Raw genomic sequence first — 144179 nt, 5'->3', positions numbered from 1 at the left:
ACTCCCCCCATATCTATTACCAGCCCCAGATCCATCTCCTTACCCCTCACCCCCATCACTCCCCCCATATCTATCACCAGCCCCAGATCCATCTCCTTACCCCTCACCCCCACCACTCCCCCCCATATCTATCACCAGCCCCAGATCCATCTCCTTACCCCTCACCAACATCACTCGCCCCCATATCTATCACCAGCCCCAGATCCATCTCCTTACCCCTGACCCACATCACTCCCCCCATATCTATCACCAGCCCCAGATCCATCTCCTTACCCCTCACCCCCACCACTCCCCCCCATATCTATCACCAGCCCCAGATCCTTCTCCTTACCCCTCACCCCCACCACTCCCCCCCCATATCTATCACCAGCCCCAGATCCATCTCCTTACCCCTCACCCCCACCACATCTATTACCAGCCCCAGATCCTTCTTCTCCTTACCCCTCACCCCCACCACTCCCCCCCATATCTATCACCAGCCCCAGATCCTTCTCCTTACCCCTCACCCCCACCACTCCCCCCCATATCTATCACCAGCCCCAGATCCTTCTCCTTACCCCTCACCCCCACCACTCCCACCCATATCTATCACCAGCCTCAGATCCATCTCCTTACCCCTCACCCCCACCACTCCCCCCATATCTTTCACCAGCCCCAGATCCATCTCCTTACCCCTCACCCACATCACTCCCCCCCATATCTATCACCAGCCCCAGATCCATCTCCTTACCCCTCACCCACATCACTCCCCCCCATATCTATCACCAGCCCCAGATCCATCTCCTTACCCCTCACCCCCACCACTCCCCCCCCCATATCTATCACCAGCCCCAGATCCATCTCCTTACCCCTCACCCCCACCACATCTATCACCAGCCCAAGATCCTTCTCCTTACCCCTCACCCACATCACTCCCCCCCCCCCCCATATCTATCACCAGCCCCAGATCCATCTCCTTACCCCTCACCCCCACCACTCCCCCCCCATATCTATCACCAGCCCCAAATCCATCTCCTTACCCCTCACCCCCACCACATCTATCACCAGCCCCAGATCCTTCTCCTTACCCCTCACCCACATCACTCCCACCCCCCCCCCCCCATATCTATCACCAGCCCCAGATCCATCTCCTTACCCCTCACCCACATCACTCCCCCCCATATCTATCACCAGCCTGAGATCCTTCTCCTTACCCCTCACCCACATCACTCCCCCCCATATCTATCACCAGCCCCAGATCCTTCTCCTTACCCCTCAACCACATCACTCCCCCCATATCTATCACCAGCCCCAGATCCATCTCCTTACCCCTCACCCACATCACTCCCCCCCATATCTATCACCAGCCCGAGATCCTTCTCCTTACCCCTCACCCCCACCACTCCCCCCCATATCTATCACCAGCCCCAGATCCTTCTCCTTACCCCTCAACCACATCACTCCCCCCCATATCTATCACCAGCCCCAGATCCATCTCCTTACCCCTCACCCACATCACACCCCCCCCCATATCTATCACCAGCCCCAGATCCTTCTCCTTACCCCTCACCCACATCACTCCCCCCATATCTATCACCAGCCCCAGATCCATCTCCTTACCCCTCACCCACATCACTCCCCCCCCATATCTATCACCAGCCCCAGATCCATCTCCTTACCCCTCACCCCCACCACTCCCCCCCATATCTATCACCAGCCCTAGATCCTTCTCCTTACCCCTCACCCACATCACTCCCCCCAATATCTATCACCAGCCCTAGATCCTTCTCCTTACCCCTCACCCCCACCACTCCCCCCCCCATATCTATCACCAGCCCCAGATCCTTCTCCTTACCCCTCACCCACATCACTCCCCCCCATATCTATCACCAGCCCCAGATCCATCTCCTTACCCCTCACCCCCACCACTCCCCCCCATATCTATCACCAGCCCCAGATCCATCTCCTTACCCCTCACCCACATCACTCCCCCCCATATCTAGCACCAGCCCCAGATCCATCTCCTTACCCCTCACCCACATCACTCCCCCCCATATCTATCACCAGCCCCAGATCCATCTCCTTACCCCTCACCCACACCACACCCCCCCCCATATCCATTACCAGCCCCAGATCCTTCTCCTTACCCCTCACCCCCACCACTCCCCCCCATATCTATCACCAGCCTCAGATCCATCTCCTTACCCCTCACCCACATCACTCCCCCCATATCTATTACCAGCCCCAGATCCATCTCCTTACCCCTTACCCCCATCACTCCCCCCATATCTATCACCAGCCCCAGATCCATCTCCTTACCCCTCACCTCCACCACTCCCCCCCATATCTATCACCAGCCCCAGATCCATCTCCTTACCCCTCACCCCCACCACTCCCCCCCATATCCATCACCAGCCCCAGATCCATCTCCTTACCCCTCACCCACATCACTCCCCCCCATATCTATCACCAGCCCCAGATCCATCTCCTTACCCCTCACCAACATCACTCGCCCCCATATCTATCACCAGCCCCAGATCCATCTCCTTACCCCTGACCCACATCACTCCCCCCATATCTATCACCAGCCCCAGATCCATCTCCTTACCCCTCACCCCCACCACTCCCCCCCATATCTATCACCAGCCCCAGATCCTTCTCCTTACCCCTCACCCCCACCACTCCCCCCCCATATCTATCACCAGCCCCAGATACATCTCCTTATCCCTCACCCCCACCACATCTATCACCAGCCCCAGATCCTTCTCCTTACCCCTCACCCACATCACTCCCCGCCCCATATCTATCACCAGCCCCAGATGCATCTCCTTACCCCTCACCCACATCACTCCCCCCCATATCTATCACCAGCCCTAGATCCTTCTCCTTACCCCTCACCCACATCACTCCCCCCCATATCTATCACCAGCCCCAGATCCATCTCCTTACCCCTCACCCCCACCACTCCCCCCCATATCTATCACCAGCCCCAGATCCATCTCCTTACCCCTCACCCACATCACTCCCCCCCCATATCTATCACCAGCCCCAGATCCATCTCCTTACCCCTCACACCCACCACTCCCCCCCCATATCTATCACCAGCCCCAGATCCTTCTCCTTACCCCTCACCCCCACCACTCCCCCCCATATCGATCACCAGCCCCAGATCCATCTCCTTACCCCTCACCCCCACCATATCTATCACCAGCCCCAGATCCTTCTCCTTACCCCTCACCCACACCATACCCCCCCATATCTATCACCAGCCCCAGATCCATCTCCTTACCCCTCACCCCCACCACTCCCCCCATATCTATCACCAGCCCCAGATCCATCTCCTTACCCCTCACCCACACCACACCCCCCCCCATATCTATCACCAGGCCCAGATCCATCTCCTTACCCCGCACCCACATCACTCCCCCCCATATCTATCACCAGCCTCAGATCCATCTCCTTACCCCTCACCCACATCACTCCCCCCCATATCTATTACCAGCCCCAGATCCAACTCCTTACCCCTCACCCACATCACTCCCCCCATATCTATCACCAGCCCCAGATCCATCTCCTTACCCCTCACCCCCACCACTCCCCCCCATATCCATCACCAGCCCCAGATCCTTCTCCTTACCCCTCACCCACATCACTCCCCCCCATATCTATCACCAGCCCCAGATCCATCTCCTTACCCCTCACCCACATCACTCCCCCCCATATCTATCACCAGCCCCAGATCCTTCTCCTTACCCCTCACCCAGATCACTCCCCCCCATATCTATCACCAGCCCCAGAACCATCTCCTTAACCCTCACCCCCACCACTCCCCCCCATATCTATCACCAGCCCCAGATCCATCTCCTTACCCCTCACCCCCACCACTCCCCCCCATATCTATCACCAGCCCCAGATCTTCTCCTTACCCCTCACCCACACCATACCCCCCCATATCTATCACCAGCCCCAGATCCATCTCCTTACCCCTCACCCCCACCACTCCCCCCCATATCTATCACCAGCCCCAGATCCATCTCCTTACCCCTCACCCACACCACACCCCCCCCATATCTATCACCAGCCCCAGATCCATCTCCTTACCCCTCACCCCCACCACTCCCCCCCCATATCTATCACCAGCCCCAGGTCCTTCTCCTTACCCCTCACCCACACCATACCCCCCCATATCTATCACTAGCCCCAGATCCATCTCCTTACCCCTCACCCCCACCACTCCCCCCATATCTATCACCAGCCCCAGATCCATCTCCTTACCCCTCACCCACACCACACCCCCCCCCCCCCCATATCTATCACCAGCCCCAGATCCATCTTCTTACCCCTCACCCACACCACACCCCCCCAAATCTATCACCAGCCCCAGATCCATCTTCTTACCCCTCACCCACACCACACCCCCCCATATCTATCACCAGCCCCAGATCCTTCTCCTTACCCCTCACCCCCACCACTCCCCCCCATATCTATCACCAGCCCCAGATCCTTCTCCTTACCCCTCGCCCCCACCACTGCCCCCCATATCTATCACCAGCCTCAGATCCATCTCCTTACCCCTCACCCCCACCACTCCCCCCCATATCTATGACCAGCCCCAGATCCTTCTCCTTACCTCTCACCCACACCAAACCCCCCCATATCTATCACCAGCCCCAGATCCATCTAATTACCCCTCACCCCCACCACTCCCCCCCATATCTATCACCAGCCCCAGATCCTTCTCCTTACCCCTCACCCACACCATACCCCCCCATATCTATCACCAGCCCCAGATCCATCTCCTTACCCCTCACCCCCACCACTCCCCCCCATATCTATCACCAGCCCCAGATCCATCTCCTTACCCCTCACCCACACCACACCCCCCCCCCCCATATCTTTCACCAGCCCCAGATCCATCTTCTTACCCCTCACCCACACCACACCCCCCCATATCTATCACCAGCCCCAGATCCTTCTCCTTACCCCTCACCCCCACCACTCCCCCCCATATCTATCACCAGCCCCAGATCCTTCTCCTTACCCCTCACCCCCACCACTCCCCCCCATATCTATCACCAGCCCCAGATCCTTCTCCTTACCCCTCACCCCCACCACTGCCCCCCATATCTATCACCAGCCTCAGATCCATCTCCTTACCCCTCACCCCCACCACTCCCCCCCATATCTATTACCAGCCCCAGATCCTTCTCCTTACCCCTCACCCCCACCACTCCCCCCCATATCTATTACCAGCCCCAGATCCTTCTCCTTACCCCTCACCCCCACCACGCCCCCCCATATCTATCACCAGCCTCAGATCCATCTCCTTACCCCTCACCCCCACCATATCTATCACCAGCCCCAGATCCATCTCCTTACCCCTCACCCACACCACACCCCCCCCCCCCCATATCTATCACCAGCCCCAGATCCATCTCCTTACCCCTCACCCCCACCACGCCCCCCCATATCTATCACCAGCCTCAGATCCATCTCCTTACCCCTCACCCCCACCATATCTATCACCAGCCCCAGATCCTTCTCCTTACCCCTCACCCCCACCACTCCCCCCCATATCTATCACCAGCCCCAGATCCTTCTCCTTACCCCTCACCCCCACCACTCCCCCCCATATCTATCACCAGCCCCAGATCCTTCTCCTTACCCCTCACCCACACCATACCCCCCCATATCTATCACCAGCCCCAGATCCATCTCCTTACCCCTCACCCACACACCCCCCCCCCCCATATCTTTCACCAGCCGCAGATCCATCTTCTTACCCCTCACCCACACCACACCCCCCCATATCTATCACCAGCCCCAGATCCTTCTCCTTACCCCTCACCCCCACCACTCCCCCCCATATCTATCACCAGCCCCAGATCCTTCTCCTTACCCCTCACCCCCACCACTGCCCCCCATATCTATCACCAGCCTCAGATCCATCTCCTTACCCCTCACCCCCACCACTCCCCCCCATATCTATTACCAGCCCCAGATCCTTCTCCTTACCCCTCACCCCCACCACTCCCCCCCATATCTATTACCAGCCCCAGATCCTTCTCCTTACCCCTCACCCCCACCACTCCCCCCCATATCTATCACCAGCCTCAGATCCATCTCCTTACCCCTCACCCCCACCATATCTATCACCAGCCCCAGATCCTTCTCCTTACCCCTCACCCCCACCACTCCCCCCCATATCTATCACCAGCCCCAGATCCTTCTCCTTACCCCTCACCCCCACCACTCCCCCCCCCCCCCCCCATATCTATCACCAGCCTCAGATCCATCTCCTTACCCCTCACACCCACCACTCCCCCCTATATCTATAACCAGCCCCAAATCCTTCTCCTTACCCCTCACCCCCACCACTCCCCCCATATCTATCACCAGCCTCAGATCCATCTCCTTACCCCTCACCCCCACCACTCCCCCCCATATCTATCACCAGCCCCAAATCCTTCTCCTTACCCCTCACCCCCTCCACTCCCCCCCATATCTATCACCAGCCCCAGATCCTTGTCCTTACCCCTCAAGCCCTCCACTCCCCCCCATATCTATTACCAGCCCCAGATCCTTCTCCTGTGTCACACAGTCCAAGACTGCCCCTTGTATCATGTAATCGCTATTTTTATTATTTTTCTCATCCCCAACGCAACAGTTACATTAATTTTGTTAAACTGCATCTGCTAATCCTTTGCCCAAACTATGAAAGTATCTCATCGCCCTCTCCGCCATCCACCTGCCGTTTCGTATGCACCCTTTGGCGGCTGGTTGCATCATTTTCTGGGAGCACTGTGCCGCTGATGCAGTGCCCCTTGTGTCCAGTAAGCCGGTCCTCACTTTGCCGACCTCAGAAGAATGACGGGCTGAGTCAACCCACCTGGTGTTCATTCAACGGCACGATGACGACGGGGGCTCAAACTCAAGACACTAAGATCTTAAGCCACCTTAACCGTTAAACCAACACCAGGCTTGTCCAAATGATCGATTACGTTATATAAATAAATAATAATGCTCTCCGATTAATTTAAGACAAAATATGTCTATATCGGACAAAATACCAACGACTTTGGGACATATTAGAGTGCAGACAGAGGCACAATGACAACCCGGAGCGGCCATGCTCGCTCGCACGAAGGATCCACGACCGGGACGAAGGAACGAAGGATTAGGTCCACGAAACCGGTACACACCGATCATTTGTACGGGTACGAGTTGAAAAGGAAACGAGCAAATATCCGGAGGGGACGAAGTGAAAGAGAATCTGACGAATTTTCCTGTTGAAAAGTGGTAAATTAAACACTTACGGCTCATCGAACGTGCAGTACAAGAATAGGAATCTGACACGAAAATGTCCGGCAAGGGTCGTTTAAGCGTTGGAACCTTAGTCTTACAGACGTAAAGATATTCGAGCAGGCTACAACTACAAGGCCCGAATAGAAGGCCTGCACTGGGCCTGATGCCTCAGCTTTCGCGCGCATGCGCATTGCGCCCTGTTCAACAAGCCGATTAATTAATGAGGTCTATTTTCTCATCCGGCCAGCACGATTAATGTTACGCGTTGTATATGTCGTAGAGCAACATATTAACGACGTTATAAAAATATCTAACAATAATAATAATATTAATAAAAATACGCCAAAAAGGTTGGACAGCAGTAAAGCTGACTGATGCTATTGCTATACACCATTTGTTGTTCAACAACGCCTGGGATTTTGTTTTTAACTCGCGAGCTGTCCTATAGGAATGGAGTGGTCAATGGTTATTAAACACAAATGAAAGGATCCACAGGCTTCCTGTGGCGTGATCCGCCAGAAAACAGCTTGCTATCGCTTTCCAAGCGAGTCGTTCCGTATTGACCGCTTTGCAAGCGGAAAGTGGAGCAAGTGATTAAGAGAAGTGCGTGAAACATGCATTTAACATTTTGACTCCACTTTTCATCCTCATTCTTCAAGATCTACAAACATGCAAACCCCCCTCACCAAAATGCACAAGGGGAGATTGCTGGGTATATAGATAAGCTCGACATGGAGCTCCACCTTCTGGCTCCCCATTTAATTATCTTTGTTTCCCTCTTCCTCGCACTCTGTAGCCGCTGCTAACACAATAACATATTTTGCGGAAGTTGACACATTCAAGAGGATCAAGTAAAACTGAAAACGACGGCACGGGGAACATTTGCTCGAGTACCATGATATTGATGACGTTGTTTCTATGGCGACCGCCATGTTGTTAAGCGGCGCCGAGCATTCCATTCCGTTGGAGTGCTTGCTTGAGCGCTTTGAATCAGGTAAGCCGCTTCGCAAACAATAGCAAGCTGCTTGCTTACGGAACACACCCTTGATCGCAAAAAAGCGATTTTTGGGAGGGATCGGGTGGTTTAACAGGTGTAGAAAAGATAATGGTTTTGGATCGGGGATGACATGAGATGGTGGCGAACAGCTGTCTTAAAGATCTGGAAAGAAGAATGAGATCGAAGAGAGTGCGGAAGGTGGTGCCACAGGCAGGAAAAGAGAGGAATAATAAATAAGTGGAGGTGAGCAGTGGTTCTGCATTATTTAGGAAGTGTCACTTGGAGGAGGTTGCTGGTGGGCCACGTGTGTCCTGCAGATACTTGGGGGGTAAGGAGAAGACTTACTGTTCAACACACGTTGAGCCTTGTGCATTTTGCGGGGGGGGGGGGGGGGGGGGGAGGGGTGCCAAGCTCAGAGAGGGCAGAGGGTGCAAGACCAGAAATGACGCAGAAGAAGACAGAGACACCACCGACCTGTCGGCGATGGCGAAGTGATCGGCCCAGCTTCAGTTTGACTCAGCTTCATCATGAGAGATTCCAATAATCTCGAAAGCCTTGGTTTAAATAGCGTCAAGTTGAGCAAGATGTGAAGCAGGGGAGCCAGCCCAGAGGGGACAGCAGTACTCTATTCTGCAGATGAGAGGATAGGTGTTCAGGATAGGAGGTAGGTGGATAGGTGTTCAGGTGTGCCAAGGAAGGACTTTGCAAAATGGAGGATGCTCAGTCGGCGGTTGGCTTTGGAGGCCAGCTTTGATATGTGGTTTGCCCAAGAGAGTTCATGGCTGATAGTGAGGCCCAAGTGTTTGAGTGACTGAACCTCTTCGAGAGAACGTAGATGAGAGGGTTTGTGGAACGGTTCTTTCAGAGAGGGAGAGTGTGTGGGATTTCTCAGGATTGAAAACATATTTCAAGTGTTCGACCAGTTTTTTTTTTTTTTTTTTTTTGTATACTGAATCGAGGCTCGTGAAAGAGCTAACATTTATTTCACAAACAAATCAACCAGACAAACAAAATATATAAAAAGAGGGAGCGGAAGACAAGATGGGGAGAGAAGGGGAAGCACACAACCACAACATTTGAGAGCAGGGAGAAGTGTGGGAGGGAGAGGGCTTGGGGGGAGGAGGCGTGGGAAGGGGGGGGTGGGGGGGTAGAGGTATAAAACACAAGGGGACCGAAATTAGCGGGGGTAGAAAAGATCAAGGTTTTGGATGGGGGAGGATAAGAGATGGTGGTGAACAGCTGTTTTAAAGACCTGGAGGGTGGAGTGGGATTGAAGAGAGTGAGGGAGTTTGTTCCAGAGGCGGGAGAAAAGAGGAATATAGGAGTGAAGGTGAGCAGAAAGTCTTGATTTTGGCAGTTTAACCAGAAGAGGGTTGCAGGCAGATCTTGTGCGACCTGTAGGAATATTTGGGGGACAGAGCCCAGAGAGAGAGCTGGGGGGGGGGCAAGGCCAGAGAGGAGTCGGTAGAAGACGGAAAGACCACCAACCTGCCTGCGGTGAGTGAGTGAAAGGCCCTTGGAGTTAGCTTCATCGCAGGAGATTCCAATGATTCTGAACACTTTGGTTTCAACAGCGTGAAGACGAGCTAGGTGTGAGGCAGGAGCACCAGACCAGAGAGGAGAGCAGTATTCCATAGAGCTGCGGATGAAAGCCTTGTAAGTGGTGAGGAGCTCAGGTGTACCAAGGAAGGACTTCGCACGACGGAGGATGCCCAGTCGGTGACTGGCTTTGGAGGCCAGATTTGAAATGTGGTTTTCCCAGGAAAGATCATGGCAGATAGTGAGACCCAAAAGATTGAGTGACAGAACTTCTTGGAGAGGATTATTCAGAAAGTGGATGGGAGGGTTGTCCAGTCGGTCTTTTCGGAGAGACATCGTAAGAGTGTGAGATTTGTCAGGATTGAAAGACATGTTCCATTTGTTTGCCCAGTCTGTGATTTTGTCCAGGTCTGCAGAGAGTGAGGAGGCTGCAGACTGCCGATCTGATGGATGAGGAATGGAGCGACAGAGAGTAGAGTCGTCAGCAAAGAGATAGAGAGGATTTTCAAGAGTCAGAGAGATCATTGATGAAGACCAGAAAAAGCACAGGGCCCAGAACACTACCTTGGGGAACTCCAGCCTGAACAGGAAGAGGAGATGAGAGAAACCCATTCAGGGCCACACGTTGACTACGACCAGAGAGGAAGTCTGCCAGCCATGCGTGGAGATTTCCATGGATACCAAAGGAGGAGAGTTTGGTGAGCAGAGCGGGGTGCCAGACTGTATCGAAGGCACGTGAAATGTCAAGGGAGACAGCTCTAATTTCCTGTTTGGCATTGAGGACCTCCATCCATTGTTGAGAAAGCAGAAGCAGCATGTCCAGAGTAGAGTGACCAGATCTGAAACCAAATTGATGATCAGAGATCAAGCCATTGGAGAAGAGGAAAGATTTCATATCTGAAGCAATGATGGATTCCATGACTTTGCTGATAATTGGGAGAAGGCTGATTGGTCTGCAGTTGCTAGGATCTGTTTTTGCACCTTTTTGTGCAAAGCGGTGATGTTGGCTGATTTCCAAGCAGATGGCAGATGACCTTGAGCAAAAGAGAGGGTGAAGAGAACAGAAAGAGGGAGTGAAAGTGCGGAAGAACATGATTTTAGGACCCGTGGGCTGATGCCGTCAGGACCAGTTGCAGAATCAGAGTCGAGGGTTGACAGAAACTTTTCCACCTTGTCAGGAGGAAAGGACACAGAGTCCAGGAGCAGCTGGGTACGACTGGGTACGGTGGGTACAGAGAGGGATGGGTTTGGGACACAAGATTTAGAGGCATTCAGCTTTTTCACGTGCGGAGTTAGCCGTTACGCCGTTTGAGGTGAGGGAGGGGATGGAGGGGGAACAAACAACAGAAACAGATTTGACCAGACGCCACCAGGATTTGGAAGAGGGAGACAGATAAGAGAGTTCGGTCTTGAGAACGGTGAGATATTGTTTCCAGGCTCTCCTGAGGGTGGACACACACTTGTTTCGGGCTTTGTGAAAGGAAATGAGATTTCTTTCCGTTGGATTTGCTTTCCAGGAGACGAAAGCAAGTTGTTTCTGGGCAACAGCCTCACCACAAGATTCCGTGTACCATGGACGGGATGAAGGGTATGACAACTGAAGACGAGATGGGATAAATGTTTGTGGTTTTGTCAAGGCCTGAAGAGAAGGAAGAGGCTGCTGCTTGTCTGCCTGTCAGAAGGATGAATGACGTCATGGCAGAGAGTGGAATCATCAGCAAAGAGATAATTAAAGAGGATTTTCCAGAGTCAGTGATATAATTGATGAAGATTAGGAATAGGGTGTGGCCTAGAACACTGCCTTGGGGTACTCCAGCCTTGACAGGGAGAGAAGAGAGGGTTACATTGAGTGGCACACATTGGTTATGAGATGGAGGAAGCCAGTAATCCAAGAGTGGAGAGAGCCTTGGAATCCATAGTAGGCCATGGGCCACATATGGTCCACGAGCATCCCCCCCACCTCTAAACCAAACCAACTTTTTTTGAAGCCCAGAGGCATACTAAACACGATTCCAAATGTTACCAAGAAAAATTTAGGGATGCAATGCCCATTTCGGCTCAACAAAGTAGGGTACCCTCATAATTATGCCGACGCTCTCCGACGTCGACCGAACTTTGACTACTGATTATAATCTTCCACCAGAGGCCTCAAATAGCTCCTATTTCAATATATGATATACCAAATGAAAGATTATGAGCTGTTCTTTTTGAATATGTGGTAAATGAAACTATTGGGACAACTAGTTAAATAAACAGCTCTGCGGAACACAATAATTCAACCCGCGACTGCTTCTTCAATGAAATATTGGTATTTATTTCACAATCAGATTTTTTAACATTTATTTACATGGAAACTTTTCAATGTTGTATTAATCTCTTCATCGTGTATTACATTTGCTTTCAGGCGATACCTTCATATTTTTTCTAACAAGAGCCAATCTAAAATAACAGCCATTTGAATGTTTTAGATTCAACGTTGTGGAACGTTAACATGCACTATATTGAATCCAGTTATGCAGGCAATACCCATCGGCATGATCCCGTAATGTTTTTATATGCATTGTAATTAATTGATTCACTTTTTAGATCACAAGAAAAATTGTCACTAGCTAGCAAAATCCAAATTTGCCACCAAAAGTGACATGACAGTGCCCTCTCCTACAACTATGGGGATTGTCACCAAAAGAAATGAATATGTAACCCATGCCTATTTTAGTTGCATTTCAGATTCATTTTCCACAAATGAATGTTTTAAATACATAGTTAAGATCTCTCCTCAATATGGAAGAAAACAGGTAACAACCATTTGAATTAATTAAGTTTAACTGCTGTCAATTTACATATTTAAGTTTTCTATTTGCAGATTATACTAATTATAAATAATGGATATCTTGATATATGGATAAATAACCCCTGTTATTAACTTAAGCAAAATAGTAACTGCTTTTTTAATTCTTATTTTATGTGTACTTTCAGATGTGGTGTGGCACGTTCGTTTATCCCTGGCAATAGGTGTGACGTGGACAAGACCATGGAAGAAATGTTTATGCGTCATGCCAAGTCTCATGGTGGTGGAGGTACAGGAATTTCAGGTATAATGACGAATTACAGTGCCTACCAGCGCTGGGTGAGAACCATACATGCAAGGTCGCAGTATGTTAATGCTACTCTCAGCATGGCAAATATGCTGGCCGACTCTGGAGAGGGAATGAAACATCGAGACGTTCGCCCCACAGAGATCCTTCGAAGTGAGAAAAATGTTGTGAAAACTTGCGAGGCTATTGAAAGCTTCTTGAATCCATTTGACGTGGAAACCAAAGATAAACTCCTGATCCTTTCGTCTGGTGCAGCAGCATCGGATGATGTTGTCAAGGACGTACTAGCAGCTGAGAACCTGGGCAGACGTGCTAAAGAAGCATTCATTATCGAGCGACTCCAGACTGACAGCAAGTTCTTTGAGCCCGTAAAACGAATGAACTTGCGGACATTGGGAAGCATGAACAAGGTATCAATCATCAGCTCAGGAAAGCAAAAAGTCATACAATACAAACAACAAGGCAATGTTGCTTTCAAGCTATTCATGAAGTCTCAAAACGAAGGACTACAACTCGATCTCAAGGAGCTGATGACGTATCCCCTGACTCCAGTTTCTTACAGCCTTGGGACTTCAGATGGATTTCTCGCGAAAACAGACAAGAGTAAAGCCTTTCACCACTTGACCAAGGAGTGTGAGAATGCCATCATACCACCAGAGAACGACACCCTCACTGTGCATGATGGCAATGCATGCTTCTACTATCTCAAAGATCTTCCCGGAAGCTTCAGTGAAATCTGCTCTAAAGTTTTTGACACCATGTCAAACACTCACAACGTCATATTCAGCACAGACATGTACCTGCCAACCTCTGTTAAAGCAATGGAACGGAAGAGGAGAGGTGTTGGGAACAAATTGATCATCAAAGGAGGAGCGACCAAGAAGCCTCCAGACTGGAAACAGTTCCTGTCAAATGACGAGAACATACTTCAATTTATCCAGATGTTGCTCAGGTTGTGGAGAACGGATGAGTATGCCTCAAAGCTTCATGGACGAAACGTGATACTGATATGTGATGGGGTGCCACATAAGCTGACATCTGAAGATGGGACAACAACTTCATCACACTTATTAGATTCGATGACCTCATCACAAGAAGAAACAGACTCGAGGATTATACTCTACTGTGAGTATGCTCAAAGCAAGAACTTCAACTATGTGCGAGTGAAAAGTCCTGACACAGACGTCTTCTTCATTCTATTGCACTATGCACACCGACTGGCTGATATCACAGTCCTCTTTGACACAGGAACAGGGAATAAAAAGAAGCTGATCAATATCTCAGAACTGGCCCATAACTACTCCCACGAATACTGCACGGCTCTCATGGCTCTGCATGCCTTTTGCGGCTGTGATACAACAAGTGCATTCAGAGGGATAGGAAAAGTAAAGCCTATGAAAACACTGCTGAAAATCCCTCGATATGTTCCAGTGTTGGCACAGCTGGGTGATACTTGGGACATTCCTTCACAGCTTCTGGATGACCTTGAAGCCTTCACATGTGCCATCTATGGTAGACCAAGGGTTTTAAAAGTGGATGACCTGCGACTCCTCAGGATAAATGAGCTATGTGCTCGTGATGAGATACTAACGCCTTCACAAAACATCGACATGGCCACTTTACCTCCCTGTAGAAGAAGCTTGCTTCAGCACATTGCGCGAGTCAACTATCAAGTGGGAATCTGGAAACGAGCACATATCCCTAAACCTGATGTTCCGCTGGCACACAATGGCCACGGATGGACACAAACAGACGAGCATCTCGAACCTCTGTGGTATGACGGAACTATGTTGCCTGCACAACTCTCGGATCTAGCCCGTACCGTTGCTCCTGGTACAGTCAACGACGACGATAACGACGACGACGACGATGATGATGATGATGCACTCATGGCTGAGAACAGTACCCTGGATGGAGATGAAACAGACAGTGACATAGAATGAACACTAAATCATGTTTATCCATGTTTCAAATTTGTCTATAATGTAATTGATTAACCAGATGTGTTCCTGTGTTTTATGTTATATTTGATATGTATAATTCAAAATGAAATGTCTGTGTGTCTGTGACCGCCGATGGCTGTGGGCACCACACCCGGGCAAACGGCTTATTGGTGGGTGTGTGTGTGTGTGTGTGTGTGTGTGTGTGTGTGTGTGTGTAGGTGTGTGTGTTTAGGGGTGTGTGTGTGTGGTTTTTTTAGTATTGTGTGTGTAACAAACATGTTTAGCAGAATATGTGTACATTCTCTTTGTCAAAGCTTTGAGGGTTAAGCGATTTTTGGCACTATGTGATGGCCATATTGGATAGAGTCACAACTATTGATTAAAATAAATAAACATGTTTGCTTAGTATCTTGTATTCTCAACAAAAGAAATTTAAAATCAGTTTAGTATATATGCATATAAAAACGTTATGTAATATAGGTATTGCTGTGCAACTGGATTGTTAATATAGTACATGTTAACGTTCCAAAACGTTGAATCTAAAACATTCAAATGGCTGTTATTTCAGATGGGCTCTTGTTAGAAAAAATATGAAGGTATCGCCTGAAAGCAAATGTAATACACGATGAAGAGATTAATACAACATTGAAAAGTTTCCATGTAAATAAATGTTAAAAAATCTGATTGTGAAATAAATACCAATATTTCATTGAAGAAGCAGTCGCGGGTTGAATTATTGTGTTCCGCAGAGCTGTTTATTTAACTAGTTGTCCCAATAGTTTCATTTACCACATATTCAAAAAGAACAGCTCATAATCTTTCATTTGGTATATCATCTATCTATAATTCCAGTAATCTCTGTGTGTGTGTCTGTCTGTGTGTTTGTCTGTGACCGCTGTTTCTCGACAACCACGGGTCCGATATACTTGAAACTTGCCAGGTATATTGCTGGGGACCCGAGGATGTGCCTTTTCAAGGTTTCATATTAATCGGACAATTACTGACCGAGCTATGTCCAAAAAACGCTTCAACCAATCAGAGAGCAGCGAGCTATCACGTGTGCCGAACGTGGCGATCAGACTCTGCCTCGGACGGCACATTTGACAGCGTATTCATTTATTTCACGTTGGAAAACTATGTTGCCGTTAAACTATGTTTTAAAACGAATTCAAACTGCGATTAAATTAAAACGATTCATCCTAACTGCGATTTGCGAACTTCCGGACAGTGACGACTGTCCGGCAGCACGCTTTCCGGCATCCAATCACAGAACGCTTTGTTGCGTAGGCGTGGCCGATGTGAGACGAGCGGAGCTGAGCGCGTTACGAGCTGACCGCCATTACGGTACGTAATTCGATTTCTTATGCGCATTATTTCTCCCAATTCATTCATCTCCCAATTTCTCCCAATTCAATTCGTATCACTAATAAAAACGAATTTGCGATTCATTCGCTTTCCTGCGCGTTTGTGCACGCGATGGCGATTGCTTTACCAAACTCCGGAAGCCGTTCGCTTTGGACCAAACCATTGCATGAGGGGGGGGTTCTGTGGTCGTTGCGAATGGACCAAACCATTCATGTAAATAGAGGGGGGGGATTGTCACTGTACTCGCAAGCCGTTCGCCGTTCGCTTTGGCGTTGCGAATGAACCAAACCATTTCATGTAAATAGAGGGGGGGGGGATATAATTTTAGATAGATATATAGTACGGGCATATATATAGTACGGGCATGCCCTAGTATATTGAAATAGGAGCTATTTGAGGCCTCTGGTGGAAGATTATAATCAGTAGTCAAAGTTCGGTCGACGTCGGAGAGCGTCGGCATAATTATGAGGGTACCCTACTTTGTTGAGCCGAAATGGGCATTGCATCCCTAAATTTTTCTTGGTAACATTTGGAATCGTGTTTAGTATGCCTCTGGGCTTCAAAAAAAGTTGGTTTGGTTTAGAGGTGGGGGGGATGCTTGTGGACCATATGTGGCCCATGGCCTATAGGCAGACTGAGTGAGCAAGGCGGGATGCCAGACTGTATTGAAAGCTCAAGATATGTCCAGAGACGGTCCTGATCTCATGTCTGACATTGAGGGCCTTCGTCCATTTTTGGAAGAGTAGAAGCAGCATGTCCAAGGTAGAGTGACTATGTCTGAATCCAAATTGATGATCTGATATGAGGCTGTTGGAGAAAAGGAATGATTTTTTTTGTCGACTGGGATGATGGATTCCATGACCTTGCTGATAATTATTGTGAGGTAATTGGTCTGAAGTTAAGGGGACCAGATTTTGCACCTTTTATGTAATGCTGTTATGTTGGCTGATTTCCAAGCAGATGGAAGATGACATAGGGTAAATGACAGGGTGAAAATGTCAGAGAGAGGAAGTGCAAGAGCAGCAGAGCAGGTTTTTAGGACACGTGAGCTGATGAATGCCATCCGGTCTAGTTGCAGAGTCAGAATCTACGGTTGCCAGAAACTTTTCCACCTTCTCAGGTGCAAAAGACAGAATCCAGGAGCAGTTGGGTACAACAGGGAATGGTGAGTACAGAGAGAGCGAGAGAGAGAGAGAGAGAGAGAGGGGGGGGGGGGGGGGGTTCGGGACAGAAGATTTGGAAGCAAACACAGTTTGTTGGCTTTGAAGATTCTGCACCATGAGCACACAAAAATGATGAATAAGGTCAACGAGGGGAATCACATCTCTTCATTGGGGTCTGGCCTTGCAGGTTATTCGAGAGGTATGCACACTTGCCTGATGTCAAGTCTGTCTTGCCTGGGTTCGAATCTCGACCCAGATTTCAACTGTCGCCCTGTGTTTCGCAGGGCAAGGAATCGTGCCTCGGTTGGACGTAAAGCTGAGTGTCCCATCTGTTTGCATTCACTGGTGGGCGTTAAAGAACCTCCAGTGTCTTTCGCAATGTGTAGTCGAGAGGCAAGTTATTGCCTAAAATATGGACAAATGACAATTTCCTGACCCAACCGACAGGAGGCACTGCATCAGCGGCACAGCCACACTCTCAGCGAGGATGAAACCAGCAGCCCCGTTCTTCTAATCCCCCGCCTGCGTGCAGGGGTCAGTAAACCACTTGCACGTTGGCAGGGGGTGGAGGGTTGTGCCCATGACCTGACCCTTCTTCCACCAGTCACGAGCATGTAACATATATATCTTCCACCAGCCACGTGAATGTCAGGGTCCAACTGTACCAACACGTATGCAAAATTTGTTGCTGGATATTGTCTTGTGGACTACTCTGTTAAGACAGAGCGTCTACGGATGACTAATCGAGCTTACATTGAGGTGTTTCTAATTGATGGCGGATGATACGCGAGCAGGGGGGTTTGGGAGAGAATGCCCACTTCGTCTGGTCTTCAACCTGTGAAAGTAACTCACAAACGAAAACGGAATTATGTACAAAAATATATTTATTAAACAGTACCCGATAAAGGATGCGACGGTAAAAACTAAACCCCCTAGTGAGCGCTCTTACACACCGACTTCGAACACAAGACAAATGGGAGAATATGAAAATAAACGTTTCGTTGTATTCTGTGGTGCGTCTTTTCGGTCTGGATGTCTGGTCTGTTCGGCCGTCCAGGCTCCGATGTTCGCGCTCTATCAGACCTCACTGAGAGCCTCGCTCACGCCAGTCTCGTCCGCTCAGCGGCAAGCCTCGCTCGCCCGTGAACGCCAGGGGAGAGAATCGACGGCGCTCCAACGTTTCCCCAACGTCCGTCGTAACGCAGGAAATTTGCGGATCACAAAGGAAACTCGGGGCAGGCAGGAGGTCCAAGAACGAGAGAGATGGGTCTCACCGAGAGAAAGGCAAGGGCAAAAGGGGGTCCAGGCAGGAAGGAAGCCAAAACGAGAAGAAGAAAATGTCGGCTCGCCCGTCGTTTTTGTCAATCGCCTCGTGACGTAAGCCCCCTCGTTCTCCAATCCCCGCCTCACTTCTCGACTCTGGAATGTTCTCACGTCCGTTCTTCCCATTGGCCGAGCGCTTAGCGCCATGGTGTTAATTCATCCCAAGGTGGGCGTGGCCTCAGGCTGCCTGATCGATGTTTCATCGCCATGGTGTACCACTGCGCGGCCGCTTGCTGTCTGCTCTTCCGGTCAGTTTTATCGTCCTGTGGTGGAGGGGGATTTAATTCGTGTGTGCACTAATGGATCTATCTACTGTCTATTAGTGCATTGCCATATGGGACACCGGAATGATCACAGAGGGGACGATGTACAATGGAATTAGCATAATCCCTTCGCTAGTTAACAAGCCCCGCCCCCTTGTGGCGGTGACGAAGACACAAGCTTATCCGACATTCGGGCTACAGAACTTATTACATCAAGATTCCCTGTCACGACAGACGAAGCACCTACCTATGCAGACCTACCTCAAGCTATATGTCCCATTACCCCACCGACATAACAATATATTGCATTTTTAAAGTGATTCTTCCCCAATGAGAGATTGGGCCACAGACGATATATAGCACGACATCTCAAAAATATATGGACGGATTCTGAGGAAAGTTGGTGGAAGGTTGGGTGTGTGACAAGAACAAAATGATTCGATGTTGGTGAAAATCTAGATACGATGAAGATGACAAGAAAGACAGCTATGGCCAGACACGCCATAGTCGAGTTCTAGTACAGTCAGATCCCGACATTCGCGGTCCCAACAATCGTGGGTTCCAAGTATTCGCGGTTGCTAAATTGCGACCTGCTTCTACATTCGCAGTCCCAACATTCGTGGGTTCTAAGTATCCACGGTTGATAAATTGCGACCTGCTTCTACATTCGCGGTCCCACCATTCACGGGTTCCAAGTATTCGCGGTTGATAAATTGCGACCTGTTTCTACATTCGCGGCCCTGTGTCCGGCATATTCACGGTTTTTCACGCACGCAAAAAAATTTTTCCCCACGAGCCACAAGCATAACAGTTCTAAAACATATCTTCCACCAGCCACATGAATGTCGGGGTCCAACTGTGCCACTATTTTATCTCTCCCCGCTCCTCCCCCGTGTGAGGAGTCGGGAGTCGAGGGAGTTTTGGCATCGAGTTCGAAGAAATCCTGTCTCTCCCGCGAAGCAACCTGACAATTGAGAGATCAGACGGGTGGTGGTGATTGATGCTTACATATGTTCCTGGGGCTAGGGGAGCGCTGATGGATGGAATCGCCCAACATCTACCTTCCAGTCACTAGGAGACCATGAAACTGGAAGCCAAGCAGGCCTGAACAAGAATCCTTTATTTCCTTTTCATCCAGCTTATTTTTGGTGTGTTTTAATTCTCCCGGCCTCGGCTGTTTATTCCTGATACGTGCGTGAAACGCCCTGCAACCCATGCCGACAGAAAACACTTTTTGGAACACCAGCCACATTTTCCATCTAATCATCATGTAACTTTGTATGAATCTGGCTTTTACCATTGAGAACATATTTTCTTATTGAGGCCACTTTGTTGTGGGATGACTTTGAAGGCCAAACAAGTTGACCAGTCTTTCCTTAGTCTTGGGAAAGGAGGTGCATAGTGCAGACTGCACAAGCACATCTACAATTGCCACTAGAGATGGTTTGAGCCCAAATTGTCGAGTCAGACCCTCCCCCCCCCACCAAAATGGAAAAAGACAGGAAGCCCGAATCAATTTCCCATCAATTCCTCGGAAACGATTTACTGGGAAGAAACACTAGCTTTTCCTCCATTTGTTTGAAAGCTTTTCTCAGCTCAAGCTTGAGAAAAATAGGCTTGCACCATCTCTAATCTCTATCATACGCGGCGTGGCTTGTCAGCAGTGTGGCACAATAGACAACGTAGAAGAAAATGAGCAGTAAAACATGATCCTGTACTTTGTGTTGACCTGAACTTTCAGTAGAGTCCTTTTTCATCTCATTTGCACAAGGTCCTGGGAAAGTGTTTCGTAACATGTTCAAGGATGGATGTGGACGCCTATTACTAGTTTTCAAATGCCTCCCCTTCCGTCCGTGAGCGAGATGTCTAAATGTGTCGGCCTGTGTCCGATAGTTCTGCGGTCTCTGTGTGTTATGAGGATAGTCATTTCAGTAATAGTGTTAAACTGTTATGTGCATGTATTTTGCCGATGCTGCTTGTAAATGACTTTTATTTAAGCTTATATAAAGAAACCATTGTTGCCACTGAAATCGTACCAGGGAATATGGCCAGATAGCAAAGGGTGTCTTTGCCCCCCATTCCGCCCGGAAAATTGTGCAAGTTTCCAAAACCGCTCGGTAAGCTTTGGCTGGGAATAGGACCATGGTCGCCGAGGTCACCGCCTGTAACACGCGGTCAGGAGTAACATTTGGACCTTTGTTCGAATCTCGACCATGTAACAATGTAACATTACCTCCATTCGACTATGTGACACTTGTGCCAGAGAAAATCTGTCAATTTTGCATCCTGATAATCTATTATACAGGAGTCGTTGGTCTGTGTGTCACCATTTTTCTCAGAGATGGCTATACGGATCTTCGTCAAACTTTCAGATGGGCATCAGTGAGTGCCTGGGAGTGTTTTAGGGGAAAAATTAAAAATTTGAAAAAAACAACAAAAAAACGTTTTTTGGGATTATTATTTTTTAATCACTCTTATAGTGCCTAAACCTTTTGATTGAATGACAGTTATACACAAGTACACATTCGCATAAATAAATACAAAACAATTACCAGACATTTGAACACAGTTAATCAAACAATACCGGAAGAAATCTCCAAGAAGTTCTGTTACTCAAGCTTTTGGGTCTCACTATCTGCCATGAGCTTTCCTGGGAAAACCACATTTCCAAGCTGGCCTCCAAAGCCAGTCGCCGACTGGGCATCCTCCGTCGTGCGAAGTCCTTCCTTGGCACACCTGAGCTCCTCACCACATACAAGGCTTTCATCCGCAGCTCAATGGAATACTGCTCTCCCCTCTGGGCTGGTGCTCCTGCCTCACACCGAGCTCAGCTTCACGCTGTGAAACCAAAGCTTTCAGAATCATTAGAATCTCCCACGATGAAGCTGACTCTGAGAGCCTTTCACTCACTCACCGCAGGCAGGTAGGTAGGTGGTCTTTCTGTCTTCTAGCGACTCCTCTCCGGCTTAGCTCCCCCAGCTCTGTCTGTGATCTGTCCCCCAAATATTCCTACAGGTCGCACAAGATCTGCCTGCATCCCTCTTCTGTTGAAAGGAAATCAAGACTCTCTGCTCACATTCATTCTTTAATTCCCCTTTTCTCCCGCCTCTGGAACAAACACCCCCACTCCCTTCAATCCCACTCCTCCATCCAGGTCTTTAAAACAGCTGTTCACCACCATCTCTTATCTTCCCCCATCCAAAACCTTGATCTTCTCTACCCCCATTAATTCACCCCAGATACACTTTTTTGAAATACAGACTTATTTCCTGGAAGTCCGAGCAGTGCCCATGTGTTTTTTTTCCTCTCCCACCCCCAGCCTCCTCCCCCCCCCCCCCCAAGCCCTCTCCCTCCCAGTTCTCCTGATGTCCCTGCTCTCAAATGTTGTACTTGTGTGCTTCCCCCTCTCTCCCCATATGTTTTTGTGTCCGTGTTTTTTTTGTGATTAATGTTAGCTCTTACACGAGCCTCGATATTGTATACAAAAAATATTTAAAAAATTAAAAAGGCGGTCGAAGTTGGTGGTAAGGATTCTTCTTCTTCCTGAACGTCATCATAATTAACTCAGAAACGTGATCAACGGCACATTCAGCAGCAGATATTCAACGAAAAGGTAAAATGATGATTTGACATTTGTGATTGATTTGATTTGGATGCAATTGATTTTCCATTATATTTGCCCTCATTTCAAATATGTTCGTTTATTTTTCGCTTGAGCAACGCCGGGTACCTCCAGCTATAAAAGCTTATGTATATAATTTACTCGGGGTATAAATACAAATAAAACTTTGTCTGGGGGGGGGGGGGGGGTAACATAGGAAATGTGGTGACGGCCTCATTCGGGGGTGTGGGGGACCGGGAGAGGAGCGTAAATTCTCCATGTAAATGTGTACGGTGTAGCACCACCTGGTGATGATGGCAGAAAGTATTACAATTTTTTTTTTTTTTTTTTTTTTTTTTTTACTTGTGAAACACTGAGGATATGAAGCACTCTTTGCACGGGAAAATTTTTCCTCCTTCCCTTCCCCTTCTCCCCCCCCCCCCCCCCACTCCCCCAAAATGGAGGGGCATGTAAAATCCACTCCCCCCACCCCCAAAATATGTATATGTAGTATGTCTTTCCCCTTCCTCTCCCCTTATCTTTCCTCCCTCCCCTCCCCCTTCCACTCCCCCCCACTCACCTCCTCCGCCCCCCCAGCAATGCCGGGTACTCCTGCTAGTAGTTAATAAATCTCATTATGTGACCTTGTCAAAATTTGTGAGAGTTTGTAGCAATATCAATAACCTATCGGACAATTTTTTTTTTTTTTTTTTTAGAAATCCAGGATGAACATGAAAGACAATGAATAAAAGGTAAGTGATTAGTAATCTTTATTTTTAAATTCTCCCCAATATATTTTAATGACCGACCTCGCTCCATGATCATGATCTTGACTTTCAAGGTTCAAAACCCTGTGATCAGTAGATAGCTAATTTCCCAAAACACATGAACGACACTCATAATTATCAGGTAAATATTATTTGTCTGTCCAGAGACATTTCATTTGCAAAAATAAATACAATTCTAAAAATGTTCAAAGCTGTGAAGTGGGAATCCCTCAGTTTTATTATCATTGTCGTCTGTAGCTCTCAAGTCGAGCAAGGAAAAACACAAACATCGTGGGACCACGAGTGCATGGTTCACCCCTATAGCTGCCGGATCACAAAGCACACTTTTGTCTTTGAGACACATAAGTATCATTCATGTGATAATCAATCCATCAATTATTATAAGGGAAATGAAATCTTCATCATATATTATTCCAAAATTGATAAACGAATTCCACCAATTTGTTATTGTGCAATTATAAATTAATGGGATGCACATTGACAGTGCAGACATACAATGTTTTAAAATAAAAACTATTTTCGACAAAATATTTAGATTCTGCAGTCTCTGAAGTGTAAGATGTAGGTTGTGGATCACCATTTGCATTTGCAGCACGTCCTTGTCCACCACAAATCGGAAGACTTGTTGCTGGAGTAACAAGCAGTGGAGGTATGCAGCAGGAATAATAGAAAATTCCACTACCCAGGGCTATGACCAGAGTCGATAAAATCCGAGTGCAATCCCAAGACAAGTGAAAACCGAACCTACAATAAAAAAAAGACAACAACCAAAATAAACTTGACAATCGAATCCTTCAGGTATCTTGGACATGATATTTGACATCAGCCAAAAATAGTCAATATGTTATATTTGTCAGCCGCCCCTCCACCAGGGCCAGAGACAGGAGACATTAAAATGAGCTCCGTCCGATTACCTGTCCATGTACTTTTGTGTGCATGATATTTCAAAAACAATTTCGCTTTCATATTGCAAATAAATATTCCTCATTACATTATCGCAACCTCCTTAGGACATGGCTGTGATTGGCCGAATCATGTTGCCATGGCAACCTTCTCGGTAACTTGGTTTGTGTATGTGATATTTCAAAAAAATGTTCAAGATTTAACTTTCGGAATTACATATATCTATTCCTCATACCAACCAAAAGGTGGGGAATCTACAATATTAGCTCCTTGTTGACATCAAATTGTGTGTTCACAAATTAATAAGAAAATACTGTTGCGGATACGAGGATTGCATTTTTTTTGATTGTGTGTATTGTATTGGAAATGGTGATGAACATTGTTGAATATGGCCCCTCCTGCCTCCAGAGTTGTGTAAAGGTAAAAAGGGCGTCCCGGTAGTTATTCCATGAAACACCACATTGCAGGACCCGATAAAACCCTTGTTCAGTAGCTTATATCTTATTATGTGTTTTAGAGTAAGGCCTTGTCTTCCATTAGAATAATACTCCATTGCACCGAATCAATTAAGAATAGCTCCCCTTCAATAATTCCATTTCCCAGCCAAACTCTCCATCTGTGGGTAAAGCAGTTCACAAGCGTGGGGTGCACGCCCTCTCAATTCGCTGCTATAGTGAATATGTGCTCCGTGCTCTGTTTGAACAGGAGGGGCGGGGTCGCCAGGGAGAGGCAAGCCCAGGGCGCGCCACGAAGGGCGGGGCTGTGCAGCCCCATGCCCAAATAAGGAAACAAGCCCGTGGCTCGCCACGAGGGGCGTGCCGTCGGCGCGATGCCCAAATAAGGAGACAAGCCCGTGGGATGACCATACAAGGTCACGAAACAGAGCATGGGGGGGGAGGGCGGTACCGAAACCAAAAAGGGGCGTGTCAGTCCCGCGCTGGAGAGAAGTGAGAAGGGAATACGAGCTGAGCTGCGTGGAGAGGTACACGAAAAAAGAAAGGGTCCAAGAGAAAGCAGAGGAACTTTTACGAACGAGTTGCAAAGAGATACGGCAGATGAGTCCAGCCCCGTTTCAACCAGCCGCGTGAAGCCCTGACGGGGCAGCGAGTGACCCTGCCGGCGTGCGCTGTAAAGCGGATTACAAGGAGCTGCCGGCTCCCCGCTTCCCGCCCGGAGTGGACCTGCTCGCTGTGCCCTGTGATCCCACCTGCTCATCCTTTCCAGCCATTCCTGCCTGCAAGTTCCCCATTTGCGTACGTGAGTTTGTTTTGTTCGTGCTGTCCTGGGTAGTAACTAAGTCTGTATAAGCTAGTATTTTCCCTGTGTCTCTAAAAGCTTCTGTATATTATTTTATTATCTTTCCTTCTCCTTGGTTATTTTGAGCCTGTAAATAGTAAATAAATTTAGTAGTATTTTCAACCCTTTTCTCGTCTTCATATTCCTTTTCTTCACATTCGTCGTCTTAGTCTTTTCCACATTGAGTATCTGTGGCGCGATACGGCCAACGTTTGGGTGAATCGGGTTTAGTCGGGGAACAACTGTTCGGCCGCGGTTACCTCCGCTCGGTAAAAATAACATCTAATCCGCGGACCATAACAAATTGGTGTCTGGGCGTGAGATACGAGGCCCGAACCAAATTTTTAAAACATCTAGGAAAAAATTTGGTCAAAATTTGGAGCTGCTGGAAATTTGTGTTGTTTTAAAGCAAAACCCGAATTTTGAAATCGCGCCATGGCTGGTCAAGGCGATCGGATGCAGGTGGGTGAGCTAGAAGAGGGGTTAGGAGTAACCCAGGATCAAATGGAGGGGAGCAATGAGGAGAACATTGGCAATGTGGTTGAGGGGGTATCAGGTGCACAAAATGGCGCTCTCGCGCACGTGGTTGAAGAGGCACAAAATGGTGGCGCTGCGGCAGTCGAGACCGCAGCGCTGGGGAAATTGGACCTCTTTGCGGCGCAAATGGGGGCCCTTATAGAAGAAATGGGAAACAGAATAATAAACGGAATGAGGGCCGATAGGGAGGAAAGGGAGGAAAGGGAGCAGAGGGACAGAGACCGCAGGTTGGGCGAGAGGGTTCCAAGGGTGCACGAGGAGGTAACGCGGGTCGAGAAGCGCTGGTTGAGCGAAGCGGAGGAAAGCGCGGGTACAATGACAGGGGTAGAATCGCGCCACGGGGTTTGGAAAAGCCGGCGACCGATGAGGTAGAGGGTGTTTTATTAAAGCCAGCGGTCGTCGAGGGGAACAAAGACAAAGCAGTGCTGGGAATTAAAATTGAAGAGATGACGGAGGTAGCCCGGGAATTGCAGGGAGAAATGGAAAATGTGCAAAGTCCCTGCTCACATCACGATGCTGTGCTTAACCCGAATGGAAGTTTACAGGTGCGCGTGGAGAAAAGGATCCCCCAGGTGAGTCGTGCTGTATATTGTGCGGGGAGATTTTGTAAGAGGATGTTTGGCGACAAAAGAATTTTCGCGCGCTTGGGATCGAGGAAGCATCCGGGCGTTGGTGAAGGGTCCCGTGTGAGTGGAAATGGCACGCGTGTGGAAAAATTGTGCGTCAAGGGGTGAGCGTGTTACGAAGTGCGAGTGTGATACCGAGTGCGAGCGAGAATGCACGTCGGGGTGTACGGAGTGTGACACGGGGTGTGTGAGGAAAAAGTGCGCGCCGAGGAGTGAGTGTGCTGTCGAGAGTGAGTCGGTCGTAGCGCGTGTGCGAGGGAGCACATGGAAGCGCGTAGTGAGGAGTGTTACAGAGGATGTAACGAGAGAATGTACGCCGGTGGTGAGTGTTACGGAGGAAGTAACGGGAGAGTGTGCGCAAGAGAGTGTGCGAGAAAGGTGTGTAACGGACGGGTGCATGAGGAAAGAGTGCGCTGGCGAGAGTAAGGGTGAGTGCGCGACCGAGAGTGGAGGTGAGAGTAGTAAGAGTGACACGGAGCGTGAGTTGGTTGTGACAGGTGAGAGAGGATGTACACCTGGAATGGAAGGATGCACACCTGGAATGGTAGAGCGTGTGTGGGAATGCACACTGGAATTGGTCGTGAGGCACGTGGTTGGGTGTGCGAGTGAGAGCACACCTGTGGTTGTCACAGAGGAGGTGACCGAGAAGGGGGCGCAAAGAGGTGTGTTGGTGAGGTGTGCGAACGACAAGTGTGTCCCAAGGTGTTCGGTGGTCAGGTGTGTGACCAAGTCTGTGAGCGAAAGAACGAATGCAATGACGAAGTATGCGGGGTGTACGGGCGGCGTTGGAACACCGAGCTCGGTGAGGGTGAAAGGGGTAGCGTATGTGTGTAAGCATGCAGGTGAGGCATCGACGGTAACCGGGTTAGTGGTTAGAACGACATTTAGCCGAATCGGGCCCTCGGTGCGCGTCGGGCAGCTTCGCGTGCCGCGAGGACCAGCGGGGATCCGAACCACGGCGGGTATAATAAAAGAGTAAAATGTTCGTTGAGCTAGAGTCTGCTAGACAATAAATGCTAAAATGAGATGTAGCGCTGACCTGGGAACGCTTATCACCATAGTATCTAAAAGTAAACTGTACATAGGTGTATCACAGAACACTATTTGAAAATAAAAACGAAGTTATCACAGGCTTTGCAGAGAATCACAGACACAATGGGTGTATAAACATGGAATAATATTATCACAGATTATAGAAGCATAATCATTGTGGTTCAACTGGTTCATATCTATTATCCAACCAATCATCCGAATCCCATTGTTTTGCTGATAACAGATATTATCTGATAACAGATAACAGATAACAGATTTGCTGATATTATCACAGATCCCATGATAATGCATATTTTCCAAGAATTTATATTCCAGACATGTTCAGACTTGTTTACTGTTTGGACTCAATGGACTGACTATGCTGACTAAGCAACAGCTGCAACACTGTTGCAGCAGTATGTTTGTGTAATTGCTTGAGGCATTGTGCTCACTGCTCAGTTATTAATAGAACTGTTTGAATTTTCTTGATTCTTAATTTCTTAATGCTATGTTCTATTTCTTTCAGATTCATATGATTGAAAATGTCATCTGTGGAAAAAGCAACAAGATCTCAAACCAAGTTGTATCTCCTTGGCGACTCTGTGACTGAATTAAGTGGCAGCAAGTTGCCATCATTGCGTATGGCTCTTGGATTCTTCCTACATCACCATCTCGATCTGAAGGAGACCGTAAGACAATCGTCGGATGTTACCATCACGGAAATAGCTAACTTTTGGAAGAAAGCTAGAATCCCGATGAGAGCTCATCAAAACTGCCAAACCAAGCTTGAGCAGACATTTGAAGAATGGCGTCTTCTGAAAAAGAACAAAGCGCGAACGTCACCACCTCAACTCGCGAGAGAGTCGGCTTTTGTTTCCAGGCTTGAAGACCTTTTTGATGTCGCTCACGCTGATGCTCTGACCAATACGTCAGTATTACAAGAAGACAAGGATTTCTTGTTAGCCCAGCGAGAAAAGGGAAGAAGGGGGTCGCTGGTTGGAGTAGATGTAAAGCTTGCTGCGAAGGAGAAAACGGCGTCCAAAAGAGAGGAGGAAATGCTTGCCAGGCGACAGCGAATGGAGCAAATGAAACAGTTAGCAGCTTCTACAGCTGAACTGATTTCATCTGGTTCTGAATCTGAAAACAGCTCAGCAGAAGATAGTGAAAAGATGGAAACTGGGGACAATGCAAGTGAGGGAGCTGCTGGAGGCATCACATTTCAGACAGGAAAAAGAAAGAGGGGGCGAAAAACTGTCGTTACTGAAGAACTCGCAGACGCTCTAGCTCGCACAAAAGTGTCAGACCGCAAAGCCGTTTTTGTTATAGCAGAAACTGCCAAAAGCTTGGGACAGAACATTGATGAACTTGCTCTAAACAGAGACTCAATTCGCCGACAAAGAGTACAACACCGAGTCCAGAGATCTGCAAATATAAAGGCGGAGTTTCAGGGTAACGTTCCCCTTGTTGTTCACTGGGACGGCAAACTGATCCTTGATCTAATTGGAAAAGAGAAGGTTAATCGCCTGCCAGTATTGGTTTCAGGGAAAGGAGTTTCTCAGCTACTCACAGTTGCCAAGCTTCCATCTGGAACAGCCGAGGCTCAGGCTGCTGCTGTCTTTGGAGCCATTGAAGACTGGGGCGTAGCCGACAGCATCCGAGCTATGTGTTTTGACACGACCAGCTCAAACACTGGTCGGATCGCTGGTGCCTGTGTCCTCCTAGAGCAGAAGCTTGAGAAGGAGCTCTTGTCACTAGCTTGCAGGCATCACATTATGGAATTGATAATTGGTGCAGTGTTCCAAGTGTGTATGGGATTGGGAGCCAAATCTTCTCCCGAGGTTCCACTCTTCAAACGCTTCCAGGAATACTGGGGATTCATAGACACGGCCAAGTATGAACCAGGGATTGCAGCTGATGACGTGGCAAGTCTAGTGGAAGACATAAAGCAAGGCACTATCGATTATGCCAACAAGCATCTTCAACAGAGTCAGCCGAGAGATGATTATAAAGAATTCTTGGAACTTGTGATTGTCTTTCTCGGTGCTGCTCCTGCCAGAGGAGTGCGATTCATGTCACCCGGAGCAATGCACCACGCCCGCTGGATGTCCAAAGTAATATACTGTCTCAAGATCTGGATGTTCAAGGCTCAATTCAAACTGACTCCTGTAGAAAAGAGAGGATTACGTGATGTGTGTGTATTCACAGTACGTGTCTACCTGACAGCCTGGATCTCTGCACCTCAAGCATCAGGTGCTCCTTACAGTGACCTGCTGCTGCTGAAGTCACTGCTTGAATACTCATCAATCCATCCAGCCATCTCAAAGTCAACATCACGCAAGTTTTCCAATCACGTGTGGTACTTGTCACAGGAACTTGTTACCTTGGCTTTCTTCGACAGTCGGGTCAGTTCGGCAACCAAGAGACTGATGGTGAGTGCCATGAAGAATGAAGAAGACCAAGATCAGGATCATTCCAAGCGAATCACTGTTGCTCTTGATTCATTCAAGGACAAGAACTTGGAAGATTTCGTCACAGCAAGGTCAATTAAACTTCTGCGAATGATGGAACTTCCAGATGGATTTCTCGCGGTTGATCCGGACTTGTGGGATGACAGAGACGACTACAAGCAGGCTGCAGAAACAGTCAACTCTCTAAAAGTTGTCAATGACTACGCTGAACGTGGAGTGGCACTCATTCAGGAGTACAGTGGGTTGATAACCCGCGATGAAAATCAGCTGCAATTCCTGCTGCAAGTTGTCGAGGACCATCGCAGAATGTACCCTGATAGCAGAAAACATACACAGTCCGGGATGCCATGAAAATAATAAATTTGGGGTTTGCTGGACATTGTCAGACTGATACTATGAACTCTGTCAGAAACTGAACAAAGAATTCACTATTAACGTGTTCAAAAATAAATACTGTGTTCAAGTGTGTTGTTTAAAATAAATTAAGATATAGTCTGATATACTCGTAATTCGTTGAATTTTTATAATTTCCATAATCTTTGCGGCCCTTGAGCTACCCCTAAACATAATCATTTAGTGCTCAAACTTTTGTATACAGTGTTTCTATATTATATGGAACAGATTAAGGGGGTAAGACTTTCAAAAATAAAAATGTAGTTTAAAAGAAATATTTAAGCTCCACCGTATTGCACAGGTGTGCAACTGAACAGGTGAATGGAGCAGTGTTTGAGTGATGGTGATGGTGAGATGAGTTGTGTTGACCAAATTGTCCAGGAAGAGGAGGGTGCAGGTGGCACCAGGTGTGAGTGCACAGGTGTGCAACAACAGGTATGAGGAACAGGTGTATGGAATAAATGGTAGTGTGGAGTATATGGAGTATTGGAATGGATGGTCGTGGAGTGAGTATGATGGAAACTATGGAGTGGAGTGGATGGTGCGAAGGTGTGAATGGGGGAAGAGTGGACCCCCATCACGAATACCCGAGGCGGGTAGTGTAAGTGTTAGGTAGAGGGTACAGGTAAATTGTGGTTGGATATTGGGATCTGTGGTGCGGGTGAGAGAATGGTATTTGGATGGGTGCATTAGTGTTGTGGAAATGGCTGGGCGTGTAGCCTGTTAGTGTGTGTAGTTGGTTTGGGCACTCCACCACTGTGAGGATGTCGGCCAGGTGAGGCCGCAGGTGGGCTCTGGGAGCCGGTAGTAGTTGTTGTGGATGGGGCCCGAGGATCCGGAGGACGGACCCGGGTAGCCCAGTGCCAGAGGGCACCGAGGGGTGACAGAGCCAGGAGGGGCCTTCCCCAATTAGATAGGTTAGGGTGAGGAGCTAGGTAAGCTCGGGTGGAAACTGCAGTGGTGGAGGTGTGCAGGTGGGTAGACCTGCTGGGAGAGCTACACGACCCAGCCCAGAAATTGTGCAAGGGCACCGGGAGATGAATCGGGGGAGTGAGACCCCAAATTGAGAAGCACCACAGTTTGGTCAATGGGAATTGGTTTTTAGAACCCATAGTGTAAGTTGGCCAATGGATTGGCAGGGAAAGACCCCGGGTAGTGTAACGTGTGTTAAAGTCATTTAGAGGATAGTTAGGATTGAGATCTCCTCGCACCATCTGCATCCACTCACCTGAGATGACAGGTACTCCACACCATGCCAGGTTGTTTTGATTATTTTTTATGTGCAAAATGTTTGGAATGTGAGACGCATCATGACGTGGGTGTGACATTGTGCTTGATGTTCCATCTCTCCCTCCTTATGAGGATTAATGATGAATTGGTGATAGCAAATTCTGAAGTAGAGGGATTGTGGTGACGAATTTGGTATAGGGGAAATATGGGGAAGACGTGACAGTAGTGACGAATTTGTAAATGTGTAGATTTTGTAAATATGGGGTAAGGGCAAGGGTAGTGTAGGTGACAGGGGGGGTGACGTACGGTAGGGACGAGCTTTCTCACTTCGCTCTCCGTACGCATTTCGCCTTGCATTGCCTTCTTGATGTGTACCCTTGTGACCTTACCCCTCGCTCATCTGTCTTGTCCCCCTTTTGTCTCCCACATGACGCCATTGGGCGCCGAGGGGAGCGTGCGTGAGTCCGCCATTGTGCGCCCGGAACTCCCAGAACCAGCTGTCTGCATCGATGCACCACATTATGGACCACATGTCTGTGGCCGAGCACCACTTATGGACCCCATGGGTTGGGGCGTGGCCCTTCTGCTGGAACCGGCCATGAGGGCCCGAAATCTTGCTGGCGGACCTTGGCCACAGGGCACCGATGCCCCACAGGTGAACCACAGTAGTCGGCCTGGTGGGCCATAAATAAATAAAAGGGACACGTTGGGTGCATTTTATTGGAATACAAATAGGCCGCCAGCAAAGAAAATGACAACATCTGGAAGAAAGTAGATAGCCAGCAGAGGGAGCCGAAGAGCAAGAGACCACCTGCAGGGTTAGGGGTTGTTGATTTATTTTTATTGATGAACTATGGTGACTGCACCGATTGGTGCTTGAGGGTGTGTTGGTATGTTTTTGGGTGCTTTCATGGTGCATTGATGCAGAGCAGACTGTCTCCCCCCCAGAAAGAACAATCACAGGTCCTGGGTTAGTCTTGTAAATAAAAGTAGTGTCAACTGTAAATAATGCTCCCCACCGTCAGTGTGTAGTTTGAAGACCATTCCGCAATTCGGTTAGCTGTGGGCATGAGTCTGTTAGGCAGGGTGCAATGGAGCAGCGGGACATATTTATTTATGTTTTAAAACTGTCGCACTCAGGGTCAGGTTAAAAGTAGGGGGAACAACACCTACGTGTCACACTAAATAAAAGTTGTAGGCCCGGGACGTGCCTAAGAGGAGGAGGGTGCAGTGTTGCGGATATGAGGATTGCATTTTTTTGGATTGTGTGTATTGTATTGGAAATGGTGATGAACATTGTTGAATATGGCCCCTCCTGCCTCAAGAGTTGTGTAAAGGTAAAAAGGGCGTCCCGGTAGTTATTCCATGAAACACCACATTGCAGGACCCGATAAAACCCTTGTTCAGTAGCTTATATCTTATTATGTGTTTTAGAGTAAGGCCTTGTCTTCCATTAGAATAATACTCCATTGCACCGAATCAATTAAGAATAGCTCCCCTTCAATAATTTCATTTCCCAGCCAAACTCTCCATCTGTGGGTAAAGCAGTTCACAAGCGTGGGGTGCACGCCCTCTCAATTCGCTGCTATAGTGAATATGTGCTCCGTGCTCTGTTTGAACAGGAGGGGCCGGGTCGCCAGGGAGAGGCAAGCCCAGGGCGCGCCACGAAGGGCGGGGCTGTGCAGCCCCATGCCCAAATAAGGAAACAAGCCCGTGGCTCGCCACGAGGGGCGTGCCGTCGGCGCGATGCCCAAATAAGGAGACAAGCCCGTGGGATGACCATACAAGGTCACGAAACAGAGCACGGGGGGGGAGGGCGGTACCGAAACCAAAAAGGGGCGTGTCAGTCCCGCGCTGGAGAGAAGTGAGAGGAAGGGAATACGAGCTGAGCTGCGTGGAGAGGTACACGAAAAAAGAAAGGGTCCAAGAGAAAGCAGAGGAACTTTTACGAACGAGTTGCAAAGAGATACGGCAGATGAGTCCAGCCCCGTTTCAACCAGCCGCGTGAAGCCCTGACGGGGCAGCGAGTGACCCTGCCGGCGTGCGCTGTAAAGCGGATTACAAGGAGCTGCCGGCTCCCCGCTTCCCGCCCGGAGTGGACCTGCTCGCTGTGCCCTGTGATCCCACCTGCTCATCCTTTCCAGCCATTCCTGCCTGCAAGTTCCCCATTTGCGTACGTGAGTTTGTTTTGTTCGTGCTGTCCTGGGTAGTAACTAAGTCTGTATAAGCTAGTATTTTCCCTGTGTCTCTAAAAGCTTCTGTATATTATTTTATTATCTTTCCTTCTCCTTGGTTATTTTGAGCCTGTAAATAGTAAATAAATTTAGTAGTATTTTCAACCCTTTTCTCGTCTTCTTATTCCTTTTCTTCACATTCGTCGTCTTAGTCTTTTCCACATTGAGTATCTGTGGCGCGATACGGCCAACGTTTGGGTGAATCGGGTTTAGTCGGGGAACAACTGTTCGGCCGCGGTTACCTCCGCTCGGTAAAAATAACATCTAATCCACGGACCGTAACAATACGTTATGTCAGAAATAAATGACAAAGATAAAAAGTCAAATTATGACCATGGCACAAGAAAAAGGAAGGAAAATTCACTGCTGGAAGAAAATGTAGAGAAAGAGAAAATGTGAATGAATCCCTTGGATGAAAGGATGCTGAAATACAGTGGGTTAATGGATGAACACATCTATCTCTCTCTCAGACTCAACAAGTGGGATAACAGATGAAGCAGCAGTGCAAGTTCATAATGATTGAGGATAACGTAATAACAAAAATCAAACAGCATCTGTGGTGAGAAAGGAGAAGGTTCTTCACATTGGTCGATTGTTGAATTATGTCGAAGATGCCTGGTTCATGCCTGGTGTTTATCCTGGTGTTGGCTTAGCGGTTAGGGTGCCGGCTTTGGATCCTAGGATCCTGGGTTCGAATCCCGGTCGATCGCTGAATTAATGCCAGGGGAGTTGACTCAGCCTGTCATCCTTCCGAGGTCGGCAAATTGAGTACCAGCTTGCTGGGATGAATGATCCCGGTGTGTACCCCGGTTTAGAATAGGTAACCCTGCGCATCGAAGAGCGTGATCAAGGGTTGGCGTCATCAAGAAGGGCATCCGGCCATAAAAACATTGCCTCAAACAGGGAACCATGATTGTCATGGGGCCCGCAATGTTAACCCCTGCTCTAGCGGGGAAAATGGCCTTAAAACGATCATTCATATTCATGCCCAGAGTTTACAATTCCACCATGGTTCCAGTGTTTCTCCTATGGCCAAAAGTATTGATCTATCGTGCTTACAAACAGCAAAGATGATGAAACAAGTTGAGGGGTACAAAGGAAGGACCTGGCCCAGCAAAGTCTGCCCAGTAATTGCATGGATTTAGAAGCCAGCTTGGGCATTTAGTCTACCCCAAATGTGCAAAGTTGAGAACCAGGAACTCAGGATGCTGTACTTCTTCGAGGATGGCCACAGATAATAAGAGAATTAGCAATATAGTCTTTCAAAAGTGATGGAATCAATATATGACTATGATGGGTTGAATGTATTGGAATTGTAGACGGTGGCTTGCAAACCTAGCCTCAAGGGCGGTGTACAGCTGTTTTTTAATAATAAATAAAAGACGCAGGGAGGTGAAATTCGCTGAATGTGATGTGCAATGCACGCATAATGAAACAAGTGTTCATTTATGTCCGTATGATGTGTAATAAATAAAGAAGATATAAGCACACCTGACACTAGGCCCAGGCCTCGGACTTTAGCACGCTTACAAGGCTGCACTGGCAACTGTTCCAACCCGTCATTTTTGCTGGACTTTTATATTAGCATCAATATATTGCAAACCGAACAGTAATTTGTAAAATAAAGCGTTTTTCGAAGTTCGGTTCTTGCAGGAACTTGTGAATTTCAGGATATATTTGTTACGTAAATGATTGAAATGTGGGAAAGAAAAACAGATGGAAACACCAATTAGGTAAGGGAAGTGTACCCACGGGCACTCACCAGCAAGATACTTGATAACGTCGAGTTTGTGAGATTCCATTAACGTTTTCAGCCCGGCAATTTCTGTTTCTATCCTGTTGTTTGTATTTGTAATTGCACGTTCCTCTTGAGCATGCTGGAAAAAAAAAAGCAAGAACAATTAAATGTGCAAGGAATTCATAGCAGGTGGCAAATTCTACAAACAGGCCGAATTAAGGAAGAAAAATAATAACCAAATAAAAATAAAATTTTTGGGTGAAAAGTTATGTAGGGAAACTGAAGAAGAAGAAGAAGAGGGGGATTCTGGGGTGCGGTGATCTAATGCATGCTGGATATATAGTCGAGCGCTCTTTATGTGTGAAGAGAGAATTACGTGTTCTGAACGCATCATGTTCTGGTCTGCGCTACATTCATATTGGTAAGACCAGATCGATGGCTTGGTCTTTATACTATGCTTGAGTAAACTTTATACTTTAACTTTATACGATTCAATAGCTAACACGTTAATTGCTTGTGTGCCTAAGACTTGTGTGAATCGATTTCAATAAATCCTCACTTCTGCAAACGAGGTCTTGGATAAATTCCATTACAATTTATTGAAATCGATTCTGTGACGCGCTGAAACAATGGATAAGCTCATCAAGCTGGAGCGATTTGGAGATGATCCTAACGCCAGCGATGCATCCAGTCAGTGGACCCACTGGCTCCATTCACTTGGTGTCCACCTGGGATTGGTTCCGGAAATCAACGACGCACAGAAATTGAACGTACTTTCTTGCAACGTGACGCATTCTGTCTACGAATACGTCTCACACTGCACGACCTATGAGAACGCTTTGGATACCTTGACGGTTCTTTATGTCAAATCTCAGAGCACCATTTATGCCCGGCACCTTCTCGCGACGCACCGGCAAGAACCATTGGAGTCTTTGGAGCAATACACGCAAATCTTGCGACAGCTCGGTCGGGACTGCACAGTCATAGACCGTGCTGCTGTGGATGGCACTGATGACCTAGTATGTGATGCTTTCATAGCGGCGCTACAGGCTCGAGCAATCCGCCAGCGCCTCCTCGAAAAACGACATGCTGGACTTCAAGACGGCCTTCGACCGAGCCCGGGTACTTCAGTCGGCACAAGCGAGATCTGAGGTGTACGGCCGTCCGTACATAACTGCGAGCAAGCCCTGTGATGGGACTCAATATCTGCCGTGCTACCTCGTCAACATATATATGGAATTATTCAAGTGCTCCGAACTTGGACCAATGCCGTGATGTCACCACAACGAAGTCGTGGCTGCAAAACCAGAAGGGCCTTGAGCAGTACAATAATAAAAGTCAAAAGCTGTCACCACGCAGACGAAAAGTGAAGCTGTCGACCAGTTTCGTCCTTGTTGGGGCCTGTGGATTCCAAATACAATCTGGCCTCACCAATCACAGTTAGTGGTGCATCATCATCATCATCCAGTATATAAGCCGAATGGCTTCAAAGTCACACAGTGGATGAAACGGCAATGTGCTGTCCTAACAAGCCCCAACTAGGGCAATATACATATATTATTTATTTACGAATTATTTTTTGTTTGTTTATTACTGTATTAGCTGTGGCTCTAGCAGCTTGGCACTGTGCTGTCTGCTTAACCCCAGATCTATTTCATCATTTCAATAGTGAAATTCAAGCTCATTTGAAAACACCTCACCAAGTAGATAATTAAATGTTCTGCAGTTAATACGAGACTAACAAATATTAACCTGTGTTGCATTGGGGGTTAATTTCTCAGGTATTGACGAGAGATTCAGGAAGTGAATACAAAGCGAAAGAACTGCGGCTGTTTCATAAAGCAGACTTTTTGTAACGCCGTTCATCAGAAAATGATGGAAATGGTGAAAATGCGAATGGTTCGGTGGATGTGTGGAGTATCGTTGAGAGAATGAATGAATGAATGAATGATCGTTTTAAGGCCATTTTCCCCGCTAGAGCGGGGGTTAGCCTTGCGGGCCCCATGACAATCATGGTTCCCTGTTTGAGGCAATGTTTTTATGGCCGGATGCCCTTCCTGACGCCAACCCTTGGTCACGCTCTTACGATGCGCAGGGATACGGTGTACCTATTCTAAACCGGGGTGCACACCGGGATCATTCATCCCAGCAAGCTGGTACTCAATTTGCCGACCTCGGAAGGATGACAGGCTGAGTCAACTCCCCTGGCGTTAATTCAGCTATCGACCGGGATTCGAACCCAGGATCCTCGGATCCCAAGCTGGCACCCTAACCGCTAAGCCAACACCAGGGATGATGATGAGGAAGACAAATTATGAATTGTGAAATATGATGGGAATAGAAACAGGTTGAGATGGTTTGGTCATGTGTTGAGGAAGGATGAAAGTGACTGGTTGAGAAGAGTGATGGAAATGAATGTAGAAGGAAGTAGAGGACGGGGAAGACCGAGAAAAACTTGGCTAAAGATGGTGGAAGAAGAAATGCGGGCAAGGGGGTTAACAAGGAGAGATGCAGAAAATAGGGCAAAATGGAGAAGATTGTCATGGGGACCGCAAGGCTAACCCCCGCTCTAGCAGGGAAAATGGCCTTAAAATGCATGTTGTTGTTGTTCATCAGAAAGCCAAATAAACAATTTTCAGCACTCCTTGTGACAATAAATAGCAAAAGATGACAAACTAGCAAAATCAGGTTGAGTGAAGATGAAAATATTTACCATTTCAACAATGTCCGTCCTCGTTTCAAGGGTACGCTTTTCTTGAAAGGAAAACTGGAGGGTAGAGGAGGGTTAGCAGTCCATCAATTTCAGGTTAGTGTTCCTTGTTCAAGGGAATCAAAATAAACTTCATTTCTTAAAACCTTTGGTAAAAATTAGTCGAGGGCTTCATATCCATATGAAAAGATACAATGTCTCGTCATTGTTGTATCACCTCAAAAACCACTGGTCACACAAAGTTGGAGACAGTACCACATTGGACAATGCAGGTTCAAAAAACAATTGATTTGGATTAAAACATTTTCTTTATTCACATCGATAAATACTCAAAGCAAGCCATGATCTCTGCTTCGCATGGCTTCGCGACAAGTCGTGAGACTGTTGATTGGCTGTGCGAGGCCAGGTGAGCTGTGATTGGCTCCTGGCAAGTTACAGCAATACACCATGTTTCCCAGTTATTAGAATTAAAAATAAAATTAGAGTACAACCATTAATTAAAAATTAATAATAATTTACGACCACCATTAACCCCCGCTCCCACATCCTATCCCACCTTTCAAAATTCAAGTTTTTCCTTCCTGAGAGTTGGCTTCTGTATCCATGTTACTCACCCCATGCATCCTCCCATTCCCCTCATTCTTACACATACCCATTATTTGTTCAAGTCTCCCTCTACTTTGTCCTCTTTCCCACCTCTCCCTATTGTTACTTCTGTTCTGTTGTGTCCTCATCCGTTCCATGTTCGAGCTCTTCACAAGCCTTGACTCTGTACACCAAAAACAAATAATTAAATAAATAAAAACCCTTGGAGATCAGACCAGTCTGACAGGATGTTGTGCAGTCCACACATTGCGTGTTTTGCTACGTGTTGACAGCTTTTGACTTATAATTAAACAATCCTATCCATTCCTCATCCCTCAGATCGGCAGTCTGCAGCCTCCTCACTCTCTGCAGACCTGGACAAAATCACAGACTGGGCAAACAAGTGGAACATGTCTTTCAATCCTGACAAATCTCACACTCTTACTTTGTCTCTCCGAAAAGACCGACTGGACAACCCTCCCATCTACTTTCTGAATAATCCTCTCCAAGAAGTTCTGTCACTCAAGCTTTTGGGTCTCACTATCTGCCATGATCTTTCCTGGGAAAACCACATTTCCAAGCTGGCCTCCAAAGCCAGTCGCCGACTGGGCATCCTCTGTCGTGCGAAGTCCTTCCTTGGCACACCTGAGCTCCTCACCACATACAAGGCTTTCATCCACAGCTCAATGGGGTACTGCTCTCCCCTCTGGGCTGGTGCTCCTGCCTCACACCTAGCTCGTCTTCACGCTGTTGAAACCAAAGCGTTCAGAATCATTGGAATCTCCCGCGATGAATTTAACTCCGAGGGCCTTTCACTTACTCACCGCAGGCAGGTTGGTGGTCTTTCCGTCTTCTACTGACTCCTCTCCGGCCTTGCTCCCCCAGCTTTCTCTGGGCTCTGTCCCCCAAATATTCCTACAGGTCGCACAAGATCTGCCAGCAACCCTCTTATGGTTAAACTGCCAAAATCAAGACTCTCTGCTCACCTTCACTCCTTCATTCCTCTTTTCTCCCGCCTCTGGAACAAACTCCCACACTCCCTTCAATCCCAATCCTCCCTCCAGGTCTTTAAAACGGCTGTTCACCACCATCTCTTATCCTCCCCAATCCAAAACCTTTATCTTTTCTACCCCCGCTAATTTCACCCCAAATCCACTTTTTTGAGGTGCCGACTTCTTTCCTGGAAGTCCTTGGTGTCCTTGCGTTTTATACCTATCCTGCCTCCCCCCAGGCCCTCTCCCTCCCACACATCTCCCGATGTCCCTGCTCTCAAATGTTGTGTTTGTGTGCTTCCTCCCCTTCTCTCCCCATCTTGTCGACCGCTCCCCTTTTTATATACTTTGTTTGCTTGTTTGTTTGATTTGTTTGTTTGTTTGATAAATGTTAGCTCTTTCACAAGCCTCGACTCTGTGTACAAAAAAAAACAAAAATAAAACGCATTGATTGGCTGTGTGAGACAAACAGTGATGACTCCATTTACATCTCGCTGTCTGACAACATGGACCAACTTCTATCCACTCATCCCAAATTTTTCTTCCTCATATGTGGCGACTTCAACTGTCATCATGCCAGCTGGCTGGGTGTGGGTACCTCTCTCACCAGCCATGGCACCTCAGCAAAGAACTTCTGCGACTCATTGGGACTGACACAATCTGTCAATTTCCCGACCCGGATCTCAGTCAATGGTATATCTTCTCTTCTGGACTTGGTTATGACAAACTTCCCTGCAAATGTCTGCTGTTCTTCTTCTGCTCGAATCAGTTCATCTGATCATGTGCTTGTTAAAGTGGACATCTCTCTGGCCATTCTCAGGGAGCCCCCTCGGCGTCGACGAGTCTGGCATTTCACTCAGGCCGACTCGCATGGTCTTCAAGCAGCCATCAATCATCTGGAATTGTCTCCCATCTCCACTGCGTCTGACACCAACTCATCCTGGGAATTCTTCCAAAGTAAATTTCTCTCTCATGCACAGATTTATCCCATCTCGTCTTCAGTTGTCATACCCTTCCTTCTGTCCATGGTACACTGAATATTGTGGTGAGGGAGTTGCCCTGAAACAACTTGCCTTTGCCTCATGGAAGGATAAATATCCAACGGAAGGCAATCTCCGTTCCTTTCACAAAGCTCGGAACCAGTGTGTGTCCACCCTCAGGGGAGCCAAGAAACAATATCTCTCCACTCTCAAGACTGAACTCTCAAACCTGTCTCCCTCTTCCAAATCCTGGTGGCATCTTGTCAAATCTGTATGTTCCCCCTCCATCCCCTCCCTTACCTCAAACAGCTACACAGCTGACTCCACATGTTTAAAAGATGATTTCCTCAACTCTGTGTCTGCCTCAAAATCTTGTGTCCCAAACCCATCTCTATCTGTACCCACCTTACCTAGTCATACCCAGGTGCTCCTGGACTCTGTGTCCTTCTCTCCTGACAAGGTGTAGAAGTTTCTGTCAAACCTAGACTCTGATTCTGCAACTGGACCAGACGGCATGAGCCCACGGGTCCGAAAATCCTGTTCTGCCGCTCCATCTCACCCTCTCTCTGTTCCCTTCACCCTCTCTTTTGCTCAAGGTCATCTTCCATCAGCTTGGAAATCAGCCACCATCACCACATTACACAAAAAAGGTGCAAAAAACTACAGACCAATCAGCCTGCTCCCAATTATCAGCAAAGTCATGGAATCCATCATTGCTTTGGATATCAAATCCTTCCTATTCTCCAATGGCTTGATCTCTGATCATCAATTTGTATTCAAACCAGGTTATTCTACTCTGGACATGCTGCTTCTGCCATCTCAACAATGGATGGAGGTCCTCAATGCCAAACAGGAAATCACAGCTGTCTCCCTTGACATATCATGTGCCTTCGATACAGTCTGGCACCCCGCCCTGCTCACCAAACTCTCCTCTTATTGTATCCATGGAAAGCTCCACGCATGGCTTGCAGACTTCCTCACCGGTCGCAGTCAACGTGTGGCCCTGAATAGATTTCCCTTATCTCCCCTTCCTGTTCAGGGTGGAATTCCTCAAGGCAGTGTTCTGGGCCCTGTGCTTTTTCTGGTCTTCATCAATGATCTCTCCAACTCTCTGAAAAATCCTCTCTCTCTCTTTGCTGATGACTCCACTCTCTGCCGCTCCATACCTCATCCCTCAGATCAGCAGGCAACAGCCTCTTCCCTCTCTGCAGACCTGGAAAAAATCACAGACTGGACAAATAAGTGGAACATGTATTTCAATCCTGACAAATCTCACACTCTCACTATGTCTCTCCGAAAAGACTGTCTCGACAACCCTCCCATCTACTTTCTCAACAATCCTCTCCAAGAGGTTCTGTCACTCAAGCTTTTGGGTCTCACTGTCTGCCATGATCTTTCCTGGGAAAACCACATTTCCAAGCTGGCCTCCAAAGCCAGTCGCCGACTGGGCATCCTCCGTCGTGCGAAGTCGTTCCTTGGCACACCTGAGCTACTCACCACATACAAACCTTTCATCCACAGCTTGATGGAGTACTGCTCTCCCCTCTGGGATGGTGCTCCTGCCTCACACCTACCTCAGCTTCACGCTGTAGAAACCAAAGCTTTCAGAATCATTGGAATCTTCCACGATGAAGCTGACTCTGATGAAGCTTCACTCGCTCACCGCAGACAAGTTGGTGGTCTTTCTGTCTTCTACCGACTCCTATCCGGCCTAGCCCCCCCAGCCCTGTCTGTGCTCTGTCCCCCAAATATTCCTTCAGGTCGCACAAGATCTGCCAGCAACCCTCTTCTGGTGAAACTGGCAAAATCAAGACTCTCTGCTCACCTTCACTCCTTCATTCCTCTTTTCTCCCACCTCTGGAACACACTCCCTCACTCTCTTCAATCCCACTCCTCCCTCCAGGTCTTTAAAACAGCTGTTCACCACAATCTCTCTTCTAGATTTGCTTCAAGACGCGTGAGCATGCTCCTTATCTTCCCCCATCCAAAACGTTGATCTTTTTCTACCCCCATTAATTCACCCTAGATCCAATTTTTTCAAATACCGACTTCTTTCCTGGAATAAGTACTAGCAGTGTCCATTTGTTTGTACCTCTCACCCCACCTCCACTCCCCCAAAGCCCTCTCCCTTCCACAGATCTCCCGATGTCCCTGTTCTCTGCTGATGTTCTTGTGTGCTTCCCTCTCTCTCCCCATATTGTCTCCTGCTCCCTTTATGATGTCAGTTTATGTTTTTTGTGTTTAATATTAGCTCTTACACGAGCCTCGATCTTGTATACAAAAAATGATAATAATAAAAATAAAATGGAGCAATGCGACTGTCACCAATATGCCTCCGCATAGTCCCTGCTCGCAACAACGGGTAGATGCCCTCGTTCACTGTCCTAAAAATATACAAGTTTGATTTAAATCCACCTAGAGGGGTCAATATATGGTTGAACCCCCCAAAAAATGATACAAAAGGTTTTTCAATGGATTCTGGTACCATTGGGCATGCTAATAAATAACATACTAAAAATCTAGTAACATCTGACTTCCGGAAAGGGGTCATTTTCAAGATGGCGTCCAAGATGGCCGCCGGGAGCTTAAAATGGCCATATCTCAATTATTATTCAACCTAGAAAGGTGGTTTTGGTGTCTAACCCTAGATTTTAGTGCCCAAGGAATCCAATTGAATCAATAAAATTACCATCAGTTAATTATTTATTGACAAGTCCAAGATGGCATCCCAAGGTGACATCCTGATCCACTAAAATGGCTGTCGAATAGTAGTCAACCTAAAGAGATATTTTCAGTGTGTATACCTAGGTTTAAGGCACCCAGGAAATCATCGAAATTACTTAAATAAGCACAAAGTAATCAGGTAATCCAGTAAGCCAGGTTTACCAGCCCATTGGGCATTTGTTGTCTTATACAGTTAGTCGCTATTCATCGTCATCCTATAAACTGGAGAGCTATCATTGCAGGAGGTTATGAGTTATGAGCTCAGTCCTTTCCCTCCTGCCCTCTTTGAAGCCAGAAACGTCTTCCGAAAGGCTGATAAGCCACAACTAGCTCACGCGATCTGTGATCATGCAAGTGATGCCATCCTAGATTCTGTACCAGAAACGGAGATCCATGTCCTTGCTGGAGGTTCACTCCTTCACAGAATACCATGGAAGAGTGGAGAAAGCTATGGTGAAATAGCGCAGTCGTATGCTGACTTCACCATCCAGCATTATGGTTCAGCTACGACCATTGTCTTTGATGGCTATGAGGAAGGGCCGCATTAAAGACAACACGCATCAGAGAAGAGGACACAATATTCATCCCATTGTCAGCTTCACTGCTGAGACAAAGTTCTCAGGCAAGAAGGAGGAGGTGCTGTCAAGAGATATCAATAAACAGAGACTGATCGGGATGATAAGCGATGAACTGAGAGAAAGGTATTGCACTGTGGTCAATGCACCTGGAGATGCTGACATTGATATAGTAAAGGCTGCAGTGGAGGCATCTCTTCTACACACCACTACACTGATTGGAGAAGATACTGATCTCCTTGTCTTACTCCTTTACGATGCGCAGGGAGACAGTAAGAGCCTTTATTTCAGATCAGACAAGTCCAAAGCTGATGGCAGTTTTAAAGTGTATGACATCAACCGTCTAAAAGAAATCCTCGGACATGACGTGTTCTCAGTTGATATTCATCCATGCCATGACTGGTTGTGACACGACTTCTCGGATTTTTGGTGTTGGCAAAAAGACTGCTTTCCAGAAGCTTGTAAAATGAGACCCTGTCCTTCGGTCTTGTGCCAACACATTCACCATCCCAAACCAGACCACAGAGGTGATCGATGACCTTGGATGCCGAGTAATGGCTATCCTCTTTGGTGGTAAGTGCAAAGATTCCCTTGCAACAATGCGATATAACACCTTCAGCAAGAAGGTTGTCTCTGCTTCGTCTTTTGTAACACCCGAACGTCTGCCCCCAACTGAATCTGCTACCAAACTTCACTGTCGTAGAGCGTACTACCAGATCATGGTGTGGATGGGAAAAGAAGAGGATATGGATGCCATGAAATAGGGGTGGAGCCTGCAGGATAATCAGTTTGTCCCACTTATGTCAAGAATGAATGCTGCTCCAGACAGTCTCTTGAAGGTCATTCATTGTAACTGCTCCACTGCCTGCAAGACACTCCGCTGCTCTTGTAGATGATATGGACTACCATGTACTACTGCCTGTGGACCGTGCCAACTTGAAGAATGTGACAATCCACATAACAAGTTTCTTCCAGAGGAGTCGGAGGATGACAATGAATAGCGACTAACTGTATAAGACAACAAATGCCTAATGGGCTGGTAAACCTGGCTTACTGGATTACCTGATTACTTTGTGCTATTTAAGTAATTTTGATGATTTCCTGGGTGCCTTAAACCTAGGTATACACACTGAAAATATCTCTCTAGGTTGACTACTATTCGACAGAGCCATTTTAGTGGACCAGGATGTCACCTTGGGATGCCATCTTGGACTTGTCAATAAATAATTAACTGATGGTAATTTTATTGATTCAATTGGATTCCTTGGGCCCTAAAACCTAGGGTTAGACACCAAAACCACCTTTCTAGGTTGAATAATAATTGAGATATTGCCATTTTAAGCTCCCGGCGGCCATCTTGGACGCCATCTTTAAAATGACCCCTTTCCGGAAGTCAGATGTTACTAGATTTTTAGTATGTTATTTAGCATGCCCAATGGTACCAGAATCCATTGAAAAACCTTTTGTATCATTTTTTGGTATTGTCACCGTACTCGCAAGCCATTCGCTTTGGACCAAACCATTTCATGTAAATAGAGGGGGGGGGGGATTGTCACCGTACTCGCAAGCCGTTCGCTTTGGCTTTGCGAATGGACCAAACCATTTCATGTAAATAGAGGGGGGGGATATAATTTTAGATATATATATAGTACGGGCACGCCCTAGTAAAGAACAAACGTACCAACTCTTGGGTTCTGCTTTTCTCAAGATTGATGTCCAGCTTGGTGTCTGTTCTAACACGTGTGATCTCATCCTGTACAAGAAATCAGAAGCAGGAAATATGAGTTGCAAACCAAAAGTAATCAGCAAATTCAATTACGATAGAGTGCATACCGCCACCTGAACGTTTATGTTTGGTAGCCCACTGATAGGTCGGATCTTCATCCTCACCGAAACCAAAATCTAATCGGCTTGTTCTTGTTGCCAAGCCAGCTCATTCACTTAGTTTTGTCATAATCCGTCCACAACTTTTTTAAATATCATGCTATACTGTATATCGTGTTTTGGTGCTACCACTCAATGCTGAAGAATCACTTTAAAATAAGAAAAAATAAAAAATAATCGTATCTGGATCTGTATTCGGATCTTCACCAAAATCTTGTCACACACCAACCAGTCCATCAAATTTCGTCCGAATCCGTCCACAACTTTCGAGATATCCTGTTCACAGACGCCAACCTTCGGGGGATTGACGGCTATTACCCCACAGTTTCTGAGAAGATTTTGAAATAAATTGCCTGAATTTGAGGTAAGCCCCCCTTTTAAAGATACTGACCATGAGGAGTCTCGTCCCGACCCAACCATGAGGAGCACAACTTAAGGTTAGGGCATGGTCCCGATGTCTCGTGGCGAGTTTGGTCTGGATCTGTGATCTGTCTGGTGGTTTCTCAAAAGAAGATTTTTAAATGAAATACCAGTATTTGGGGCAAGCCCCCGCTTTTACACCCTTTATAGGGGGTGCATCCAGATGGGGAGTACAACCCCATGAGACCTTGCTGTCCTGATGCAAAGAACCAAATCTGGTCCATAATCGGTCGGGTAGTTTGTTTTAGGACAAGATGTTTTAGACAAATGTCAACGGACATACAGCCGGACACCAGACCCACTCTCTGAGGTTATTTCAGAGAAATAACCTAAAATTCTGCAAGTATTTACAGTGGCAGGCAAACAATTATAGTGGACAAAAAAAATGGAAACACCTGATTAAATGAGGGACACCAAGCAATGGCTTCCACAAAAGTGTGGCCCATGTGTTAATGAAGCAAATAACATCCCAACAGGCCTGGTTGCCTAAAATTATGGCTTGTATGGCTGCAAGAGGAGACTTCCCCAGTGCCCCCATCCACGGAGCACGTGTGGTTGCCCAATGGTTTGATAAGCACGATACTGTAGCGGCTACCGCTGGGTATACACAATCGCCTTGCACCGACCGAGGACGCGGAGCGATCACCATGCCGGGCTCGCCCAGGACGCCCGGGCATGCCCGCTCTCGACTTGCCAGGCCTCGTCCGGGACGCCCGGGCACGCCCCCTCTCGCCTTTCCCGGGCAAACGCTCCGGGATAATGTGTATATATATTGCTGCCCGATAAACGGGCTTTTCAGAGTACCCGAGTCGATTTGACACAATAAAGAAACTCGGACGAATTCCAGCTTTTTGTCGCGTCCATTCTTTCGATTTACGTTGGAGCATAGCTCCTACATTGGTGACCCGACATGGACACGGCAGTTGCCCTCAAACTGCCTACCTTCTGGGAGGCTCACGCGGCGGTTTGGTTCGCCCAGGCGGACTCCCTGTTCGCCCTGCGAGGCATCACGGCCGACGACACCCGCTTCCACCATGTGGTAGCAGCACTCGGCTCAGCCACCGCGGCCCGCGCCCTGAGCCTCCTCGAGCGCCCGCCAGCCGCTGACAAATACGATGCGATTAAAAAGCTCCTCCTCGACGCTTTCGCCCTCTCATCAGAGGAACGCGCACGGCGCCTGCTCGACCTGCCCGAGCTCGGCGACACGCGCCCGTCCGAGCGAATGGACTACATGCTTTCGCTGCTCGGCGAGCAATCTCCGGCATTCCTGTTCCGGGAGCTGTTCCTCCGTCAGCTGCCTAGCCCGGTACGCCTCGCCCTGGCAAGCACGACGATCACGGATCCCCGCGCCCTCGCCAGGAAAGCCGACAAGATCTCCGCGGCAGGCCAACGCATTGGAGCAGCGACCTGGAGCCCACCGCCGTCCGAAGCAATGCCCATGGCGCCCGAGCACCCAGCACGGTCGACGACCGAACTGCCGACGCAACTGGCGGCCGCTATGCCGTGCCGACCACCTCCAGCACGACGACCGGAGCCTACACCTGACCAGGCGTGGTGTTATTATCATGCCAGGTTCCGACAGAAGGCCCGGACATGCCGAACCCCGTGCACCTTCGGCAAGCCGGGAAACGGCCGGGCCGGCGTTCATTACCAGCCATGAGCGCCGGCCACACGGGCAACTTACTTTTCATCACGGACAAAGCGTCCGGACGGCGCTTCCTGTGTGACAACTGAGCGTCATACCCGCCTCCGATCAGGACAGGCAGTCCGCGGTTTGCGGCCCCTCCTTGGTTGCGGCCAACGGATCGGCCATCCGCACCTTCGGCCCGCGCAACGTCACCCTCTGCTTCGGCGGCCAACGCTTTAATTGGAAATTTGTAACCGCAAGCGTGCCCATGGCTCTGCTAGGCGCCGACTTCCTCTGCGCACACTGACTGCTGGTGGACGTCCAACGGCGTCGCCTCATCAACGCCGAGACCTTCAGCTCCCTCGCATGCACATTGAGCAGCTCCGCTCCGACCGAGCTGGCATGCGCCCTCCCGGCGGCGAACCAGTTTGCTCGCCTGCTCACGGAGTTCCCGGCCCTCACGCGGCCGACGTTTTCGGCTGTCGCAGTACGACATGAGATCGAGCAACACATACCAACCACGGGCCCGCCGGTCTCCGCCAGAGCCCGCCGCCTCGACCCAGCCAAGCTCGCCGTGGCCAAAGCCGAGTTCGACGCTTTGGAACACCTCGGCATCGTGCGGCGCTCCGATAGCGCGTGGGCTTCGCCACGACACATCGTCCCAAAACCAGGGGGCGGCTGGCGCCCATGTGGCGACTACCGCCGCCTAAACGACGCTACCACCCCCGACAGGTATCCGATCCCGCACATCCAAGACTTCTCCGCCCGTTTGGCAGGACGGGTCATTTTTTCAAAGATCGATTTAATACGGGGATATCACCAGGTACCTGTCAGGGCGGCCGACGTCCCAAACATGGCCGTCATCACGCCGTTCGGCTTATTCGAATTCCTGCAAATGCCGTTTGGCCTCAAGAACGCGGCGCAGGCGTTCCAGCGCTTGATGGACGGCGTGCTGCGCGACCTGCCGTTCCTCTTCGTTTACCTGGACGACATCCTCGTCGCCAGCACGTCCCGGGCCGAGCACCTCCTCCACCTCCGAACACTGTTTGGGTGCCTCAGCGAGCACAGCCTCATCGTCAACCCGGCCAAATGCCACTTCGGCACGACGGCCGTTGATTTTTTGGGCCACCACATCACCAAGAACGGGGCCATGCCGCTGCCAACCAAGGTTGAGGCCATCACCACGTTTCCGCGTCCCCGCTCCATAAAGGCCCTGCAGGAATTCCTGGGAATGGTGAATTTCTATCACCGCTTCGTGCCCCGCGCTGCTCAACTCATGCGGCCCCTCTACGAAGCCCTCCGGGGCCAGCCGGCCAAGCACGACGTCGTCTGGTCCGCAGCAATGGACGCGGCCTTTAAAAGCTCAAAGCGGGCCCTCGCCGACGCAACACTGCTCGCTCACCCGGTGCTCAACGCTCCCATCGCCCTCACCACGGATGCCTCCGACTACGCGGTGGGCGCCGTACATGATCAATGGGTGAACGGGGTTTGGCAGCCACTCGCTTTTTTCAGCCGGCAACTCCGGCCGAACGAGCTCAAATATAGCACGTTTGACCGTGAGCTCCTCTGTCTACACCTGGCCGTTCGCCATTTCCGCCACCTCCTGGAGGGCCGACCCTTCATGGCGTTCGTCGACCACAATCCGTTGGTTTACGCAATGGCCAAGGTCACGGAGCCGTGGTCGGCCCGCCAACAGCGCCACCTCTCCGCCGTGTCGGAGTTTACCACGGACATCCGGCACGTCGCCGGCAAAGACAACGCCGTGGCCGACTGTCTTTCTCGGGCCAGCGCGAACGCAGTCCACCTCGGCGTGGACTTCGCGCTTATGGCGGCGGACCAAACCACCGACACCATGGTGCAAGCCCTCCGGGCGGCGGACACGGGCCTCCGTCTGGCCGACATCCCCTTCGCGGACACTGTCCTGCTATGCGACGTCTCCCAAGGCCAGCCTCGCCCCATCGTGCCCGTTACCTGGCAACGCCGCATCTTCGCCTCCCTCCACGGCCTTTCCCACCCGGGCCGGAAAGCTTCCCAGAAGCTGGTGTCGGCGCGATTCGTCTGGCACGGCCTTCGACGGGACGTCCGCGATTGGACCAGCACCTGCACAGCCTGCCAACAGGCCAAGGTCCACCGACACACCCAGGCCCCGCTGGCACCTTTCACCATGCCCGAACGACGTTTCGACCACGTCAACGTGGACCTGGTGGGCCCCCTCCCCCCATCACGGGGTTTCACACACCTGCTCACCATGGTGGACAGGACCACCAGGTGGCCGGAGGCCATTCCCCTCGTCTCCACCACTACCGCCGACATGGCGCAGGCTTTCATCGCCACCTGGGTCGCCCGCTTCGGCGCACCGGCGGACATCTCGTCGGACCGCGGACCGCAGTTCACCTCTGAGCTGTGGGGCGTGGTCGCCCGCAACCTGGGGGTCAAGCTCCACCGTACTATGGCCTACCACCCCCAAGCCAACGGGTTGTGCGAGCGATTCCACCGCTCCATGAAGGCCGTGCTCATGGCCAGCCTTCAGGACGGCGGTTGGGCCGACCGGCTGCCGTGGGTCCTTTTGGGCCTCCGCACGGCCCCCAAGGAGGACCTCCGGGCGTCCACCGCCGGGCTTGTCTACGGCCAGGCGCTACGCGTCCCGCGTGAATTCGTGCCCGACGCTACCAGTCCCTGGTCCGCAGCTCACCAGCGCTCGGACCTCCAGGAGACCGCCCGACGGTTTGCCCCCGTGCCAACGTCCCACCACAGTGACCCCCAGTCCTACGTCCCCCCAGCACTTCGCACAGCGGAGTACGTTTTTGTGCGTCATGACGCACATCAGGGGCCACTCCGGCCGCCGTACGACGGGCCCTTCCGGGTCCTGCGACGGGATGACAAGTCGTTCGTCATCGACATCGGCGGCAGGTCGGACCGGATTGCGGTGGACCGCCTCAAGCCGGCGCACGTGGACATCAACCAACCGCCACGGTTGGCCCTTCCGCCGCGGCGAGGCCGCCCCCCGTCTACGGTGCCCCCCACTCGACCGCCCACCACCACACCGGACCCCCCCCCCCCCCACGACCCGCCAGGGGTTGCTTCGGCCAGGTCATCAGGACCCCCCTTAAATTGACCCTGCCGGTGCAAGTCGATTCTGGGGGGACGTGTGTAGCGGCTACCGCTGGGTATACACAATCGCCTTGCACCTACCGAGGACGCGGAGCGATCACCATGCCGGGCTCGCCCAGGACGCCCGGGCATGCCCGCTCTCGACTTGCCAGACCTCGTCCAGGACGCCCGGGCACGCCCCCTCTCGCCTTTCCCGGGCAAACGCTCCGGGATAATGTGAAAATATATTGCTGCCCGATAAACGGGCTTTTCAGAGTACCCAAGTTGATTTGACACAATAAAGAAACTCGGACGAATTCCAGCTTTTTGTCGCGTCCATTCTTTCGATTTACGTTGGAGCATAACTCCTACAATACTAATATTATCCATATGTCATGGCCTTCTCAGTCACCAGATATGAACCCAATCAAGCATTTATGGGATATTCTAGAGCGATGCCAGACATCATTTTCCACCTCCATCAAACAGGTGTGAGTTGATCGATTTCCTCATGGAAAAATGGTGCCGCATCCTTCCTGCAGAATGCCAGATAATGGTGAACTCTATGCCACAGCAATACAAGCTGTACTGGCTCAGGTGGCCCAATACCCTATTAGGTGAATTTACATTGGCGTTTCCATTTTTGTCCACTACCTGTATATTGTCGCGCGATTGCCCCTCGGTTAAGACCGGGGAAACGCGGATGGCCAAAACGAGCTTTAACTCTGAGGCGACGTTCATTGGCGGATTTGCTATACATGCGCAAGAGGAAGGAGGGAAGAGGAAGGAGGGAAGAGGAAGAAGCGGCGAGATGTACCTCATGGCCCCCACGCGCCAGCGTCTTCAACCTGCAAGGTGATTAAACTCACACGAACACGGGATTTTGAATCGAAAAGAAAATAATAAAAGGGTTTATATAAAATAACTATCGGGACAGGGAAACGCAATGATAAAAACTAGAACCTCGGTTTGGACGTCCCCACTCACAGACTTCACATACAGCACCGGGGAATGAATAATAAAATAACATTTTGTTGTGTTCGTGTGTGCTGCGTCTTAGCTTGATCAGTAGTCTGCAGTCGTCAAGGATGGTCCGGCTCCGAGCGCAGTCATCCGACCGCGGCTCGGGTCAGTGGGAAGTAGGCCTCGTTCCACACCCGTTCGCGCTCCACCAGGCCCACGGACGCCGCTGCACACCAAGCCTCGTGTCCCCGTGCGATCGTTCGCGAGGTTCGTGCTTGAATCCGGGTAAGAGAATCATCGGCACGGCACGCCAACGTCCTTCCAACATCCAACGAGCGAGGGTCCAAACGGGAGGAGGTCCAACACAAGGGTCCAGCGGGAAGGGACAGCCCAGGGCAAGAGGGCAAAGGGAAGAGAAAAGCAGAGGCGGAGACAGGCAGAGGCTAAGAGGCAGAGGCGAAGAGAGAAAATGTCGATCAGCCAGTCGTTTTTACTGATCGTCCTCCGACGTCAGCTCTCTTCTCGAATCTTCCGATCGCGTTGGTCGCCTCTCATTGGCCGAGCGCATGGGCACCCTGCTCCCTGGCCATTGGTCGGTGGCCATTCACAAGTCCTTCATTACCCTCCAATCGTTGCTCTTGGTGTTGCTCGCCCCCCCCCCCCCCCTCCTGTCAATCACGAGTTCTCCTGGGCGTGGCTCTCAGCCTGCCTGGTCAATGTTTGATCGCCGTGGTGTAGCACTGTGCGGCCGCTTGCTGTCGGTCTTTTCGGTCAGTCATTGTGGCGGCGGGGGAATTAATTAATGTGGTGCACTAATGAATTCAGCTAACGTACGTGATGTGTTGCCATACGGGACACAGGTATGTTCACAGAGGGGACGACGTACAATGGAATTAGCATAATCCCTACGCTAGTTAACAAGCCCCGCCCCCTCGTGGCAGGATACATACCCAACTTATCCGACATCCGGTCTGGACAGGTCCTCTACTTATTTACATCGAGATGGTTCGAGCTACACACGACAACCGGAGCATGCTACCTATACAGATCTCCCTAAATCTATATATGCCCTACCCACCGAAATAACAATATGTACACAACTAATCACAGCACTTATACATTCTAAAATTATCCCCTATGTGACAGACCCACCTTCGGAACCTTGACTGGTTTAACATGCTACAATACAGTATGGCGGCATCCTGCATCCAATGTGGAAGGGAGAAATGAGTGATTGGCAAAGAATGATGCATAGCGGTCAACCCAAACCTGCTTGAAGGAGTGAGAATATTTGATTAATATTTATATAACTAAATGTTGATATACAGTGCATTCAGAAAGTATTCAGACCCCTTCACTTTTTTCACATTTTGTTATGTTGCAGCCTTATGATGAAATCGTTTAAATTCATTTTTTCCCTAATCAATCTACACTCAACACCCCATATAGTCAGGTTCATTATGTTCAGATTTATAATTTCGTTCTTTTTTTGTGGAGATTAGCAAACCTATACATTTTTGGAAAGCTTATAGCACCAGGAATCCGAAAAACCATGTTTCCATTTGCGCAAATTTTTCTTTGGCGGCCATATTGGATTTTCAAAATGGCCACCATCGGAAACCTATTTTTCGCGATATCTCAACATCCGAACCACCTAGAGTGCTGATTCCAACACCTATACCCACATTTTTGGGGATGAGGAATCACATGAAGCCATCTAAAATAATCTACTCATTTCATTTCATTTCATAATTCATGTACATGAAAATAATCATTTCAACATGTTCAGTTCATGTACATGGAAAGTCATTATATCAGACCTAATAGTTCATTTAAAATAAACCTCATGAAGCTCACAATTACTTACCTGTTGTCGTTTTATATATTTGCAGGTCTTGAGAGAAGATGAGTGAAGTTACGACTCAGCCCACACAGTGGCAGCACTGCATAATTTGTCAAACCGCTTCAGCAAAATATGGAACGCTTGTCCAGCAGCCCAAACCGGACTCGTTTGAACACTTGCTACAAACCCTTAATGATAGAGCAGCCTACCATGATGGAAAATATGTTAAAATTCACAGTCGCTTAAAGGATGAAACAAGTGAAAGTCTGCAATTCAATAATGCAGTTTGGCATCGTATCTGTTATTCAAATGCAACCAACAAAGAGAAGGTACAACGTGCCAAAGACCGCCATCAATATCACATTTCAGCCGGCTCCTACACAGAGAAAAAACGTGGACAAAAGCGAAAAAGCACAGAACTGGACGAACCATCAACTTCCACCACCAGTCCGTTTACACGTTCTGCAACAGCTCCATTCATTAAGGAACATTGCTTTTTCTGCCAGGAAGATAACGAGCAAAAATTGTACACATTGAGAACAGAAAACGGTGGGAAAGCATTACACGATGCTGTGGAGCTGTCTGGAAATCTCACCCTGCAAACTAGGTTAAACACATCCATCTCACCCACTGATGCACATGCAATCGATGTTCAATACCACAAGTCATGTTGGACAACAAATGTATTCCATGTGTTACGTACCAAGGATAACAAGGGAACAACAGAGAGAGGTCATCCGTTTCAAACATCATGTTTGATTGAGTTGATTAGCCTTGTCGACTGTCAAACTCAGAATAAACAATACTTATCCATGGCACATATTGAAACAACATACATCAACTTGCTTGGTGGCACAGATGCATTGGCGCACCACTTCCCTGCATATAGTAGACACTGGCTCAAGGAGAGAATTCTTCTAGAACTACCACACGTAACGTCTGTTAGGCAAAAGGACAGGAGAAAACCTTCTGTTCTTTACTCCCCAGATGCATGCGAATCCGATATGGTTCAGTCTGCCATGATAGAAAGTGAAGTAGACGATCTGAATATTATCTATAAAGCAGCAAAGGCATTGCGCAGAATTATCAAGAACTTCCACCAACAGGAAAACTCATCCGATGCTATACAGGTCACTAGCAGCACAGATGATGTTCCAGCAGCACTCCACGCAATGATCAGATGGGTTATGGTGGGGCCAACAGAAACACTAGAAACTGAAAAACGAACCACTCACGTTAACAGAGAAGTACTCACTGTTAGTCAGATGCTATTGGGTGGATTCAAATCTGACAAGCAAGTGAACTATAGGCCCAAAACTGATTCTGCGACCTTCCGATCAACCAAATCACAAGAAACTCCACAGTCTCTAGGATTAGCCTTGGCAGTTCACCATGACACAAGAAACAAGAAACTCCTGGAAAGTCTCTGCTCTCAAGGTTACTGTGTCTCGTACAGTCGTGTTATGCACCTCGAAACAGCCCTAGCAAATGCCATTGTGGAAAACACCCTGAAGTTCCAAGGACTTTATGTTCCTCCATTTTTGAAGAAGGGAACTTTTGTGTTTTTTGCAGCTGATAACACAGACTTTGCTGAAGACAGCGTGGATGGCAAAGGGACAACCCATGGAACAATCATTGCTGTTTATCAAAAACGTGACACTCAAGGAGAAACATTGGCGCCACAACTGAGCATAGCTGACACTACCAGTTTGTCAGTGACCCCGTACCAGGTTCCTATGCTTCATTGTGACAAGCCGGTGCCGAAAACCATAAAGAGAACAGACACATTCCACATCAGCAAGGATGGTATATCACCAGCGTATCACCTTACACATCTAGGATGGTTGGTTGCTTCTATGATCACCAGAATGCAGAAATCAAACAGCACATATATACCTGGTTGGGCAGGATACCACTCATTGCTGTCGGGTAGTCACAGTTTGACACAAGTCGGAGTCTTACCCCTTCTACCTGAAGTAGCACACGAGTGGTCGACTCTTCTGACCGTCATCTCTCAGACAACTCAGCTAAAGAACTTAGTTGTTGGTACAAGCCACCCTACAGTCATTTCCTGGGATATGGCCCTCTATGAAAAGGTGATAAGGCTGCTGGATGCAAGGCCAGACCTGAAAGGTACCGTTGTACCTCGGCTTGGCGAGCTGCATGTGGTCATGGCTGCTTTGAGAGCCCTGGGTACTTCCATTGAGAACTCAGGTATTGATGACGCGTGGATAGAGGCCGACCTCTACGGACCTTCAACAACAAGGCAGATCCTGAGATGTTCGCATTACAAACGCACTCTCCGTGCTCATATTTATTCATATATAGCACTTTATGAAATGGCGCTGGACCTGTTCTTCAAAGATTATCCACAGATGAAAGCCGTTTGCTCAGATATGTCAGAAGAAATAGACGAGGCATGTTCAGAAAAGGACAAGTTCACCAAAGCCACAAGTGTGAAAGAAGCCAACACAAAACTGTTGAATGTCATCACTACAGCTGATGTTGTGAACATATTCAAGACTTGGGAAACAGAACAATCCAAAAAAGCCATGTTCAAGTCCTTGATGAATTACCTGCATCGAGTGGAGACAATTCTGTTCTTTGTGGAAGCTTCTCGGGACGCAGATCTCAAACTCCACCTCGAATCTGGTGAGGCACTCAGCAAGCTATTTTTCTCCATGGATCGTATCAAATACAAACGTCTTTGGCCGCGATACATAGCAGATATGTATGACCTGAGGAAGACGCATCCGGCCACATACAGGGAACTCGAGAATGGAAATATCTCAGTAACGAAATCTAGCATCCCCTTTGTATCAATCGGTGCAGACCACGCTTGTGAACAGGAAAACAGAGCAATGAAGGTTCATTCTGGACTTCCAGGCATCTCCAATAATGCCAATGCAAGGCAGAGATTCTTTATGGCCTCTCCAGAATTGTCACGGCTGACCAGAGAATTCAAAGATCAGTTCGACACCAAAACAGACAAAGTGACAGAACACCACGAACTTAGTCCGAGGGCAGTGAATCTGAACAATACAGCGGTTGAAAAGATCAAGGCTGCTATCATGAGTCATGGCAATCCATTTACCACAGAAGGAAATAGCATATACAACTTGATCACACATGCCTATGTCCCAGAGGAGCACACGTCACAAATCCTGAATATCGACAACATTGGTCAACACTTGTACGAAGAGTATGTTGACGAAAGAATCAACGGAACAGTCAGCTTATTTGCACCCGTGAAAAAAGAAAACAACACGATGTACTTGTCTGGTGTGAAGAAGACCAAGATCATGCTCAGGGACAAGTCAGTCGACTTGAAGGAAACAAAAGACTTGTATGGAAGGCTGATGATATTGACAAAATCAAGCCGTGATGTTGACCAGAAAGACGCAATAGGCAACTACGAATTCACCCTTACACCTCGCGCCTTGTTCGCACCAAACGGTGACCTGCTTCCTTGCCTTGACAAGTCAAAGTTAATCCATCTCCTTGTGAAACGTGGAGACTTAGCTCCGGGTGACTTAGCTCCGACCTCAAGTCCTCAAGTTCAAGTCCATAACTCTGCAGCTATGAAAATAGCAGTAGTCGACGCCATGGTTCTTGTACAGAAATTGTCGACAAAACCAGCTGCAACAGTAACCGTTGAAGATCTCAGTGTCAGCTTTAATACCAGATTGATGTCACTGACAAGACATTTTGACGAAGTTATCCTCGTGTTTGATACTTACAAGGCCGATTCGTTGAAGCAAAGCACAAGACAAAAAAGACGAGGGGGGCACAATCCAGTCCAGTACCAAGTGAAGGACAATACCAAGATCCAACACATCACCATGAAGCGGTTCTTGTCACACGATCAGACAAAGTCAGATTTGGCAGAATATCTGACTGAGAAAACGTTGGAGTACAACAGAGATGCCTCCAAGCTGATAATTATATGTGCAGCAGGAAAGGCCAAGAGTAACAAAGGCGTGCATTTTGAAGACAATAATCATGAGGAGGCAGACACTCTGATGATTCACCAAGCAGTGCTGGCAACTCGCCGCAATCCCAACACAGAACAGCTTACCTTCTTCTCTCCTGATACGGATGTCCTGGTCTTGGTCATAGCTAACTATGATGTTCTGCTCAAAAACACTGCTGTCTCCCTTGTGTCGGGCCTTGTGCAAGTACAACCAATCTGGAACAATCTTGGCGTCGAAAAGGCCAAGGCATTGCCAGCATTCCACACATTCACAGGAGCAGACAATACTGGACGGTTTTCGCGAATAGGCAAAACAACATGGTTTGAAGCTTTCGTCAGAGCCGATAGTGACGTGATACAGGCCATGAGAATGCTCGGTGATGCTGCAGATGTGACCGCAGATCAGATGTCCAACTTGGCAAGATTTGTATGTGCAGTGTACGTACCAAAGGGAATATGTATCAACAGCATTCCGGAGTTGCGCTGGTACCTCTTCTGTAAACACATGACTGAAAGTCACAATTTACCTCCAACGCTAGGGGCTCTAAATCAGCATGTTGATCGTGTACATCTTCAGGCAAGGGTATGGGCTCAGGCTACTATCGCACATCAAGTGTTCCTGGATCCACAGCAACATGGCTACTTCAAGGACAACGATGGGGAATTGAAACCACTAATGACAGATGTACCACCAGCACCGAAAGCAATACTTGAGATGGTCAGATGTCAGTGCAAAGGAGACTGCTCATCGAGACGGTGTTCGTGCCGTGCCAATGACTTGGCATGCACAGACTTGTGTTTGTGCAGCTCCGAATGTGAAAACGACGATGACTGTCAACCTGTTCTCTGCTCTGACGACAGTGATGAGGACATTTGAAAACCTATGAGGACAAAATGTTGATGAATGTTGACAAAGATAAAATTTCATCTATGGGAAATATTCTATGTTCAAATAAAAGTAATTATTACATGTATAATTATGGATTGTATAGCCTCATCTCTATATACTTACCTCTTGAATACATAAATCACCTGTTTAGGATATATGAGGGATGTGGTTTCATAATTATGATCCGTGTGCCACAATGTAGCGAAACATCACTCAATGTGGTATACATATTCAGAAAAAAACATGTTTCCTGAAAGTGGCCATCTTGAAAATCCGCTGTAGGCTGCCACCTGGTATCCCAGGGTAGGTGTAGATTATTTTAGATGGCTTCATGTGATTCCTCCTCCCCAAAAATGTGGGTATAGGTGTTGGAATCAGCACTCTAGGTGGTTCGGATGTTGAGATATCGCGAAAAATAGGTTTCCGATGGTGGCCATTTTGAAAATCCAATATGGCCGCCAAAGAAAAATTTGCACAAATGGAAACATGGTTTTTCGGATTCCTGGTGCTATCAGCTTTCCAAAAATGTATAGTTTTGCTAATCTCCACAAAAAAAGAACGAAATTACATAACAAACCTGACTAATAATGACAAAGATAAAACAGGATTTTAGACAGTTTTGCAAATTTATTAAAAAGAAAAACCTGAAATATCACATTGACATAAGTATTCAGACCCTTTGCTATGACACTTGATATTTAGCTCAAGTGCCTCCCATTTCTCTTGATCATCTTTGAGATGTTTCTACACCTTGATTGGAGTCCACCTGGGGTAAATTCAATTGATTGGACATGATTTGGAAAGGCACACACCTGTCTATACAAGGTCTCACAACTGACAATGCATATCAGAGCAAAAACCAAGCCATGAGGTCGAAGGAACTGCCTGTCGAGCTCAGAGACAGGATTGTGTCGAGGCACAGATCTGGGGAAGCCTACAAAAAAATGTCTGCTGCATTGAAGGTTCCCAAGAGCACAGTGGCCTCCATAATTCTTAAATGGAAGAAGTTTGGAACAACCAGGACTCTTCCTAGAGCTGGCCGCCCGGCCAAACTGAGCAATCGGGGGAGAAGGGCCTTGGTAAGAGAGGTGACCAAGAACCCGATGGTCACTCAGGCTGAGCTCCAGAGATCCTGTGTGGAGATGGGAGAAACTTCCAGAAGGAGAAGGAGAAGGAAGCCTCTCCTCAGTGAAAGATACATGAAAACCCGCTTGGAGTTTGCAAAAGAGCACCTAAAGGACTCTCAGACTGTGAGAAACAAGATTCTGTGGTCTTTCATGTGTCTTTCACTGAGGAGAGGCTTCCGTTTGGCCACTCTGCCATAAAGACCAGATCGGTGGAGTGTTGCAGTGATGGTTGTCCTTCTGGAAGTTTCTCCCATCTCCACACAGGATCTCTGGAGCTCAGCCAGTGACCATCAGGTTTTTGGTCACCTCTCTTACCAAGGCCCTTCTCCCCCGATTGCTCAGTTTGGCCAGGCGGCCAGCTCTAGGAAGAGTCGTGGTTGTTCCAAACTTCTTCCATTTAAGAATTATGGAGGCCACTGTGCTCTTTGGAACCTTCAATGCTGCAGAGATTTTTTTTGTAGAGTTCCCCAGATCTGTAACTCGACACAATCCTGTCTCTGAGCTCTGCAGGCAGTTCCTTCGACCTCATGGCTTGATTTTTGCTCTGATATGCATTGTCAGCTGTGAGACCTTATATAGACAGGTGTGTGCCTTTCCAAATCATGTCCAATCAATTGAATTTACCACAGGTGGACTCCAATCAAGATGCAGAAACATCTCAAAGATGATCAAGAGAAATGGGAGGCACCCGAGCTAAATTTCAAGTGTCATAGCAAAGGATATGAATACTTATGTCAATGTGATATTTCAGTTTTTTCTTTTTAATAAATCTACAAAACTTTCTAAAATCCTGTTTTCTCTTTGTCATTATGGGGTATTGAGTGGAGATTGATGAGGGAAAAAATGAATTTGAACGATTTCAGCAGAAGGCTGCAACATAACAAAATGTGACAAAAGTGAAGGGGTCTGAATACTTTCTGAATGCACTGTATTTAATTAGTATTAAAATAACAGAGCAACCATTTAATTATCAAGTGCTTCTAAAGGCAATAATAGCCCCGAGTTGGCTGAAAGTAATCTCTTGAGGTTGTAGTTCAGTCCTCTTATAATTTGGGAGAACCCCCCTCCATCCCCCCAGGAGCCGCCTTGGTCCCTTGATCCGAAATCGACAAATCCAAGACTGAGCGATGCTGCAGACCATCAAGTGACGTCACTTGCGGAACGTATTTAATATGTCCCCTGGCAGGACGCCGGGTGCTGTATATGAGGCAGATGGTCCAGCGACAGAGCTATCGGACGTGGGCCTGTGAAAGCGAATGTGTACAAGGGTGGAAGGTGAATGAATAAGGAAATGAGCGAAAGGACGGAGACGGAGGATGCATGAAAGAATGAATAATGAAGACGAATGTTGTGACGAGAAATGAATCGACAAAGCGCGAAAGATAGTGACAGAAGAAACGCGAGCGAGCAAGCAAAGTGAAATGAATGACAGAGAGAAGGGTGAGAGGAGAGAAGGATGAGGAGAGGAGAGCAGAACGAGAGGAGACTCGCTCACGTTCGTGCAAATAATAATAATCAATCCCCCTTCAAAGTCCAAAAACCCTCTCAGTAGTTCTAGGCTCTTAGTCTCCACAGGTTCTCCGCTCGGCCTTTTATAGAGCTTCAAATCACCCTTCGTTCGAGCTCCGCCCATCCTTCCAACCCCCCTCGTCCATGGGAGGAGCCGCTCTCGGCCCAGATCTTGATGCATTATCCTTTTGCAGGCGCCCACGATTCCCATTCGAAGAGGTTTTCATTCAGCTTGCCCGTGAGCCTCGAGTTTAGGCACAATATCCTTTTTTCAGGCTTCCATGAAACGGTTTTGGGGGATGCAAGGAAAGATATGTGGCAGATTGTTTGTAGCATGTAATTGTTTGTAAGACTGTAGAATGTGAAAATGACATATGGGATTTCTAACTACACAATTGCAACGCAGATCTATAAACACAGACTTCAGGCAGTTCAACTAAACATTATAACCATGAAATAACTGCTTTAACTATGTGCGGATCTCTTTGAACTCAAAACCACAATATAAAATCAATTGCATTGCACTGTATGCGTATGTGGTCTGGAATTCATTTATCAACAATGGATCAATGAAATGAACGCAAATTCAATCATGAACCCAGAAACAACAAGGAGTTGATGCTCCAGCTCCCCTGCCTTTTGGGTGGTATGAGGCTTACATACATCTGTGTAGTATGAAAGCTAAATCTTGAACGGTTTTTTGAAATATCACATACACAAGCCACATTACAGAGATGGTTGCCATGGCAACATAATTCAGCCAATCATAGCCGTGATCTAATCAGATAATGTCACGAAGAATATATATCTGCAATACGAAAGCTAAGTGTTCAACCGTATTTGAAATATCACGCACACAAAAGTACATGGACGGATGGAGCTCATTTTAATAATATCCCCTGTCTCCGACCTTATCGGAGGGGCAGTAGAGAAAAAGGAAAACGTACTTACAGCCAACTGCTTCTTCATTTGCTGCAGCTCAATCATCATCTTCTGCAGCACACAATTAAAGACGAGCGCAAGATAAAGAATGCAATTGTCTGTAGATAGCACTACAAACGTGCAAAGTGTAGTTCAAACAACCTTTACCTCATTTTCATTTCTGAGAGCAGAAAACTCGCTCTTCTCCAAAATGATCATGTCTTTTTTTAATGCAGCAATGTGGGTCATCACCTGCTGGAGGGCGATTTCCTAAGGAGCAAATTACAAATAAAAGGTCACTTCAACTGAAAGATTCCGATCAGGTACCTTCTCTTTCAGTCACTGGTGGGGTCATTCAATCACCTGCTGGGCCTTTGTGACCATATCTTTATACAATGTCTCCATGTTGCTGCCAGTGATCTTCACCAATGCAGACACCAGCACCTCGGACTGCTCTGTGGAGAAGCCTGCCAATCAAAGAAATAGAATGACTCAATTGGTACAGGCCAGAAATGTCTTTTAACCTTGGTACTTGAAACCACCTGGAAATCACGAAAGCCTTCAAGTTGAGACACAAGTCTTTTTGGACAAATAAACAAATGGATGAATCAAACACGTGATTTGATGTACCGTACTAGTTACAGAGCGTTGATGCTGCTGAAGCAGTAGAAGGCAACGGTCATACTGGGTGGTTTTCCATTGCCTTCCCAGTGTTGCTCCGTGCTCCATCCTTTCAATTGCCGAATGTCAAAGCAAGGAAGCAGCACATTCTATTTTCAAAAAGTCTTTGGTACAATTTGCCCGGGATTTAAACCACCGACCTCCCAGACCCAGAGCGGACGCTCTAACCATTATGTCACTGCTTCTGGTAAACAAACGTACAGAGATAAATAAAATAAAATTTAAATAATAATTATAATAATAATAGAATAAATATAATAATAATAGAATATAAGAATAATAACAATAATTTAATATTTAAATAAAAAATAAAAGAACCAATTATATTTAAAAGATGTATTAACAAAGTCGTCCTCTAGGTGGCAATGTTGAGGTTTGAAGAGACACGACATTTCAGAAGGTTGATCAAACTGCTGCGTTCACTTGCTGCACTTGATTCCATTGCTCACGGTGACTTTTGAATCTGATGGGATATTTCAAAAGAACACAGAGTTTCTGGGTGTATAAAAATGTGGCCAATTGCACGAATTTTGGACAATCAATAAAACAGTTGCCGTTTACATTCAAATATGACAGTTCACCTAAGACATACAAACACAGGGGTGGGTGCATTTATTTATAGTGTCGGAGCTGTTTCTCGCAGAGCAACAAATTTACTCCGGGATCGCAAAGTGTCACAAGATATGTGTGTACTGATATGTGGACCGACTAACAGGGTTTAGTCAGGGCCCTTCGGGATATTTTGGTTCAAATTCTTCCAAAAGCATCAAATTTGGCGCAGATGTTGCCCATGCCATACTCTTTCGATTTTTGACGGGCGCCAAGGGCGGTATGATCCGGGGACCATACCGGTCCATCCCGCCATGTCAACTGACCTATGACGTCATAATTAGAATATGCATCCAATCACATGGCGTACTATAAGTGGTCAAAGTTCAAAATGAATCGATCGAAAAATGAAGGCAGGGATCCATTTTTAAGGTTTTCATAAAATCCAATATGGCTGCCAGGTCACATGACCTATGACGTCATATTTATGACATGTATACAATCATGTATACATGAACCCGGATCATGATCGCACAAAAATTAAACACAAGGATATGGCATACAGTTCATAAAACATCAAAATCCGTACCTTTGTAATTAGACTGATGAACTGCATGTGCCTGAAAATTAGGAAATAGACGTAAATATTTCCTCTAATTGTCAAAAATAAGGTCAGAGTTCGATTACCCAACCCAGAAACATAAAATGGTGAACCTCACGTAAACCTTGACAAAAAACTCAAAAACCGACATGTTTGACTCAAAGATTACCTTTAAGATGACCTTGAGGGTTGACCTTGACCTCGAATCATCAAAATAACATCATAATTGGATTCCTCGACCTCGAAAACCCCTGAAAAGTGGTATCATACATGATTCCAACCCTTTTGGTTATTCAACTGATTTTCCTCTAATCCGGGTGGCGGCCATTTAGTATTTCGCCAATATGGGGCCCCCGGGAGGACGCCCGTCTTGGCGCCCGTCAAAAATCGAAAGAGTATGGCATGGGCAACATCTGGGCCAAATTTGGTGCTTTTGGAAGAATTTGAACCAAACGGCCCCAAAATATCCCTAAGGGCCCTGACTAGTTGGCGGCAGGAAGAGTATCCGGCCATAAAACATTGCTTCAAAAAGGGGACCACAGTGCCCAAAAAAAGGCCAACCCCTGCTCTGCAGGGAAAAATGGCCTCCAAAGGTGGTTCATTTCATTCATAGCAAAGCGGTGTCCATAGTTTAGGAGAGGAATTTGGAATTTGGCCAAAATGCCAGAGATAATTCGCCAACTCTATCGAAAGACAGCATTGGATATTTAAGGTCCAACTAATATGAGTTCACTGGCTTAATATCCATCCAAGGAACGGTGCACACCTCTGTCTAATGTAACATGATGTAACACCCTGTCTGTGAAGGTCCAATCCGACAGTTTTTAGTGGAGCCAATATAATTGAACTGACTGGACAGCTCACAGGTAAGTGCACCACATATGCAACTTCCTGTCAGACTTAAATGATCTACAAGGGCACTTGAAGATTGAGGTGGACTTTTTATTATAGAACCTACAAAAATAAAGAAGGAAAAAACAGGTTAATTGTTATAAATTTTGTGCAATGATATTGTCTATTCTGAGTAAGTTATACACTTTTTTGGTTCGACTTGATGGGCACTTTTTACCTGCCATTGTGAGCAAAATCTGCGATTCAAATAATCTTGAAAAAATAATTTTCAGCATTTAGACAATAGAGTGGCAATTTCAAGATGGTTAACCACAATTGTTCTGTCCCTGAATGCAAATAAGACTCACGGAGAAAGAGGATATACGTGAAATATCCGTGGATGATGGCAGTCAGGTTCCTATCAATTCTGTTACTACAATTAGCCAGAAGCAGCCAAGACTGTTGAATGTTCCCAAGAGCACAGTGAGGTCCATCATTAGGAAATGGAAAGAATATGGAACTACCCAGTCCTTGCCTAGAGCTGGCCATCCGACCAAACTGAGCAACCGGGCAATAAGGACCTTGATCAGGGGGTGTCACCAACAACCCAATGCCCCCTCTGACAGAACTACAGAGGTGCTTGGCTGATGGGAGAACCTGCCAGAAGGACAATCTCTGCAGCACTTCACAAATCTAGGCTTTATGGGAGAGTGGCCAGATGGAAGCCACTCTTGAGAAAAAGGCACATGAAAGACTCTATGTATATATATATATATATGTGTGTGCATATATATATATATATATGTGTATATATATATATATATATATATACACAGACTTGGCATTTAATATGGAATTATTTTTTTTGTGGGGGTGAACTTACTTTTCAAGATGTCTTAGAACCAAAAGTTCATTGGAATTATGTTGAAATTATTCTAGATTTTGTTCATGTGACCTTTAAAAGAAACAAAAACCACATTTGACATTTCGAAACAAATAAATTGATACTTGAAAGTGATGTAAACTGATATCAAACTCAATTCATGGACAGTACTGTGTTAAACTTCTGTACGTTTTCCAGAAGTATCTCTTTATTTTGCACATTAGCCAAAATTTTTTTTAACAAAAACAAAAGTTAAATTACGACTGGGATTACGGACAGTAAAATTACAGTTCAGTACTTCGTGTAACCCCCACAAGCATTCAGGAGAGCACGTACACATTGAGGCATGCTGTTCACGAAATTTGCCAAGGTTTGGACAGGAATCGCTTGCCATGCAGTGACAATAGCCTGCTGCAATTCACGCACAGAGGTTGGCTGCTGGTCCAAGTGGTCGATTTGACGCGTTAATTCTGCCCACAAGTTCTCTATCGGATTCATATCTGGGGACATGGCAGGCCACTCCATATGCTCTACACCACAGTCAGCAAGAAAGTGTTGGATCATGCGAGCACGATGAGGCCGTGCATTGTCATCTTGGAAGACAAAGTTTCCTCGAAAGCCTGCACGAGCAAATGGAAGCAATGTTTCTTCCAGAATGGCCCTGTACTTGAACTGGTTCAGGTTTCCATTCAGAACAACCAGGTCAGTTTTGCCCCCTGCATGAAAAGCAGCCCAAACGGTCACCCCACCACCTCCAGCTTGGACTCTTGGCACTATACAATCTTTGTTGTAGGCTTCCTGCACTTGTCTGTGCACTCGGACGCGGCCATCTTGACGATATACCAGAAATCTAGACTCGTCACTGAAGATCACATGATTCCAGTGTCCTGGCTGACATTGACGGTGCTCTCTGGCCCACTGCAATCGGCGCTGGCGGTGTTGTCTGGTCAGGCATGGCTTTCTCAGGGGATGCCTGGCACGATAGCCTGCTTGAACCAGTCGTTGGTTGACTAGCCTTCTGGATACAGGCACATTTGTCAGTTGCTGCCACTCAGCCCTAAGGCGATTAGCTGACTTGGTACGGCCATTGCGGACTTACCGGTGCAGCTGGCGATCAACCCTCCTTGTGGTTCTGTGGGGACGTCCTGGCCTCAGTATTGGAGTAGGGACACCGCTCTGAGCATTTAGTTTCAGGATCTTTGACACCTGACCTTGAGTGATGCCATACTGCCGAGCAATAGCACGCTGTTTCCTGCCGTAATTTCGTAAAGCCACCACTCCATGACAAACAGCATTGTCGAGTTGACGGACCATCTCCAGAGGAAGCGGCAATAACTTTTGGAGACGTGCAGCAGTTGTTTTCCACGAATACAGAACGCAACAACCCTTGGATAACCGACTGTGAAGCCAATCATCAAATGCACCTGTCTGTACATTTTGCCACGCCACTTGTGATATAATCCTGTTGACTTCTTGCTGTGACAGACAATCAGTGACATGGTTCTTTTAACAAATAAATCACCAAAGTGTCAAAGAAACTCACCAGATTGATCTACTGAGTTAAGAAAGTAAACCCAAGTCAAGAAGAAAAAAAATATTCCATATTAAATGCCAAGTCTGTATATATATATATATATATATATATATATATATATATATATATTATATTATATATATATATATATTGTTACGGAACCAGAGCATGGCACTCCCGTTAGCAAGGGGGGGTTAATCCCCTTGTCTTGTTAAGCTGGCCGTCTCCGTTCCGGGAACTACCCCGCTCCTTTGTGAGATGGGATTGGCCAAGGTGATTGGTCAAGGGATTCCCGGACACCTCCGCCAATCCATCCACAAAGTAGGTGGATGGCCCCGCTCGAATCCCGGACAAGATGGAGTTTGCCGAGCGGTTTAGCAATTCGGAATCCGAGCCGTTAGCAATGGACTAAACCCGATTAAAAGCGGTTCGGCCAAAATCGCGCCACAGATACTCAATTGATAGAAATCACGAAAGCGATCGGACGAGAAAGAAACCAAAGAATAAGAAGGAACAGGTATTTATTAATTATTTACAACAAACCAAAGGAAGAGCAGGAACGAAAGTAATACACATAAGAAGAAGAAGACACAGAGCAATTCTTAAACAGGCTAACTTATCCCCAGGACAATACAGACAGCACAAACTCATGTACACGAATAGGAATTGCAGGCAGGAATGGCTGGAAGAATGAGAGGGGCAGACGGTCCACAGAGCTGGCGGGTAGGGAGGTCCGGGGATCGCGGTACGCCGTTGGTGTGTCGCGTGCACGCCCTCGCCCAGAGTCAGGTTCAGCGGCGAAAACCCGGTCGTCAGCGCTGGTTCTTCCTCCTCGGTCATCAGCCTCCTTACGCGTCTCTCTGTATGCAGTCCCTCACAGTTCCTTGTATTGCTGTCGGCCGTATCAAGCCGCCAGCTCTGATGACACGCCTACCAGTTGGCTCACCTCGGCGCTGGTTGGTTGGTAAGGGCTCTCTGACTCCACCTTTGATGACTAGTTGGTGCCACGCCCATGATCCGGTGGCTCCTCCCCCCTTCCTCTCCGTTCTTGGCCTAGTGCGTAATGGAGTTTTTGCAGTGTGGTGCCAACAAAACAGCCCAATGCAACGGCGGTGAACGCCGCCTTACTGGCACTTTAAAGAGACGATTGGGGAAGTTGAAGGGGGCCTATCCTATTTGATTGATGCAATGTGGAGTCAACTATTGGAAACACAGCCTTACCTGGAACACATAATAACGAAATAACTATGAAAAGGGACTATGGTTCGCTACGTGTTGCAATGTAGACTAACTAGAGGACGACCTCTGACCTTTACAATGAATGGAGGTACAGTATTTACAAAAATAATTATTTACAAAGGGGTATATTTACAACAATTTAGAAGTACAGGGTTCTCAAAACCCCAATATATATATATATATTGTTGTGGATATGAGAATGTTTTTTTAATTTTATTGTTGTGGTAAAATGTTGTTGTAAAAGGTTGTTGTAAAATATCACCCCTCCTCCCTCCGTTTGTGGTTGTATAAAGGTCAAAGGGCGTTCCCGTAGTTAGTCCATAAAACATACATGCAGGACACGATATATCTTTTTTGACAGTTATATCCTTATTATGTGTATTAGTGTAAGGCTGTGTCTTCCATTAATTGAAATACTCCATTGCACCAGTGAAAGAGATAGATTCCCTTCATTCCCACTCCCAACACTTCCATTCCCCCCTTTCCGTCAATTGCAATTCGCATTGCCAACTGCATGTTGGGCGGTTTTCCCTTCATCCGCCATTGACCACGAGGCAGGGTTGGGGGAAGGAAGGCGGGTCCCCACCTCGTCAGAGAGGGGAGGAGTGAGCCAGCCCCACTCGACCAACCATGAACAAGGGGTTTGGCTTGAGAGGGCGGGGAGAGAACGTTTGGGGGAGGTTCGAAAAGGTTAAGGGGCGGGGCCTATATAACCCACGGCGGGGGTGTTCCCAGAAGAGATGCACTTGGAGTCGGTTGCCAGAGGAGTGGTCGTCAGAGGAGGGTCAGTGGTTGCGTTGGTTGCGGTGGTAAAAAGTCGGTGGTGAGAAGTGGTGGCGTCGAGTGGTCAGTGGTTGCGTTGGTTGCGTTGAGTTGTCGATGGTGAGGAGACACCAGGGCCAAGAGAGAGAAGGTGCCAAGGGCCATTACCAGCAGTTGCGCCAGAGACGGCAGACGCGCCCTGAGCTGAGCCAGAGAAGCAGCTGTGGCTCCACAAGCAGCGTTGACTCCACCAGGCAGCTTCAACCCGTTACCCCGCGGGGACCAAATAGCGGTGGCATCGGTGGCCGTCGAGGTCCAGCCGACGTACCGTGCGGGATCAAGCCCGAACCATCTGCCCCAGCTGAACCTTCCCATTCCTCCTTCCAACATTCATTCCATTCCATCCTTCTTGTATACGTGAGTTTGTTTTGTTTGTTCTGTCCCTGGGTATTTAATTAAGTCTGTAGGTAAGCTAATAATTGCACTGTGTCTCTGATCCTTCTGTATATTATTTTATTATCTTTCCTTCTCCTTGGTTACTTTGAGCATGTAAATAGTAGGAATAAATTTAGTGGTATTTCCAACCTTTTTGTCTTCTTCTTCTCCTTCTTCACATCCGTGTCGCCTTTGTCTTTTCCCTATTGACTAGCTGTGGTGCGATCCGGCCAAAGTCCTGGGTGAATCGGGTGAGTCAGGGATCCTGTTAGGTCGCGGTAATACACCACCGCTCGGTCATCATAACATCTAAACCGCGATCAGTAACAATTGGTTTCAGGAGTGGGATTCGAGGCCCGAACCAAATTTTTAAAACGAATAGAGGAAAAAAAAAATTTGGTCAAAATTACGAGCTGCCGAAATTTGTTTTTTTTTAAAGAAAAACCCGAATTTTGAAATCGCGCCATGGCTGGTCAAGGCGACGGGATGCCGGTGGGAGAGATAGAGGGGTTAGGAGTAACCCAGGATCAAATGGAGGGGAGCAATGAGGAGGCGGTTGAGGGAGTATCAGGCGCGCAAAATGGCGCCTCGCACATGGCCACGGCGACCGCGCCCGCGACCGTAGCAGCGCCGCAGGTGGATTCGAACCTTTTTATGATGATACAAATGAGGGCCCTTATGGAGAGGCTAGAAGCAAAAATGGATGCCATGATAGACAAAACAAGGTGTGATCGGGGAAAATTGGAGGGAATAAATGACCGGGCCAAAGAAGTAAATGAGGGACTGGCGAGGGACAGAGTCGCATATGAAGCAAGGGAGGAGCAGAGGGACAGAGACCGCAAGTTGGGCGAAAGGGTCCCACGGGTGCACGACGAGGTAAAGCGGGTCGAAAAGCGCTGGTTGAGCGAAGCAGAGGAAAGCACGGGTACAATGACGGGGGTAGAAATCACGACACGGGGTTTGGAAAAGCCGGCGACCGCTGAGGTAGAGGAGGGTGTTTTATTAAAGCCAGCGGTCGCCGAGGTTAATAAAGAAAAAGCAGTGCTGGGAATTAAAATTGAAGAGATGACGGAGGTAGCCCGGGAATTGCAGGGAGAAATGGATTATGTACAAAGTCCCTGCTCACATCACGATGCTGTGCTTAACCCGAATGGAAGTTTACAGGTTCGCGTGGAGAAAAGGATCCCCCAGGTGAGTCGTGCTGTATATTGTGCGGGTAGATTTTGCAGGAGGATGTTTAGCGACAAAAGAATTTTCGCGCGCTTGGGATCGAGGAGGCATCCGGGCGTTGGTGAAGGGTCCCGTGTGAGTGGAAATGGCACGCGTGGGAGGAAAAAGTGTGCGTCGGCGAGTGGGTGTGTTATAAAGTATGGGAGTGAAACTGAGTGCGAGCTAGAATGCACGTCGGGGTGTACGGAGTGTGACAGGAATAGTGAGTTGGTGATGGCGCAGGTGCGAGAGGGCACATCGGAGCGCGAGTGTGAAACCGAGTGCGAGCGAGAATGCACGTCGGGGTATACGGAGTGTGACACGAATAGTGAGTTGGTGATGGCGCAGGTGGGAGAGGGCACATCGGAGCGCGAGTGTGAAACCGAGTGCGAGCGAGAATGCACGTCGGGGTGTACGAAGTGTGACACGGAGAGTAAGGTGGTGGTGGAACGTGTGCGAGAAAGCACACCTGAATTGGTGGTGGCGCGGGTGTGGGAGAGCCCATGTGAGCGCGTTAGTGGGTGGATGCAAGAGTGCACGCCCATGGTGAGTGTTACGGAGGACGTAACGGAGGAGAGGTGTGGACCAAAGTGTGCGCAAGAGTGTGCGCGAGAGGTGTGGTGTGTAACAGGGAGAGCGTTGGTGGAATGTACGGACGGCGTTGGAACGCCAGGTTTTGTGAGGGTGAAAGGGGTAGCGTATGCTTGTAAGCATGCAAGTAAAGCATCGACGGTAACCGGGTTAGTGGTTAGAGCGACGGATGGCCGATGCGAGCACTCGGTGCGAGGAGCCCTTTGTTGGGTGCGAGGCCCGGCGCGGGTCGATGCTGCGTTGCTTCTCTTCGAAGCGTCGTTGCCGATTCGGGCTTGGCCCCGCCCCGCACGGTCGAGTCCGGGCTTTGTCGGGCGAGGCGACCGGTCCGGTTCAAGGGCGAGTGGGAGGAAGCGGAACGGTGCCCCCTCGTGGGGACGGGGTTCCGACCGGGGCAGATTGAGCCATCGGGCCCGGGACCGCAAGGTGCCGCACCGAGATGGTGCGTGGAGCCTCGGCCCAACCAAACCACCTCCCTTGAACCGAAAGCCGGACGGATTCAACCTGCAGGCAACCAAAGAACCCGCGTTCATGGCTCGGCTGTACGAAGCCGAGCTTTCGAAGGAAATTGGCGCACCGAGAGGATGTAATAAGTAGACGGGTGATGAGGATAGTGTTTTGGCCCCGAAATTAGAAAAAAGCAAAATTTGATGATGGTATGGGTAGAATTGGTAGTAAATGGAAAATTTTTCAATTGGTTGGAATTTGGACGAGCAAAATTTATAGTGAGAGACCCCCGATGTGGTGGGATGGCAAATCCACCATCCCTCACAGGTGGGGCAAATGCGCAATAGCTTATGGGGTGTATGGCAGTGAAAACTAGCCCGGGTGGGTTAGGTTATATTGATAGGGATCTAGCGAAGATGACATTAGGTGACGTTAAGTTTAGTTAGTGACTGATACCTGTAGTGGGGACGCAGGTAGTTTAGTGTGGATGATAATGACGTGGGAGCGCAATAGTTTAAAGGGACGACTGGGAAGCGCAAGTTTCAGAGGGGAGTAGTTAGCTGAGATGATGCCGTGTGTGTTGAGAATTGAACAGGTGTGATTGAACAGGTGTGATTGCACAGGTGTGCAACTGAACAGGTGTGTGGAGCCGTGTATGAGTGAGTAATAGTGAGGTGTGTTGTGTTGACCAAATGGTCCAGGAAGAGGAGGAGGGTGGAGGTGGCACCAGGTGTGATTGCACAGGTGTGCAACGACAGGTGAATGAAGGACAGGTGTATGGAATAAATGGTATGGGGTATAGGAATGGATGGTCGTGGAGTGAGTATGGTGGAAATTGTGGAGTGGAGTGGATGGTGCGAAGGTGTGAATGGGGGAAGAGTGGACCCCCATCACGGATACCCGGGGCGGGTAGTGTAAATGTTAGGTAGAGGGTATAGGTAAATTGTGGTTGGATATTGGCATCTGTGGTGCGGGTGAAAGAATGGTCTTTGGATGGGTGCATTAGTGTTGTGGAAATGGCTGGGCGTGTAGCCTGTTAGTGTGTGTAGTTGGTTGGGCGCTCCACCACTGTGAGGATGTCGGCCAGGTGAGGCCGCAGGTGGGCTCTGGGAGCCGGTAGTAGTTGTTGTGGATGGGGCCCGAGGATCCGGAGGACGGACCCGGGTAGCCCAGTGCCAGAGGGCACCGAGTGGGGTGACAGAGCCAGGAGGGCCTGTCCCCAGTTAGATAGGTTAGGGTGAGGAGCAGGTAAGCTCGGGTGGCAACTGCAGTGGTGGAGGTGTGCAGGTGGGTAGACCTGCTGGGAGAGCTACACGTCGCAGCCCAGAAATTGTGCGAGGCACCGGGAGAGGAATCGGGGGAGTGAGACCCCAAATTGAGAAGCACCACAGTTTGGTCAATGGGAATTGGTTTTTAGAACCCATAGTGTAAGTTGGCCAATGGATTGGCAGGGAGAGACCCCGGGTAGTGTAAAGTGTGTTAATGTCAGTTAGAAAGTAGTTAGGATGAAGTCTCCTCGCACCATCTGCATCCACTCACCTGAGGTGACAGGTACTCCGCACCATGCCACGTTTAATTATTTTTGATGCAAATGTTTTGGAATGTGAGACGCATCATGACGTGGGTGTGACATTGTGCTTTGATGTTCCATCTCTGCCTCCTTATGAGGATTGATGATGAATTTGGTGATGGCAAATTTTGAAGTAGAGGGATTGTGGAGACGAATTTGGTATAGGGGAAATATGGGGAAGACGAGACAGTAGTGACGAATTTGTAAATGTGTAGATTTTTGTACATATGGGGTAAGGGCAAGGGTAGGGTAGGTGACAGGGGGATGACGTACGGTAGGGACGAGCTTTCTCACTTCGCCCTCCGTACGCATTTCGCCTTGCATTGCCTTATTGATGTGTACCCTTGTGACCTTACCCCTCGCTCAATTGTCTTTCCCCTTTTGTCTCCCACATGACCTGTGCGCCATTGGGTGCCGAGGGGAGCGTGCGTGGGTCGGCCATTGTGCGCCCGAAATTCCCAGAACCAGCTGTCTGCATCGATGCACCACATTATGGACCACATGTCTGTGGCCGAGCACCACTTATGGACCCCATGGGTTGGGGCATGGCCCCTCTGCTGGAACCGGCCATGAGGGCCCGAAATCTTGCTGGCGGACCTTGGCCACAGGGCACCGATGCCCCACAGGTGAACCACACTAGTCGGCCCTGTGGGCTATAAATAAAATCAAATAAAAAGGACACATTGGGTGCATTTTTCAGTTCAAATAGGCCGCCAGTAAGAACATGAAGGAAAAGACAACAACTGGAAGAAATAATAATAACCAGCAGAGGGAGCCGAAGAGCAAGACATCACCTGCAGGGTTAGGGGTTGTTGATTTTATTTTTATGGAACACTGATGAACTATGGTGACTGCACCGATTGGTGCTTGGGTGTGTATTGGTGCGTTTTTGGGTGCTTTAATGGTGCGTCGATGCAGAGCAGACTGTCTCCCCCCCAGAAAGAACAATCACAGGTCCTGGGTTAGTTTTGTAAATAAAAATAGCGTCATTGTAAATAATGCTTCCCACCGTCAGTGTATAGTTTGAAGACCATTCCGCAATTCGGTTAACTGTGGGCGTATCTGTTAGGCAGGGTGCAATGGAGCAGCGGGACACATTTATTTATGTTTTAAAACTATCGCACTCAGGGTCAGGTTAAAAGTAGAGGGAACTACACCTACGTGCCACACTAAGGTAAAAGTTATAGGCCCGGGACGTGCCTAAGGGGAGGAGGGTGCAGTGTTGTGGATATGAGAATGTTTTTTTTATTTTATTGTTGTGGTAAAATGTTGTTGTAAAAGGTTGTTGTAAAATATCACCCCTCCTCCCTCCGTTTGTGGTTGTATAAAGGTCAAAGGGCGTTCCCGTAGTTAGTCCATAAAACATACATGCAGGACACGATATATCTTTTTTGACAGTTATATCCTTATTATGTGTATTAGTGTAAGGCTGTGTCTTCCATTAATTGAAATACTCCATTGCACCAGTGAAAGAGATAGATTCCCTTCATTCCCACTCCCAACACTTCCATTCCCCCCTTTCCAGCAATTGCAATTCGCATTGCCAACTGCATGTTGGGCGGTTTTCCCTTCATCCGCCATTGACCACGAGGCAGGGTTGGGGGAAGGAAGGCGGGTCCCCACCTCGTCAGAGAGGGGAGGAGTGAGCCAGCCCCACTCGACCAACCATGAACAAGGGGTTTGGCTTGAGAGGGCGGGGAGAGAACGTTTGGGGGAGGTTCGAAAAGGTTAAGGGGCGGGGCCTATATAACCCACGGCGGGGGTGTTCCCAGAAGAGATGCACTTGGAGTCGGTTGCCAGAGGAGTGGTCGTCAGAGGAGGGTCAGTGGTTGCGTTGGTTGCGGTGGTAAAAAGTCGGTGGTGAGAAGTGGTGGCGTCAAGTGGTCAGTGGTTGCGTTGGTTGCGTTGAGTTGTCGATGGTGAGGAGACACCAGGGCCAAGAGAGAGAAGGTGCCAAGGGCCATTACCAGCAGTTGCGCCAGAGACGGCAGACGCGCCCTGAGCTGAGCCAGAGAAGCAGCTGTGGCTCCACAAGCAGCGTTGACTCCACCAGGCAGCTTCAACCCGTTACCCCGCGGGGACCAAATAGCGGTGGCATCGGTGGCCGTCGAGGTCCAGCCGACGTACCGTGCGGGATCAAGCCCGAACCATCTGCCCCAGCTGAACCTTCCCATTCCTCCTTCCAACATTCATTCCATTCCATCCTTCTTGTATACGTGAGTTTGTTTTGTTTGTTCTGTCCCTGGGTATTTAATTAAGTCTGTAGGTAAGCTAATAATTGTACTGTGTCTCTGATCCTTCTGTATATTATTTTATTATCTTTCCTTCTCCTTGGTTACTTTGAGCATGTAAATAGTAGGAATAAATTTAGTGGTATTTCCAACCTTTTTGTCTTCTTCTTCTCCTTCTTCACATCCGTGTCGCCTTTGTCTTTTCCCTATTGACTAGCTGTGGTGCGATCCGGCCAAAGTCCTGGGTGAATCGGGTGAGTCAGGGATCCTGTTAGGTCGCGGTAATACACCACCGCTCGGTCATCATAACATCTAAACCGCGATCAGTAACAATATATATATATATATATATATATATATATATATATATATATATATATATATATATATAGTTACTGATCGCGGTTTAGATGTTATGATGGGCCGAGCGGATGGTCCAACCGCGACCATTACAGGATCCCGACTCACCCGATTCACCCAGAACTTTGGCCGTATCGCACCGCAGCTGCCCAATCTGGGAAAAGACTAAAACGACGAAATGCAAAGAGGAAAAGGAATAAAACGAGAAGACGGACAGAAGAGTAATTGGATTTATTGTACACACACAAGCAAAAAGGAGCAATCAAGTTTATTTACAACACATAAGACGCAGGTGACAGTGCAAATACTAGCTTATACAGACTTAATTAACCCAGGGACAGAACAAACAAAACAAACTCACGTACACAAGAAGGGTGGAAAGGCAGGAGGTGGATGGCTGGAGGGAGAGGAAGGTCCAAGGGGGTCCTGCAGTACGATCGGCGCGTTTAGCAGCCGCCGTTCCTTTGCGGCCCTGCTCAAAACCGCCGTTCAGGCCCCAAGCTGCTGTTGTGGCTGCTGTGGACGTCGCGTGCTTTCCCAGGACTTGTCCGACTCGTCTGGTCCAAACCCTCAACTCTTTCTTGGTCCACTCACTCTTTACCACCGACTCCTCACCGCAACCAACGCAACCACTGACCACCACCACCGATTCCTCACCGCAACCAACGCAACCAACTGACCACCGACTCCACTGACTGACTCTGACTCTCTCACGCCACTTGCGCGCGCGCGCCTTTATAGCGCCTCTAGCGATCAAGCCGCCGGCCTTCAGGACACGCCCATCGGTGTGCTCACCTCGGCCCTGGTTGGTCATGCGACCCTCTGGCTCCGCCCTTGATGACGACGGGCGGGCACTTGTTCAATGGTGGTTTTGGAGGGGAGGTAATTGGCAATCGAGGCTCAGCAATGACGAAAGGGGATGTTAAAGGAAATGGAGATTTCGGGGATGGGAATGAAAGGGGATCTATTCTCTTTCACTGGTGCAATGGAGTACTTCAATTAATGGGAGACACAGCCTTACCCTAAAACACAGAATAAGAGATAACTATCAAACAGGGGTATTCTATTATTTGGCCGACGTGTATGCTTGTGGACTAATTATGGGATGCCCTTTCACCTTTACACAGCTCCAGAGGCAGGGGGCGCAGAATAAACAATAATAATAATTTACACAATCAAAAAAATATACAGTCCTCAGATCCGCAACACTGCACCCTCCTCCTCTTAGGCACGTCCCGGGCCTACAACTTTTATTTAGTGTGACACGTAGGTGTAGTTCCCTCTACTTTTAACCTGACCCTGAGTGCGACAGTTTTAAAACATAAATAAATGTGTCCCGCTGCTCCATTGCACCCTGCCTAACAGACTTACGCCCACAGTTAACCGAATTGCGGAATGGTCTTCAAACTATACACTGACGGTGGGGAGCATTATTTACAATGACGCTATTTTTATTTACAAAACTAACCCAGGACCTGCGATTGTTCTTTCTGGGGGGGAGACAGTCTGCTCTGCATCAATGCACCATTAAAGCACCTAAAAACGCACCAATACACACCCAAGCACCAATCGGTGCAGTCACCATAGTTCATCAGTGTTCAATGCATGTTCAATAAAAATAAAATCAACAACCCCTAACCCTGCAGGTGATCTCTTGCTCTTCGGCTCCCTCTGCTGGTTATTATTATTTGGTCTTCCAGATGTTGTCATTCTTTCATTTTCTTACTGGCGGCCTATTTGCAATAAAGTGTGCCCAATGTGTCCTTTTTATTTTCTTTATTTATGGCCCACAGGGCCGACTACGTGTGGTTCACCTGTGGGGCATCGGTGCCCTGTGGCCAAGGTCCGCCAGCAAGATTTCGGGCCCTCATGGCCGGTTCCAGCAGAGGGGCCATGCCCCAACCCATGGGGTCCATAAGTGGTGCTCGGCCACAGGCATGTGGTCCATAATGTGGTGCATCGATGCAGACAGCTGGTTCTGAGAGTTCCGGGCGCACAATGGAGGACTCACGCACGCTCCCCTCGGCACCCAATGGCGCACAGGTCATGTGGGAGACAAAAGAGACAATTGAGCGAGGGGTAAGGTCACAAGGGTACACATCAATAAGGCAATGCAAGGCGAAATGCGTACGGAGGGCGAAGTGAGAAAGCTCATCCCTACCGTACGTCACCCCCCTGTCACCTACACTACCCTTGCCCTTACCCCATATTTACAAAATCTACCCATTTACAAATTCGTCACTACTGTCTCGTCTTCCCCATATTTCTCCTATACCAAATTCGTCTCCACAATCCCTCTACTTCAAAATTTGCCATCACCCAATTCGTCATCAATCCTCATAAGGAGGAAGAGATGGCACATCAAGCACAATGTCACACCCATGTCATGATGCGTCTCACAATCCAAACATTTGCATCATAAAAAATAATCAAAACATGGCATGGTGTGGAGTACCTGTCACCTCAGGTGAGTGGATGCAGATGGTGCGAGGAGATCCTTCTTCCTAACTATCCTCTAAATGATTTTAACACACTTTACACTACCCGGGGTCTTTCCCTGCCAATCCATTGGCCAACTTACACTATGGGTTCTAAAAACCAATTCCCATTGACCAAACTGTGGTGCTTCTCAATTTGGGGTCTCACTCCCCCGATTCATCTCCCGGTGCCCTTGCACAATTTCTGGGCTGTGACGTGTAGCTCTCCCAGCAGGTCTACCCACCTGCACACCTCCACCACTGTAGTTGCCACCCGAGCTTACCTAGCTCCTCACCCTAACCTAACTAACTGGGGAAGACCCCTCCTGGCTCTGTCACCCCACTCGGTGCCCTCTGGCACTGGGCTACCCGGGTCCGTCCTCCGGATCCTCGGGCCCCATCCACAACAACTACTACCGGCTCCCAGAGCCCACCTGCGGCCTCACCTGGCCGACATCCTCACAGTGGTGGAGTGCCCAACTAACTACACACACTAACAGGCAACACGCCCAGCCATTTCCACAACACTAATGCACCCATACAAAGACCATTCTTTCACCCGCACCACAGATGCCAATATCCAACCACAATTTACCTGTACCCTCTACCTAACACTTACTCTACCCGCCCCGGGTATCCGTGATGGGGGTCCACTCTTCCCCCATTCACACCTTCGCACCATCCACTCCACTCCACAATTTCCACCATACTCACTCCACGACCATCCATTCCAATACTCCATTTATTCCATACACCTGTGCTCCATACCTGTTGTTGCACACCTGTGCACTCATACCTGGTGCCACCTGCACCCTCCTTTCTTCCTGGACCATTTGGTCAACACAACACGCAATCACCACTACTCCCTCATACACTGCTCCATTCACCTGTTCAGTTGCACACCTGTGCAATCACACCTGTTCAATCACACCTGTTCAATCTTCAAACACACGGCATCATCTCAGCTAACTACTCCCCTCTGAAACTTGCGCTTCCCAGTCGTCCCTTTAAACTATTGCGCTCCCTCGTCATTATCATCCACTCTAATCTACCTACGTCCCCACTACAGGTATCATTGTCACTAACTAATCTTAACGTCACCTAATGTCATCTTCGCTAGATCCCTACACACGATATCCTAACCCACCCGGGCTAGTTTTCACTGCCATCAACCCCATAAGCTATAGCGCATTTGCCCCACCTGTGAGGGATGACGGATTTGCCATCCCACCACATCGGGGAGGTCCTACTATCAATTTCGCTCGTCCAAATCCAACAAATCAAAAATTTGCCATTTACCGCTAATCACCGTACCAATCATCAAATTTTGCCTTTTTTTCTAATTTCGGGGCCAAAACACTATCCTCATCACCCGTCTACTTATTAGATCCTCTCGGTGCGCCAATTCCCTTCTAAAGCTCGGCTTCGTACAGCCAAGCAATGAACGCGGGTTCTTTGGTGCCGGCGGCTGGATGTGTCCGGCACTCGGTGCAGGGACGGGGGCTTACCCGGGCCGAGATCCCACGCACCACCTCGGCGTGGTGCCATCCAATGTCCCGATCTCGACCTGCCGGCATGTCTCAATAGAAAGTGGTCGCCATGACGACCCTTCCTATCGGGCTGCCCGCTCCGCCTAGTGGAGCCCGGACGCGGCCGTTCCAAGCGAGGCCCAGCGTGGATCGCGTACGGCGGTCCTTTCGAACCCGCCGTGGCTCGGATCCCCGCTGGTTCTCGCGGCACGCGAAGCCCGGCACGCACCGAGGGCCCGAGTCGGCTAAAAGTCGCTCGAACCGCTAACCCGGTTACCGACGATGCCTCACCTGCATGCTTATACGCATACGCTACCCCTTTCTTGCTACTACCTCCAGCTGTTCCCATGCTCCTCGTACCTTTCCTTACACACCTCGGTACACTCATTCCACTCCCAGCCTTGGTCACACACCTGACCACCGAACACTTTGGCACACATTCGTTGGTCGCACACCTCACCAACACACCTCTTCGCGCCCCCTCCACGGTCATCTCCTCTGTGACAATCACAGGTGTGCTCTTACTCGCACACCCAACCACGTGCCTCACGACCAACTCAAGTGTGCATTCCCACACACGCTCTACCATTTCAGGTGTGCATCCTTCCATTCCAGGTGTACATCCTCGCTCACCTGTCACAACCAACTCACGCTCCGTGTCACTCTCACTACTCTCACCTCCATTCTTGACAGCGCACTCACCCTTACTCTCGACAGCACACTCTTTCCTCATGCACCCGTCCGTTACACACCTTTCTCGCGCACACTCTTGCGCACACTTTTTCGTTACTTCCTCCATAACACTCACCACACCGCGCTTCCATGTGCTCCCTCGCACACGCGCTACTACCGACTCACTCTCGACGGCACACTCACTCCTCGGCATGCACATTTTCCTCACACACCCCATGGTCGGACATTCTCGCACACCTCGTTTTTCGCACACCTGACCTGTCACACACTTCACCAACGGCCTTTCACGAACACCCGGATCCAAACCAATCCCCAAGCCGACTGAAGCTTTCCTCACATCATGTACATTTCCGATTATATCGCCACTCACCTTGGCACCTCGTCTCCGCACCTCCTTTGCCACCTGCAAACTCTTTATTTGGTTAGTGAGCATCACATTATGAGTTGAGCACCGACCTTGCACATATTCCATCACCTCCTCCTGGATTTCTCTTTTAGTTTCTGTCCGTCTCTTCTTAATTTCACTCACCTCTTCTTCCACTTCCTCTAATTTTTGCTTCACCTCTTTTATTCCCCGGTGCGTCTTCTCAAGTTCGTCCTCTAAGGCTACCGTGACCATCTCTATGTGCATCTTCACCTCTCGGTCCTTCGTCTCCAGTATCTCTGTCACCTCGTCCACCCTCATTGTCAGTCCCTCACGTACCATCTGACATTGCCTCTGTGTCGCTATTAATTCGTTTTTAATTTCTTTTTGTGTCGCCTTTAACCCTCCGAGTACTGCAGTGTTCCTTTGAACCTGCTCCACTAACTCCGTCTGTCCCTCTGTCAGCTGTTCCACCTCCTCCGTCAGATCTTCTATTCCCCCTTGTAACTTTGCCGTCCCATTTCTCACCTCTTTCTCCATACGCTTCTCACCTCGCTTTACCTCCTCGCGTAGCCCCGAGACCTCCTCACTCACACCTCGTCGTATCCCCTCTTTCATCTCCTCCATCTGTTTTGTAGATGCCACCCTCATCTGTCCCAATTCATCCCTCTAAGCATCCAATTTGGTTTCTACCCCGATTTTTACCTCCTCTATCTGCTCTCCCATTTGTTTAATTTCTCGGGCGGATTGCTCCCCTATCTCCCGCAATTTGCCTTCCATCCTGTTTTCTAACCCCTCTAACCCCTTTTTCGTCCCTTCCATTTGATTCTCTTGAGCGGCCATTCTGTTTTCTACCCCCGTTAACCCATTCTTTACCTCTTTTATCCCATTGTCTAACCCCTCAAATTTCTTGTCTAATCTCTCACCGGTACCCCTCGCTTCGTCCCTCATTACCCCTATCATTCTGCTTTCCATTTTCTCACTATCAGCCCTCCTTCTGTCTTCCATTTGTTCCATACTGTCGTTTTTTTTCTACATTTCCACCATGAATTGGGCCATGAAGGCTTGCATTTGGACCGCGCTCATTGGTTCCGTGGCCGTGGCCCCCTCAACCACGTGCGCGAGAGCGCCATTTTGTGCACCTGATACCCCCTCAACCACATTGCCAATGTTCTCCTCCTCTCCTTCCTCCACATACATTTCCCCGAGGTCCTGGGTCGATTCTACCCCGTCTATCTCTCCCACCGGCATCCCGTCGCCTTGACCAGCCATGGCGCGATTTCAAAATTCGGGTTTTGTAAAACAAAAGCAATTTCGGTATTTTGTAATTTTGAGCGCGTTAAGCGCGCTTCGGGTCCAATCCCACTTCCCGACACCAATTGTTACTGATCGCGGTTTAGATGTTATGATGGGCCGAGCGGATGGTCCAACCGCGACCGTTACAGGATCCCCGACTCACCCGATTCACCCAGAACTTTGGCCGTATCGCACCGCAGCTGCCCAATCTGGGAAAAGACTAAAACGACGAAATGCAAAGAGGAAAAGGAATAAAACGAGAAGACGGACAGAAGAGTAATTGGATTTATTGTACACACACAAGCAAAAAGGAGCAATCAAGTTTATTTACAACACATAAGACGCAGGTGACACAGTGCAAATACTAGCTTATACAGACTTAATTAACCCAGGGACAGAACAAACAAAACAAACTCACGTACACAAGAAGGGTGGAAAGGCAGGAGGTGGATGGCTGGAGGGAGAGGAAGGTCCAAGGGGGTCCTGCAGCACGATCGGCGCGTTTAGCAGCCGCCGTTCCTTTGCGGCCCTGCTCAAAACCGCCGTTCAGGCCCCAAGCTGCTGTTGTGGCTGCTGTGGACGTCGCGTGCTTTCCCAGGACTTGTCCGACTCGTCTGGTCCAAACCCTCAACTCTTTCTTGGTCCACTCACTCTTTACCACCGACTCCTCACCGCAACCAACGCAACCACTGACCACCACCACCGATTCCTCACCGCAACCAACGCAACCAACTGACCACCGACTCCACTGACTGACTCTGACTCTCTCACGCCACTTGCGCGCGCGCCTTTATAGCGCCTCTAGCGATCAAGCCGCCGGCCTTCAGGACACGCCCATCGGTGTGCTCACCTCGGCCCTGGTTGGTCATGCGACCCTCTGGCTCCGCCCTTGATGACGACGGGCGGGCACTTGTTCAATGCTGGTTTTGGAGGGGAGGTAATTGGCAATCGAGGCTCGGCAATGACGAAAGGGGATGTTAAAGGAAATGGAGATTTTGGGGATGGGAATGAAAGGGGATCTATTCTCTTTCACTGGTGCAATGGAGTACTTCAATTAATGGGAGACACAGCCTTACCCTAAAACACAGAATAAGAGATAACTATCAAACAGGGGTATTCTATTATTTGGCTGACGTGTATGCTTGTGGACTAATTATGGGATGCCCTTTCACCTTTACACAGCTCCGGAGGCAGGGGGCGCAGAATAAACAATAATAATAATTTACACAATCAAAAAAATATACAGTCCTCAGATCCGCAACAATATATATATCTATATATATCTATATATATATATATATATATATATATATATATATATATATATATATATATATATATATATATATATATATATATATATATATATATTGTTACGGACGCGGATAAGATGTTACTGGATTTGCTGAGCGGATGGCCGCCGCGCCCGAACAGTTACCCCAACTAACCCGATTCCTGAACGTTGGCCGAATCGCGCCACAGATATTCAATGAGGGAAAAGACAAAGGCGACACGGATGTGAAGAAGAGGAAGACAGAAGTAGGGAATACGAATATAATTTATTTGCTATTTACAACCAAAAGTAACCAAGGAGAGGAAGGATAATAAAATAATTTACAGAAGAAATCAGAGACACAGTGAAAATCGCTAGCTTATCTAAACAGGCTTAATTAATACCCCGGACAGAACAAACAACGACGGACTCATACGGGGAATTGCAGAGTGGATTGGCTGGAAGGAGGTGGGTGGCTGGAGGGGGAGGAAGGCACGGAGCTGGCTGGAGCTTGATCCCACACGGGACGTCGGGCTGGACCTCGACGGCCGCCGATGCCACCGATCCTGTCGTGTGCGCGGGGTAACGGGTCGGAGCTGCTTGGTGGAGCCAACGCTGCTGGTGGGGGGTCTGGCGTGACGGGTTCTCTCTCCCTCTCTCACAAACTCCAGGACTCTCTTCAGGCTCGTCTGTGATCTGATCTCCTCCCTCCTCGACTCTCCTGGGGGCGTCTCCCGCCGGTTATATAAGCCTCACCCTTGACCCTTCTGCGAACCTCCCCCAAACGTTCTCTCTCCGCCCTCTAAAGCCAACCCCTCGTTCTGGGTTGGTCGGCAAGGGCTGGTTCACTCCTCCCCTCTATGACGAGGTGGAGACACGCCCTTCTTCCCCGACCTTACCTCGTGGCCAATGGTGGTTTTGGGGCGATTCGAGCTAGCCCCAGCCAAAGGGCAGCAATGGCGAACGAAGAAAACCGCCCAAATGCAGTTGGCAATTGCAGCAAACCTGGCAAACCTGGCACTTTGAAGATGCCATGTCGGAGGGATCTACTTTATTTAATGCAGTGCAATGGAGTGTCAATTAATGGAAGACACAGCCTTACACTAAAACACATAATAAGGATATAACTACTGAACAGGGATATATGGTGTCCTTCGTGTATGTTTTATGGAATTAACTACGGGAACGCCCTTTGACCTTTATACACAGACTGGAGGCAGGAGGGTCCAGAATAAAGCAATAATAAAAAAACAATAAAAAACACAATCCTCATATCCACAACAATATATATATATATACAGTCACGTGAAAAAGTAAGTCCACCCCATGTAAAGTTTTGACTTTTTCAACATATTTCAACATACAGCTATTTGATCTTCATTTCAACAATATTGATAGATAAAGGTGATATAATATAACAAATATCATGAAACATTTACATTTTGGAGTCCATTGTATAATTTAAATAAACAAATGCAAATTTCACATGTGGAAAAAGTAAGGACACCCCATGAAATGTTTTTTTAATCTTTTTAACATATGTGGACATATCAATATTTGATCTTCCTTTAAACAGTATTTATAGATAAAGGTGATCTAATTGAACAAAAACCAATGAAAACTTGACTTTGCAATAATTTATTCAACAAAAAATTAACAGAGATACCATTTCCTTCTGTGGAAAAAGTAAGTACACCCTTGGCTCTAATAGGTGGTATTGCCCCCTTTGGCAGAAACAACCTCAAGTAGGCGTTTCTTATAACTGTCACCAAGTCTCTGACATCGACTGGGAGAATTTTTTGCCCACTCCTCCATGCAGAATTCTTTCAGCTGTGCGATGTTTGAGGGGTTTCTTGCATGCACAGCTCGTTTCAAATCCCCCCACAACATCTCGATGGGATTTAGATCTGGGCTTTGACTTGGCCATTCCAGAACCCTCCATTTCTTTCTTTTCAGCCATTCCTTGGTGGATTTACTGGTATGTTTAGGGTCATTGTCATGTTGCAAGGTCCACCTTCGGTTGAACTTCAACTTTCCGGCAGATGGCCTCACATTATCCTCAAGCACCCTCTGGTACAATGAAGAATTAATAGTGGATTCTGTGATGGTGAGCTGCCCAGGCCCTGATGCAGCAAAGCTGCCCCAAACCATAATGTTTCCACCACCACGCTTTACAGTTGGTATCAGGTTCTTGTGGTCAAATGCTGTCTTTGGTTTTCACCAAACATGTCTTCTGGTACTGTGGCCAAATAGCTCTACCTTTGACTCATCTGTCCAGAGCACATTGTTCCAGAAGTGCTGGTCTTTGCCTCGGTGTTCATTGGCAAACTTTAGTCTTGCCCTGATGTTCTTTCTGGACAGCAAAGGTTTCCTCCTGGCACACCTCCCATGTCGATCAAATTTGGCCTCCTTTCCTGCTTCCTGAGGCTCGTTTGCACGACGTGCTTGAGGCCTCCTTTCCTGCTTCCTGAAGCTCGTTTGCACGACGTGCTTGAGACCACCTTTCTTTCTTCCTGAGGCTCGTTTGCACAACGTGCTTGAGGCCTCCTTTCCTGCTTCCTGAGGCTCGTTTGCACAACGTGCTTGAGGCCTCCTTTCCTGCTTCCTGAGGCTCGTTTGCACGACGTGCTTGAGGCCTCCTTTCCTGCTTCCTGAGGCTCATTTGCATGACGTGCTTGAGGGCTCCGAGTGCTTCTGCTCACTGAGGATCTCACCTTCGAAAGTGTTGCGTTTAAATTCTGTACGCCTGGCCATCTTAGCTGCTTAACGTGCAGTGTAAACGAACCTTTTATTTGTTATCAATGGTGATCTCAAGCTTGTGGAGGAGCTTGTATGTGTAATGTATTTGGGAGGACGACTCGGCCATCCTTGTGCTTTTACATGAATTACAATGACTTGGACCGGTGTGTGTACGGTGTGTACCCTGGTTAGAATAGGTACACCGTATCCCTGCATGTCGTAAGAGACGACCAAGAGGGTTGGCGTCAGGAAGGGCATCCGGCCATAAAAACATTGCCTCAAAAAGAGAACCATGACAATTACAACTACATGTGGGCAGGGTACAGCCCGAAGTTGTGATCGGTTTCTGAGGTTTGGGAGATGGAATGTAGGGACAATGACAGGGAGATCAGGAGAAGTGGTGGAAGTATTGATCAGAAGAAGAGTGGACATATGTTGTGTGCAAGAGACGAGATGGAAGGGAAGTGGTGTGAGAATGGTGAAGGGTAGGCAAGGACAGAAATACAAGTTTGTGTGGCAAGGGTGCCCGGAGGGCGTGAATGGTGTTGGTGTCCTGTTTTATGAGGAGTTTGTAGACAGTGTGGTGAGTGTGACTGTAGTGAATGATAGGTTGTTGATGGTGAAAATGATGATTGGAAAGCTCTTGGTGAACGTCATCTCGGGATATGCTCCGCAGGTTGGTCTGAGCGATGAAGAGAAGGACAAGCTCTGGTGTGAGATAGAGAAGCTGATGGAAAACGTGAAAGATGAGGAAGTTGTTGTGGTGGGAGGAGAGCTAAATGGACATGTGGGAAGGAGTATGGATGGTTTTGAGGGAGTTCATGGGGGTTATGGATATGGTGTGAGAAATGGGGAAGGTGAAAGGATTTTGGAGTTGGCCGATGGAGCTGATTTGTCATACTCAGTTCCAGAAAGGGGATAATAAGCTTGTTACAGACACGCCAGGTGGGTCGACGACAACCGTTGACTACCTGATGGTGCGTAGGTGAGATAGGGGGCACCTCCGGGACACAAAGGTGGTCCCGGGGGAGGAGGCTGTTTCACAGCACCACTTGGTTGTCTGCGACATAAGGGTGAAAGGTGCGAGAGCTCGGCGGGTGAAGTACCAACCGAGAATGAAGGTGTGGAGGTTGAAAGAGGTGACAGTAAGGGAGGCTTTTTTTTTTTTTTTTTTTTTGTATAATGAATCGAGGCTCGTGAAAGAGCTAACATTTATTTCACAAACAAATCAACCAGACAAACAAAATATACAAAAGAGGGAGCAGAAGCCAAGATGGGGAGAGAAGGGGAAGCACACAACCACAACATTTGAGAGCAGGGAGAAGTGTGGGAGGGAGAGGGCTTGGGGGCAGGAGGCGTGGGAAGGGGAGGGGGGGGGGGAATTTTTTAAAAAAAAGAAATTAAAAGAGAGGCTGAGTATGGTAGAGGATGATGTGATTGAGCTTGAAAGTGTTTGGATGTCAATGAAAGACAGTCTGTTGGGAGCCATTGGTGAGGTATGTGGATGGACAAAAGGACCACCGAGGCACTCGGAAACATGGTGGTGGGATGATGAAGTTGTTAAGAGGATTGACGAGAAGAGGAAGAAGTTCAAGGAGTGGCAGAAGGCGAAGGGTACAGGAGCAGAAAAAGCAGAGCATGAAAGTTATAAGGCAGCCAAGAAGGCTGCAAAGAAAGAGGTAGCAAAGGCGCAGGAGGCATGCAGGAAAATGTTCGGAGAACGCTTGGATTCGGAAGAGGGTCAGAGAGCGGTATTCAGGATTGCAAAGCAGATAGCGAAAGAGAGGTGTGATGTGATGGGGGTGAGTTGCTTGAAGGATGAAGTGGGACAAATCGTTGTGGACCCAGATGGAATTAAAGGAAGATGGAAAAGATATATGGAAATGCTGTTGAATACAGAGAATGAATGGGATGGCAACATAGAGAATAACCCAGTTTTTGGACAGGCAGAGAAGATAACTGAGAAGGAAGTTGAGGAAGCTATAAAAGCAATGAAGGGTAGAAAAGCGGGAGGGCCGACGGGAGTTGTGGGAGATATGTTGAAGGCAGCAGGAAGTTGGGGTGTGAAGAGAATGGCAGAGATCTGTAATCTGGAAGTGAAAGAAGGTCGTATTCCAGTGGATTGGGAACTGAGTACCCTCGTCCCTCTATACAAGGGGAAAGGTGACCCTCTGGAGTGTGGCTCGTACCGAGCGATAAAGTTATTGGAGCATGGAATGAAGGTATTGGAAAGGGTGTTGGAGAGGAGGATAAGGAAGAAGGTGAAGATCGACGAAATGCAGTTTGGATTTATGCCAGGAAGAGGAACGACAGACGCGGTCTTTATTGTGAGGCAGTTGCAGGAGAAGTACATGGAGAAGAGGAAGAAGTTGTTTCTTGGGTTTGTTGATCTGGAGAAAGCATTCGATAGGGTTCCACGCGAAGTATTGACATGGGCATTGAGGAAGTTAGAAGTGGAGGAATGGTTGATCAGATTTGTGTTGGCAATGTACAAAAGAGCACGCACAGCTGTAAGGATAAAGGACGGGAACAGTGGTGAGTTTGAGGTGAAGGTGGGAGTGCATCAGGGGTCGGTTCTAAGTCCACTACTATTTGTAGCTGTGATGGAGGTGCTGGCTCAGAACGTAAAGGAGGGTTTACCGTGGGAGTTGTTGTATGCAGATGATCTGGTGTTGATTGCGGAAAGTATGGATGGACTGAAGGAAAAGATGAACAAGTGGAAGGAATGTATGGAGACAAAAGGTCTGAAAATGAATATAGGAAAGTCGAAGGTGATGGCAAGTGGTAAAGCATGTGGTGAGGTGGAAAGAACTGGGAAGTGGCCATGTGCTGTGTGCAGGAAGGGTGTCGGAGTGAACTCCATTCAATGTACAATGTGCGCTGAGTGGGTTCATCAAAAATGTCGTGGTCTGAGAGGGTCATTAACCAATGTGGCAACTACATTCAAATGTCAGGTGTGCACAGAGGGAGCTGCAGATGGAGGAAATGTTGAGTTGGATCTTGGAGAAGGCGTGAAGCTGGAAGGTGTGAAAACATTTTGCTACCTCGGAGACATGCTGAATGGAGAAGGTGGATCAGACTCGGCAACGGTTGCTGGAGTGAGATGTGCATGGAAGAAATTTCGGGAACTGAGTGGCGTGCTGATGAGGAGGGGAGTGTCGTTGAAGCTGAAGGGAAAGGTGTATGCTGCATGTGTGAGAAGTATTATGATTTATGGGAGCGAGACATGGGTCATGAATGTAGAGCAGCAACGAAGGCTGGAAAGGGTGGAAATGCGAATGGTTCGGTGGATGTGCGGAGTATCGTTGAGAGAGAGGAAGACAAATGATGAATTGCGAAAGATGATGGGAATAGAGCCTGTGATTGATGCTGTGAAGAGGAACAGGTTGAGATGGTTTGGTCATGTGTTGAGGAAGGATGAAAGTGACTGGTTGAAAAGAATGATGGAAATGAATGTAGAAGGAAGTAGAGGATGGGGAAGACCGAGAAAGACTTGGCTAAAGATAGTGGAAGAAGAAATGCGGGAAAGGGGGTTAACAAGGAGAGATGCAGAAAATAGGGCAAAATGGAGAAGATTGTCATGGGGACCGCAAGGGTAACCCCCGCTCTCGCAGGAGAAATGGGCTTAAAATGCATGTTGTTGTTTGTTGTTGTTGAAGTAGTGATAAATGCCGGGGTGTACTTACTTTTTCCACATGCGAAATTTGCATTTATGTTCATTTAAATTATACAATTGACTACAAAATGTAAATGTTTCATGATATTTGTTGTATTATATCACCTTTATCTGTCAATATTGTTGAAATGAAGATCAAATAGCTGTATGTTTAAATATGTTGAAAAAGTCAAAACTTTACATGGGGTGTACTTACTTTTTCACGTGACTGTATAAATATAATTTCAAAATACACCTGGTCACAAGTGTGCCTCACTGACCGGGTCCTCAGTCGAGGTCCTCAGCATCATCCCGTTTCGGCCCTTCAACCTCGATACGGTCAGCTAAGGTGGGCCAGCAGGGGCACATATGCCTCCACATGCAGCAGCTACAACCCGGATGCGTACATACCCCAATCCCCAGCCAGTGAGAACACAGCCAACAACAACAAAACTGCCTCCACTCCTCCCAGAATCCACCGCACACACACAAAAACTGACCACCACCCTTACAACATGCACCCCGCAAACAAAAACACATTCATGCAAAACCACACCCACTCCTGCAACACACACACACACACACACACACACACACACACACACACACACACACACACACACACACACACACACACACACACACACACACACACACACACACACACACACACACAACCCCTTTAGGCTAAAATGAACCACCACCCACAACCTCAACCTACACCATTCAACGTGCCTCCATAAACTTCCTCCATATCCAAAATGAGCCTTTCAAGGCAACCTGGGCAACTTCATCACACATCCTCCTTCTTTCTGCACCACACACTCCAAGCCGAGCAAGAAATGCAGAAAAGGAATTGCCAATACATCCTCTGCACCCCGCCTCAAATGGCTGACAAGAAACTCGCCAAACCTTCTCCCGACACTCTGCCTTCAGCTCACTGTACTTTCCTCTTTTCCTCTCGTGCACCTCCTCCACGTTTTCTTCCCAAGGTACAGACAATTCCCCTAAGATGACCTGTCTTGTTGCACCTGACTAGATGACAATGTCAGGCCGCAACCTTGTCACACAGATCTCATCTGGGAATACAAATTGTGGCTTTAGGTCTGCCACCACCTGCCAATCACAAGCATCTGACAGCCCTCTTACTTTCCACCTCCTCCTCTTTCCACCTCTTACCACTTGTCCCTCCTTGACAAACAACACCTCTCCCCCATCAGTCTCCTTCTCCCTTCTTCTTTCTCTCGACCTCAGCACCTCTTGTTGCACCATCTGCACCACCACCGCCAGCACCTGATCATGTCGCCACCTGTATTGTCCTGCTGCCAATGATACTGAGCATGCACCCAGTGCATGCTGCACCGTTCCCAAACCTCCACACAAATAACATCTCTCCTCCTGCAACAACCCCCACAATCTCAAGTTTACTGGTGATGGAAGCACATCATACGTTGCCCGCAACAGGAAACTGAACAATATTGGCTCCATCCTCCAAATTTCTTGCCACTTCAATGTCCTCACCTGCGCACCTTCCCACCTAGTCCAAGCACCTTGCTGTGCCTGTGACTGCTTTCACATAACTCCCCTCCTCTACCTTTCTTCTCACCTCCCTCTCAGCCATCTTCCTCCTCTCTTTCACACATGCCTTTCCCCATCGCTCATGCTCCATCCACCCCAAGCCATGCTTCCCGTGCTCTACCATCCCCATGACCTCCTGCTGTTGCAACCGCTCCTCCATCTCGTCCACCTCTGCTCTTGCATTCCACTTCCGACTGTTCTTCTTCTCTGGGAGAGCATTCTTTACCACTGCATCACTTGAATCCCGCAACATCATGAACTCCCGCACCCTCACCACCTTAAACTCCTCGGTTAATGATGTCAAGGGAAACTGGAGTTTTCCACCCTGACCATAAAAGGCAATGTTCGTCAAACAGCGTGGCACTCCCAACCACCTCCTCACAAACCCACTCACCACAACCTCCATTCTCTCTACATGCCCAATCGCAATATCATACATCATCAATGGCCACAATACTCGTGGCATCAACCAAACTTCAAACACCATACCTTCAACTTACCTGGCAAACCACATCCATCAATCCTCTTCAAACCTCTCAAAAGCTTGTTTCTGACCTCCTCCACTCTTCCCACATCATTCAACTCCACTGTATACCATCTTCCCAAACTCTTCACAGGGGCCTCTACCAATGATGGAACCACCTCCCCTCCCAGCTCAAACCTGTGCTTGTTATCCGCCACTCCTCGTCTCACTACCACACTCTTCGACTTTCTTGCTTTAAAGCCCATTCTTGCCCACCGCATCAACCTTTCCAGTCGTACTCGTAACCAGTACAAAATTCATCTTTTTTCATTGAAGTAAAATGTAAAAATAGCAAATTATTCATCCTTTATTTTTTTTTCTTTGCTGTGATTTTCCTTAAACAGCATAGTAGTCACTAACTGTTAAGATTGATAAGGTTTTGTGGTAAAGTAAATCGATGGATTGGGAATTATACGTTGAGAGAATTGACCGTGTGCCCTGTAGAAACCTGGAGGGGTGGGCGGTGGGACAAAGCACGGAAAGAGCAGAGGGTGCAAGACAAGAAAGGAGGAGGGAGAAGACAGAGACCTGTCTGTGATGGTGAAGTGATAGGCCTATAGATTCAGTTTCATCGCAGGAGATTCCAAAAATCTTAAAAGCTTCGGTTTCCACGGCACCAAGCTAAGCAGGATGCAAGGCAGGGAAGCCAGCCCAGAGGGGAGAGCAGTACTCCATCAAACTGCGGAAAAAGTCTTGTAGGCGCATAGGAGTTCAGTCAGGTGTGCCAAGGAAGGACTTTGTACGATGGAGGATGTCCAGTTGGCTGCTGGCCTCACCTGTTACAATTGGATTTGCACAACCTTACCATATTCTGCTCTATAAAGGACGCTCAGTGCCTCCTCAGTGAATGTTTGATTAATAGGACTTACCTCTGATAGTTTCCCTGATCCAAGGGTAAACCCAACCTACTCAATCATATGGTCCATAATATTCTTTAGACAACCCATGGATTTCCTGCTCTTCCCCCCTCCCCCCCCCCTCACCCTTTCCACATAATATTATAGTATATTGCACCAAAAATACTATAAATTAGTGTTCTTGCAAAATGATTTTTCTGAAATAGACATCAAAGTTGTGATGTAAAAGTTACCTTGGCTTTCCAAAAGACGCACCATGGCATGAGTATCAAAATAAAACTTCCTGCTGTCAGAGGGTGAGACGTCAACCATCCGCACATCATACACGTGCAATGCAGCGCAGGTCTTCAATCCTGCACATGTGAAAATCAGCCTTGGATCAGTACTTAGGCCAGAAATGCAGCAACAATGCATTTACATATTGCACACAACGCACTCCATTGAGCCCGAGACTGCAGCCTCAAGTACCAGTTTGGGAGACAAGCAAATAATTGTTGGGTGTGTGACGAGGAAGAATTGATTCAATTTTTGTGAAGATTCGAATCCGGATCCGAGAGTTTTTTTGAGCGATTTTTCACCATCGAGTCATCGGCCTAAACAATATGAAAAATGAATGAATGATCGTTTTAAGGCTATTTTCCCCCGCTGGAGCTGTGGTTAGCCTTGGGGCCCCATGACAATCATCATGGTTCCCTTTTTGAGGCAACGTTTTTATGGCTGGATGCCCTTCCTGACGCCAACCCTTAGTCGCCTTTTACAATGTGCAGGGATACGGTTTACCCATTCCAAATCAGGGTACACATCGGGATCATTCATCCCAGCAAGCTGGTGCTCAATTTTCCGACCTCGGAAGGATGACAGGCCGAGTAGCCCAAACAATACAAAGCACCATATCTCAAAAAGTTATGGACGCATTCGGAGAAAACTTGGTGGACAGGTTTGGTAGGTGGAAGGACGAATTGATTCAATTTTTGTGAAGATTCGAATTCGGATAGGACTTATTTTTTTTAATCTTTAAGTGATTTAAGTTTTAAATAGAAGAAAATCTTGAAATAAATTATGATAAGTAAGTTAAAGATTTGCGTTCAAGTGATTTTAAATCTTTAAGATTGATTAAATTTAAGTCACCATTGAGAGATAGGGCCAAAAACGATACGTAAGGCCGAGAAAAATATATTTCCGGTCTCTGGTCAGCGCACACATCGATTTTGACCCTGCGCGTCAACAATTTTTTTTTTCTTTTTAAATTTCCAATGGTACCTACAACAGCGCGCGCCTGTTGTTGCCGGGCCGGCGCGCTATCTCGGGAAATACGGGTCTGAGGGTCGCCATTGGTATCGATGTTCGCGCATGGTTCTCCCCTATAAAACTACGTTTAGTTTGTCCAAATCCAACCAGCCGGGTATGAGTGGTGTTGTGTGCCGTGCCGTCATTAATCCAATCGGCTGGATATTGTCATTTATTGAAACGAAGACGTTCTTTGTCGGGTTCGTGTGAAGCAACCAGAAGGCCTAGAGAGCTGCAGGTGGTCTCGTTAGTTAGGCCTGGATCCTATCTCGTTTGTCATGAAGTTGTAAGTGTCTGTGATAATCTGGTGGACTGGGAGAAGAGATCGTGGGAGACCATCGGCCTGTTAGACCACTTGCACATGCGTAGTGTTGACGCGATCGACGCATTGGAATGTTTGACGGTACGGCGAGGTGATCTCGAGAACGAAATGGCAGTCCATAATATGCTTGAAGAACTTAATGATTTTCAGAATAAATACATTTTAAAATAACTTAAGCTTGTAATAATAATAATAATAATACATTTATTTTATATAGCGCTTTTCAAGAAGCCCAAAGGCACTTTGACAGAGTACAAAAAACAAGTGCAAAAAGACAAAAATCAATAGGTAAATAATCAAAGCAAAAGGCAGGAGAGGGAGAAGAGATAGTCAGGGGTTAAGTGCTGTGGGTTAAATGTTGAATGCAGTGTTGAACAGGTGGGTCTTGAGTGATGTTTTGAATGTGGTGAGTGAGGAGCAGTCTCTGATGGTGTGAGGTAGTGAGTTCCAGAGGGTGGGAGCAGCGATGGAGACGGCCCCGTCCCCCCAGGATCTGAATTTGGGCCGGATGGGGGGGGGGGGGGGGGGTTCAGGAGGTTGGTACCAGCAGAGCGGAGGTAGCGGGTGGGAGTGTGTCTGGAGAGGAGGTCAGTCAGGTAGGATGGGGCCAGGTTATGGAGGGCTTTGTAGGTCAAGAGGAGGATTTTGTACTGGATTCTCTGGGGGATGGGGAGCCAGTGAAGCTTGTAAAGGACGGGGGTGATGTGGTCACGGGTCCGGGAATGGGTGAGTAGACGGGCAGCGGAGTTCTGAATGTATTGGAGTTTATTGGTGATTATTGAGGGTGAACCATAGAGGAGGCTGTTGCAGTAATCCAGACGGGAGGTGATGAAGGCGTGGATGAGGGTTTCTGCAGCCGTGGAGGAGAGGGATGGACGGAGACGGGCGATGTTTTTCAGGTGAAAGAAGGCCGTCTTTGTGATCTGTTTAGTGTATTTGTCGAAGGAGAGGGTTTGGTCAAAGATGATGCCAAGATGCCTTGTGTTCATTATTTACAAAAAGGCCTACCAGTCCCATTGGCTGTCTTTAATTTCTCTCTGGACGGCGCCACGGCAGATGAGGAGGAGGACCGCAAGGCATGAGGACATAAAAAAACAACACCTTTATTTGTGCAATCCATGCTTTTCAAAAAAATAAAAAAGAACAAAAAAAAACCCGCATCGCCGCATCAATTCTGGAACTTTGGTCTGACCAGAGACCAGCCATATTTTTTTTTTTGGCCTGAACAGGATATCTCAAAAAGTTGAGGACGGATTTGGACCAAACTTGGTGGACCGGTTGTGTGTCTGACAAGGACGATTCGATTTTGGTGAAGATCTGAATATGGATTCGGATACGAGAATTATGTAATTTTTTAAAGTGATTCTTCACCTGGTTTAGAATCGGTACACCGTATCCCTGCGTGTTGTAAGAGGCGACGAAAAGGGTTGGCGTCAGGAAGGGCATCCGGCCATAAAACATTGCCTCAAAAAGGAAACCATGACAATTACAATTACATATGGGCAGTAGGCTGGGCCAAATCAGGGGTGATTTTCAATTTTTCATACTACAAGGTTGTAATTTACCTAAAAGTTGTGGCTGGGTAACAAACAAAACCATGAAATTTTTTTCAAAAATATTGACGTCTTACGGTAAAACAGCCCGTTACCATAGCAACCGTTACAGACGACTCAAAAAATTCTTAAAATCGATGATTTCTCAGGCTGTGTGTGACCCCCGGAGTTGATTCTGGTACCAAAAGATTCAGAATTGAAAGCCAAGGATGATTGGATAGCTTAACAATGTCTGTGACACAATTCAATACAACTTTTATCCCAAAAACTCATTTTTATCTCAAATTTAAGGCATTTGTTTGAAAAAAAAATGAAAATTTTGCTTTTTAATCATAGGATAATCATTAATCAGAGCTACAGTCAAATTAAATGTACTTTAAATTAACTTTTGTCGTTGATTAAGCTTTTTTGTCTCAAATTTAAGGTCTGACATTGAACATTGATAACAAAATAAAAAACCTAGTCCCAATTGTAATCAATGGAGGCCAATGACTTCTTAGTCACAACCTCAGTGGATGTTGCCAGTCCATGCAGCTTCTCCCTGACGCCCTTCACAACCCTGTATAGAGCCTGGAGCTGCGCCTCAGATTTGGGGGCCTTGTTAGTGTTCAAATCTGTGGCGAGTCCAAGTGTCCGCTCTGCTGCGTCATTGACAACTGGGAGTTTGGCCACAACTTCCTTGCCATGACGATAGCTGTCTGAGGTGGGCCACTGTGCAACGGGGAGCTTGACAAAACTGGAGTCAATACCCAAGAGTTCAAACATGCTCCAAGAGTCGTAACCAACAAAGTCTTTGAGGGCTTTACTCCCCAATTGCTGTGAGGCTGGCATCTCCTGTATCATGTTATGTGCAGTCCCATGGTACCTGAGCATAGCCCTTCTCATAGTCTGCTTGTCAGATGACGTTCTGTCCGAGAAGAGTGCCAAAGAGACCAATCTCTCTGAGAGGTACCACAAATGGTTTTGTAGCTTCTCTCGGGCCACAGTCACAAAGGACAGAAATTTGGCAGGCCACTTTGTTGGATTCTTTGCGATACTGGCCTCAGCCTTGAGGAGGTTCTTCACCAGGTACATGTCGTTAGATGGTGCATCTGCAGCACTGGTACATGTCAACCACGCTTTAGTGTAGAAGACTGACATGAATGCAGCGAGACTGGTTATGTCTTCCAGCTCTTCGGGTGTGTAGATATCTCCCAGCTGCCAACGGAAGAGTGCCACCTTTATAGTGTATAAAGTCTTGCTCATCCAACGGGCGTGGTGGAATGCCCCAGGAGCTTTGATAGTGATGGTCCTCATACCATCAGGGACAGTCCCTCCAAGAAACAGCAGTGTGAGGTGTGCCAGCTCCAGGTAGTCGTGTCGAAGAGTCTCCTTTGTGCTATTGTCCATCCACGTCTGAAGGAAGGTGATGGTGGCATGTACATGGCCAGCCAGCTCTCTCTGTTGAGCAGACACCTCGACCAATGTGTAGTTGCCCTGGTCCAATTCACTCCAAGTGTTGAGCAGTCGCTTGAACAGCTGTTCATTAGGTCCTGTGGTGGGGCCATACACTATTGAGCAAGACGCCCCTCCAACCAATTCGTGGATGTGGTGCCGACACGCCAGTTGCAGAAGACTCCTGCCAAACTCAGTCTCCAGTCTTACTACGACTCCACTCTTGACCCCAGAGTTCACTGCCGTTGTATCGAAGACAAGAGCGCCTATCCTTGATGTGTGCAAGAGCGCCTTGAACGCCCTGATGAATGTTTACAGTAACAACCGAAAGCAGGCATTAAAATTAATGATTGTAAGCTGCTTTTGTTAACTTTTTTTTATTGAAATGAAGATGGCCAAATTTAAACGTTATAACAGTTATAAAAACTGGACAATACAAGGTTGTAAAAGACAATTTAAAGTAAATTTAATCTGATTAATGGTTATCCTATGATTAAAAAGCAAAATTTTCAATTTTTTTCCATAAATATGCTTGAAATTTCAGACAAAAATCAGTTTTTTGGATAAAAGTGGTATTGAATTGTGTCACAGACATTGTTAAGCTATCCAATCATCCTTGGCTTTCAATTCTGCATCTTTTGGTACCAGAATCAACTCTGGGGGTCAAACACAGCTTGAGAAATCATCAATTTAGGCATTTTTTGAGTCGTCTGTAACTGTTGCTATGGTAACGGGCTGTCTGACCGTAAAACGTCAATATTTTTGAATTTTTTTTTCATGATTTTGTTCCTGATACTCACTCACAACTTTTAGGTAAATGACATTGAATTAGGAAAATCACCTCCGATTTGGCCCAGCCTAATGGGCAGGGTACAGCCTGAAGTACCCCGTGGGTCCTCAACCCCTCTCGTCAAAAATCAAGGTGGGGAACCCGATCGAAGCAAGGGAGGAAATCACTCCATTTATGACAACGAAATGTCTGCTGCCACACGTGGACATCGGTTTCTGAGGTTTGGGACATGGAATGTAGGGACAATGACAGGAAGATCAAGAGAAGTGGTGGAAGTAATGGTCAGAAGAAGAGTGGACATATGTTGTGTGCAGGAGACGAGATGGAAGGGAAGTGGTGTGAGAATGGTGAAGGGTAGGCAGGGACAGAAAAACAAGTTTGTGTGGCAAGGGTGCCCAGAGGGCGTGCATGGTGTTGGTGTCCTGTTTTCTGAGGAGTTTGCAGACAGTGTGGTGAGTGTGACTAGAGTGAGTGAAAGGTTGATGATGGTGAGAATGATGATTGGAAAGCTCTTAGTGAACGTCCTCTCGGGATATGCTCCGCAGGTTGGTCGGAGCGATGAAGAGAGGGACAAGTTCTGGTGTGCGATCGAGAAGCTGATGGAAAACGTGAAAGATGAGGAAGTTGTTGTGGGAGGAGACCTAAATGGACATGTGGGAAGGAGTATGGACGGCTTTGAGGGAGTTAATGGGGGTTATGGATATGGTGTGAGGAATGAAGAAGGTGAAAGGATTTTGGAGTTTGCTGATGGAGCTGGTTTGTTGATTTGTAATACTCAGTTCCAGAAAGCTGATCATAAGCTTGTTACATACATGTCAGGTGGGTCGACGATAACCGTTGACGACCTGATGGTGCGTAAGCGAGATAGGGGGCACTTGTGGGACACAAAGGTGATTCCGGGGGAGGAGGCTGTTTCACAGCACCACTTGGTTGTCTGCGACATAAGGGTGAAAGGTGCGAGGAGAGCTCGGCGGGTGAAGTACCAACGGAGAATGAAGGTGTGGAGGTTGAAAGAGGTGACAGTGAGGGAGGCATTAAAAGAGAGGCTGAGTATGGTAGAGGATGATGTGGTTGAGCTTGAAAGTGGTTGGATGTCAATGTCAATGAAAGATAGTCTGTTGGGAGCCATTGGTGAGGTATGTGGATGGACAAAAGGACCTCGGAAACATGGTGATGGGATGATGAAGTTGGAAAGAGGATCGACGAGGAGAGGAACAAGTTCAAGGAGTGGCAGAAGGCGAAGGGTACGGGGGCAGAAGAGGCAGATCATGAAAGTTATAAGGTAGCCAAGAGGAAAGAGGTAGCAAAGGCGCAGGAGGCATCAAGGAAAATGTTCGGAGAACGCTTGGATTCGGAAGAGGATAAGAAAGCGGCATTCAGGATTGCAAAGCAGATAGCGAAAGAGAGGTGTGATGTGATGGGGGTGAGTTGCTTGAAGGATGAAGTGGGACCAATCGTTGTGGACCCAGATGGAATTAAAGGAAGATGGAAAAGATATATGGAAATGCTGTTGAATGCAGAGAATGAATGGGATGGCAACATAGAGAGTAACCCAGTTTTAGGACCAGCAGAGAAGATAACTGAGGAGGAAGTTGAGGAAGCGATCAAAACAATGAAGAGTAGAAAAGTGGGAGGGCCGACGGGAGTTGTGGGAGATATGTTGAAGGCAGCGGGAAGTTTGGGTATGAAGAGAATGACAGAGATCTGTAATCTGGTGGTGAAAGAAGGCCGCATTCCAGTGGATTGGGAACCGAGTACCCTCGTCCCTCTATACAAGGGGAAAGGTGACCCTCTGTACTGTGGCTCGTATCGAGCGATAAAGTTATTGGAGCATGGAATGAAGGTATTGGAAAGGGTGTTGGAGAGGTGGATAAGGAAGAAAGTGAAGATCGACGAAATGCAGTTTGGATTTATGCCAGAAAGAGGAACGACAGACGTGCTTTTTATTGTAAGGCAGTTGCAGGAGAAGTACAGGGAGAAGAGGAAGAAGTTGTTTCTTGGGTTTGTTGATCTGGAGAAAGCATTCAATCGGGTTCCACGCGGTCATGACATGGGCATTGAGGAAGTTAGGAGTGGAGGAATGGTTGATCAGAGTAATGATGGCAATATACAAGAGAGCGCGCACAGCTGTAAGGACGAAGGACGGGAACAGTGGTGAGTTTGAGGTGAAGGTGGGAGTGCATCAGGGGTCGATACCAAGTCCACTAATATTTGTAGCTGTGATGGAGGTGCTGGCTCGGAATGTAAAGGAGGGTGAACCGTGGTAGTTGTTGTATGCAGATGATCTGGTGTTGATTGCGGAGAGTATGGATGGACTGAAGGAGAAGATGAACAAGTGGAAGGAATGTATGGGGACAAAAGGTCTGAAGGTGAATATCAGAAAGATGAAGGTGATGGCAAGTGGTAAAGCATGTGGTGAGGTGGAAAGAACTGGGAAGTGGCCGTGTGCTGTGTGCAGGAAGGGTGTCAGAGTGAACTCCATTCAATGTACAATGTGCGCCGAGTGGGTTCATCAAAAATGTAGTGGTCTGAGAGGGTCATTAACCAGTGTGGCAGCTACATTCAAATGTAAGGTGTGTACAGAGGGAGCTGCAGATGGAGGAAATGTTGAGTTGGATCTTGGAGACGGCGTGAAGCTGGAAGGTGCGAAAACATTTTGCTCCCTCGGAGACATGCTGAATGGAAAAGGTGGATCAGACTCGGCAACGGTTGCTCGAGTGAGATGTGCATGGAAGAGGTTTCGGGAACTGGGTGGCGTGTTGACGAGGAGGGGAGTGTCGTTGAAGCTGAAGGGAAAGGTGTATATACTGCATGTGTGAGAAGTTTTATGATTTATGGGAGCGAGACATGGGTAATGAACGTCGAGCAGCAACGAAGGCTGGAAAGGGTGGAAATGCGAATGGTTCGGTGGATGTGCGGAGTATCGTTGAGAGAGAGGAAGACAAATGATGAATTGCGAAAGATGATGGGAATAGAGCCCGTGATGGATGCTGTGAAGAGTAACAGGTTGAGATGGTTTGGTCACGTGTTGAGGAAGGATGAAAGTGGCTGGTTGAGAAGAGTGATGGAAATGAATGTAGAAGGAAGTAGAGGACGGGGAAGACCGAGAAAGACTTGGCGAAAGATGGTCGAAGAAGAAATGCGGGCAAGGGGGTTAACAAGGGGAGATGCAGAAAATAGGGAAAAATGGAGAAGATTGTCATGGAGACCGCAAGGCTAACCCCCGCTCTAGCAGGGAAAATGGCCTTAAAATGCCTGTTGTTGTATTCTTCACCATTGGGAGATCGGGCCAAAAATGATACATAGCAGGATATCTCAAAAAGGTGTGGACGGATTTGGACGAAACTTGGTGGACCAGTTGGGTGTCTGACAAGGACAAACAGATTCGATTTTTGTGAAAATCTGGATCCAGCTCGTATAATTTTTGAAGTGATTCTTCACCATCGAATGATATGGCCAACCAGGTGGAGGTATCCTCTCTACTGAGTGCCGTTCTAGTTTGTTGGTGTTTTTGGTAGATGATACATCTAAACATCATATTTTCATGTTCTTCGCAAACCACTTGTCAATTTTTCCCAAAAATACTCTGGATCTTAGCTCAGCAGGTGAGGAATGCATTCAATGTGGTTGGACTCGCACAGCATTTCACAGTTTATTATAATGAAACTATTATTACCCGAGGTGGTTGGTTTGCTGTGCCTGCTGGTTGGTGGACCACAGCTGCGCCCTAAGCCAATGGCAGGGTTCACCGGCACCCCCCAAAACAGCCCGTTAGCTGCTCTGCCAAACCCCGAAATGAGCCTTCGCTCCCGCAACGCCATATCAGCCGGTGTGTACCTGCGACATATTAAATAGAACAAAGACAGCGAGGGATGGCGCATTAAACATTCAAGATCGGTCCCGGTCACAGCAGGATCACACAAGCTAACAAACACGGCACCTGCGAAAAAGGTAAAATATAAGAAAACTCAATTCCTACTCAAGAATACGTCATTTTCAGATTCGCCGATTAAACAGCACGGGCAGCAACTTTATTTTTAAAAACAACCACGTGCATCATCGTTATTGAAGTAGAACGACCCGTATTCAAATCATTAATTAATTAATTATCTCGCCGAACTACTCACCGAGATTATATTTATCAAACACGTTGGTATATAATTACCCCCATTGCGAAGTATTTAATAAGAGTATTCAGATTTATCTTAAACTAATGTATATTGACGTTTCCTTTTCTGTGTCACGAACTTTTAGCGAATTTTTTTTAATGATACAAACAGCGGAAGGAATTCATACATCGCAACAAGCGATTCGACATTAATTAATCGGAAATTATCAATTTGTTTTCTACACAAGGGTTTATAACAAACATTGATATATCGAAATACTCCTTGAGTTTAAGTTTTGTTTCACTTCATTTAAAGATTTGCCAATGCACCGAAAAGTCGACGAGGAGGAACTCTTAGACGAGCTAGAAGATACACACATACTCCCTTTTTCAGAAACATGAATGCAAGGAAAGTCGTTGCTGGAAAATAGTGGGGGGGCCAATGTAGCAGATTGAAATGCCCGGTGAAATTGCTTGTTAATTTTTGGACACTGGTTGGGCTGTCTTTAGGGATGATATAAGTTCTAGAAAAAATATGTCTCCAATTGTTTCAAGTTCTTTATGGCGGCCATTTTGGATTTTCAAAATGGCGGATGTCGAAAACGTAAAATTCCATTATCTTGGCTTCTAAATGACCTAGAGTTTCGATTCTGGTGTCCAGTTGTACATTTTTGGGGATAGAGAATTGAATGAAACCTTCTTTAATAACCTACAAGGGATAAAAATAGGTTTTTATGGCACAGCCGAACCAGTGTCCAAAATCTAACTTAATGCACATCTATCTTAATTGTTATTTGTTATTTGTATGTTCCAGATTCGTGACCCTGAGCTATGATGGAGCCAAAAAGCAAGAAAACCAAGAAAGAAACTGATTTCACACTTTGCATTCAGTGCCAGGATCCCCAAGGTGCACTAGTGACTGAGCCAGCACTGGGCTCATATGCAAAGTTTCTCCAGTTCATCCAGGAGAGGGCACGATATGGTGATGCCGACTTCAAACAGATCAGCGAACGATTAAGCTGTTTCACTGCCACTGACTTGAGGAACAATAAAGCAAAGTGGCACCGGGCATGTTATGGATCTACATGCAACACTGCTCACCTGGAGCGTGCTAGAGTTCGCCACCAGAAAGCCTGCGAACATGGCGACACCCAGCATCTTCATAAGAGGTGTGGACGTCCTTCTTCTGCACCTGCCGCTGCAAGTACCTCAGGTTCTACGCAAGACGAGACTCTTCGCTTCACACGTTCATCATCAACTCCATTCAACAGAGACCTTTGTTTCTTCTGTCAAGAGGTCACTAAGGAAAGTGTACATGTTGTATGCACGTTCAACGCAGGTAAACAGCTGAAGAAAGCTGTTGAAGAAGGCAGCAACCACAAGTGGAAAGTTCAGCTGAGTGCTGCCATCAGTGCACATGATGCTCATGCGATCGACGTCAAGTATCATCTCCCATGCTGGGTGCAGAATGTCCAACGTGCTCCCAAGAGTGGGACATCAAGTGATGACAAAGAACACATACTGCAAGAAACTAATGTTATCAAAATAGCCGCAGACATTGAGTTTGTCAGCCTTGTTCGCTCTCTACTCCAAGCTGGTGAAATTCTCAACATGTCTGACCTGAAGTCGGTTTACTCCAGGATTCTTGACAATAATGGTGTGCACAATGTCCCATCACCTACTACCCAAGGCATGAAGGAGAAAATCAACTCTCACATTGATGACGTTCACTTCATGAAACCAAAACGTCGAAACGAGTCAGACTGTGTATTCTCCACTGCCGTGCGTGATGCAGCTGTCGAAGATGCAATGACGAAGACAAATGAAAAAAACATCGAACAACTGTTTGAGAGTGCCTCTGTTCTCCGCAGTGCCATTGCTTGTCAGAACAAGCACCCATGGCAATTTGAAGGAGAAATGAACACTGATGATGCTGAAAAGCATGTACCCAAAGTACTCTATGCTTTCCTCCGCTGGCTACTGGAAGGACCAGCCACGAGCATTGAGCCAGAGACTATGCGCTCAGCCACTATTCATCGAGATGTTATAACCATCAGTCAGAACATCATGTACGGCTACAAGTCAAAACGCCAAGTCACGTACAAGCCCAAAGAGCCAGATGCACCATTCCGCCATCGCTTAGAATGGCCACAGCAGCTTGCCGTTGCCATTGTAGTCCATCAGTCCACCAGAAACAAGAAGCTTCTGGATTTCCTGCATGGGTTCGGTCTGTCTGTTGATTATAGTCGGATCTTGCGGTTGGAGACACAGCTGGCCAACTCAGTCATAGAGTCTACGACAGAACAGGGTGTATACTTTCCAAGAACCATGCGCATAGGGACGTTTGTCTTCTTTGCAGTGGACAACAGTGACTTCAATGAAGACACACCTGATGGGAAGCGGACACTCCATGCTACAGCCTGGGCACTCTACCAACGACGGGAACATGCACCCTCCACAGATGAACATAGAACACTGACACTACATGACCGAAAGGCCAGACACCGCTCACTCAAGGTTCTGACTGCTCCAGACTTTGTTCCTTGCCAAGCACCAAACAAACAATCTGCCACAGGTACCACGTATAGCTTCAAGACACGGTCAAACCCAGATGTCACCAAGCCGTACTCTGCGACGGACACAGTGTGGCTACTTTCACGCACAATCATGCGAACAGCTGAAGCTGAGGACGTACAAGACGACATCATCCCACCAGATGACCAGCTGCAAGCTGCAGAACCCCAGCATGCTGACCCTGTTGGGTCACTTGTCCACGATCCAAAACAACCACCTGGCAGTAGGATCAAGCATCACGATATCCCAACTTGGACAGCCTACAACTCACTGCTTTCCTCTTCGAAGCCTCTGACAGAGGTCAACGCCCTGCCATTGGTAGCAGCACCAGCCCATGAATGGCAAACACTGATAACAGTCTTGAAACAGACACAGCAAATCAACTGCATGGTCATGGGTCCCGATAGGAAGACAGTGATCACCTTAGACATGGCCCTGTATGAGCGAGCCAAACAGCTGGAGATGACCAGAGATGACTGCAAAGGCAAGTGGGTACTGCGACTAGGGGAGATGCACACTGTGATGGCTGCACTGAGGGCTGCTGGGAATGCCATAGAGGACAGTGGTCTTGACGAGGCTTGGTCTGAGGCTGATATCTATGGCCCAACAACGACCAGACAAATACTGGAAGCCAAGCACATGAAGAGGGCTTTGGAGGCCCACATCACCACTGTCCAAGCCCTCTTCGACCTCTATGTGGACGAATTCTTCCAAGAGCATCCCCATCTGAGGGGCCCATGTACCCAGTCAGCACAACAGGTTGCCCAGAGCTGTTGTGACACGGGAGAGGCGCCAAGGTGGCAAGCCGCCCACTGCTTACCACGTTCAAGACAGCACCCCGATTGGGAAACTGACAGCAAAACAGTTCCTGTCACACACCAACACCAAAGATGAGCTAACTGTCTATCTGGCAAAGAAAGCTCTGTGTCACTTTGAGGGGACTACCAAGGTCTTCATCGTCACTTCAAGGCAGGATGTCTTCTCCAACTGCATGGATGTACAGCATCTCCGTAGCTCCCAGGAGGAGGCTGATACGAGGATCTTTCTTCACAGTCTAGATGCCGTCCGAAGAGGTGCAACACAGCTGTACATTCAGTCACCTGATACTGATGTATTCATCCTAGCACTCCACCGGTACCATGAACTATGCAAAGACACATACTTCATCACGGGTGTGGGGAACAAGAAGAGGCAAATCTCACTGGAACCAATAGTACATGAACTTGGTGTCAGGAAGGCTGCAGCCCTACCAGGATTCCATGCATTCACGGGAGCAGACCAGACTGGTCGGTTTGCCGGCAAGGGAAAGCTCACATGTTGGCAAGCCCTCAATAGGTGCTCTGTTGAGGTGGTATCTGCGTTTCATGACCTTGGGGCCTCTGAGGAGCTGAGAGCTGACACAGAAAGTGACATTGAGGCATTTGTATGCCAGCTGTATGAGCCTCGTACTACAGTTGTGGATGTGGGCAAGCTGAGGTGGAGACTGTTTACCAAGAAACAGCTAGAGGCACAGAAGCTGCCACCAACACGGGGAGCTTTACATGAAGCCATTGCTCGTGCACATTTCCAGGCCATGGTGTGGCATCAGGCTGATGTACCGGACCCCCAGCTTCCACAACCAACAGAACATGGATGGAGAGCAGAAGGAGATCAGCTGGTGCCCATCACAACCAAGGACCCTCCAGCCCCAGCTGCCATCACACATCTAATCAAATGTAACTGCAAGAAGACCCAATGCATGTCTCACTGCTCATGCAGGTCTCAGCATCTCAACTGTTCTGAGATGTGTATGTGTGGGGCAGATGAAGAGGTGTGTGGTAACACGGGTCAGGAGCGCCCCATGGGAATCGATAACACTGATGATGAGGAGGATGGAGATCCTTCAATGTAACAATGAACACTGCCAACTAAAAATATTGCACAAAGACATTATAAGTGTACATTTGAACACTAAAGTCCAGCCTTTATGTGATTTAGAAGTGAAAATGATGGAAAAAAATATATATATGTGTTGGCATAAGTGCGTGAAAATCCAAGATGGCTGCCATAAGAACCCTTTTGATCATATGTAGGTGTATAAATGTGTGTTTATTGGATTAAGTATCCGCAAATATGTACATTTGGACACCAAAATTAACACTCTAGGTCATTTAGAAGCCAAGATAATGACAATTTCGGTTTCAACAAACGCCATTTTGATAATCCAAAATGGCCGCTATAAAGAACTTGAAAAAAATGGAGACATATTTTTTCTACAACTTCTATCATCCCTAAAGACAACCCAACCAGTGTCCACAAATTAACATTTGAATTCAACGGGAAAACATTGGCCCCCCCACTAAAAAGGGTTTCGGCCTTCCAGCCGTCATTCCAACACAACTACTAGAGCTCAGCCATATGTTGGTGATGAGAACTATCACAGGAAGGACCACTCTCGAATATGTAGGGATGAGATTGGAGAGACCGGTAAGATATATATATTATATGTATATATACATATATATATATATATACATATATATATATATATATATATATATATATATATATATATATATATATATATATGTATATATACATATATATATATATATATATATATATATATATATATATATATATATATGTATATATGTATATATGTATATATATATATATATATGTATATATATATATATATATATATATATATATATATATATATATATATATATATATATATATATATATATTTATATATATGTACATATATATATATATACATACATATATATATATATATATATATAAAGCGCGGCGTTACGCGCGCTGCTTGCGAGCAAGGAGGAAGCGGCCAAGCGGTAACTGAAAAGCGTCTTTATTTCAGGAGCTCACTGTAACACTGGCGCGCTCCGGGCTGCGCGCCCGGTGTATATCATGAGGCCACGCCTACCCCTCGGGCGTGGCCACCGCCCACTTGGTGCGCGGAATGATGTCACCACGCCAGTGGGCTTTTGTGTCCGCCACACGCGCCCCCCCAGAATTCCCGCGCACCTGGAGGGCCAGTTTGCGGGGCAGACGAATGACCCGGCCGAAGCGCCCCCTGGCGATCGGCGGCGTCCGGGGTGCAGGGATGCCAGGTGGGATGCCCCTGGCTGCCCCTGGGATGGGTGCAGGACCGGGGGGCGGCGTGGCGGCGGGGCTGGGCAGTGCCGGGGGTCCGCCCGCAGGGGGGCGGCCCCGACGTGGGGGTCGGGCCACTGGTGGTGGATGGTCCACGTAGAGGTGGGCCGGCTTGAGGCGGTCTACCGAAACGCGGTCAGGAGTACCGCCGATGTCCAGGGTGAAGTGCTTCGTCCCGGTCTCCAGCACGCGGAAAGGCCCGTCGTACGGGGGCCGCAGTGGTGTCCGGTGGGCATCGTGGTGGACGAAGACGTACTCCGCCGTGCGAAGCTCCGGGGCGACGTGCGTCGGTGGGTGCCCGTGGCATGCCGTTGGCACCGGGGCGAACCTCTGGGCGGTCTCTTGCAGAGCGGAGTGCTGCTGTGCCGCGGCCCATGGTGCCGTGGAGTCGGGGAGGAACTCGCCCGGCACCCGCAGCGGTTGCCCGAAAGACCAACTCCACCGCGGATGCGTGCAGGTCCTCCTTGGGCGCCGTCCGGAGGCCCAGCAGGACCCAGGGGAGCCTGTCGACCCAGCCGCCGTCGCGGAGGGTGGCCCGGAGCGCGGCCTTCAATGAGCGGTGAAATCGCTCACACAGGCCATTAGCCTGGGGGTGGTAGGCCGTGGTTCGGTGCAGCCGGACCCCGAGCCCCTGCGCGACCGCCCCCAGAGCTCCGAGGTGAACTGGGGGCCGCGGTCGGACGAGATGTCTGAGGGGGCGCCGAACCGGGCGACCCAGGTGGCGATGAAAGCCTGCGCGACATCAGCCGCCATTGTCGACGCCAAGGGCACGGCCTCCGGCCACCGGGTGGTGCGGTCCACCATGGTGAGGACGTAGGTGAAACCCCGCGAGGGGGGCAGAGGCCCCACCAGGTCCACGTGGACGTGGTCAAACCGGCGTTCCGGCAGCGTGAACGGGGCCAACGGGGCCTGGGTGTGCCGGTGCAACCTTGGCGCGCTGGCACGCGAGGCACGTCCTGGCCCAGCCGCGTACGGCCTTCCGGAGGCCATGCCAGACGAACTTGTCGGCGATCAGCCTTTGGGAGGCCCTCGTGCCCGGGTGGGACAGGCCGTGGATGGCGTCAAACACCTGGCGCTGCAAGCCCGCGGGCACGATGGGGCGAGGACGCCCGAGGGAGACGTCGCACAAGAGGGCCACGCCCGTGCCGTCGAACGCCACCTCAGTGACGCGGAGGCCCATGACGGCGGACCGCAAGGCCTGGACGTCGGGGTCAGCGGCCTGGTCCACTGCCATCCGGGCATAGTCGATGCCGAGGTGGACTGCGTGGGCGACGGCCCGGGAAAGGCAATCCGCCACCGGGTTGTCCTTCCCCGCGACGTGCTGGATGTCCGTCGTGTACTCGGACACGGCCGAGAGGTGACGCTGCTGCCGGGCCGACCACGGCTCGGTGACCTTGCCCATTGCGAAGATCAGCGGCTTGTGGTCAACGAAGGCAGTGAACGCACGGCCCTCGAGCAGATGGCGGAAGTGCCTGACCGCCAAGTGAAGCCCAAGCAACTCGCGGTCGAAGGTACTGTAACGGCGTTCGGAGCGGAGCGAAGCTGCCGGCTAAAGAACGCCAGCGGTTGCCAAGCTCCACGCACCCATTTGCTCGTGCACCGCGCCCACCGCGTAGTCCGAGGCATCGGTGGTGAGGGCGATCGGTGCATCGGGGCGCCGGGTGCTGCGAGCATGGTGGCGTTAGCCAAGGCGAGCTTCACGCCCGTGAATGCCGTGTCCATCTGCTCGGTCCAGGTAGCGTCGCCTTTGTCCGGCTTACCTCGGAGAGCTTCGTGCAGGGGGCGCAGGAGCTGGGCGATACGGGGCAGGAACCGATGGTAAAAGTTCACCATGCCCAGGAACTCCTGCAGCCCTCTGATCGTGCGGGGGTGCGGAAATCCCTTCACCGCCTCCACCTTGGCCGGCAGGGGGACGGCTCCGTGCCTGGTGACACGGTGCCCCAGAAAATCGATTATGGTGGCGCCGAACCGGCACTTTGCGGGGTTCACAATCAGGCCATGCTGGCCCAGGCGTTCGAAGAGCGTGCGGAGGTGGCGTAGGTGCTCTTCGCGGGACGCGCTGGCGACGAGGATATCGTCCAGGTAGACATAGACAAAATCCAAGTCACGCAGTACTCTGTCCATCAGTCGCTGGAACGCCTGAGCCGCATTCTTCAGACCGAAGGGCATGCGCAGGAACTCGAAGAGTCCGAATGGCGTGATGACCGCCGTCTTCGGGACGTCCTCCGGCCTGACGGGGACCTGATGGTAGCCGCGTATGAGGTCCACCTTCGAGAAGAAGGACATGCCCGCCAAATGGGCGGAAAAGTCCTGAATGTGGGGGACGGGGTAGCGGTCGGGAGTCGTGGCGTCATTGAGACGGCGATAGTCCCCGCACGGTCGCCATCCCCCGCCGGGCTTCGGCACGATGTGCAGCGGCGACGCCCAAGCGCTCTCTGAGCGCCGAACGATGCCGAGTCGCTCCAGGGTAGCGAACGCTGCTTTTGCCACCGCCAGCTTCGTCGGCTCGAGGCGGCGTGCCCGGGCATAGACCGGTGGCCTGACGGTGGGGATGTGATGGGCCGCCCCGTGCTTGACGGCCCCCGCCGAGAAGGTGGGCCGCGTGAGGGCCGGGAAGCCGGCGAGGTGGCGGGTGAATGCGTCCGCTGCCGTAAGCGTACAGACCAACGTGGCCGGAACCGAACCGTTCGGCAAGCCGCTTGGCAAGCCGCTCGTTGAGCTGGGCAACGCACAAGCGAGCAAGCTGAACGTCTTGGCCTGGACAAGACATCTGCGCTTGACGTCGACCAGGAGCCCATTAGCACAGGAAGTCCGCGCCAAGCAGTGCCATGGGCACGTCGGCGGTGACGAACATCCATCGGAAAACCTGCCCTCCGAACCGCAGAGAGAGGCAGCGTTTTCCGTACGTACGGATGGGCGTCCCGTCCGCGGCAAGCAGCGCGGGGCCCCCACCCGCGGCGTGCTTGTCTGACGTGCCGGCAGGAACGACACCCACCTGCGCTCCCATGTCGCACAGGTAATGGCGCCCGGAGAAGGTGTCCGTTATGAACAGCAGGCTGATCGAACGGCCGGCGCTCATCGCCACTATTGAGCGCCGGCCCGGGCGTTTCCCGACCTGTTGAAGGAGCATGGCGGATGACACTGCCGAGCTTCGTGGCCGAACTTGGCGTGGAACCAGCACCAGGTGGTGGAGCTGGAGGAGCGCGGCTGGCTCCGCCAGGCCGGTGGAGTTGGCGGGTTTCCCCGCGGTGGCGGTTTTCGCCGCGGCGGTGGGCGGGGCATGGCGGCGGTCACGAGGTGCGTATCAGCATGCTGCGTATGCTGTATAAGCTGATGCTGTGGATCAGCAGCATCAGCAGCAGCATCAGCAGCATCAGCCACGAGGGCCGTGACGGCCACGCCGACTCTCGCCCGCGTGTCCGAAGCGGCGAAGTACTTGTCCGCCTCGGCTGCCAATGCTCGGGGTTCCGTTAGCCCGGTCCCAGCCAACGCGAGGCGAACCTGCGCTGGAAGTTGGCGACGGAAAAGCGCCCGGAATAGAGAACCAGGGGCTTCGTCGCCCAACAGTGACAGCATATGGTCCATTCGGACCGACGGGCGCATGTCACCGAGCTCGGGGAGTTCCAGGAGGCGGTCGGCCCGTGCGTCGTCCGTGAGGCCGAACGTGGCTAGGAGTAGCCGCTTGAGTGCCTCGTACTTGTGGCCGTCCGGTGGGTGGCGAATGACGGACACAACTCGAGCGGCCGTGCTGGGCCCGAGGGAGGCGACGACGTGGCAATAGCGCGTGTCATCGCTGGTGAGGCGCCGAAGCTGAAATTGGGCTTCGGCCTGGACGAACCAGACTTCGGCCTGAGCCTCCCAAAATTCGGGAAGTTTGATGAAGTTGGCCATGGCAATGGCGTCACGTGTGGAAGGATCGCTCCGGCAGATCCAACGTCGAGGGGGTCACCAGTAAAGCGCGGCATTACGCACGCTGCTTGCGAGCAAGGAGGAAGCGGACAATCGGTAACTTATAAGCGTCTTTATTTCAGGAGCTCACTGTAACACTGGCGCGCTCCGGGCTGCGCGCCCGGTGTATATCATGAGGCCACGCCTACCCCTCGGGCGTGGCCACCGCCCACTTGGTGCGCGGAATGATGTCACCACGCCAGTGGGCTTTTGTGTCCGCCACATATATATATATATATATATATATATATATATATATATATATATATATACATACATACATACATACATACATACATACATACATACATACATATATATATATATATATATATATATATATATATATATATATATGTATATATATATATTTGCATATATATTTGCATATATATTTGCATATATATTTGTATATGTAGGCCTATATATTGTTACGGATATGGAGTACGGCACTCCCGTTACCAAGGGGGGGGTTAGTCCCCTTGTCTTTTAAGCTGGCCATCTCCGATCCTGAAAACTATAACGCTTCTCTGCGGCCGAGATTGGCCATGGTGATTGGTCAAGATTGGTTGGTGCCAAATACCTGCGTGCCAATCCCTCCGCAAAGCAGGGAGATAATTTCCGCCTGGGCCACGGATATGATGGAAATTGCTGAGCGGTTTAGCAATCCAAAGCCCGAGCCATTGACAAAAGGACTAAACCCGATCCTGAGTGATTGGCCAAATCGTGCCACCGGTACTCAATGGGGAAAAGACAAAGACGATCGGATGAGAGAAGAAGAAACCAAAAGGTAAGGAAGAACAAATATGGTTTATTACTACACTGTACAATAAAAGAGGAAACGAAAGAAGGGCATGTACAATAAGAAGAGGAAGAAGCAGACACAGGGCAACCTTACACAGTCTTATTTACCACGCCCAGGACAATACAGACAGACTTACACGAAAGGGGAATAGTAGGAAGGAGGAGAAGGTCCAGGCAGATGGCAGGGGAGGAAGGTTCGGGCAGATGGTTCAGGCATTGAGGTCCGGCTCCAGGTTCACGCTCCACTCCGGTCCACGCTTTGGTTCGCGGCGGAACCCGGCAGGCAGTGCGGTTAGTATTGTCGCGTCAGCGGACCGACTCTCTCACCGTCTCTCCCTCTCTCTCTCTGCTCTCGTCTCTGCTCCGTCTCATCTCTTCTCAAAGCGACGCGCTTGTGCTTATATAGTGCCCCTTTGAAATCAAGCCGCCTGCTTTTAGACACACCCACCGGTGAGCTCGCCTCGGCCCTGGTTGGTCGCGAGGGCTCACCAACTCCTCCCTTGGTGACACGTTGACGGGGCCATGCCTCGCCCCGACAACTCCTCCCCCTTTTTCTCCGCTCTGACCGCATGGTTACTGGCGTTTGGAGCGAGCGCTGCGGCAGCGAAGGCTCAATGCAGTGAACGCTGCTGGCAAAGGCGCACAATACAATTTGGAGGGAGGCAAGCCGCAAAATGAATGGGATTTGACAAGGGGCCTATGTTATTTGATTAATGCAACGCAGAGTCAAACTATTGGAAACAGAGCCTTACCTGAAGCACATACCAATGAAATAACGGAAGAAGGTTCCTATGGTGTCCTACGTGTTGCAATATGGCCTAACTAGGGTGCGACCTTTGACCTTTGGGAGATGGGGATATTTACAGTGAATTATTAACAAGGCTTATTAATTTACAAAGTGAAGGTTCTAAAAACCGTAACAATATGTCGATATATAATGTGTATATATATATACATATATATATATATATATATATGTATGTATATATATATATATATATATATATATATATATATATATATATATATATATATATATATATATATATATATATATATATATATATATATATATATATATTGTTACGGACGCGGCTAGGATGTTGATTGGCCGAGCGGATGGCCGCCGCGCCCGAACAGTTACCCTGACTAACCTGATTCCTGGACGTTGGCCAAAATCGCGCCACAGATATTCAATGGGGAAAAGACAAAAGCGAAGGATGTGAAGAAGAAGAACACCAAAGCAAAAGCGTGGAAATACGAATATAATTTATTTCTATTTACACAATCAAAGAAACCAAGGAGGAGGAAAGATAAGAAAATAAAATAGAAAGAGGGACGGACCAGAAGGACACAGTGCAAATTCCTAGCTTACCTATAGCAGTCTTAATTAACCCAGGGACAGAACAAACAAAACAAACTCACGTACACAAGAAGGATAGAATGGCAGGAATGAATGCTGGAAGGAGGAATGGGAAGGTTCAGCTGGGGCAGATGGTTCGGGCTTGATCCCGCACGGGACGTCGGGCTGGACCTCGACGGCCACCGATGCCACCGCAATCTGGCTCCCGCGGGGTAACGGGTCGACGCTGCCTGGTGGAGTCAACGCTGCTTGTGGAGCCCAAAGCTGGTGGTTCTCTGACTCAACTCTTTCTTGGAACCTCTCTGGCGCAACTCCTTCTTGGAAGCTTTGGCGCAACTCTTTCTTGGAACCTTTGGTGCAACTCTTGTAATTCACCTCTCCCTCTCTTGCTTAGTCCAACAACAACTTCTCGGCTTTCGAGCGCGCGCTTTATAGAGCCTCAGGCGATCAAGCCGCTGGTGTCCAGGACACGCCCATCGGTCAACTCGCCTCGGCCCTGATTGGTCGGCATGGCCCTCTGGCTCCGCCCTTGATGACGATGGGCGGGCACGCCCTTCTTCCCCGAGCTGACCATGCCGTAATGGCGGCAATTACAGTTGGCAGTAGAGGTTTTGGGAATGGGAATGAAAGGGGATCTATCTATTTGAATTCGGTGCAATGGAGTATTAATTAATGGAAGACAAAGCCTTAACCTAATACACAGAATAAGGAAATAAACTACTGAACAGGGATATATGGTGTCCTTCGTGTATGCTTTATGGAATTAACTACGGGAACGCCCTTTGACCTTTATACAACACTGGAGTAAGGAGGGCGATATTTTACAACAATTTACACAACAACAACAACAACAACAAAAAAACCATTCTCATATCCACAACACTGCACCCTCCTCCTCTTAGGCACGTCCCGGGCCTCTTACCTTAACTTTTAGTGTGGCACGTAGGTGTAGTTCCCTCTACATTTAACCTGACCCTGAGTGCGACAGTTTTAAAACATAAATAAATATGTCCTGCTGCTCCATTGCACCCTGCCTAACAGATTCACGCCCACAGTTAACCGAATTGCGGAATGGTCTTCCAACTATACATTTACGGTGGGGGCGCATTATTTACAATGACTCTGCTTTTATTTACAAAACGCAACCCAGGACCTGTGATTGTTCTTTTGGGGGGGGGGGGGGGAGAGACAGTCTGCTCTGCATCGACGCACCATGAAGCACCCAAACAACGCATCAATACACCATCAAGCACCAATCGGTGCACAGTCACCACAGTTCTCAATAAAAATCACCAAATAACCCCTAACCCTGCTGGTGGTCTCTTGCTCTTCGGCTCCCTCTGCTGGCTATTTGCTTTCTTCCAGTTGTTGTCATCTTCTTTGCTGGCGGCCTATTTGCAATAAAAAAATGCACCCAACGTGTCCATATTTATTTATTTATGGCCCACAGGGCCGACTACGTGTGGTTCACCTGTGGGGCATCGGTGCCCTGTGACCAAGGTCCGCCAGAAAGATCTCGGGCCTTCATGGCCGGTTCCAGCAGAGGGGCCATGCCCCAACCCATGGGGTCCATAAGTGGTGCTCAGCCACAGACATGTGGTCCATAAGGTGGTGCATCGATGCAGACAGCTGTGGTTGCGAGAGGTTCGGGCGCTCAATGGCGGACTCACGCACGCTCCCCTCGGCGCCCAGTGGCGCACAGGTCCTCATGTGGGAGACAAAGGGGGGAAAAGACAGATGAGCGAGGGGTAAGGTCTCAAGGGTACACATCAATAAGGCAATGCAAGGCGAAGTGCATACGGAGAGCGAAGTGAGAAAGCTCGTCCCTACCGTACGTCACCCCCCCCCCCCCCCTGTCACCTACTCTACCCTTGCCCTTACCCCATATTTACAAAATCTACACCTTTACAAATTCGTCGCTACTGTCACGTCTCCCCATATTTCCCCTACACCAAATTCGTTACCACAATCCCTCTTACCAAAATTTGCCATCACCCAATTCATCATCAATCCTCATAAGGAGGAAGAGATGGAACATCAGCACAATGTCACACCCACGTCATGATCCGTCTCACATTCCAAACATCTGCACAATAAAAAATAATAAAACATGGCATGGTGTGGAGTTACGTCACTTCAGGTGAGTGGATGTAGATGGTGCGAGGAGATTCTTAATCCTAACTATCCTCTAAATGACATTAACACACTTTACACTACCCGGGGTCTTTCCCTGCCAATCCATTGGCCAACTTACACTATGGGTTCTAAAAACCAATTCCCATTGACCAAACTGTGGTGCTTCCTTAATTTGGGGTCTCACTCCCCCGATTCATCTCCCGGTGCCCTTGCACAATTTCAGGACTGGGGCGTGTAGCTCTCCCAGCAGGTCTACCCAGCGGCACACCTCCACCACTGTAGTTGCCACCCGAGCTTACCTAGCTCCTCACCCTAACCTATCTAACTGGGGAAGGCCCCTCCTGGCTCTGTCACGCCACTCGGTGCCCTCTGGCACTGGGCTACCCGGGTCCGTCCTCCGGATCCTCGGGCCCCATCCACAACAACTACCGGCTCCCAGAGCCCACCTGCGGCCTCACCTGGCCGACATCCTCACAGTGGAGGAGTGCCCAAACCAACTACACACACTAACAGGCTACACGCCCAGCCATTTCCACGTCACTAATGCACCCATCCAAACATCATTCTTCCACCACGCACCACAGATGCCAATATCCAACCACAATTTACCTGTACCCTCTACCTAACTCTTACACTACCCTCCCCGGGTATTTGTGATGGGGTCCATCCTCCTTTCCCCCATCCACACCTTCGCACCATCCACTCCACTCCACAGTTTCCACCATACTCACTCCACGACCATCCATTCCAATACTCCATATATTCCACACTACCATTTATTCCATACAACCATTTTCCATACACCTGTAGTTGCACACCTGTGCAATCACACCTGGTGCCACCTGCACCCTCCTTCCTTCCTGGACCATTTGGTCAGCACAACTCATCACTATCACTCTCATACACTGCTCCATCCACCTGTCCAGTTGCACACCTGTGCAATCACAATACTACTCACAATCACAATCAGTTACTCATACCCTGCTCAATACACTTTCGATCCTCACACACATGGCATCATCTCATCTAACTACTCCCCTCTGGAACTTGCGTTTCCCAGTCGCCCCTTTAAACTACTGTGCTCCCTCGTCATTATCATCCAAACTAATCTACCTGCGTCCCCACTACAGGTATCATTGTCACTACCTAACCTTAACGTTACCTAAGGTCAATCTTTTCTAGATCCCTACACACTATATCCTAACCCTCCCGGGCTAGTTTTCACTGCCAACCCCATAAATCTATTGCTCCTTTGCCCCCGCTGTGAGAGATGGCAAAGTTGCCATCCCACCACATCGGGTATCTTCTACTATCAATTTTGCTCACCAAATTCCAGCCAATTAAAAATTTGCCAATCACTACCAATCCTCTGCCAATCATCACTCTGCCAATCCTTTGGCAATCATCAAATTTTGTTTTTCTAATTTCGGGGCCAAAACACTATCCTCATCATCACACGTCTACTCACTTGAGCCTCTCGGTGCGCCAATTCATCTCCAAAGCCCGGCTTCGTAAAGCCGAGCAATGAATGCGGGATGCTTGGTGCCGGCGGTTGGAATTGGATACGTCCGGCATTCGGTGCAGGGAAGGACGCTTACCCGGGCCGAGATCCCGCGCACCATCTCGGCACAGAGCCGTCCAATGGCCCGATCTCGACCTGCCGGAACGCCTCAACCACAAAGGGTTGTCGTGACGACCCTTCCTACAGGGCCGCCCGCGCTGCTTAGTGGAGCACGGACGCGGCCGTTCAAAGCGCGGCCCGGCGTGGATCTCGCACGGCGGTTCTTTCGAAACTGCCGCGGATACCCGCGGCACGCAAAGCTGCCCGGTTCGCACCGAAGGCCCGATTCGGCTATACGTCGCTCTAACCGCTAACCCGGTTACCGTCGATGCTTCACTTGCATGCTCACACCCCGCAGCCCGTTCCTTGCTCATACATCCAGCCGTCTCCATGCACTTTGTCATTGCACCTTCCCTGACACACCCAGGTACACTCATCCCGCTTACAGACTTTGTCACACACCTGACCACCGCACACCTTTGCACACACTCGTCGTTCGCACACCTCACCAATACACCTCTTCGCGCCCCCTCCTCGGTCACCTCCTCTGTGACAACCACAGGTGTGCTCTCACTTGCACACCCAACCACGTGCCTCACTACCAATTCCAGCGTGCAATCCCATACACGCTCTACCATTCCAGGTGTGCATCCTTCCATTCCAGGTGTACATCCTCTCTCACCTGCCACAACCAACTCACGCTCCGTGTCACTCTCACTACTTTCACCACCACACTCGGTCGCGCACTCACCCTTACTCTCGCCAGCGCACTCTTTCCTCATGCACCCGTTCGCTACACACCTTTCTCGCGCATCCTCTTGCGCACACTTTCCCGTTACACTCTCCGTAACACTCACCACAGGTGTGCATTCTCCATTACTCTTGACAGCGCACTCTTTCCTCATGCACCCGTCCGTTACACACCTTTCTCGCGCATCCTCTTGCGCACACTCACTCATTACTCCCTCCGTAACACTCACCACAGGTGTACACTCTCTCGTTACATCCTCTGTAACACTCCTCATCCCGCGCTTCCATGTGCCCCCTCGCAAATGCGCTACGACCAACTCACTCTCGACAGCACACTCACTCCTTGGCGCGCACTTTTTCCTCACACACCCCAGAGTCGGACATTCTCGCACACCTCCTCCTTCGCACACCGTACCTGTCGCACACTTCACCAGCGGTCTCTCACGAACACCCGGATCCAAATCAACCCCCAAGCCGACTGAAGCTTCCCTCACACCATATACATTTCCGCGTATATCGCCACTCACATTGGCACCTCATCTCCGCACCTCCTCTGCCACCTGCAAACTCTTTATTTGGTTAATGAGCATATCATCATGATTTGAAAACAGACCTTGCACATACTCCATCACCTCCTCCTTTATCTCCCTCTAATGTTTCCGTCCGTCTCTTCTTAATTTCACTCACCCCCTCTTCCACCTTCTCTAACTTTTGCTTCACCTCTTTTATTTCCCGGTGCGTCTCCTCAATCTCTTCCTCTAACGCCACCTTAAGCGTCTCTATGTGCGTCCTCACCTCCCGGTCCTTCGTCTCCATTACTTATGTCACCTCGTCCAACCTCGTTGTCAGTCCCTCACGTACCATCTGACATTGCCTCTTCGTTGCTATCAAGTCGTCTTTTAGTTCTTTTTGTGTCGCTTTTAACCCTCCTAGTACCGCAGTGTTCCTTTGTACCTGCTCCACTAACTCCGTCTGTCCCACCATCAGCTGTTCCACCTCCTGAGTCAGGTCCTCTATGCCCCCTTGTAACCTAGCCGTATTATTCCTCACCTCTTTCTCCATACGCTTCTCACCTCGCTTTACCTCCTCGCGTACCCCCGAGACCTCCTCGCTTACACCTCGTCATATTTCCTCCTTCATATCCTCCATCTCTTTTGTGGATGCCGCCCTCATCTGTCCTAATTCGTCCCTTTGGGCATCCAATTTGGTTTCTACCCCGATTTTCACCTCCTCTATCTGCTCTCCCATTTGTTTAATTTCCCGGGCCGATTGCTCCCCTATTTCCCGCAATTTGTTTTCCATCTTGTTTTCTAACCCCTCTAACCCATTTTTCACCTCTTTTATCCCGTTGTCTAACCCCTCAAATTTATTTCCCAACTGTTCGCTGGTACCCCTCGCTTCGTCCGTCATTGCCCCCATCATTCTGCTTTCCATTTTCTCACTATCAGCCCTCCTTTTGTCTTCCATTTCTTCACCCGACTTAACCATAAAGGACTTTATTTGTTCCATAAATAGCCCCCAATCCATCAGCGGCGCTGCTACGGTCGCGGCCGCGGCGACATTTGGCGCCGCCGTAACCACGTGCGCGAGAGCGCCATTTTGCGCGCCTGAAACCTCCTCTACCACATTGCCATTGTTTTCCTCCTCCCTTTCCTCCACATACATTTCCCCGAGGTCCTGGGTCGATTCTACCCCGTCTATCTCTCCCACCGGCATCCCGTCGCCTTGACCAGCCATGGCGCGACTTTCAAATTTAGGATTTTATAAAATACAATTTTTGGGCCACTCGTAATTTGAGCGCGCGAAGCGCTTCAGGTCCGAATCCGACACTCCTGACACCAATTGTTACGGACGCGGCTAGGATGTTGATTGGCCGAGCAGATGGCCGCCGCGCCCGAACAGTTACCCCGACTAACCCGATTCCTGGACGTTGGCCAAAATCGCGCCACAGATATTCAATCGGGAAAAGACAAAAGCGAAGGAAGTGAAGAAGAAGAACACCAAAGCAAAAGGGTGGAAATACGAATATAATTTATTACTATTTACACAATCAAAGAAACCAAGGAGGAGGAAAGATAAGAAAATAAAATAGAAAGAGGGACGGACCAGAAGGACACAGTGCAAATTCCGAGCTTACCTATAGCAGTCTTAATTAACCCAGGGTCAGAACAAACAAAACAAACTCACGTACACAAGAAGGATAGAATGGCAGGAATGAATGCTGGAAGGAGGAATGGGAAGGTTCAGCTGGGGCAGATGGTTCGGGCTTGATCCCGCACGGGACGTCGGGCTGGACCTCGACGGCCACCGATGCCACCGCAATCTGGCTCCCGCGGGGTAACGGGTCGACGCTGCCTGGTGGAGTCAATGCTGCTTGTGGAGCCCAAAGCTGCTGGTTCTCTGGCTCAACTCTTTCTTGGAACCTCTCTGGCGCAACTCTTGTAATTCACCTCTCCCTCTCTTACTTAGTCCAACAACAACTTCCCGGCTTTCGCGCGCGCGCTTTATAGCGCCTCAGGCGATCAAGCCGCTGGTGTCCAGGACACGCCCATCGGGCAGCTCGCCTCAGCCCTGATTGGTCGGCACGGCCCTCTGGCTCCGCCCTTGATGACGATGGGCGGGCACGCCCTTCTTCCCCGAGCTGACCACGCCGTAATGGCGGCAATTGCAGTTGGCAGTAGAGGTTTTGGGAATGGGAATGAAAGGGGATCTATCTATTTGAATTTGGTGCAATGGAGTATTAATTAATGGAAGACAAAGCCTTAACCTAATACACAGAATAAGGAAATAAACTACTGAACAGGGATATATGGTGTCCTTCGTGTATGCTTTATGGAATTAACTACGGGAACGCCCTTTGACCTTTATACAACACTGGAGTAAGGAGGGCGATATTTTACAACAATTTACACAACAACAACAACAACAAAAAAAAACCATTCTCATATCCACAACAATATATATATATATATATGTTATGCGCCATCGGTAGATTTGCACTGTCAATGGATCCATCGTTCGTGCAGACATCGGTAGATGGTGGTGGCATCGATCGATCGTGCTTTATCGACCGATCGCGCTGTCGGCTATTTCCTGCATATGTCGTCTGAAGTTATCATCCATGTTGTATCGTCTATCACTCACTGTGAAGTGTATGGCAAACAGGAGAAAGAGGCCCCATTTTATAGGCCAGTGATGGGCCAGCAACCCATGAAAATGACCACAACGTTGTGAAATCAACCAACTTTCTGGTCACTAGAACAAAGACAGGACAAACAAAGGATGCAATCATTAAGTATCTCACTTTCTGGTTACAGAGATCAAAGGATGCAATTAAGTATCCCACAAGCTGGTCACATATGGATCGATCGATGCCTGCGCCATCTACCGATGCCTGCATGGATGATGGATCTGTAGCGGTTACCTTATTGGGACATAATCCACGGGCACGGGCCAGAGGGGCTTTTGATGGTGTGGGCGTGGCGTGCGCGCGGTTGTTGGAGCCACGCCCTCCGAAGAGGGTTTTGGCGCAATAAAAGCTGTTTGAGTTCCGTTCGCGATGGCAGTGCTGTTGGAATAAAGGAGCTTTGAACAGCTAAGCAATGTCTCGTCCTCTCGTCATCCGCAACTCCTACAGATCCATTGATAGCGCAGCACGATCCTTTCGGTAGCGCAAATCTACCGATGCCTGCACGAATGATGGATCCATTGTTAGCGCAGCGCGATCGTTCGATAGTGCAAATATACCGATGCCTGCACGAACGATGTATCCATTGATAGCGCAAATCTACTGATGCCTGCACGAATGATGGATCCATTGATAGCGCAGCGCGATCCTTTCGATAGCGCAAATCTACCGATGCCTGCACGAATGATGGATCCATTGTTAGCGCAGCGCGATCGGTCGATAGTGCAAATCTACCGATGCCTGCACGAACGATGTATCCATTGATAGCGCAAATCTACTGATGCCTGCACGAATGATGGATCCATTGATAGCGCAGTGTGATCCATCGATAGTGCAAATCTCCCGATGCCTGCACGAACGATGGGTCCATAGATAGCGCAGCGCCATCGGTCGATAGCGCAAATCTACCGATGGCGCATAACACAGATATATATATATATATACATATATATATATATATATATATATATATATATATATATATATATATATATATATTGTTATGGATCGCGGATTAGATGTTATTTACCGAGCGGTGGTATTGCCGCGACCTAACAATTCCCCCGATTCTTCCCCAACTCACCCGATTCCACCCGACGTTGACCAAGTCGCGCTATGCTAAATCAATGATTTGGAAAGGACACAACGACTGGGATAAATGAAACGACACAAGGGGTACAGTTCTCAAGACCTCCGGAGGAGGATATAATTGGTGGGGGAGAAAAAGGGGTAGATTACAAGGTAATGAGGTAAAGACACAGAAGAGATAGGCACTTAGACACAATCTTATCTATCCCAGACAGACCACAGACAAACGGAACAAGACTGACTTACACAGGGATTGATGGCAGGGAAGGACAGGCAGTCGATAGCACAAGGTGCACCTTGGCTCAGGGACAGGATACAGCTCAGTCTTTGGGAGGTCTCTCGGCGCTCGGAGGGTGCGTCCTTTCTCCTTCAGCTCTGCGCGCATCTGACGTCACCTCCCTCTTTCTGCGCATGCTCAGCGGGGAGTGACACGCCCTCGGCTCGTTGGCTCCGCCCCAGATGGGATCGGTCCGCCACTTCTATTGGGTGCGGGGGTTACCGGGCTCCGCCCTTGACGAGGAGCTGACAGCGAGCCCCTACCTGGTAACCCCGTCGAGCACATGCTCGATGGCAGCTCGTTGGACAGGCATGGTGCACTCCCAACACCCCCTACCAACCAAGCCGGAGTGAGGACGCACACTCCCCGCGCCGCCGCCGTTGTTGTTGTTGTTGTTGTTGAACCGTGAGGAAGAGCTGCAGGGAGGTATTGGGAGGTCCTAAACTTCCTAACGGTGCCATACAATCACATTCTGGTGCAACGAAGAGTCAGAATTAATGGAAACGAGTCCTTAACTGACATAGACTAAGAATAACTAGCAAGATGTCCTATAGTTGTCTACGTGAGATGCGGTGGACCTGGATGCGACATTTAATGGGGGAAATAGGGGGAGGTCGGGTCTACAGAGTGTTGTTTACAGAAAATGGGACTGGGGAATGGGGGATTGGGGATAGTTGGGAAGTATTGAGGAAATAGGGGAATATTTACAAGCGGATATGGATGGATGTAAATCCCATATCCGCAACAATATATATATATATATATATATATATATATATTATATATATATATACATATATATATATATATATATATATATATATCCATCCATATATATATATATATATATATATATATATATATATATATATATATATATATATATATATATATATATATATATATATATATATATATATATATATTAGTATGGTCGTTTGAAGTCAAAATCATGGGCTACCGGGAAAAAAATTGTTACCTAAGCATATATGGTATCAATCAAAGCGTATTTTTGTGCTCTTTAACATGGTGAAAACTCCTCTTCAATCCTCCTTGGTGAAAAAAAGTTATAGTCGTTTTAGTGAAGGACCCTTTTTCAGTCAAATTTCAATGGCTTCCCATGTCAGAATAGTCTGGTCGTTTGATTTATGTACCGGGAAAAAATTGTTACCAAAGCATATATGGCATCAAAAGAAGCGCAATTTTATGCTCTCCAAGATGGTGAAAACTCCTCTTTGATCCTCTTAGGGGAAAACTTTTTACAGCACGATTTATCCAGCATGGTAACAGCCTTGTGTCCGGGGTGCGAATTTTTTCCCCATGACGGTACAGGGCAATTGTCATTAAAATATAGTATAGTATAGTATAGTATAATTGCCCTGTACCATCATGGGAAAAAAATATTACGCGTCCGGCGTATAGTCAGGCCATTACCAAGCAACATTGCAAAAAAGTGTCCGTCGTTGTCCTGGCATGATTTCCTCGGAAGCACTGCTTCTATGAGTCTGGCCATAAGTGCTGCTTCAACTAAAAAGTGTCCTCTTAGAGCTCTTGAAACAGCCTTCCCCGACATCATGTGTGTAACAGCATTCACACCATAAACAGTTTCAAGCAAGTCCGACAAGCCTGAACCTTCCAGCAAGTTGCCGATGCTGCCGAGAAAGCTCATCATGGTATGAAAGCCTCCTAACCTGCAGACTATGTTCAGTGACTTGGCATCGATGATTTCGACAGCTTTTGTCCAGAGTGGCTGGTCAAACGTGAAGCACGGTGTAGGAATGTTCAACTTCTCAGCTTGGCTCTGCATGTACAGCAATGTAGAATAGATACAGGTTTCATCAGCAGGGTTTAAGTCTATTATTGGCAACATCTGCACACGAGATTGTGGTGGATGTCTACCAGTTGAGACGTCCTGCATGAATCCTGACCAGTTAGGCCATGGGCTTGTGGAGTTGCTAAAGTACCAACCGGAGTGCCAAAGCAATTCTGAGTTTACAGAAGGGGGCAGAACGTAAGGGAATTGCAGCTCAATGAGAGGCTTGTAGACCGTTGAAGAGAGGCCAGGAGTGTCTGGCTCGTCATACGATTGGATGGGAATTCCCTTGTTTGCCACAACTGTCTTAACTTGCATTATCTTGCGTCGCTCGATAGCCTGAGGTGTCACTTGAGGAACAGGTCTGCCAAACGTCGACACTGCAATCACACCCATTCCATGAAATGTTCCACGACCGTCCAGAGTTGCAACGTTGTGGTCAATATTATCACCAACCCACTGGGTAAAACTTCCAGGATAAGCAGGAATTAGATCATCGAAGTTCTCAGTATGAACCACTGACTGCTTGAACCTCGTCACCTCATCATAGGATATTGAATACCCTAATCTGGCTCGTTCATTGATGAGCCATTTGGAACCGTATGCATGGTCAAGCTCAATACCCAAGCCAAATACCAAAGGGGGGATGATAGAGCGAGGTCTTGCCGCATGGACGATACACTGTCCTATTGAAGCTTGCTTGGTGTCGGAAGAAAAAATGTTCTCCATAAAAATCCGCAGGCTATGTGGCAGCCACTCTAGGCCGTTTCGAATATCGTCAGTGGTAGGATACTTATCCTTGGAATACGACATTGCCCGGATTTGGGCCTTGGTTATCTTTGCCGCAGCGATAACGATCCTGTCTGCTTCGTCCTCAACGTTCAGTCTTTTTTCTTCGTACCACTTCTCGTTAATGATGAAGTTGGCCATATTCCGGAAGCACACAACGTTTTTTCTTCCATCAACTTCAGCAAAGAAAATGAAGTCCTTGTATCGATCCTGCAATTTCTGTTTTATTCTCTTTACAGAATACACATCACTGCTACCAGCAATCTCGATCATTTTTGAATACAGTTCTGGAAGAGTATACAGTTCAGCTTCTCTCTCAAGCCATTCACACAACTTCTTGAATTGCTCAAACATGTATTGGCTTTCAGGGCGGCCAGCAGCTTTCGAAGCTCCTTTGGGAGAGGCTAGGTCTTTGTCAGAGTAAAATCGAGAGTAGCAAGATTTGTGATACACTGCCTCAGCTGCAACAAGGTCAATGCAGTCCTGAAGGCGCATGCGCACATCCTTAGCCCAAGTGTCTTGCCTTTTCTGACATTTTGCAAGCATTTCTTCGCGAAAAGGAATCGTGCGCACAACTCTAGATTCATCGCGGTCTGGGTGTCGTTTATCAACTTTCACTTCATTGTTGCAAAAGAAACAGTTCTCCCTCCACTGGAATGGTTCTCTGCCGGATCGCAAGTTCTGTTTCTTTGGACTCAATGTTTCCTTTTCCTCACTTGGGCGCTTCAACCTCTTCTTGTCAACGAAGGTGCGTCGGCATTCCCCATGAACAAGAACTTTTCCACAAGGTGTAGTGCTACTTCGCTGGTGAAGATAATCGCGAAGATCAAGTTGGCCACGTACCTCACTGAAGATGATCAGATTTGGCAGACCCCTAGTGACCTGTACCGGATCACCCGGTGCCTGGAAGCCATTTCGACATATAACACAGCTGTTTTCATTGAAGTGCTACTTCGCTGGTGAAGTGCTACTTTGCTGGCTTTCTTCGCTGGGAGACCTACTGTTATGACATGACCTACTGTTAAAATATATGAAAGGCGTTGGATGAAAGAACTTTGACAATGCATCTAGGCACAAATCATGTATACTTATATCGTGTCTGTGGTTTCTGACATGGGAAGCCATTGAAATTTGACTGAAAAAGGGTCCTTCACTAAAACGACTATAACTTTTTTCCCCCAAGGATGATTGAAGAGGAGTTTTCACCATGTTAAAGAGCACAAAAATACGCTTTGATTGATACCATATATGCTTTGGTAACAATTTTTTCCCGGTACATCAATCAAACGACCAGACTATATATATATACAGTCACGTGAAAAAGTAAGTACACCCCATGTAAAGTTTTGACTTTTTCAACATATTTCAACATACAGCTATTTGATCTACATTTCAAAAATATTGATAGATAAAGGTGATATTGAAGGAGCTGTGCTCCCACGTAATCGGAAGAATGGACGCGACAAAAAGCTGGAATTCGTCCGAGTTTCTTTATTGTCACAAAACAACTCGGGTACTCTGAAAAGCCCGTTTATCGGGCAGCAATATATATACACACATTATCCCGGAGCGTTTGCCCGGGAAAGGCGAGAGGGGGCATGCCCGGGCGTCCCGGACGCGGCCTGGCAAGTCGAGAGCGGGCGTCCCGGCCGAGGCCTGGCAAGTTGAGCGCGGGCCTGCCCGGGTGTCCTGGACGAGCCCGGCATGGTGATCGCTCCGCGTCCTTGGTAGGTGCAAGGCGATTGTGTAAACCCAGCGGTAGCCGCTACACACGCCCCCCCCAGAATCGACTTGCACCGGCAGGGTCAATTTGAGGGGGGTCCTGATAACCCGGCCGAAGCGACCCCTGGCGGGTCGTGGGGGGGGGGGGGGGGTCCAGTGTGGTGGTGGGCGGTCGAGTGAGGGGCACCGTGGACGGGGGGCGGCCTCGCCGCGGCGGAAGGGCCAACCGTGGCGGTTGGTCGAAGTGCACGTGCGCCGGCTTGAGGCGGTCCACCGCAATCCGGTCCGACCTACCGCCGATGTCGATGACGAACGACTTGTCGTCCCGTCGCAGGACCCGGAAGGGCCCGTCATATGGCGGCCGGAGTGGCCCCCGATGTGCGTCATGACGCACAAAAACGTACTCCGCTGTGCGAAGCGCTGGGGGGACGTAGGACTGGGGGTCACCATGGTGGGTGACCTCACCACCACGGAATAACAGCAACATGTCAAGTGGGTGAAAACCACAACAGCAGAAGTGACGAATCCGTAACACTTCCCCCCCTCAAGAAAGAAAGTTTGAACACAGCGAAAACTTTCTTTGCATGCAAAGTCTTTAAACAAACAAAAATAAACTCACAACCCAAATCACCAATTCCCGTGAGCAGCAATTATCAACATCTCAAAAATAAAGCAACAAAATTTCACACAACCCACAGAGATTTCCAAAGTTAATTGACTCTGGACAAAGCGTCAGCCACGCCATTGTCCCTGCCCTTTACAGGTTCAATTTCCCAGTTGGACTCCTGCAAAGCCAAACTCCATCTCATCCCCCTCTGATTTTATTTTTCGTTTCTTTTGAATGAAGGTTAAGGGGTAGTAATAAAAATCCAAAGTCAAGCAAATCTACAACACTTTTCCCAGGAGGCCGAGCTGAAAGCCAGGTTCAATGGTGGGTGGGTGGTGAGGCCTGGCAGTATTCACTACATGGACGCCTTTAGGAATGTGGAGTTCACGGTTAGTCTGTGCAGGAAAGTCCACTACATGGACGCCTTTAGGAACGTGGAGTTCACGGTTAATCAGTGTAGGGAAGTTCACCACATGGACGCCTTTAGGAACGTGGTGTTCACGGTTAATCCATGTAGGAATCTTGGCTCGGCGGCTCCGCAGCCTTCAGTGCTTCAATTTTTCCGAACTTTCACAATAATTACGGTGGGACCGCTTGTCACTGTAGTCACATGAATAGCGGTCTCCTTCTCGGCCACCACTCTGATAATCCTTCCTTCGGGAGCTGCCGTAACTCTGGGAGCCTCCATAATAATATCGATTGCGGCCACCCCCAACACTACTCCCCCATTGTCCTCTTCTGTAGCCCCCACGACACCTATGAAATGCCTTCCCTACTGTTATGGTCCGACCCTCCAACTCCTTGCTATTCAGATCCTTTTTTGCATCTCTGGCGTCCTTTGAGTTTTCAAACGTGACAAAGCCAAACCCTCTTGACTTTTGTGTCTCCCTGTCTTTTATCAGCAGCACTTCCAAAAGCGGTCCATATTTGCTGAAAACAGAGGTCAGAGCTTCTTCCTTTGTGTTGAAGTTCAGTCCACCTACAAATAACTTGTCCAATTTGCCGCCATCCCTAACTGGTGTGGTGTTATTTTCCCTGCTGGGCTTTTTACCAACCATCGGGTTACCATAAACGTGACCACCGGCCAAATCATTCCCGATAACCAAAGATACTCCCTCTACAGGAAGAGTGGCTTGCAAACCTATGGTGACCGGTCCTGACACCAAATCAGACTCCAAATGGATGACATGAAGTGGAGCTCTAACACAGCCACCAACCCCCCGTAAACGAACACTAGCACCAGTTGCCGTCTCCTCTGACACTGGCAAAATGCCTTCAAGCATCAAAGACTGATGTGCTCCTGTGTCCCTCAAGACCCTAACCGGTTTCTGGTTAGTCGAGTCTCCATCCAAGGACACAAACCCCTCTGAAAGAAATGGTTGGTAACCCTTTTGAGGGCGATTCTTCACATTTGCCATTGCATTCGGAGTTGTACTAGTCAAATTCCGCTCCTGATTTTCCTTTCCCAGAGCATAACAGTGGGACATCAAGTGTCCAGGTTTATGGCAAAAAGCGCAAGTAGGCCCGGAGGAGAACCTCGTGGTCTGCCTCGAGCCCCCCGGAGGATACGTCTGCCTTGGAACTGTTGTCTTCTGATTTCTAGAAGTCGTGGTATCAGAGTGGTCCTCATAGTAATCTCGAGGCCGCCCCCATGAATTTTCGTTCTCCACCCCTGATGTACCATAGTTCTGCTGGCTAGGTCTAGGCGAGAAGTTAGGCTTGTGGAACCCCATCCTGTGGGTTAAGGCATAGTCATCTGCCATGGTTGCTGCCTCATACAGCTTTGGTACTTTCCTTTCCTCCAGATGAACTTTAATGTCCTCGTGGACACACTGTTGGAATTCCTCCACCAGGATCAATTGTCGCAATAGTTCGAAGTTTTTCCCAACCCCTTTTGAATCACACCACTTATCAAACATGGTTTCTTTCAATCTGGCAAACTCCACATGGGTCTCACTCTCCCTCTTCCTGGCATTCCGGAATTTTTGCCGGTAAGCCTCAGGGACCAATTCATAGGCTTTGAGAATGTTTTTCTTCAATACCTCATAATCTGCACATTGGTCAATCGGTAAAGCCGAATAAATATCTTGAGCTTTACCCACCAGAACACTTTGCACTAATATGGCCCAGGACTCCTCAGGCCAGTTTAGCAGTTGAGCCACCTTCTCAAAGTGTGAAAAAAAATAGGCTACCTCCTTTTCATTGAAGGATGGAACCAGCCTCACATGTCTGCCAACATCCCAGGTGTTCTGACGAGGTGTCGAACCAATCGGCATGGATGGTACCTCTCCCCGTTCTTTCATTACATCCAGCTCCTTGGGTCAAATTTCCTGCTGAAGCTCAATTTCACGGTCCCTTAACTCCCTTTCGGCTTTTCTCTCCTCTGCTATTTTCTCCTCTAACCTTTCCTGGAGTTTTCTTTCCACTCTCCTTTCCTCTGCCTTTTCATTTTCTACCCTTTCCTGGAGTTCTCTTTCCTCTCTCCTTTCCTCTGCTTGTTTCTCTTCTCTTCTCTCTTCTCTCTTCTACTTTCCTTTCCTCTGCTTTTAACCTTTCCTGGAGTTCTCGTTCCTGTTCTGCTCTTTCCTTTTCTGCTTTCCTTTCCTTTGCTTTTAACCTTTCCTGGAGTTCTCTTTCCTGTGTTGCTCTTCTTTCCTCGCTCTGCAATTGCATCTCCATTTTTTGGAGCTCCACATTTTCTTGTTCCTCGGGTAACCAATCCCAGGCTACCTCTTCCCATGTTCCTAATCCCACCATAGATTGTACCACCACTGTCTGCATCTCTGCCTTCCTCATATTAGTTAGGACCTCCAAGCTAAAATGTTTGGCCAATTTCAAGAGGTCCGATTTTACTAACGCTCTGAACTGTGCTTCACTAGGGGTCACTGCAAACTTCTCTGCGTCAAACTCCATGGTGACTATTGTTAACACCTGTTAACCTTCACACAAGAATTTTTTTTTTTTTTAAAGCAAATTTTTTTGTTTTTTTTGGAAAAATTTGGGAATGTTGGAACAAGTTCCAAATTTGGGAATTCTCGGAATGTTAGGGAATTCTTTCCCAGACTAAATTTAGGGGATTTTTAGATCCTGGACGCAGACCCAATTTCGAGCCCACGAGTCAATTGGATGAGCCCCCAATTTCTGTTACGTGTTCCTCCCCGACCTCCTGGTCTCGGTAGACCTCCTAACCCCGGGAGGAATCACAGCAGAAAAATATATATTTCCGTGTCGAAATCAATAAGGAAACAACACCAATGATTATGAACAAACCAATAATATATTATAAATCACACAGGAATAACATTACCACAAATGACAATTAAGAGTGCACTCTCTATTCCATCAGCTAGCATGCATAAGGTAACTCACAGTGTTCCAAGTGAGTGGAAAGAACCTTCCCCAATGTCTCTATATTCCCGTCTTCGAGCTCAGAGTTGGTCCCCTCCAGTGATCAACGGAACGATGTCGACTCTAAACCAGAATCTCGTTCCGAGGGCAGGCACAGACACGCCGCCCAAAACGGCACCAAGGCGCACGCGACCCAAAGCGAAGAAAAGGGTCACGTGGTTAAAGTGGCACAACGGCGCACTCACGGCGACTGGGAAATCCAAAGGCCCCCTCCAGGTATGAACTTTCACTGTTCACGGTCGGCGAGCCGCAAAGTAATCGTCAGAAGCCTCAGTGCACACACACACCACAGATACGTCTGAGCGCGGTGGAAACCGTTGACGAAGCAAGGAAAGTCTGCTCGATGCGCGAAGCGCACGAGTCAAAATGGCGGACGGCTCGTACTTGAGACGTAATCACACGACGATGGTTCCTCCGAATCCAATGCCAACCTGACACGCAGGTTTGATCATTCACAGCGATAACAGCTCTATCGCGGAATCCCTTTCCAGGAAACCCCAAAGTTCACTCGTGTCTCTTGCTCGACAACGGTCGATCCAGAACGCAAAGCAACCAGCTTCTTCTCCCACTTTTCTCACCGCCTCCTCTTCTCCGCTCATCGTTTTCTGGCCCACGATCTCCTGTATCATTTTAAGTTCACCTTTTAAACTTTAGATAGCTGTTCCTGAATAATAAACCTTTTGCGAATAATAATAATACATAATATCAGCAACATGTCAAGTGGGTGAAAACCACAACGGCGGAAGTGACGAATCCGTAACAATATATATATATATATATATATATATATATATATATATATATATATATATATATATATATATATATATATATATATATATATATTGTTGCGGAGATGAGGACTGTATTTTTTTGCTTGTGTGCTGTATCATTATTATTATTGGTTATTCTGCGCCCCCCTACCTCCGGAGCTGTGTAAAGGTGAAAGGGCATCCCATAATTAGTCCACAAGCATACACATCAGCCAAATCATAGAATACCCCTGTTTGATAGTTATCTCTTATTATGTGTTTTTAGAGTAAGGCTGTGTCTCCCATTAATTGAAATACTCCATTGCACCAGTGAAAGAAATAGATCCCCTTTCCTTCCCATCCCCAAAATCTCCATTTCCTTTTACATCCCCTTCCGTCATTGCCGGGCCTCGATTCCCAATTACCTCCCCTCCAAAACCACCATTGAACATGTGCTCGAATCGGAGAAGAAAGGCGTGCCCGCCCGTCGTCATCAAGGGCGGAGCCAGAGGGTCGCGCGACCAACCAGGGCCGAGGTGAGCACCCCGATGGGCGTGTCCAAAAGGCCGGCGGCTTAATTGCCGGAGGCGCTATAAAAGGCGCGCACGCAAGAGAGTCGTGAGTTGGTCACCAAGAGAGAGTCGTGAGGAGTCAGTCAGTGGAGTCGGTGGTCAGTTGGTTGCGTTGGTTGCGGTGAGGAGTCGGTGGTGGTGGTCAGTTGGTTGCGTTGGTTGCGGTGAGGAGTCGGTGGTAAAGAGTGAGTGGACCAAGAACGAGTTGAGGGTTTGGACCAGACGAGTCGGACAAGGCCTGGCAAAGCACGCGACGTCCACAGCAGCCACAACAGCAGCTTGGGGGCCTGAACGGCGGTTTGGAGCAGGACCGTAAAGGAACGGCAGCTGCTAAATGCGCCGGTTGAGCTGCAGGACCCCCTTGGACCTCCCTCTCCCTCCAGCCATCCACCTCCTGCCATTCCATCCTTCTTGTGTACGTGAGTTTGTTCTGTTTGTTCTGTCCTGGGTTAATTAAGTCTGCATAAGCTAGTATTTTCACTGTGTCACCTGCGTCGTATGTGCTTGTAAATAAATGTGACTGCTTTCTTTTTGCTTATGTGTGTAAATAGTCAATAAATTTAGTAGTATTTCCAACCTTTTTGTCTTCTTCTTCTTCTTCACATCCGTGTCGCCTTTGTCTTTTCCCTATTGAATAGCTGCGGTGCGATCCGGCCAACGTTTGGGTGGAATCGGGTGAGTCGGGGATCCTGTAACGGTCGCGGTTGGACCATCCGCTCGGCCCATCATAACATCTAAACCGCGATCAGTAACAATTGGTGTCTGGGAGTGAGATTCGGGGCCCGAACCAAATTTTTAAAACATCTAAAAAAAAATTTGGTCAAAATTTGGAGCGGCCGAAATTTGTTTTGTTTTACAAAACCCGAATTTTGAAATCGCGCCATGGCTGGTCAAGGCGACGGGATGCCGGTGGGAGAGATAGATGGGGTAGAATCGACCCAGGACCTCGGGAAATGTATGTGGAGGAAAGAGAGGAGGAGAACATTGGCAATGTGGTTGAGGGGGTATCAGGCGCACATAATGGCGCCCTCGCGCACATGGTTATTGCGGCACCAAATTTAGCCGCGCCCTTGGTCGCGGCAGCCGAGCCAGAGATGCCAGGGTACATGCGAGCCTTCATGGCCCATTTTATGGCAGAAGTACAGAAAAAGAACGACGGTATGGACAGGCTAGAAGCAAAAATGGGACAAATGGGGAACCGGATGGATGCTCAGGGTGAGCGATTGGAGGGCCAAATGGGGGTAATGAGGGACGAAGCGAGGGGTACCGGTGAGAAGTTAGACAATAATTTTGAGGGGATAGACAACGGGATAAAAGAGGTGAAAAATGGGTTAATGGGGTTAGAAAATAGGATGGAGGACAAATTGCGGGAAATAGGGGAACAATCTGCCCGGGAAATCAAACGAATGGGGAACCAGATAGAGGAGGTGCAAATCGGGTTAGAAAGTAAACTGGATGCTCAGAGGGATGAATTGGGACAGATGAGGGTGGCATCTACAAGGGAGATGGAGGAGATACGACGAGGTGTGAGTGAGGAGGTTTCGGGGCTACGCGAGGAGGTAAAGCGAGGTGAGAAGCGTATGGAGAAAGAAGTGAGGAATACTACGGCTAGGTTACAGGGGGGCATAGAGGATCTGACGAAGGGAGTAGAACAGCTGACAGTCGGACAAAGGGAACTAGCGGACCAAGTGGAAAAGAACACTGCAGTACTCGGAGGGTTAAAGGCGACACAAAAAGAAATTAAAAATGACTTGATAGCGACACAGAGGCAATGTCAGATGGTGCGTGAGGAACTGACAATGAGGGTGGACGAGGTGACAGAGATAATGGAGACAAAGGACCGAGAGGTGAGGATGCACATAGAGACGGTCACGGTAGCCTTAGAGGACGAACTTGAGGAGACGCACTGAGAAATAAAAGAGGTTAAACAAAAATTAGAGGAAGTGGAAGAAGAGGTGAGTGAAATTAAGAAGAGACGGACAGAAACTAAGAGAGAAATAAAGGAGGAGATAGCGGAATATGTACAAGGTCGGTGCTCAACTCATGATGTGCTGCTCACTAACCAAATAAAGAGTTTGCAGGTGGCAAAGGAGGTGCGACGACGAGGTACGGAGGTGAGTGGCAATGTATATGATGTGAGGAAAGCTTCAGTCGGCTTGGGGATTGGTTTGGATCCGGGTGTTCGTGAAAGGCCGTTGGTGAAGTGTGCGACAGGTCTGGTGTGCGAAAAAAGAGGTGTGCGAGAATGTCCGACCATGGGGTGTGTGAGGAAAAAGTGCACGCCGAGGAGTGAGTGTGCCGTCAAGAGTGAGTTGGTCGAAGCGCGTGTGCGAGGGGGTACATGGAAGCGCGGTGTGGTAAGTGTTACGGAGGAAGTAACGAAAGAGTGTGCGCAAGAGGATGCGCGAGAAAGGTGTGTAACGGACAGGTGCATAGGGAAAGAGTGCGCTGTCAAGAGTGAAGGAGAATGCACGCCTGTGGTGAGAGTTACAGAGGATGTAACGAAAGAGTGTGCGCGAGAGGATGCGCGAGAAAGGTGTGTAACGGACAGGTGCATGAGGAAAGAATGCGCTGTCGAGAGTAAGGGTGAGTGCGCTGTCAAGAATGGAGGTGAGAGCAGTGAGAGTGACACGGAGCGTGAGTTGGTTATGACAGGTGAGCGAGGGTGTACACCTGGAATGGAAGGATGCACACCTGGAATGGTAGAGCGTGTGTGGGAATGCACACTTGACTTGGTCGTGAGGCACGTGGTTGGGTGTGCGGGTGAGAGCACACCTGTGATTGTCACAGAGGAGGTGACAGAGGAGGGGGCGCGAAGAGGTGTGTTGGTGAGGTGTGCGAGCGACGAATGTGTGCCAAGGTGTTCGGTGGTCAGGTGTGTGACCAAGTCTGTGGGCGGAATGAGTGTACCGAGGTGTGTAAGGAAAGGTACGAGGAGCATGGGAACAGCTGGAGGTATGAGCAAGAAAGGGGTAGCGTATGCATGTAAGCGTGCAGGTGAAGCATCGACGGTAACCGGGTTAGAGGTTAGAACGACTTATAGCCGAATCGGGCCCTCGGTGCGCGTCGGGCAGCTTCGCGTGCCGCGAGGACCAGCGGGGATCCGAACCACGGCGGTTTCGAAAGAACCGCCGTACGTGATCCATGCTGTGCCTCGCTTGGAACGGCCGCGTCCGGGCTCCACTAGGCGGAGCGGGCAGCCCGATAGGAAGGGTCGTCATGGCGACCACTTTCTATTGAGACCTGCCGGCAGGTCGAGATCGGGACATTGGATGGCTCCACGCCGAGGTGGTGCGTGGGATCTCGGCCCGGGTAAGCCACCGTCCCTGCACCGAGTGCCGGACGTATCCAGCCGCTGGCACAAAACAACCCGTATTCATTGCTCGGCTGTACGAAGCCGAGCGTTGGAAGGGAATTGGCGCACCGAGAGGATGTAATAAGTAGACGGGTGATGAGGATAGTGTTTTGGCCCCGAAATTAGAAAAAAGCAAAATTAGATGATGGGTAGAATTAGCAGTAAATGACAAATTTTTGATTTGTTGAATTTGGTAAGCAAAATTTATAGTAAGAGATGCCCCATGTGATGGGATGGCCAATCCACCATCCCTCACAAAGTGGGGGCAAATGCGCTATAGCTTATGGGGTGTATGGCATTGAAAACTAGCCTGGGTGGGTTAGGATATATCGTGTATAGGGATCTAGCGAAGATGACATTAGGTGACGTTAAGTTTAGTTAGTGACAAGGATACCTATAGTGGGGACGCAGGTAGATTAGTGTGGATGATAATGACGAGGGAGCGCAATAGTTTAAAGGGACGACTGGGAAGCGCAAGTTTCAGAGGGGAGTAGTTAGCTGAGATGATGCCGTGTGTGTGAGGATTGAACAGGTGTGATTGAACAGGTGTGATTGCACAGGTGTGCAACTGAACAGGTGTATGGAGCAGTGTATGAGGGAGTAGTGGTGATTGCGTGTTGTGTTGACCAAATGGTCCAGGAAGAAAGTAGGGTGCAGGTGGCACCAGGTGTGAGGGCACAGGTGTGCAACAACAGGTGTATGTGGCTGTGTGGAATAAATGGTAGTGTGGAATAAATGGAGTATTGGAATGGATGGTCGTGGAGTGAGTATGGTGGAAATTGTGGAGTGGAGTGGATGGTGCGAAGGTGTGAATGGGGGAAGAGTGGACCCCCATCACGGATACCCGGGGCGGGTAGTGTAAGTGTTAGGTAGAGGGTACAGGTAAATTGTGGTTGGATATTGGCATCTGTGGTGCGGGTGAAAGAATGGTCTTTGGATGGGTGCATTAGTGTTGTGGAAATGGCTGGGCGTGTAGCCTGTTAATGTGTGTAGTTGGTTTTGGGCACTCCACCACTGTGAGGATGTCGGCCAGGTGAGGCCGCAGGTGGGCTCTGGGAGCCGGTAGTTGTGGATGGGGCCCGAGGATCCGGAGGTCGGACCCGGGTAGCCCAGTGCCAGAGGGCACCGAGGGGTGACAGAGCCAGGAGAGGGCTGTTCCCAGTTAGTTAGGTTAGGGTGAGGAGCTAGGTAAGCTCGGGTGGCAACTGCAGTGGTGGAGGTGTGCACGTGAGTAGACCTGCTGGGAGAGCTACACGTCGCAGCCCAGAAATTGTGCGAGGGCACCGGGAGATGAATCGGGGGAGTGAGACCCCAAATTGAGAAGCACCACAGTTTGGTGAATGGGAATTGGTTTTTAGAACCCATAGTGTAAGTTGGCCAATGGATTGGCAGGGAGAGACCCCGGGTAGTGTAAAGTGTATTAATGTCATTTAGAAAGTAGTTAGGATGAAGTCTCCTCGCACCATCTGCATCCACTCACCTGAGGTGACAGGTACTCCACACCATGCCATGTTTTGATTATTTTTATGATGCAAATGTTTGGATTGTGAGACGCATCATGACGTGGGTGTGACATTGTGCGTAATTCCATCTCTCCCTCCTTATGAGGATTGATGACGAATTGGGTGATGGCAAATTTTGAAGTCGAGGGATTGTGGAGACGAATTTGGTATTGGGGAAATATGGGGAAGACGTGACAGTAGTGACGAATTTGTAAATGGGTAGATTTTGTACATATGGGGTAAGGGCAAGGGTAGGGTAGGTGACAGGGGGGTGACGTACGGTAGGGACGAGCTTTCTCACTTCGCCCTCAGTACGCATTTCGCCTTGCATTGCCTTATTGATGTGTACCCTTGTGACCTTACCCCTCGCTCATTTGTCTTTCCCCTTTTGTCTCCCACATGACCTGTGCGCAATGGGCGCCGAGGGGAGCGTGCGTGGGTCGGCCATTGTGCGCCCGAAATTCCCAGAACCAGCTGTCTGCATCGATGCACCACATTATGGACCACAGGTCTGTGGCCGAGCACCACTTATGGACCCCATGGGTTGGGGCATGGCCCCTCTGCTGGAACCGGCCATGAGGGCCCGAAATCTTGCTGGCGGACCTTGGCCACAGGGCACCGATGCCACACAGGTGAAGCACACGTAGTCGGCCCTGTGGGCCATAAATAAAAGAAAATAAAAAGGACACATTGGGCACACTTTATTGCAAATAGGCCGCCAGTAAGCAAAGCAAAAGAATGACAACATCTGGAAGACCAAATAATAATAACCAGCAGAGGGAGCCGAAGAGCAAGAGATCACCTGCAGGGTTAGGGGTGGTTGGTTATTTTTTATTGTTGAACATTCTTGAACAATGGTGACTGCACCGATTGGTGCTTGTATTGGTGCGTTTTTGGGTGCTTTCATGGTGCATTGATGCAGAGCAGACTGTCTCCCCCCCCAGAAAGAACAATTACAGGTCCTGGGTTAGTTTTGTAAATAAAAATAGCATCATTGTAAATAATGCTTCCCACCGTCAGTGTATAGTTTGAAGACCATTCCGCAATTCGGTTAACTGTGGGCGTAAGTCTGTTAGGCAGGGTGCAATGGAGCAGCGGGACACATTTATTTATGTTTTAAAACTGTCGCACTCAGGGTCAGGTTAAAAGTAGAGGGAACTACACCTACGTGTCACACTAAATAAAAGTTGTAGGCCCGGGACGTGCCTAAGAGGAGGAGGGTGCAGTGTTGCGGAGATGAGGACTGTATTTTTTTGCTTGTGTGCTGTATCATTATTATTATTGGTTATTCTGCGCCCCCCTACCTCCGGAGCTGTGTAAAGGTGAAAGGGCATCCCATAATTAGTCCACAAGCATACACATCAGCCAAATCATAGAATACCCCTGTTTGATAGTTATCTCTTATTATGTGTTTTTAGAGTAAGGCTGTGTCTCCCATTAATTGAAATACTCCATTGCACCAGTGAAAGAAATAGATCCCCTTTCCTTCCCATCCCCAAAATCTCCATTTCCTTTTACATCCCCTTCCGTCATTGCCGGGCCTCGATTCCCAATTACCTCCCCTCCAAAACCACCATTGAACATGTGCTCGAATCGGAGAAGGAAGGCGTGCCCGCCCGTCGTCATCAAGGGCGGAGCCAGAGGGTCGCGCGACCAACCAGGGCCGAGGTGAGCACCCCGATGGGCGTGTCCAAAAGGCCGGCGGCTTAATCGCCGGAGGCGCTATAAAAGGCGCGCACGCAAGAGAGTCGTGAGTTGGTCACCAAGAGAGAGTCGTGAGGAGTCAGTCAGTGGAGTCGGTGGTCAGTTGGTTGCGGTGAGGAGTCGGTGGTGGTGGTCAGTTGGTTGCGTTGGTTGCGGTGAGGAGTCGGTGGTAAAGAGTGAGTGGACCAAGAATGAGTTGAGGGTTTGGACCAGACGAGTCGGACAAGGCCTGGCAAAGCACGCGACGTCCACAGCAGCCACAACAGCAGCTTGGGGGCCTGAACGGCAGTTTGGAGCAGGACCGTAAAGGAACGGCGGCTGCTAAACGCGCCGGTTGAGCTGCAGGACCCCCTTGGACCTCCCTCTCCCTCCAGCCATCCACCTCCTGCCATTCCATCCTTCTTGTGTACGTGAGTTTGTTCTGTTTGTTCTGTCCTGGGTTAATTAAGTCTGTATAAGCTAGTATTTTCACTGTGTCACCTGTGTCGTATGTGCTTGTAAATAAACGTGACTGCTTTCTTTTTGCTTATGTGTGTAAATAGTCAATAAATTTAGTAGTATTTCCAACCTTTTTGTCTTCTTCTTCTTCTTCACATCCGTGTCGCCTTTGTCTTTTCCCTATTGAATAGCTGCGGTGCGATCCGGCCAACGTTTGGGTGGAATCGGGTGAGTCAGGGATCCTGTAACGGTCGCGGTTGGACCATCCGCTCGGCCCATCATAACATCTAAACCGCGATCAGTAACAATATATACATGTATATATATATATATATATATATATATATATATATATATATATATATATATATATATATATATATATATACATATATATATATATATATATATATATATATATATATATATATATATATATGTATATATATATATGTATATATAATCGTTAGATTAAATAAGACGCGGACGTAGCTTCAGGACGTCGATCTTTAATTGTCGACAAGCTTTCGACCAACAAAGGTCTTCTTCTGAGTCAGCCCCAAATTCAACGGAATATATAACAACTTCCGTTGAACTTGGGGCTGACTCAGAAGAAGACCTTTGTTGGTCGAAAGCTTGTCGACAATTAAAGATCGACGTCCTGAAGCTACGTCCGCGTCTTATTTAATCTAACGATTATATATTCAATACAAATGAGACGCCCTGCTCGTACTTTGGAGTTTCTACTATTTCTTACAGTTATATATGTATGTATATATATATATATATATATATATATATATATATATATATATATATATATATATATATACGCACACACACACATACACCCACTGCACTAGTGTACGGTAGGAAAGTAAAAGTTCGAACAGGAGTAGCAGGAAGGGTTATATGTTGTTAGCCTCTCTGAGGTAACCCCTCACTCCTCGTCCATCCAAAGCCAGAGGTGCCAACATGATGGGAGACATGTCTGACAGTGTGGTGGGTGCGGCCCTTCACCAGTTCATCACTGACTAGCTTCCACCTGTCTACTTCTCCAAAACACTGAAACCAACAGAGTGCAAGTACAGCGCCTTTAATCGGGAATTACTCGCTGTATAGTTCGCCATCAAGCACTTCCGCCACTTCTTGGAGGCCATTCAATTTTCATACCTGTCCCTTAACCACAGCTATCTTTAACAACAGGCTCGTTTAGGGCCTACCCCCTATCTGTCCTGACTGACCACAAACCTTTAACTTTCTCTCTGTCCACCCATTTGGACGCTCACGCCCTCTCACACATCAAGGTTTTGGCTTGTACCAGCACACTGGCCATCAATTTTAATGCACTTCCAGCAGTACAACGGGAGGACCCGGAGCTCCACCATCTACAGTTTGCAGCCTGTTCGCTTCCATTTCACGAGGTATCGCTCCCAAGGACAAACACTACCCTTGGTTGTGTTACATCAATGGGAAGCCATACCCTTTCGTTTCTGCTGCATTAATCGTAGAGTCTTCAACACTTTTCACTCACTCGCATACCCAGGTGTTCGAGCGACCCAGCGGTTCATCACCACGTATTACGTCTGGCTACGCATAAACACCGACGTGCACCTTTGGGCCAAGCAATGTCTTCAATGTCAATGCTCCAAGATCCAACCTCACACAGTCGCACCACTCAGTAGCTTTTCTGCACCAGATAGGTGTTTCGGCTGGGTCCATGTGGATCTTGTCGGTCCTTGGATCCAAAAGACGACCTTGGATGCTCCACTGCAGAGCTAGTGTATGGTACACCTCTTCGTCTCCCAGGAGAATTATTCTCAGTATCTGATGACACCTTGGCCGATGCAGAGCTAGTGTATGGTACAATACACCTCTTCGCCTCCCAGGAGAATTATTCTCAGTATCTGATGACACCTTGGCCGATGCCACCAACTATGCCAACCAACTTCATGTTTTTATTCCCCAGGCATCTTCTACGTGCACCCAAGTATTCAAAGAAAACTCCTGCACCAACCATATGACAGAACTTACAATTTCGTGACCAATTTCCATGCAGACACCTTATGGAAACTCAAAGGTTGGTGTTTAAGGATGGGGACAGGTAGGAGGGGGACTTTCAGGAGAGAAAACAGAATTTGAAGGAGGTGGGTTTGGGGTGGTTTATTGGGGGGTATTAAAGATCAAGGTTTTGGATGGGGAAACATAAGAGATGGTGGTGAACAGCTGTTTTGAAGAGTGGAATTGAAGAGAGTGAGGGAGATTGTTCAAGAGGCGGAAGAAAAGCGGAATGAAAGAGTGAAGGTGAGCAGAGAGTCTTCATTTTCACAGTTTCACCAGAAGAGGGTTGCTGGTGGATCTTGTGAGTCCTGAAGAAATATTTGGAGGACAGAGTAGACAGAGCAAGGGGAGCAAAGGCGGAGAGGAGTCGGTAGAAGACAAAGACCACCAACTTGCCTGCGGTGAGTGAGTGAAAGACCCTCGGAGTTAGCTTCATCGCGGGAGATTCCAATGATCCTGAACGCTTTGGTTTCAACAGCGTGAAGCCGAGCTAGGTGTGAGGCAGGAGCACCAGCCCAGAGGGGAGAGCAGTACTCCATCAAGCTGCGGATGAAAGCTTTGTAAGTGGTGAGGACTTACAAAGTCGAGGGCGGGCAAGCCCGGGCATGCCCGGGCGTCCCGGACGAGGCCTGGCAAGTCGAGAGCGGGCAGGCCCGGGCGTGCTGGACGAGCCCGGCATGGTGATCGCTCCACGTCCTCAGTAGGTGCAAGGCGATTGTGTAAACCCAGCGGTAGCCGCTACACACGTCCCCCCAGAATCGACTTGCACCGGCAGGGTCAATTTAAGGGGGGTCCTGATGACCCGGCCGAAGCGACCCCTGGCGGGTCGTGGGGGGGGGGGGGGGTCCGGTGTGGTGGTGGGTGGTCGAGTGGGGGGCACCGTGGACAGGGGGCGGCCTCGCCGCGGCGGAAGGGCCAACCGTGGCGGTTGGTCAATGTCCACGTGCGCCAGCTTGAGGCGGTCCACCGCAATCCGGTCCGACCGGCCGCCGATGTCGATGACGAACGACTTGTCGTCCCGTCGCAGGACCCGGAAGGGCCCGTCGTACGGCGGCCGGAGTGGCCCCCGATGTGCGTCATGACGCACAAAAACGTACTCCGCTGTGCGAAGCGCTGGGGGGACGTAGGACTGGGGGTCACCGTGGTGGGACGTTGGCACGGGGGCAAACCATCGGGCAGTCTCCTGGAGGTCCGAGCGCTGGTGAGCTGCGGACCAGGGACTGGTAGCGTCGGGCACGAATTCGCCCGGGACGCGTAGCGCCTGGCCGAAGACAAGCTCGGCGGTGGACGCCCGGAGGTCCTCCTTGGGGGCCGTGCGGAGGCCCAAAAGGAACCACGGCAGCCGGTCGGCCCAACCGCCGTCCTGAAGGCCGGCCATGAGCGCGGCCTTCATGGAGCGGTGGAATCGCTCGCATAACCCGTTGGCTTGGGGGTGGTAGGCCGTAGTACGGTGGAGCTTGACCGCCAGGTTGCGGGCGACCGCGCCCCACAGCTCGGAGGTGAACTGCGGGCCGCGGTCCGACGAGATGTCCGCCGGTGCGCCGAAGCGGGCGACCCAGGTGGCGATGAAAGCC

At 48.6% G+C, this 144179-nt stretch overlaps 2 protein-coding genes across 5 annotated transcripts in view; both read right to left on the bottom strand.

The window, feature by feature from the left end:
• Positions 1-7475, bottom strand: part of SOCS6 (suppressor of cytokine signaling 6) — a 40135-nt gene extending 32660 nt beyond the window's left edge. The window contains exon 1 of the mRNA XM_078771663.1: positions 7296-7475. The gene's annotated coding sequence lies outside the window, so the exon portion shown is untranslated. The remainder of the gene's footprint in view (positions 1-7295) is intronic.
• A 15851-nt stretch (positions 7476-23326) lies between these two features.
• On the bottom strand, positions 23327-103250 carry LOC137421258 (mitochondrial calcium uniporter regulator 1). 4 transcript variants are annotated; one of them, XM_068107136.2, is made up of 10 exons: positions 103051-103250; positions 102600-102760; positions 93771-93890; positions 62994-63097; positions 62799-62900; positions 62661-62702; positions 46066-46137; positions 38532-38585; positions 35843-35957; positions 23327-24105 (listed from the first exon to the last, which is right to left on the bottom strand). In XM_068107136.2, the coding sequence occupies exons 2-10, from the start codon at positions 102742-102744 to the stop codon at positions 24050-24052; spliced, it is 810 nt and encodes a 269-aa protein (XP_067963237.1). In that variant the 5' UTR covers positions 102745-102760; positions 103051-103250; the 3' UTR covers positions 23327-24049. The 4 variants fall into 4 exon arrangements, with proteins under 4 accessions (XP_067963237.1, XP_067963235.1, XP_078627787.1 ...); XM_068107134.2 differs by having other exon boundaries at positions 102903-103051; XM_078771661.1 differs by lacking the exon at positions 103051-103250 and adding an exon at positions 102979-103047.
• Between the last annotated feature and the right edge of the window lie 40929 nt (positions 103251-144179).

Source organism: Myxine glutinosa, chromosome 2 (assembly GCF_964187855.1).
Source record: "Myxine glutinosa chromosome 2, kmMyxGlut1.1, whole genome shotgun sequence".
Taxonomy (NCBI): domain Eukaryota; kingdom Metazoa; phylum Chordata; class Myxini; order Myxiniformes; family Myxinidae; genus Myxine; species Myxine glutinosa.
Note: the sequence above shows the minus strand (reverse complement) of the source record. Positions and strands in the feature narration are given on the sequence as shown.

Bases quoted from the DNA above. Each gene is read 5' to 3' on its own strand.
- LOC137421258 (XM_078771662.1), bottom strand. From the start codon at position 102,804: ATGCGCCATCCCTCGCTGTCTTTGTTCTATTTAATATGTCGCAGGTAC. The intron at 93,891-102,599 runs GTAATAATAGTT...TCACATGTGCAG, and splicing joins CAGCAAACCAACCACCTCGG to GATTGAAGACCTGCGCTGCA. The intron at 24,106-35,842 runs GTGAGTGCCCGT...TTTTTATTGTAG, and splicing joins CGTTATCAAGTATCTTGCTG to GTTCGGTTTTCACTTGTCTT.